We start from the raw sequence: 144,179 nt of genomic DNA, 5'->3' as shown, positions 1-144,179 counted from the left end.
TGGAAGGAGGGTGGGATGGAGGAAGAGGAGAGGGAAGAGGAGGGGAGGGAAGGGGAGGAGAGGACAGGACAGGACAGGAGAAGACAGAAGAGGACAGAGAAGACAGGAGAGGAAAGAAAACAGAAAATCAAAAGGACCAAAAAAAAAGAAGAAGAAGAAAAGAAAGAAAGAAAGAAACAAAAAAGAAAAAAGTATGTTTGCCCATACAGATATGACCAACTTCTCTGTTAAGAAAGAAATGTGTGGGGCAGGCACGCAACCCGAGGCGCTGGCTGCGTGTGAAGGAGGACTACGAAGCTTCTGAACATCCTGCTCACAGGTACACCAGGGGTTGAAAAACCACACTAGGCAAAGAACTTGCATCAAGATTAGGCCTGAAATACATTAATGTGGAAAATCTAGCTCGGGAAGTCTGATCACCAGATATCATGGAGTCTGGCAAGATGGTGTCTCCCAAGAGCATGAGGAAAGATGCACAGATGGTGGCACAAATCCTGAAAGATATGGGGATTACAGAATATGAGCCCAGAGTTATAAATCAGAGGCTGGAGTTTGCCTTCTGATATGTGACCACAATTCTAGATGATGCTAAAATATATTCAAGCCATGCTAAGAAAGTTACTGTCGATGCAGATGATGTACGACTGGCAATCCAGTGCTGTTCTGGCCCATCTTTCACTTCTCCTCTCCCAAGAGATTTTTTATTAGATATTGCAAGACAAATAAATCAAACTCCTTTGGCACCAATCAAGCTGTATTCAAGTCCTAGATTTCCACCTGATAGATATTGTTTAACTGTTCCAAACTATAGACTTAAGTCTTTACAAAAAAGGGCACCTACTCTTGCAGGAAGAGCAACCGTTCAAGTATTGGATCAGTTTCTAGCAGACCAAGTACTCCCACACTCGGCACACCAACTCCACCAGCCATGTCTGTTTTAGCTAAAGTGGGCACTCCGATGTCCATCACAGGGCAGAGGTTTCCAGTGCAGATGCCTGCTGCTCTGTCCCTGCTGTCAAATCATCCATTCCTGCAACTTCAGCAGTTCAGAATGTTCTTATTAATCCATCATTAATTGGGCCCAAAAACATTCTTATTACTACTAATATGGTATCACAAAATACAGCCAATGAGTCAGCCACTGCACTAAAAAGAAAATGTGAAGATGATGATGGTGATGATGATGACGACGATGATGACTATGATAAATTGTAATCTAGCCTTGATGTATGAAACGTGTATTCTTGGTCTTGGATCCATTGTACTGAAATTTAGACAGCATGTTCGATGTTTTAAAGCTGTACTTTAGATAGTGGCATTTAATAAGTATATTTACTATGCTTTTTGATTGAAATGTCCAGTTTTACTAGAACCAGTAAAGGTTTTTCTCATCACCCTTTATGCATAAAAATAAAACTGTCATATCTATTAAAAAAAAGAAAGAAATGTGTATTAGACCAGAGATGACTAGATTCCCAATGGCTTCTCTATTCCTCCTTCTCTTCTTCCTCCATTTCTTCCTTTTTTTTTCCTGATATTTTCCAAACTAAACAAGCAGACAATCAGGAATAGACTGAGATTGAACCTCAACCAATAAGGAACAGTGCCCCTCCTCACCAACCCTCTTATGTTAAGGGTCAGTCAAGGACCATCTATACCTCCTGCATTTGCTCTTCCATTCTTGTGAGCTAATTATTCTTCTGATAAAAAGTAAAGTTGATTTGCTGAGATGCTTCAAGTGGACTGGTTGTCTCTTCTTCTGTGATCACCTGAGGATTTCTAACAACAATACTTTGTAACATACTATTAACTCATGCAATTCTCACAACAGCCCAATGAAAAAGATATTTCTATTTCTTTCATTTTGAAGGTTAAATATCTGATATCCAGAGACACTACATTATTCAACAAAGACCATGCCTGTAAATGGATGATTAATGATCTGTTCCCAAGAAGTCTTACTCAGGAGACCATGTATATCAGACTGTTATCTGTCAAGAGTAAAATATATCAGGCTTTTAAAGAATTCTCTTACAATGTGGATTACATGGTAAGCATTTCAAAATTATACATGAGTAGAAATTCCTACATGAAGATATGATAGAATTTAGGTTCCCATTTTGCTCAACCAGCTCCATCCTAAATACCCGAGTTCTTCATTACCTTGTCATGACATTCAGAGGCCTCAATGTGTGCTGAGCTGATGTTACTGCAAAAGTTTCAGGTCTAAATTCCAACCATAATGAGACTTTGAAAGAAAAATTTACAATTTACTTTATTCCATAAATTGGAATATCTATCCATGTAAAAATACAACTCTCATCTCAAAGAAAATTAAACTTCATTCAGAAACAAGTGACTATGACCTAGGAACACAGACTTAGGTTACTATAAATTTCATGCATTAACACAGTAACAGTTGGATGGAATTTTTCTAGTAAAAGAATAAAGTCATAAATCAATATGTTCTTTAAACATAGTGGTGAAACATTTGGCAGGCAGGTTTTGCCTAAGTGGGAGATAGAGTTTTATGCCCCAGAAGTTATCTGACAGTGATCCTAGCCCTTTGGTTGATTGAAAACTAATATCCTTAACATTCCAAATTATTTATCTAATGGTTAGGAAGGTGTTAACTCTGGTACAGAAAAGGACAATAAGTAACTATCAAGGGAACAAAAGATGCCTTAACATAATTTGGCTCTAGACTTGCAACATCTCAAACGTTCTAAGACTGTTGAAGTTCTAATAAGTTGATTAGCCTTCCAGAAATACAACAGGGGTGCTCTTCATTTTAGAAACATTTTTGGCACATATTTTTCTTCATTTTATGAGCATTATAAAATGAAGATATATACTTAAAATGAGAAATTTAAAGATTTTGGTGTCTTTATAGATAATAATAGTTTATAAAGACTAATATTTTATTTTTAAACCTCTTCCTTTTCCATTTTCCTGGATTTTATTTTGAATAATAGAAGTTCAAACTTTGCAGAGCTAATATTTTGAAGTAGTACTTTTTAAATTTTTATTCCTACTTTTTATATTCATTCACCCAACATATTGCATCATTTTCTTTTGTCTGGATTGGTTAACTTTTCCTGGAGAAACATGAGTCTATTTACCATAGATGGGGCACTGATGACACACTGAAGTAATGACTCACCCAAGTTCAACTTGGTGAACTTTTGAGTTTATTTGGGTTACTCATACAGCATAGGTGAAGAGTTACTTACAGACATATGTGTAACCCCCAAAGAGTTAGGCCCCTGCAATTGTCCCACCTAATTGTGGATGAGACTCTCATAAGAACTTCCCATTTCAGTTCACTATCTACTCCCTGCATACTCCATCACTTCCCAATATTTACTCTATGGGATTATAGCAGAAGAGAGTCATAGCTCAGTCCATGGTAAAGACCTGCTAGCAGAGAGTAGCAACAGCTGAATTATCATGACCATAAATTTGTCTCTGTATTGTCCTGCTATGTTAGTTGCCATGGCTACCAACACGCAGAAATCTCTGTAGTATCTGGTCATCATGTTATAGTTGGAGAGAAAAGTCTTATTACAAAAATCAATTCCATTACTAAGACAGTCTGGTACCCTTTGCCTGATAGAGCTGCCTTCCTGTACTACATCTGATGTTTGCTAGATATAAAACCCAATGCACGCTGGCATCTTCATTTAAATATGTTTTCTTCATTTAAAAGGCAGTAATAAGAATGATTCACTGTGTAAGAGTTCTTGATACACAAGCATGGAACCTCATCTTGGATTCCCAGGACCCACGTAAAACTGAGCATGGCTCTCCTCATCTGTAACCCAGCTCTGGCATGGCAGGGTACAGGTTAAAAGAATCCCTTAGGCGCGGCCCATCTGCCACATGGATCAGCAGCTCCTAAAGCTTTAAAGACTGGTGAGTAGGAGATATGGGCAGCCAGGGAGCAGAGAGATCTCTGAGGAGTGCTCACGGTAAGCGTACTCCCCGCCCTGCCCTCCCTGATCCAGGGCCCAGGAACAGAACTTTGGAACTTCTGTTCCCACCAGGCGACTCTGAGGCATAGAACAGGGCTCGGCCCATCTGCCGCCTGGAACAGTGGAGATCCAGGGACACAGACCAGATACAAGGGAAAGGTGAGAACATATCACTGACAACAAAATGGTAAGAGGAAAGCGAAAGAGTATATCCCAAGGAAACCAAGACAACCTGGCAACTCCAGAACCCAGCTCTCCCATAACAGCAAACATTGGAATGACAAACACACCAGAAAAAAGAAGACACAGACCTGAAATCATACCTCAAGATGCTGATAGAGATACTTAAACAAGAACGGGAGGAAAAGCAAAAAGATTCAGAAGCTTTTAAAGAGGAAGCAAGAAAAACACTCAAAGAACTCAAAGAATCCCTTAGGTTTGCAGGACATCTAGCTAAAGCATCAATAACAACAAATCCCAGGTTCACTCAAAGATTCTCTCTCAAGGGAATGAAAGAAAAAGTGAATATTATTCAATGCACTCCTATGACCTATGCACTTGTATAACAACTCTCTCTCTCTCTGTCTCCCTCTGTCTCTCTGTTTCTGTCTCTCTCTGTGTCTCTCTGTCTCTCTCTGTGTGCCTCTGTCTCTCTCTGAGTCTGTCTCTCTGTCTCTCTGTCTCTCTCTGTCTCTGTCTATCTCTCAGTCTCTCTCTCTCTCTCTCTCTCTCTCTCTCTCTCTCTCTCTCTCTCTCTCTCCATCACACACACATAAAATATACAAAGCAGTCCTCCCTTGGAGATATTTTATGAAGGTTGGAAGTAACACACATGAAAGATGTGATACAGAATGAGCATTACTCCTTCAATATCAACTTGTCTAATGAAGGAGAAGGAGAAAAAGAAGAAGGAGAGGAAGGCATCGTTGCTGAATAAATGGTTCTGTGGTAAGAGCACTTACAGCTATTGCAGACAAGCCAGACTCAGTCCGGCCCCCAAATCATGTGGCTCCTAACTGCCTGCAACTCCACTTCCAGATGGTCAGACAACCTCATACGACTCCTGCAGACACCTGTACACATGTGTTGCACATACATACTTATACACACACACACACACACACACACACACACACAAAGTAAAAAGGCACAATCTGTTTTTTAATGTAAATGGCCTAACTAGAAGTAATCTCCTTAATTTTTCCAAAGATTTTTTTTTTTTAATAATGCCAATGGATAGTTCCTAGAGTCAGTCCTCCATACCCGAAGTCATAAAAATTGGTTAGACTTCTCAAAAAAATGAAAATTTCTAAATTGATTGTTTAGGATGCAATAAGACAAGAAGAATCCCATGCAATTTTAAAGATTTCTAAATGCAGACCATTACTTATGATTATTGAGCAAACTCTTCTTTCCCTTGTACATATTCACATCTTAAAAGAAATCTTTCAAACCCTTGCTAATCAAGTAGAAGTGCTCAGCATTCCCTTTTTAAACAGACCTTTTTGGAAAGGGCTTGCGTCCTTCTATAACAATTAAGCTATTCTGAAACTCATTGGGTAGATCGCTTTCTTCACATTGTTAATTAACAGTGTGTCTCAGACATACTGAAAACATGGTAAGCAACCTCTCTTGAAGTCCCCAAGTTTTCTAAGCTTGGTGTTGCTTTAAAGTGTCTGGAAAGTCCAAGTCTGTTATAAATGAAGCAGTCTGACGCCATACATTCTCATCCAGTAAGCATAAACGTAATCATACTTACAGGTTCAATCACAGACCTAGATTGGTGTATCTTCTTATAGTCTAAGAACAGCATTTATCATGAGACTCTTTCTACTAAGCAGTCAAGAACGTTTTGCTCTGTTCTGTTAAAATTCTGATATATGACCATTACCTATCAGGCCAGTAAGATCAAAGACTTATGGGGGCATTTAAGGTTCTTCCAATCAACCCTCTGGTCCACAATGTGTAATATTGAAAACATAAGCCCAAGTGTCAGGATTGATGACTCAATTACAAAAACCAATATTTTATGTTAACATATGTTTTATGTTATATCATGAATATACATTTTTAGTTATGAATTTTCTACTTATTTAGGAATCATCTCAGTAAGATATTGACTCAAGTCAATAGCTTGGTACCTGTGCCCTTGGTAGTAATTATATAGATATCTAGCCTTCTGAAATTTGTTATCAAACATCTTTAACAACATATGTATAGAGAAGTTTGCCTTGTATTAACCTTTGCAGCAGGGGAGCGTCTGGCCATGTGTCTAATACTAAATCAGTTAAATGTAGGTGGGAATTCAGTGTAGGCCTATCTGCAGGATGACTCTTCAGGAAGGTGCTGAGACAGAAACACATATGTGCACTTCTATATTTCCTGGTCTCAGAATAAACAACAGGATGCACTGAAAGATGGACGTAAACAGCTAAAATGGTAGAATGTAGCTTCAGCAGGAGACAAAGTCTGTGCTGAACAGGAAGATACAATGTGACCCAAAAGAGATACAAATGCCTGTCTTGTTTCAGCTATGTTATCAGAGAGTTTTTCTTTGCCATGCACTGCCCACAATCTCCCCACCTAAGGTGGTCCGAAGCCACTTCAACAGTCACATTAATGAGTAGCAGCAGAAGGGGGGAAATCACTATCAACACAGAGAAACGAAGCAGACAAGAAAGCAAAGGTAATGGCAGCAGGAGACACATGCCTGATATCCAAATAGCTATTTTAACTCTTCCCTTCTCACAACTATGGCTTCCTTAATAGCATTCTTCACTTCATCCATTTATCCTTGCTGGTGGATAAGCAAAAGAAAGAAAGAAAAAAGAAAAAGAAAGAAAGAAAGAAAGAAAGAAAGAGAGAGAGAGAGAGAAAGAACCCTAAGTATTTTCTTCCTACAAGCTTTCTGCATGCCTACAAACAAAATTACTAATGTTTCAAACCTGACCATTTCTTGGTAAGGTTAGATTTCTCCCTTTTGGCGATACTGTTTTATTTCTAATTTGCTAATTTCAGATTTTTTAATTACAAAAAATTTTTACAAAGCATTAATGAAATTTCAGAAGTGAAACGGATACTAGATTAATCTAATTTTGTAATTTTTTTCAGTCACTTTGAGTTTTATTTGTCATTTGAGACATGAATATTTTAAATACAATGTGGCATTTGTACTATTGTATCTCAAATGAGAGAACAATTTAACGTTTTCTCTTTATTAAAAGATTATACCATTTTCCAGACTCACCAGTGTTACTAGATTTAATGTTAGCCCCTGACTTGTTTTCTGCTACATTTATCTCTTTCTGAGCTTGATTTTACAATAAGCACCCTCCTACAGGTGGCTGGGCCACACTGACTTGCTGTTTGCCCCAGAAGTCAGACCTCTTTACTCCCTTAGTGATTGACCAGCATTCATCCCCAAACTAGGCTGGTGCCTTTGCCTAGCCCACCCCTACTTCTGTGTTCTCTGGCACCCCAAAAATGGTATTAATAACTGCAAACACTTATGCCAGACCTTGCTCTGTGTACTTGACACAAACAGCTTACTAAAATCCTTAAGGATATCCTATGCACAAAGTAAATGTTTTCAGAAGGTAAAATCATGGCTCGGAGCATGTTAGCAATTTTCTCCAGGCCACAGTGAGTTAAGCATGCGGGTCAGTGGATGAAAATAAACACTGAAACTAACATTCTAGAGAATTATTAGTATAAATCTGAGAGAAGCTTCATAGAAATTTCAGTAGATTGAATTTCTCTAAACCTTACTTGATATCTCAGATTGGTTGACTCAGATGGGTCCCCTTAGATTAGTCTTTGACCAAACATTCTCGCATTCATTCCTCAATTCATTTCACCTTCTCATTCACTCTTAAACCTACTTTTGAATCTCTTATTTATATTAACCTTGCTTGCATTACATAGACCTGAGTCTGTATGCAAAACCTTTGGGAGACATCCTCAGAGTATTACATCTGGGAAGGTAAACTGGAGTGTCAGAGACAGAAATGGAGATGGAGATAAAAAACTAAGTCCCTTCACATAAGTACCAGGTCCCGATGCTTTTTATCTAGCAATCAACTCATTATTCATTATGATTCAAATCATTAATTATTAATATATATATACATATATATATATATCTTGTTGCTTAGGAGTATCATATCAAACTTCTTGCTCCTGTGTAAATAGAATTTGGTAACCATTAATCACCCTTTTACCAGTTTGCCTGGCTCTGGGCATAGTCACCAAGGATGAACCATTCCCAAGTGCCTAGGTCCTGGCTAAAGCCAACTGTGTCTCTCCATTGTGCTATATCCTAAACCCATAACTCATCAGCATCAGCATTGAAGAACCAACATCCACATTGCTGTGGGCTGCCTAGTGCCAAGGTAAATGGTAACCATTGCAGCCAGGTACAAGTACACACTAAATAGATGGGACTATGTCTACAAGTGTTAACTGTTGGGATTGTTCCAGAGGCATAAATGAACACAGGAGCTAGGAAGATCTGACAGCAACTCAGCACTAAGTTCTGGAAAGAAATTGATTCATTCTATCCTGATTTCTTCCTAACACATGGAATCTTTTCTACACTGTACTCTCTGAACTTGGGATTTTTTTAAGCAAGGTTAGGAATAGATGGCTCTTACAGAAGTAAAAAAAAAAAAAAAAAAAAAAAAAAAAAACCTGTTCCATTTCTTGAAAGTGTACTAAGGTACACATTATAGTTCTTGATGGTAACAGTACAGTCCCTTCTTCTTGGGCCTAAAAGTCTGCTTGGTCCCTGGAATGTTCTAGAGAATCAGCAACTGACCAGGCAATAACTGTGCAGTTCAGGATTAAGGAACAGAGATGTGGAAACAGTCTCCTGACACCAAAAACCGACACTAAGCTAAGTTGTACCTAATTCTCACATCCAGAGGAACTGGCAGAATCAGGAGAGGACAAACATCTCTCAGGACTGCTCTAAGCCTCAAATGATGGGCCCAAATTTTAACTTGTGCCAGCCATACTCATGTGTGATGTCAGTTAGCGTGGAATAATCCAGAAGTACTGCCTGTGAGTTCTAGGTTGTGAACCAGATCTTGAATTTGGTGTCCATTAAATGTTGGGTCTCACTGTGGCAACCCAAGAACTAGACTCAGAAACAAAGGCTCCGGCTACTTAGTCTGTGTGTCATAGCCTCCCACAGGTGGACTTCTACTCCCAGCTCTGCTCTTAGAAGCCATAAGGGTGGTAGGTGGTCATAATCACTGGTCCTACTAGTTGTCTTCATTCACACTGTGAATACTGACCTGGTATCAGGAGTCCATCAGCCTTGCCTAGCACTAGGTCCCATCATCAAAGATCTGATCCTGGGTGTCACATCCAAATCCTAGAATCAGCCTATTCCTTATCTCTCCCTAAAGCCATAGTCATCTCTAAAAGCCAGGCCTCTTGTTGTTGGAGGAGAGATGATAATGACAAGAAATGTTCTTCTTTCCTGCCTCCTTTTTAAATATATACTAAACAAATTGTCACTTTAATTATTTTTAATTTGCAAAATACTTTATTGGATATTCTCTGTATTTAAATTTCTAATGTCATCCCATTTCTCCATCTCCTATGACTCTCCCCATTCCCTTCCTTCCATGAGAATGCTCCCACTCCAAACCATGCACTCCCAACCACCCACTCCCACCTCAGTACCTTGGCATTCCTTTACACTGGGAAAACAAGCCTTCACTGGAACAAAGGCTTCTCTTTCTATTGATGTCAGACAATGGCATTCTCTGCTACATATGCAACTGGAGCCATGCGTCTCTCCATGTATACTCACTGGTTGGTGTTTTAGTCCCTGGGAGCTCTGGGGGATTTGGTTGTTTGATGTGCAGCCACCAAACACAGTCACTATTGCTGATGACAAATAGTGATTACTAGCAGGACCCAGATATGGATGTCTCCTCAGAGGATCTGCCAGAACCATATTGATACAGATGAGGATGCTAAAGAAAGGACTGAAGGAACTGAAAGTGTTTGCAACCCCTTCCTGCCTTCTCAAACACACATTTATTTCTCAATACTAAAATCAGGTACTGCAGTCAGTTACCTGGTTTCCTTAGCCCTCTCCCTCTCCCTCTCCCCCTTCCTCCCCCTCTCTCTCATTTGTGAAGTTTGGTGCACAAACAGCTGTTTAGCTTGATATATCCTGTAGGAAGGTCACAGGAGAAGATCTGAGAGCTGCCATTTTCCTCTGCTGTCAACAATTTCTAAACACCAAGTAAGAGGTAGCATCGTCTTTGCCCCCTCGGACATAAGCTGAGTCATGCTCACTGGAAGATCCTATTAAACTTGGAATAAACGTTTGATCTCCTAAGAGCTATGCAGACATTTTTTTTTAAAATGGCAAATGCTAATTTTATATATAAGAGCATCTGCTTCTGAGATGATCAAAATATTTTACAGTGGTTATATTCCATTTCTAATTCACCGAGGGTTCCCAAAAGGACTTACTAGAAAAGGTAAGACAATATAAAATACAGATACAGCTCATTTTTATTAGGTAGCATCTCAATAAAATTATCATAAACTGAAAATATGACCAATTGAGTGTTCATTTACCACACCTACCTCGTAAAACCTCAGAGCTCAGAACACACCGCTAGAATCACTTATTTCTCATCAACAGATGATGAGAAATAACCAGATGTTGCTTCCTCCCACTTCCCAGCATCAGGAGAATGTCACAGCTCATGTAAAAAAAAAAAAGAAGAAAAAGAAAAAACACCCTAAAGTATGATTAACTAACATTGACTTTGTGTTGGCTTTGCCCAGGTTTAGAGTTGAAAAAATCATATATTAAGTCTGTCATAAGTCAGCAATTATTCATTTATAAAAATTCTAAGGAAAGGAAAGAAAAAGGAAGTCAATAGGATTAAGGAAAACTTAGTGACAGTTTTTTACATAATTAATGACTATAATTAATAACTGTAACTCTGACTACCTCAAACAACTGTACAATGGATTACAATGTGCATGTGAACACATACACCTTTCTACACATATGATAAAATGCTAAATGTAGAAACAAAAGAAGATCCTAACACTTTTTGAAGCTGTAGCAGGTACACTAAAGGCATTCATTATATATGAAGGAAGATGTGTAATATAACATTATAAAGGAATATATATGTATATCCCTTACATGAAACTATAAGGGACTAAAAGCATTTAGCCAAGAGTTACGTACTTAGACATACACATACAAAAATTTATTTTATAAAATGGAAGTTTAAAAATCATTACAGACCAGTCATTGTGGTAATCTCTGCAGTTTGGGGGCCAAGGCAGAAGAAACCAAATTTAAGTCTGGCTTAGCTGATATACTAAAACACAGATACAAAACCAGATTACAGAGAAAAAAATAAAGTGTGCAGCTAAGTTTAGAAATTTTCCCTTTTTTTAGGAAAATTACATTTCACAGATATATTACTAAGCACTTTGTATTTTAAAATTTAGTTTACATATAATCTAATCTAATCAAGTGTTTTCCTCTCTTGGCAGTTCATTTCTACACACTGATTCAAACTGCAGAAAAGCGTAAATAAACTGCATTTCAACTGATACAAAACAGAGGTATGGATAGTACATAGGGCAATCCTCATAAAAGCAAATGCAAATATCTCAACTTCTTAATAAGTCCAGTCCCAAGCATATAACAAACATAACATCTCTCAACTATGTAACTTAATCCAAAAATGTAAGACTTTTTTCACAATTGCAAAAGAAAGAAGCTACTTAACTTGTTATTTCCATAGGCTGCTTTTAAGTAACAATGCTTAGAGATTTTAAGTGTAAGTGTGAGAGTCCTTTCCTCCTCTCACACCCAAAGTCAAGAATAAGAAAGAATATTTCTTCCAACTATTCCTACCATAGAAGTGGAGGTCCTAACCAGTTTTAATAAGTAAAAATAAATAAGTCACAGAAATGTAAAAAGGTTAAACAAAACCATCTTTATTTATATTAAAAAAAACTATCTATTTAGGGATCCCAAATATGCTAGCAAAAAGTATATGGTAAAAACTGAAAATTGACAAAACAATAATCAAAATTACTTTGAATGAAATCATTAGGCATACATCTAACAAAACCATGTAAAACATCTGTACTATGAATGAACAAAATATTACTGAAAGAATAAAAGTGAGTCCAGGTTAATGAAGAGATGGCTCAGTGAATAGAGCACTCACTACTTCAGGGTGATCTCTAGAATACATTTTAAACCAGATATAGTATGTTCTCCTAGGACACCCGTCCTAATGTCATCTCTGTTGCTATGATGATATGGGGTTTATTGCAGTTCAGAAATCCAGATTATAGTCAATCATTAGAGGATAGCAAGGCAAGAACCTGGTTCAACTAATCACATCTTTAGTCATGAAAAGAAAATAAATAAATAAATGTATGCATGCTGAGTGCTCAGCTGGCTTTCAGAGCCCCAACAGAAAGAATGGAATTACCTACTTTCAGAGAGAGTCTTCCCACATCAAGACATTTCCCATGCCCTGTGGATATATCTACAGACCAACATGATATAGAAAAGTCCAAGTTAGGGGTTAGCTTAGAACTCAAGGTAAAGAAGATAATCAAAGCAAACCATCACCATGGTTACAGTGAAATGAGAGATAGAGACAAAATCTCCAGAAATTCAAGGTCAGCTAACCTGCCATATGCATCAGTGAGCATGAAGAGGCCTTCACACAACAGTCGCTCGGGCCATCTGCCACCAGGAACAGCAGAGATCCAGGGGCACAGGCCTGGTGAGAAAGCACTCTGAGTAGCTGGGGAACAGAGAGGTCTGTGCCAAGCACTCGAAAAGTGTGCCCCCCATTGGTTCAGGGGAGCAGGAACCCTGCCTTAGAGTGTCTGTTTCCAGCCAGCAACCTGTGCATGCAATACAGGCACTCAGGCCATTTGCCACCAGGAACAACAGAAATCCAGGGACACAGCCAAGGAGACAAGAACCAATCAATGACAACAAGACCACATACAATAACAGACAACAAGATGGCAAGAGGAAAGCAAAAGAACGTACCCCAGGGAAACCAAGACAAGCTGGCAACAAGTGAACACAGCCCTCCCATCACAGCAAAGAGTGGAATGGCAAACACTCCAGAAAGTAGACTCAGACCCAAAATCATACCTCAAGATGATGATAAAGATCCTTAAACAAGAATGGGAGGAAAAGCATAAAGAAATAGAAGCTTTTAAAGAGAAAACAAGAAAAATACACAAATAACTTCAAGAACCAGAGGAAAACAGAACCAAAGAGATGAAGAAATAAAAGAAGGAATTTAAAATGGAAATAGAAACAATAAAGAAAACACTAAAAGAAACAACCCTAGAGGTAGAAAACCTAAAAAAGAAATCAGGAGCAACAGATGCAAGCATCTCCAACAGACTATAAGAGATGGAAGAGAGAATCTCGAGGGCCGAAGACAACATTGAAAAATAGACAAAACAGTCAGAGAAAATGTAAAAGCCAAAACGCTTCTAACCTAAGATGTCCAGAAGATCCAGGACACAATGAGAAGACCTAAGGATAATAGGAATAGAAAAGGGAGAATAATATCAACGATGAGGCACAGTAAATATCTTCAAAAAAATAATGGTAAAAACTTCCCTACACTTAAGAATGAGATGACCATGAGCATAAAAGAAGCCTGAAAAACTCCAAATAGAGTGGACCAGAAAAGAAACTTCTCCTGACACATAATAGTCAAAGTGCCAATGCCCAAAGCAAAGAAAGAATACTAAAAGCAGTAAGGGAAAAGGACATGTAACATATAAAGTCACACCAATCAGAATAACACCTGATTTCTCAACAGAGACTATGAAAGCTAGAAGAGCCTGGACAAACATCATGCACATCCTAAGAGAGCACAAGTGTGAGCCCAAGCTGCTATACCCAGCAAAACATTCAATCACCATATATGGAGAGATGAAGATATTCCAAGACAAAACTAAATTTGCACAATATCTGACTACAAACCCAGCACTACAATGAATATAGGTGGAAAACCCAATACAACGAGGGAAACTATATCCTAGTAAAAACAAGAAAATATCTAAACAAGAAAACCAAAAGAAAAAACACACACAAGCACAATTATACCTCTAAAAGCAAAAACAGCAGGAAACAGCAACCACTATTCCTTAATATCCATTATTATACATAGACTCAATTCCCCAATAAAAAGATATAGGCTATCAGACTGGATAAATAAACAGAATCTAGCATTTTGCTGCATAAAAGAAACTCATCTAAGAAAAAAAGACAGACATTATCTCATGGTAAAAGGTTGGGAAAAAAACCTTCCAAGCAAAGGGCCCCAAGAAGCAAGCTGTAATTGCCATTCTAATATCAAATAAAGTAGATTTTCAACCAAAAGTTATCAAAAAATAAGGAAGCACACTTTTCACTCATTACAGGGAAAATTTGTCAGCAGTAACTCTCAATTCTTAACATATATGCTCCAAATACAAGAGCACCCATATTCATAAAAGACACCCTACTAAAGCTCAAAAAATACATTGCACCCCACACAATAATTGTGGGAGACCACAACACTCCACTCTCATCAATGGACAGATCACGGAAACAAAAACTGAATAAGGACACAGTAAAACTAGCAGAGGCTATGAACCAATTGGAATTAATACATATCTACAGAACACATCATCCTAAAACAAAAGAATACAACTTCTTCTCAGCACCTCACAGAACCTTCTCCAAAATGGACCGTATAATTGGTCACAAAACAAGCCTAAATAGATATAAGAAGATTGAAATACTCCCATGCATCCTATCAGATCACCATGGTCTAAGGCTGGTCTTTAATAACAACAAAGACAACAAAAAGCCCATCTACACATGGAAACTAAACAATGCTCTACTCAATGATAGCATGGTCAAAGAAGAAATAAAGAAAGAAATTAAGGATTTTCTAGAATTTAATGAAAACAAAAACACAACATACCCAAACCAATGGGATGCAATGAAAGCAATACTGAGACAAAAACTCATAGCTCTGAGTGCTTCCAAAAAGAAACTGGAGAGAGCATATACTAGCAACTTGACAGCACAGTTGATAGCTCTAGAACAAAAGCAAGCAGTTACACCTATGAGGTGGAGACCACAAGAAATAATCAAACTCAAAGCAGATATTGACCAAATAGAAAGAAAAAGAACCATTCAAAAAATCAACAAAACCAAGTGCTGGTTCTTTGAGAAAATTAACAAGATTGATAAACCCTTAGCCAGACTAATTAAAGGGCAAAGAGAGAGTATGCAAATTAACAAAATCAGAAAGGAAAGTGGAGACATAACAAGTGAAACTGAGGATATTCAAGAAATCATCAGATCCTACTACAAAACCCTATACTCAACAAAGCTGTAAAATCTGGAGGAAATGGATCAATTCCTACACAGATACCAGATACTAAAGTTTAACCAGGACCAGGTAAACCATCTAAATAATCAACCCCATAACACCTAAAGAAATAGAAGCAGTTATCAAAAGTCTCCCAACCAAAAAAAGCCCAGGTCCAGATGGGTTCAGTGCAGAATTTTATCAGACATTTATTGACAACCTAATACCAATGCTTTCCAAACTATTCCACAAAAATAGAATCAGATGGAACACTACCTAACTCATTTTCCAAGGCCACAATAACCTTCATTCCTAAACCACACAAAGACCCTACAAGGAAAGAGAATTTCAGACCAATCTCACTTATGAACATTGATGCAAAAATACTCAACAAAATCTTTTCAAACCGAATCCAAAACGATCATTTAACATGATCAAGTAGGCTACATCCCTGGGACGCAGGGATGGTTTAATATTTGGAAATTCATCGACGTAATTCACCATATAAACAAACTCAAAGAAAAAAAAAAAAAAAAACACCTGGTCATCTCACTAGATGCTGAGAAAGAATTTGACAAAAATTCCACACCCCTTCATGTTAAAAGTCTTGGAAAGAACAGGAATCCAAAGCCCATACCTAAAGATAATAAAAGCAATATACAGCAAAAGAACAGCCAACATGAAACTTAATAATGGGAAACTTGAAGCAATCCCACTAAAATCAGGGACTCAACAAGGCTGCCCACTCTTCCCCTACTTATTTAACAAAGTACTGGAAGTCCTGGACAGAGCCATTAGACAGCAAAAGGAAATCAAACGATACAAATTGGAAAAAAAGAAGCAAAAAATATCACTTTTTGCAGATAACATGATAGGGTATTTAAGTGACTCCAAATATTCCACCAGAGAACTTCTACAGCAAAGTGGCTGGATATAAAATTAACTCAAACAAATAAGTCGCCTTCCTATACTCAAAGGACAAACATGTGGAGAAAGAAATTAGGGAAAAGATACCCTTTACAATAGTCACATACCATATGAAATACCTTGGTTTGACTCTAACTATACAAGTGAAGGACCTGAATGGCAAGAACTTCAATTCTCTAAGGAAGGAAATTGAGGAAGATCTCAGAAAATGGAAAGATCTCCCATTCTCATGGATTGGAAGGATCAACATTGTAAAAGTGGCCATCTTACCACAAGCAAATCTACAGATTCAATGCAATCCCCATCAAAATTCCAACCCAATTCTTTATAGAGCTAGAAAGAGCAATGTACAATTTCATCTGGAATAACAAAAGACCTAGAATAGCGAAATCCATCCTCAACAACAAGAAAGCATCTGCAGGAATCACTATCCCTTACCTCAAGCTATATTACAAGGCAATTGTGCTAAGAACTACATGGTACAGGTACAGAGATAGGTATGTGTATCAATGGAATAGAATAGAAGATCCAGAAATGAGCTCTCACATATATGGTCACTTGATTTTTTATAAAGGAGCTGTAAACATTCAATAGAAACAGGACAGCCTCTTCAACAAATGGTGTTGGTCCAACTGGCACTCAGCATGCAGAAGAATGAAAATAGACCCTTTCTTATTTACTTGTACAAAGCTCAAGTGCAAGTGGATCAAAGATATCCACATTAAACCAGGTACACTAAAACTATTAGAAGAGACAGTAGGGAAAACATTAGAACACATAGTCATAGGAGAAAATTTCCTAAACAGAACACCAACAGCTCATGCTCTAAGGTCAAAGAACCCAGATGTCCTTCAGTAGATGAATAGATACAAAAATTGTGTTATATTTACACAATGGAGAACTCCTCAGCTTTCAGAAAAAATGACCTTATGAAATTCTTAAGAAAATGGATGCATCTAGAGAATATCATCATGAGCGAGATAACCCACTCACAAAAGTACAGACATAATATGCAGTCACTGATAATTGGATACTAACCCCAGAATGCTCAGAACACCCCAGAAACAACTCATAGACTATATGAAGTTCAAGGAAAAAAAAATAATAACGAAAATGAAAAACCATTTTGTTTAATCTTTACACATCAAGAAAACTTTGACTAATTCCAGGTTACATCATGTTTTACATGTATGTTATGCTCATTTTAACTAGTAAGATCTTAATACATACTATTAAACCTTTAAAAATAGCAAGTACTGTCAAAAATGTATTCGTCTACTTTTATGCATAAATGCTTAAAATCTGTACATTTATCTTTTTTAAATAAAGTTGATCATTTATATATATACGTATATCTTTTATTATATTGATTTATAGTCCCTGTATTATGAGCTTCATCTGGGCTTTTAACATGGAGGAATGTGTTACGTTCCAGAAGTCTTTTCTGTATGTATCGAGATGACCATATGGTTTCTGCCCTTAAGTCTACTCATTACATTTCTAATACTGATTTGTTATATTGAACCATTGCTGTCTCTACAGAATAAACCTAAATTGATAATGAAAAAGAAGAAGAAGAGGAGGAGGAGGAAGAAGAAGAAGAAGAAGAAGAAGAAGAAGAAGAAGTAGAAGAAGAAGAAGAAAAAGAAGAAGAAGAAGAAGAAGAAGAAGAAGAAGAAGAAGTAGAAGAAGAAGAAGAAGAAGAATCCCCCACTAGAGCAAAATTGAAAACAAGGACCTACTGCTAAGGTTGTCCACTGAACTTCACAAATGAATTTGTGCTCACATACATAAATACATACAGAAACATGTACACAGAGACACACACAAACCATATAAAGATGTTAAAATATAAGATTTAAACAAATAGCAATATATACCACAAGTCTTAATGTTTATGTGTACCCAATGTATGCTAGTCTTCTTTCTGAATATATCTGGAGATAAAATAGAATTCTAAAGCAAATCTGATAGTATCTCTAAAATTAAAAGACCATGCTGGCCTAGAACTCACAGAGATCCTCTTGTCTGTCTGCCAAGTGCTGGGATTAATGGTGTGTGCCACCATGACCAGTCACTCACCCTAGTATTGTTCTTTATACTTTAAGTAAATGAGAATATTTAATTAGAGACTTCTAGTCAATGGGAAATTATTCATGGTGGAAAACTATGTATAAAAAATGAATATCTAAAATACTCTAACACCATTCTCCCCATGAGATATAAACACAATCATTGACCTAAGCCAGATGCTCTGGAAAGCATAATTATCTTTGATTAGTGGGTATAAAACAGCTAGCATTTTGGAGTTCAGTCAATTGGATTCTATAATACAAATACATGATGAATATTTTTCTGCCTTTTTCTTCTCAAATACATTTCTACTTGAATAAAGTAGGCCTTTAATTATTACTTTTTTTTTACATTTAATATCATAAGTAGGCAAATTTGGGCGAACCAATTATGGAATTTTTTCCCAAAAAAAAAATGGCAGCACTGAATTTATACTAGATCTGGAAATGAAGTAATGTTGTTCTTAGACTCCTGCCATTTATGACAACAGGATACAACTGCAGATTGTTGTGTTAATTAACATCAGTTAGACAGAAAATGGCAAATATGGAATCTCAGTGGATCCCATTGAAATTGGGTAGAATGGTGGGCACCAGGTGCTGGTAACAGGAAGTAGGGAGGGCTGGGGAAAGCTGATACTGAGTTAATGCCAAAAAGATATTGTTAGTGTTTGAAAACTTACAGATGTTTATCTTGATTTGAACATTAACATTATACAATGAATACCTATATAGAAAGATACTATCTTATAAATGTGGACAATTTTATGTGATTCTGTTGCATTGGTTAATAAGAGATCTTTATATTAGAAAAATAATAGCCTTCCAAGACCTAAGGATGTCTCTGGAACCTACTGTCATCTACCAGGAGAAGTTCACATTAAAAAGAGGAAACCCTGAGAGAAAAGTTTGTAATACGATGTCACACTGGCGTATAAGGAAGTACTAACATATTAGCATGGGTCAGATTCATAAACAGTTTACATCTTTTGTATACTTATCTTTCACTGAAAATGAAATAGTCTTTCCTCTGCTTTCACAGGAATAGCCTTTTTAGTAAAGGGACTAAAATTGCTACTTACTACTGTTTACAAATCACATGGTAAAATTTCTAAGGACTTGTGCTTACAATGGAGCTTTTCAAGTGGTGCTTTCCCCAGAAAAGAAAGCCTGGCTCTAGACTAGGTAAAGAAATAAGATTAAGCCTATCAGAGTTCTCTCATCAACAAATGAACAGGACAAAAATGAGGGTTTATGGTTGAGGTTAGGAGTCAAAACCTGTGAAAACACATCTCTGAGAGTGAGCCATCGAAATTAGGTCAGAATGCAATGGTGCATTCAGGCGTGCCATCCTGCCATCTACAGTAGCAGCCTGAGAACTGATTAAAGCATTCCCCATGCAAACTCATTCGGGGTGATAATAAAGCCCACAGCAAATACCTCCAGTTCAAGAGGTAGCAAGGACCAACCTGGAACACTGGAGTTTATATATGGAGAGAAGCTTTCTATCTACTTAAAGAAAGGAGTGCTTTAAAATATTTGACTTTCAAATGCCTGATGACACTAAAGCATAATCTAACAAAGAAACATTTAAAATACTGAGGATTAATTTTAGTAGTCCTCCTTATGAATTCTCCTCAGCAAAGTGATTTGCATATTATAAAGTTGGTTAGGCTTTTAATATTTGTGCTAATGAGAAGAGTCTTAAATTATTTACTATTGCTAATTTGTGAACTAAAATAATCAATAAATGGCAATGTTATAACATAAAGTTTAACAGGTATTTGTTTATGTGGTTTTTGGCCCCAAAAGTAGTTTTATGTTTTCTGTTAATCTAAATTATAACATTAAGAGCACTGCCCAGTTATTTGTGACTTTGAAGAGAAAAGCACAGCTATTAAACACACATTGGAAAAAGCATAATTAAATGTCAGGAGTCCCCAAAGGATTCATAATAGAAACTAACTTGTTCCCTGCCAAGTGTTTATCAGGTTCCTACAAGCTTAATTAAGAATGTGAATGACGAGAAAGGGAAAGAAATAACACAGTGGCACCAACCAAAAGCTGTCACTAGTGGAAATCTAGGAATGGTTCTAACTGGATGTGACTGCACAAAGGCAGCTCCACCAAGGCCAAGCAATCTAATCCTCTGAAGACAGCACTCTGACCAAAGACAAAAAGCTGGAGTAACCGTCATTCCACAATTCAGTTTGGACTTTTAAAATCTCTATTAAAATATAAGCTACTCAGAAAGGCCACACATTACATTTTCATCAGCAAACTAAAGAACTCATGTAAAGCCGTCTGAGAAGGAAAGGATATGGTAAATGAAGCTAGTTTCACTAGGGAAATTGGGCCTCTCTGCCCTACCTGGCTAGGTTTCCAATGGGGACACCTTCCTTGCTGAATAGTCAGGTTTTCCATGGTAACACAATCCTCTCTGGAACACAACAGGTTTGGTACACACCACCAGTACACCGAAATTAGAGCAGATGCCAAGAATTATCAATGATGCCTATTAAATATGTGTACAATGGTGAAAATATTTGCTGATCTTATTCTGCCTCAGTTTCTCTATTTGAAGATAAATATTCTTTGATTCTTTGCTTTTTAATCAACTCAAGGAAAGCATACAACAATATAACTCTTTAAACAAATGATTCTTCCTTTTACTTTAGTTGAACCACATGTGGCCACACCCTAGATCCTCAGCAAAACTGAAGATTTTGTAAAGGAGACGTTTGGTATTAAAAAGGAGCTGAGAAGTCTTTGAGTGTCCACTATGGTTCAAACACTTTCTTTAAGCAGTTTTCAATCAGGCATGTCTAACCTGTTACACATGTGCCCACACATGTCCTAGTATAACAACAAATGGGACCCTAAATATTTGTAGATGACAATGGCATACAGCTGTGTCATAAGATTTGCTATCTTTCATGTCAGTGACTCGTTTGACCACAAGAGAAATCACATGAGGGATCTTTACTGTTTTGGTTTTACAAGTGAGAGAAAGAAGGGACAGACAATCTATCCATTCCTAGGCCAGAATATATTATCACGGCTCTTCCCAGATGGGAAATAAGAGAGTGAATGCTTGTATTCAGTTGAAAGGGGCTTTTATTTCAACTTGTTCCCAAACTAACAAGAAAATTATGTATTGTGTGAGAATTATATTTTATGAGTATTGGTGATTGGAAAATATTTCTCTTAGGTCCTTTGTTCTTCACAAAGTCTCGCAGAATGTCCCGCAACTCTAAAGTCAAGCAAGTGTAAGCTTCTGACCTGACCACAGGTCATCACAAGTGGGATATCTGCCTATATCATGGTCAGCTAAAAGAAATGGAGAAGGACAAGCTTGTGGCACAGGCATCCGATAAAGCAGCATGGCTTCTTGCAGCAGGCATTTAGAATTCAAACGTTGGCTCTTCTTGTGTGCTTTAGCTGTAAGAACATGTGCAGATTCCTTTACAGATGCATGTCTTTAGCTCTCCATCTATATTGTTTTATGGGTAGTAATAATTTCTGCCAGGAATAAAAGAGTGAACACGTAACATTCCCCAGAGTTCCGAGCCCACAGGCAATGATTATGAAATGCTTGCTTTGATCTCAGGCATCATTGTTCTCATCACTTCTATCTCCAGTCCAGAGTCTAAGCTTCTCTCATTATGACCTATGTCCAACTAGAAAGTTATATTTCTGTCTGCTATAAGTCAGGCTTGTCACCTGCTGCTTTGGCTCTCGTATTATTATTCTTGGCCTTGTTCCTTCATTTTTATTCTTATTCTTCTTTGAGACAGGATCTCAGAGAGTAATTCTGCCTGCCTTAGAATTTCTTATGCAGACCAGGCTGGCTCTAACTTACAAAGACTTTTTTTTTTTTTGAGACAAGACCAGGCTTGCCTAGAACTCACTCTGTAGACCAAGAAAGCCTTGAAAATTGGACAAATGGGGAAAAGAGGCCAAGAAAAATAAGTATATAGATGGGTGCATAAAAAGTTTGCCTAAAAGGATGTCTGTGTTTCTGCCTTGTACCCATCCATGCTCCACATTATTCCTGATGTAAGAAGTTTCCCCTAGCTCTTCAGTGACTGTCCCTTCTGCTATATACAGTCATTAATTGGAAGGTCTCTGAGAAACCTATGCTAGAAAATAATAGTAGGAAAAAGAGGAAATATATGTTCCCCTGTTTTACCATCTCCACAGGCCATACGAGAAGCCTTACAACTATAAAAGTTTAATTTTGTGACGAGTAATCCACTGTCCTTGCTGTCAGATGTTGAGGGTTAAAGAAAATGACTTTTCCAGCCACAGCTAGAAACAAGCTTCAACTTACACTCGGGGAACTGATCTGAACATTTTTTTTGGGCAGCAGGCCATACCACCATTTAAATAAATACAATTACTGTAGAACAATATTTATGGCTATGTACTAAAATGTCTCTGAAGCATCTGCACCCTATGTTTGTTCATCCAGGTCCCCTAGAACACCCTATGTTACCCTCACCTGAACTCACCAATACTTACCTAAGTCTAAGACTCTCGGATGACAGTTCTGAATATTTTCATTTCTACATGACTGGCAGCTCTAAAATTCATCATATCATCTTATCTGGACTCAAAACTATTCCTAATCTCCCTTAAGAAAGATACCCAGCCATTCTATCAGGGGCCTGCAGGGTACCAGTCCTCTCTTCTTCCTTCATACCCTCCTTTTTATTTGTCCATCTAATTCTGTTACCTTTTTTATCCACATACCTGCTTGACATTCGCTCTTCCTTTTGTCTATGACTGTCTTATCCCAATATCTCACTTGCAGGCTGTAATAATAACTTTCTCTTTTACTCCAATCCCCATCTTTATTCCATGTCAGTCTCTTTAAAAATAAATAAATTAAGCAAACTTGGTCACTCTCCTACAATGCTTCCATGTCTATATCACATCTAATATAAAATCTCCTACTCATCCAATGTGCTGAATGATCATGAACTTCCCGTCTCTTCCCTTCTCTCATATTCAGGATGCTCATTTTGAGTCTCTTGCAACTGATTGTAAGAGATTCTAATATGCCTCTACTCTTCGATGTTTACTGGATTACGCCCCATTGCCCTGGCTCGGCCAAACTGCTCTTTGCCATCCGTCAGGGTTCAGATCACTTATTTGTTCTGTGGTACCCAACGGAGGATAATGTCTTGGTGACAAAACTACTCCTGTATTGGTATTTTAAAACCTTATGAGCTTCTGAATTTCCAAGTCTATAAAAGCTATGGTTCAGAAGAAAGGAAAAGACAAGCCAAATGTCTGTCATGTGGAACATCAAAGGCCTGTTAGGTAGGGCTTATTTGCATGCAACTATCTTTTTAGAGAGATAACTGCCAGTAACCAGGAGCCATCCCTGTAAGGGCCTTCAGACCGGAACCCTGAGATTCACAAAAGCAGGCAGAGAGCTTACTGCACCTGAACAAGCCATCACCTCTCTGGCACTTAATCCAGTAGATTCCTTGCTGATCCTCTGGCTGAGACCCCAGAGAAGGTGATTTCCAACTCTGACAGCACATGAAGCCAGAGAACAATAAACTCAGGTATTTGGAAAAATAAACCTAATCTATGAACGATTGTTACCACAAAATCACTGAGCCTTGAAGGTCTGAACGTCCCCCATGCCCACTTACTACTTTTTTCATCTGAAGAAACTCCCCAGTCTTTTATCCTTTTCAGATCCACAGATCTTCTACTATGATAATGCTTCTTAGAACATGTTGCTTTCTTAAAAGAGGTATTGATTCTTTTCCATTTGTTAGGTATAGGTGGGGTGAAAGAATACATTTTAGATTGGGCATCAGCTCTCTGTGTTGAAGCCAATAGTTAAGTATGTCTGCTTTTCTGTATGAAATTGTCACTGTCGTTACACACTGCCTATGTCTCATGTCTGCTCTCAATATTTTGGCTGTTGTTTTAGTGCCTCTAAGTCATAGATATCGCTAAAATCTATAAACCTGTTAATGAAATAACTTCCCAGAAGACAAAGATACTTCAGAATCAGTACTGCCACACAATATTCTCTTCAGGGTTTTGTTTTAATGAGAACTATAATTTAATTCTTCAAATTCCATGTACTGTATGAATTTTCTATAATATTTCAACAAATTTAGCAAAACTTGTAATCTCGTCCTTCAGTTGTAGTAAATGGATTTGAAACTGCAAGAGCTTCGTAAATGGAAGAAATAATTTTTCATAATTTTTATTTTTTCAAATACCAAGGACTCTAATTTTTGAAATCAAGAAGCACAAGAATAGCATCACACAGTAATCATAGTATGACCCACGTGTTTCTGCAGTCCTGCATTTAAAATTAACAGAACTGTAGTGCATAACATGAAGTGTATTCTTATTTATTTACCGCTATAAAATTACCGCTCATTATGAGACTGGTAAACTCATGTGCAGTCTGTAAAATCACACTGTCAATAAACCGTCACAGATATGAAGGAAGTATCCAGACCCATGCATTCCAAAATAGAGACTAACAACGCATTGTTCAAACTCACCAAGTGTGATTTACCACTGTATTTTAGTAACAATAGCACTAAAGATGTGGATGCAGCATTTTGAAGATAAGTAGGTAGATTTTAATATAAGTAGGTAGATGAACTGACTAGTGTGCCAATAGGAAGCCTATGTGTGCTGCTTTTAATTAAAACGAAGCGCTGAAGGCAAAGATTCTCTTGTGGATTTGGGAGTAGAGTGCTGATGTCACCGTACCATTAAAGGGCTCTGGATCTGAATCCCCCAATATCTTTCTGCTTGCAACATGGCTGTCTAAGAAGTACTTCCTTAAGCTTCACTGATTCAGTGAGAGCTCCTTCACTGTGATGCTCTTTATAATGCTGCAGTGATTGTTTTTAAAAGGAAGGAAACAAAATCATTTTTTAGTAAAAAGCTAAATGCACTAATTTACCAGTCTTGCTGGTATCTCTTTTGGAGAAACACAAGTGGCTTAAAGAGCGTCTGATGGGGACTGTCATAGTGACACTGCGCAGACCTACTCAGCTCTCACTGCCCCATTAACATTGAGCAGCCCTACTCAGCTCTCACTGTCCCATTCTGGGATAGAGCTGATACTACTATAGTGTAACTGAAATATTATTTCTTGACTTTTGATCAATGGAATTTCAAACCCTCTTATTTCTTTCAATTTAATGCTTTAAAGTCAACTCGATTACAATTAGGTCAGCTCACATTTGGCTAGCTAAGTCAAACAGCAAAGGAAAATTAAATAAAAATCTAGATATCTATTGTGTTAATGTAAATTTTCATTTTCTTCTCATTTGAATGGAGAAACTCCTGTAAGACAAATGAAGGCTAATGTTCCATCCAGGACTTTTTTGCCATCAAATCCAGACTTGTCAGCTCTTCATATATACATCCTATTCCAGTACCAGCAGACTGGCAACCAGGGAGCTAAGCACCTCTTAGAGCAAAAGCTCACCTCTGCCATCAGTTAGCGTCCCATGGGTCACCTGCAGCAGAGCATGTGTTCCTGGCAAAGCATAGACACTGCTTCCAGGAAAGGCCCCACCTCCCTGCTCTTCCCTATTTCAATCAACTTTCTTACTGTATGACCTTAGCTCCAGATACAACTGTTCACATCTGTGAGCATACATATGTGTATGAGTGCCAATGCATACACTGCATAAATGTGCGGGGACCAAAGGTTGATGTTAGGTATCATCAGGTATTAATCTCTGTTCTTCTTGTGTATGTATGGCATGTGAATATACAAGTTTATTTGTTAGCATATGTGTGCTCTCATGGGAGGAGCATCTGCATATAGGTGCATACGTGTGCATGTAGAGGCCTGAAATCAGATGTGGTGTCTTCTTCAATCGCTTGGCACTTTATTTACTGGGCCTAGATACTAGTGATTCTATCTACTGTGGCAATCTAACTTGAACTTGGGATTGCCTTAACTTTTCCTCAAGAATTCTAGGATTACAAGGTGCCATGATACCTGCTCAGCCTTTACATGAACTTCTATGGATCTGAACTCCTATCCCCATGCATGAATATCAAGTACTTCACTTACTGAGCAGATCTTCAGCATTGTTCATACCATTTGATAACAAACTTCCCATTGTTTAAGGCTTGGATGTGTATGCAATTACATCTTTTACTAAGCTGACCACAGCTGAGACCTAACTACTCCCCTCTTTCCCACAGCACCATAGACTTTCACTGAATTTGTTACAGTAATGAGAGTTGTCTTTGGCAAGGACTACCTGGATTTTGGTTGTTTTCTAGTGTACTTTAGAAGTTACAAAACTTCATTCCCACCAAGTCTTAGCCTCTATGAAAACAGAAGTACCAAAGCTTCTTTTGCTATTGAAAGTTTGTTTTGTGGTGTTCTGCATAGATTAAGACTTGCAAACCTCCACATTAGTGAATATTCTTTCTATTGTGCTATCAGGCTGTGGACTTTCCTAATACACCACTCCTGGAAAGTAACAAGTCTAAGAAGTGGAGTAAGAGTATGTGGAAGATTCTTCAGCTATAGTATCTGGCTTTGGTCTAGTCTGAGTCATCTATGTTCCTAAAGCATCTTCTCTTTATTTTTTCTCCAACAGTGTCCCTTGTACCCAGGTCTAGTATATACTTCAAGGTCACAATCTTATTAAATTATATACACATGCTGCCTACTATATAACAAGTTTAATCTATATCTAAACAAACTTAAAAGAACGTATAGCCATTTTAGGTGCTAGGGGAAAATACAGAAACTAAAAGAACAATATTCTTCTCTCTTTGTTTTTTGAAAGCCTACGAAAATTAAAAACCTTTGAGTCTTGAGTAAAATACATGAACTTGTGTAAACAGAAAAATGGGTAAAATATCCTGTCCACACAGCTCTGGAATATGTGATGCTTCTTCTCAAACAAGAGCCTAGATATTCTCTCAACAGCATTATTCCAGAAGCATACAAAAAATTATTTCTGTTCAGGGCTCTGAGGGAAAAGTAACTTCATTATCACAAACAATACTATCTACAACTTATGTAAATATTAGGGCACATTTAGCTATCAAGGTAAATATTCTCAGGTTGAGATATTAACATAAATACTTTATAAGAATGCCTTAGAGTTTTAACAGAAGAACCAATGCTGCCCAGAAAAAATAGTTTCATAATTCAGGGTGCATTAAACCTCCACAGCCAAGAGAACAATGCAGATGTGTTTCCCAGAACAAAACAAAGCAAAACAGAAAAACATCAAACAGGAAATTAGGACAAAGTTTACAAATGGAAAACAAAATAGAAGCAACACTTTCAAGAATTTCATACCACACTGGAACAATTTTAATTAGTTTATTTATTTAAGTTACATCTCAACTACAGTTTTCCTTCTCTCCTTACCTCCCAGTCCTTACCACCACCTCCATCTCCACACACCCCCCATCCTCTCCTCTTTCTCTTCAGAGAACAGGAGGCTTCTTCCCATGCATATTAACCAGCCTTAACATATCAAGTTGCAGAAAGTATAGGTTTGTATCTTTTCCTATTGTGACTAAATGAGATACCTCAGTTAGAGGAAGGATCCCAAAGGCAGGCAACAGACTCTGAGAGAGAGACCCTGCTTCCGTGTTAGGTGTCCCACATTAAGACCAAGCTACACGACTTACATATATGCAGAGGGCCTAGCCCAGTCTATGCATGTTCTCTGGTTGTTGTTTCAGTCTTCGTGAGCTCCTATGGGCCCAGGTTAGTTGATTCTGTATGCATATGTGTGTGTGTGTGTGTGTGTGTGTGTGTGTGTGTGTCCTTAGCCCCCACTGGCTCCTACAATCCTTCCTCCCTTTCTTCCTCAGGATTCCCTAAACTCCCCCTTGTGTTTGGCTGTGAGTTCCTGCATCTTTTTCCATCAAAAAAAGATTTTTTAGTGTCTTGATTACATTTTGAGTGTCTGAGTCCCATTTGCTTGCTTGGGGAACCACAGAGGCTATAAGAGAACATAGAACCCCCTACAACTGGACTTACAGATAGTTTTGAGCCACCTAGCTGGGTGCTGGGAGTTAAACAACAGTCCTCTGAAAGACAGCAGCTGCTCGTAACTGCTGAACCATCTTGCCAGCCACAATACTATATTGTTAAGAGTACTTTAAAAAATTACAAAATTTCACCTCAAAAATAATGAAATGATAACATTATACTTGACTAGCATAAACAAAGTAACCAAAAATCTCATGTAAATTAAAATGGATAAGATGTTTAGAATGTAAATTGAAATAAACGTAGAAATAAGCAATAAAGAAAGACTGTTTCTAAGTGGTGAAGCACAGAGGAAGCAATTCTTAGGATAGCATATCTTGGCTAAATGCATAAATTAAAGGGAGAAAATGAGCTGAAGGTAAGAACAACAAATCTTAACAATGTAAAGAAAACTTCCAGAAATTAATAAAAAAGAAAATAATGAAAACAATAAAAATCGTTAAATTTTTTAGAAAGACTAGGAAAGAACAGATAAATTTTTGGATTACCATTCAGTAGTAAATGATAAAGGTACATATAAACACTGGTATTATTTTAAAACAATACAAATGAAATAAAAATTAAAAATCATTAATTCTTTAATGGACAACCTTTATGTTAATAAACTTCAAATTATTTCTTTAGTTGCCCAAAATATAAAAATAGCAAAAATATTCATACAAAATTAAAAATTGAGAAAATTATGACTCCTATAGAATTTAAATCTTACCTATAATTCATATGAAATTGAATTTCAACTCTGAACAAATCACTAGTCAAGGTAATTTTACGGATGAGACTATGTAAAAAAAAATGGTTATGTAAAGAAAAATAATAACTGATGTTAGACATAAAAAGAGAGGGATAAATTATTTTTCAATAAGATAAAGTAACAGAGCTCACCAAAATAATTAAAAGAAATATGAGATAATCATAGAAATATATAGAATAGGCCAAACTCACTTTTCCATATAAATTCAATAACAAAACAATTCCCTTAAATAAAATATATGCAAATCAAACCCAGTAGTATACAGTAGGTATATTTTATATTTGTTCTTTTTTTCACATTTAAGGATAAACATATTAACAGTTTAAAAGTATTGTAATGATGATACTTTAATCACATATTAAATATGCTTGTCATACTGAAATCTTTAAAAGTGTTGAATATTTTAGCAATGTTGTTTCACTGACTTCTTGTTTACTCACTCCAAGTATAATCCAAGGAAAAGAACAGACTGATATTAAAAGAATCTACAGTGTTGATATAATGCTATTAACTGGTCAGAAGTGAAATTCTAATGATCAAATTACATTGGTACACTGTAATATTGTACCAAACAAAAGCATTTGTTAAATTCAACAACTACTCATACCAAAAAAAAAAAAAAAGAAAAGAAAGAAAGAAAGAAAAAAAAGTAAAGACTTACTTGGTTACCCTCCAAAACTTAACATCAAAGACAGTTAACTGAAGATACAACATACTGAGTTCCTGAAATCAAGCTGGTACTGACCTGGGAGCTACAGCCTACCTGAATAGTTTGCACACTGCTAGAAAGTGCTGGGCACAGTACTGAAATAGAATAACAACCAAGCAATCAATCATACTTAGTAGTGAAAATTGTCCCCTATGATAATGTCTCTATTGGCAAAACATATCCACTCATGCAATTATGGCATAAGAATCATGGGAGAAACCAACCACTCAATGGGTTATTTTAACCTGCTCCACAAAAATAAAACCCATACTCAACACTGTTGCGGGGCCATGGACCTGTGGCTACACAGCATAGGCTCCAAGGGAGAACTTACTACTATTATGCTGCTAAATGGATACCTTATTAAGCTGACTCTAATGACATATTGTGATACCCATAGATCAATGTAATTTCAACCCTCATATGAAAATCTTCTATGAGACAACTGATGAGTGTTCAGTCCTAAAGGCAACATGTATACTGACCCCTCTTCTCATGTCTCAGTGATCACTGGAGAAGAAACAAAAATAATGTAGGAGGCAGGAGTGGTAGATAACTACAAGAAAATAGTGTCATCTGAAAACAGGTTAGTTACACACATAAAGTCACAGTGATTTCAATAATATGCAAGCCCAAGCCAAACAAAATTCCATCATGGGGAGAAGAGCAGGGAACATCAGCCCACCCCTAGTCTTGGGGCTATTGGCAATTGTAAGAAGATACAGAGAGTGGTAAATCAACCACATTCTGGTGGAAGATCACATATTCATGAATACTTGTAAAGCACAAACTGGTCTTGAAAGGTTCTTGTCTTAAAAGGCACAAAATTTGGGACAAATATGATCAAAACACATACTACGTGCTCAAAAAACAACTAATAAAAATTTTAATGCACTATATGAAATTCAGAAAGAAAAGACATATTTTTCAGTACTAGGACATGCAAGGAGATAAATATTTTCAAGACAGAGCAAACAGCAAGTATAACAGTGAGCACTGGGAGGAAGTCTCAGTTCTACAACCAATCAAAATATTATGCTCCGGTCCCAGAACAGAGAGAGAACCAGGTCACCACCATCAGGACTCAGGGTCTGCCCACAGACTGCTCAGCACCCAGTAGAACCTCAGGATCAATCTCCCACCCGAGCTCATGAAGACAGAGCTGAGTTACCACCATCAGAACTAATTGCCTGCCCACAGAAGGCAGAACACCCAAGAACAATCTCACTCCTGAGCCCACTGCCCTCAGACCCACAGAAGAGACAACCTCCAGTCAGAGACAAAAAGATCACATAAATTCACAGCAAACAAGATGGCAAGAGGAAAGTACAAGAACCTAAGTAACAAAAACCAAGACAATCTAGCAACATCAAAACTCTGTTCTCCCACTACAGCCAGTAGTGGGTTTCCTATCACAAAAACAAGATATGGACATAAAATCATACTTTATGATGATGATGGAGGTCCTAGAGAAGCTCAAGAATAACTTCTGTTAACAATTACAGGAGAAACAGGAGAACACATGTAAACAAGTAGAAGCCCATAAAGTAGAAATCCAAAAATCACTAAGAGAGCTTCATAAAAACACAACCAAACACGTGAAGGAATTGAAAATGATAATAAAAACAATAAAGAAATCACAAAAAGAGACAACCCTGGAGATAGGAAACCTAGAAAAAAATCAGGAGTCATAGATGCAAGCATCACCAACAGACTAGAATAGACAGAAGAGGAGATCCCAGGGGCAGAATATAACATAGAAAATATCAACACAACAGTCATTGAAAATGCAAAAATCAAAAAGCTCCTAACCAAAAACATCTAGGATATCCAGGACACAATGAGAAGACCAAACCTAAAGATAATAAGTGTAAAAGAGGGTGAACTAAAGACCCAACTAAAAGGCCCAGTAAGGCAAGAACCTGGTATGGATGCCTGCTCAGTGGCTCTTCCAGAGCCATACTGATGCAGAGGAGGATGCTTACAGCTAACATCAGACTGAACAGGAAGACCCCAATGAAGGAGATAGAGAAAGGAATGAAGGAGCTGAAAAGGTCTACAACCCATTGGGAAGAAAAAAAATATCAACAAACCAAACCCATCAGAGCTCAACAGGGACTAAAACACCAACCAATGAGTTCACATGGAAAGATCCATGGCCCCAGGTTCATATGCAGCAGAGAATACCATTTTCTGACATCAAAGGGAGGGTTGGTCCAGTGAAGGCTCATTTTTAAAGTGTAGGGGAATGCTAAGGTACTGAACTGGGAGAAGATGATTGAGAAAGGGAACACCTTCAGGGAGGCAATGGGAGGGGAAGAGGGGATAGGATTATGGAAATGGGATAACATCTGAAATGTAAATGCAGAGAATATGCAATAAAAAAGTTAAAAAAACATGAATAAAAGTTCCAGTAAATACCTTCAACAAAATCATAGAAGAAAAAAATCCCCTAACCTTAAGAATGAGATGACCATGAACACACAGGAAGCCTTCAGAACTCCAAATAGATTGGACCAGAAAAGAAATTCCTCCAGACACATAATAGTCAAAATACAGAATGTTCAAAACAACCACAACAAAAAATACTAAAAACAGTAAGAAATAAAAAGGACAAGTAACATATAAAGGCAGACCAATCAGAATCACACCAGACTTCTCAACAGAAATTATGAAAGCTAGCAGATCCTGGACAGACATCATACAGACCTTAAGAGATCAGAAATGTAAACCCATGTTATTATATCCAGAAAAACTCTTAATTACCATAGATGGAGAATCCAACATATTCCAGGACAAAACAAAATTTTTAAAAAGTTTAAAAAATTTAATGGATAAAGGACAACCTCTTCAACAAAAAGTGTTAGTTCAACTGCCAGTCAGCATGCAGAAGTAGTCAAATTAATCTATTTTAATCTCTTTGTACAAAACTCAATTGCAAGTCAATCAAAGGCCTCCATATAAAACCAGGTACAGTGTAACTACTAGAAGAGAAAGTGGGGAAGACCTTAGAACACATAGGCACAAGAGAAAACTTCCTGAACAGAATACCAATGGCTTGTGCACTAAGATAAGAATCGACAAATGGGACCTCATGAAATTGCAAAGTTTCTGTAAGGATAAAAATACTGTCACAAAGACAAAAAGGCAGCCTACAGATTGGGAAAGGATCTTAACCAATCCTATATCTGATAGAGGGCTAATATCCAATATATACAAAGAACGCAAAATAGTTAGTCTCCAAAGAATCAAATGATTCTATTATAAAGTGGGGTACAGAGCTAAACAAAGAATTCTCAACTAAGGAATACTGAATGGCCAAGAAGCACCTAATGAAATGCTCAACATCCCTAGTCATCAGAAAAATGCAAATCAAAAAAATTCTGAGATTCTACTTCACACCAGATAGAATGACTAAGATCAAAAACTCAGGTAACAACAGATGCTGGAGAGAACATGGAGAAAGTGGAACACTCCTCCATTGTTGGTTGGATTGCAAGCTGGTAAAACCACTCTGGAAACAAGTCTCACAGTTCCTCAGAAAATTGGACTTAGTTTTACCTAAAGACCCAGGTATACCACTCCTAGGCATGTACCCAAAATTTTCTCCAACATATAACAAGGACGCATGAACCACCATGTTCATAGCAGCCTCATTTATAATAGCCAGAAGGGGGAAAGAACACAGATGTCCTTCAACAGAGGAATAGATACATACAAAAATTGTAGCACATATACACAATAGAGTACTACTCAGTTATTACAAACTATGACTTCATAAAATACCTAGGCAAATGAATGAAATTAGAAACTATTATTTTGAGCAAGGTAACCCAGTCATAAAAGAACACACATTGTAAGCAGATACTAGCCCCCCAAAACTCTGAATACCCAAGAAACAATTTGCAGAATTTTTGAAGCTCAAAAAGAAGGAAGGTCAAATTGCAAATGCCTCAATCCTTCTTAGAAAGGGAGAACAAAACACTCATGAGAGGAAATACAAGGTCAAATACAGGAGCAGGAATTGAAGAAAAGGTTAATCAGAGACTGCCTTACCTTGGGATCTACCCCATATGCAGCCACCAAACCAAAACACTATTACTGATGCCAAAAAGTACTTACTGGCAGGAACAAGATATGAAAGCTTCCTCAGGGGCTCTGCCAGAGTCATACAGATACAGCGGAGCAGCATGGGGTCTCCAGTGAAGGTGATAGAGAAGGACTGAAGGAGCTGAAAGGTTTTGAAGCCTCATAGGAAGAACATTATCAAGTAACCAAACCCTCCAAAACTTCCATGGACTAAAACACCAACCATTGAGCACACACGGAGAGACCCATGGCTCCCATTATATATGTATAGGAGAATAGCAGTGTCTGCCATCAATGTTAATAGAGGCCTTTGGTCCACTGAGGGCGTGTTTTCCAAATGTAGTGGAATGCCAAGGCACTGAAGATGAGAGGGTGATTGGTAGAGGGTGCATCTTCTTGGAGACAAGTGGTCATATAAGCATTGTGTCATCCTTATAAGTCAATGTTTATTATTTTAAAATAAAAATATTTCAACATAAGAATCATGTTGTACATAAAAACTTGAAACATCATAATATAGTGTCAGAAAATTCTGTATCCTCAGTCAAAATTATGTAACATTCCATTTCCCTTTAAAACCAAAAGGCCCTGTGTGTACAGGAGAGGAATGGTCTGCATGGCATCTACAGGGGCATGGAGGAGCATTTGCTTTGGTTCGGTTACAAAAGACTACCTTCTTTTGCTTTTCTGGACAAAGTAATAAATTTAGAAAAACCACAATAAAAGTACATTTCCTTTTATATAGTTTGATGACAATTTTAGAAAAATATACTTCGGTTCAGAGGGCTGGAGACATGGCTCAACAGTTAAGAAGCATCTAAAGGGTGCAGGTTTAATTACCAGCATCACACTTCAGCTCACACTCTCTCCAGTTTCAGGGGATCTGACACCTCTGCTGACCTCCACAGACATCAGGCCTTCACACGGTGCACATGCAGATATACAGGTAAAACAATATACATGTAAAATATAAACTATCTTTTAAAAACAGAAAAGAATTTGTGAAAGGAAAACATATTAAAATAGTTCATTTATTCAAGCCTATTTTTCAGGCTGACATGCTGGCATTTTCTATTTTTATTTTTATAGACATTCTACATGACACATCAGAAAAGATACCTTACCTAACCGAGTCTTCCCATATAACCGGGCTGGGCATTCTCCTTAGAGGATGAATTTCTAAAATGAAGTTTTAATTGTTTGCAGGGTAAGGATGTATCATAATTATCTCAACATCCTCAATATGTTGTGTATAGAAACTATAAGCATTGCTAATTCCACTTTTCTACTCGATGTAGAGGAATAATATGCATGTCTGAGAGCAGAGGGATTAATTTTAAATGCCCCTTCAGAAGCACATGAGTAACTTCCCTATAAGAAGAAAATTGTTTTCTAACAGGTACTGGTAAAGACCAAGATGAACTTGAGCAGATTATTGGAATAATAGCAAGGATGGCTTTGAGAAACTTTAAAACAGCATGAAACATTGGGTTAAAACTAAAAGATCCTGGCAGCAAGAACAAGTAATAGACAAACTAACACGGCAAGGGAATCCCGTGGGACCTCAACTCTAGACAATCACTACAAGCAAGTAAGCAACACGGCTGGTGGAAATCATCTTCCCGGGGAAACACCTCCCAGCTCGTTATCCAACAGCAAACGACTATCCCTAAAACCATATACATAAACCAAACAAGTAACACGCAGATTGAGCAGGTTATACTTACATTTACACACACACACACACACACACACACACACACATATATATATATTTCCCTAGGATTAACACACATTTGTGAGCGTGTACATGTACATGTGTGTGTGTGTTTCATAGTTCCTGTACTCGGGAGGCTGAGTCAGGAGTTCAGGGAAAGTCTTTACAACATAGAAAGACCCTTTCTCTTTAAAATCAATTTTAAGAAGAGTGTGATGGTGAGGAACCATGAAGTACATGACATACTTGAGTGAAATTGTCATTCTAAAATCCATTACTTTGTCTATGAATATGCTCAAGACATTACTTTTTTAAGTATGAAGATTTTATTTCTGACTTCCTATTGGGTTATAAAAATTTAGCAATTAGAAACATGTCACCCATCTTGAAAACAGCCTTGGCCTCCAGGTCTCCCGGGTGTACATTAGTACTCTTTTAAAATAAAATAAAAAAATGTGGTATTTATACATACTAGGAGGTAAGTAAAGTAACACACTACTAGAGCTGCCCAGGGCGCACCATGAGATGATACTCAAAAGTTCCTCACAAGAGAAATCTGTGTCCTAGGAAGAAGGTAAAAAGTATCAGGGAGCAGAATTTACTATAAATGACTAGTCTCTGGCCATTGCATCCGTGGCGGGAAAACCTTCGAGTCATGCTAACTCCTCTTCTGTGCTACTGGGTGTGCATCAAGCCTGTGCACCCCTCGTGGCTTACTTTCTTATAACTGTTGTTGGTCCTTGCCATTTCTCTCTTTCTTTGCCACATCTCTAGTGGTTTCCCTGCTAGGCTGCCTCTGAGAACAACATTCTCCAAAGCTGCAAGCACATCTTTTATGATACAGTCTGGTTGTGTCATGCCCCTGCCTTGTAGTCATGGTTACACGGCACCCTCTTTAGAAAGAGCAAAGTCACTGATGTCTTTCTCACCTACTTATTCCCATCAGCTCTCTCTGACTTCTCACAGCTAGAGCTTTTCTGCATCTTTCTAAAAGTTATAGAACACAGAATATACCAAGCATTCATTCATTCTCTCACTACAGACCATTGTTCTGAAGAAGCCACAGTTTACTTGCTCTTGACAAGTAGTAAGATGATGGACCAGTATGTCTTTCCTTTGAACATTAAACTTTATTTTTCAGTAGTCTTTTACTGAGACAATAGAAATGCTAATTGTATAGAACAATAAAATGCTTAAAAATTAGCCAGAGGTTTATTTAGACATGTTCTTGTGCACCCCTGGGACCATTTTCTAATCATTCCTGAAAATTATTTCCTAAACTATGACAGACAATGTGAAGTAAATGAAATTTACATATATGGGATTCAGAAAATATATATTTTATTCCTGTGGGATGACAGCAAGAGCTGTCTCCAACACTGGAACAAAATGTTTTATATTTAAAACACAAGAAAAAAATTAGAATAAGGCTCTCAGTGTCTCCACTTAATTATCTAGAACAATGGTTCTCAGTGTGTGGGTTGCTGCCTCTTTCAAGGTCCAATGACCTTTTCCCAGGAATTACCTAAGATTATCAGAAAACAAAGATGTTTACATTATCATTAATAGCAGTAAAAAATTACAGTTATGAATAATGACAAAAATAATTTTATGGCTGGGGTCGCTACAACTTGATGAACTGTATTAAAGGGTAACAACATTAGGAAGGTTGAGAAACACTGATTTAGAAAGTTTTTACCTAAAATGGTGGTTTATAGTGATAGAGAAATGGCTCGGTAACTGAAAACATGTGTGCTCTTACAAGGAACCTCAGTTTGGTTCTTAGCACCCACATCAGGCAGTTTAAGAAATGGAACAACATACTCAGAGGCAGTTAGGTCACGTGTGGTATGCCCTCAAAAAGAGATTGAAAGAATTATTGTGAGACTTTGTGGGATTTCCAAGAGTGGGCTACAATGGGAGGACAGCAGCTCTGAGTGACTTCTCACATTATCATTATCATTGTCACCAACCAGTAGTTCTCCAGAAACCAACTGTTAGCACCACAAAATTTTGAACTTCTAGTCTTGAAAACTGTGAACTATATAAGCCTATTTTGTTGGTGTCTACACACATATACATGAAGTATGTGGATACGCATGTGGAGGTCTGAGGTCAACCTCAAATGTCACTTCTCGGGAACCATCAGCCTTGTTTTAAGAGACAGTGTTTTTCATCGGTTTGCTTAAAGTTCACACAGTTAACTGAGCTTGCTGGCCAGCCAGCCCCAGGAAGTTCTGCCTTTGCCCTTTTGCCCTCTAACCCCTGGTCCCTGGTTATGCCCCTCTTTTCTCTCCCACTTTGCCTCCTGCCCTTCTACCCTTCTGCCCCTCTATCCCCCTGCTCCCTGGGCTTCTGCCCCTGCCCCTCTGCCCCTTTGTCCCTCTAGCCAACAATCTCTCCACCCCTCTGCTGCTGTCTCTGTCTCTCCAAGGCTGTATAGAACATGTCCTACATCCAACATTTTAAAATTATTTTATTTATTTTTGCACATAGGATCTGGAGATAAAATACAGGTCCTCATGCTTACACGGTATACATGTTACTAATTGAGCTAAATCTCCAGGCAAACTTATTTTCTCTATACATTGCACAATCTCAGGTACTATGGTATAGTAAAGAGGGCTAACTAATGCACTGTCTTTTATGATGTTTTTGAGAGAAACCTGACGTGATTCCTTCTTGAGCTTTCCTATCTGTTCTTCTATTTGCTTATTTTTAGCATCATCCCCCCCTAAGTAGTCCTACCCAATGATTGTAGTTATGATCAATATTCACCATCCTATGCTTCTAAACCTCATGCCTGTTATTCTTTGATGCCCTGAAACCTTTATTTGGAGCAATTATCATCATATATAATTTCACAGTTTATTGGTATGACAACTTGCTGAATATTTTCAGACCTATGAGGGATATTCATGTCTATTATGCTTGTCACAGTATATTAGATGTTTGGTACACTGTGAGCTCTCAATAATCTCATAATTAAGGAATAATAGGATGTTTACACACCTGGCCAGGGGCATTACCAGGAGACACCTTCCTGCTGTTTAAAAGACACAAGGTATCAGAACTGTATTACCTTGATATTGCCTAGAACACCTATTAATATGTTCTCCTTTGTGCACAACAGAAAAAAAAAAGACCCATGGTTATTAACATGCTAAATAACAGTGATTATATGTGTACTTTGGAGTCAATATGTTCTGATTTCCAGGAACACTAGGTATATGCCCCTGGGAAAGTTCCTCAACATCTTCCAGAACCATTTTTCTCATTTAAAAAATAGAAAAAATACTATGTACTTACAGAGTTATTATACAGAAAACAGAGCATAATTTTGAAGAAAAAAAAAAAACACTGCTGGGCATTGCAGAAGCAGGTAAGATTTCTGCAGAGCCTGGTCTCTACATCGTGAATGCTCTTACTGCCGTTACCTACATGCTATGAGCTTGTTTTCTTCGCTTAACCAAACTAACTCACTCTTACTTTCACAGGACTCCCAAGTCATTTAGAAATTTCCTCTATTCTAAAGACTACAAAACTTTCTAGGTGTCTCACAGGTATTCAACAAGAAAAAAAAAAAGAATCTTTAAATTCTCATATTCTCCTCTCTGTTGGATTAACTTTCTTATCCTTCACAATGATAAGCAAGGCATCCCCTGCCATTGATCATTCTCGTGACCCTAATTACATCCAAGGTGCACCGGCAAATGTGCCCTGCTAAGCTCAGCTGTAGACAGGAAGCCATATTGATTCTTGCTGCTTTCCAGCTCACCTATCACTCACTGACCTCTGACCCTCCCCATCTACCTTCTGCTCACTGTAGACACTTGGTTCTTCCTGGGTCCTCACACTATAAAGAGCAACTTTCAGAGCCACATTTTAAAGCTTCATTCTCTGTTAGCATTGATTAAGAACTTTTGCACTGTAGCTGTTCCATGACCTACAAGTGTCCCATGGTTTAAGGGTCACCAGGCTGGGAAGCTATTAGACAATGAAGAAATTAGAATAAGGCCTGATAGAAAGAAATTAAAGCACTAGGGCATTTCCTTATAGTGCAGATTTGGACCAGAGCTCTACATCTTGCAGGGCCATGAGATGTAAAAGCTTTCTTTCTCCTATGTTCCTCAGTGATGGGCTTTACCAGAAAAAGTCCAAAACAATGGGGTCAACCAATATTGTACTAGAGCCCTGAAACCAAATCTGTGAGCTAAAGTAAACTTGTTTGGTCAGTTCCTCACAGTTACTTTATTACAATGACAGAAAGCTGATTAATATCAGCTCTTTTATTTTACATAAACCTGTTTCTATTCTAAGATTCAGGCATAAAACTATACTGTTCCTAGAATTGTTTCCCCAAAAGGCTGCCACAGACTAGGTGGCAAGTCATAAATTGTTGGGATACATTGTGTGAGGGTTTGTCTCTGTAAGTTCAGTTGTTAATTCTGTGCCTACAGAGAACTAAATACTAGCAGGATCTTGGTTATTGCTATTTCTATGGCCCATCAACTCATATTTTGTAAATATGTGTTCATCCCCACTTGCCTAAGGCAATCTAGAATTGTATCTGTTTGGCTGAAATAAAAAGCTGATGGCCAATAACTGGGCAGGCAGTGGAAGGCAGTACTCCTGGCCAGAGCAAGAAATGCTGGGAGCAGAGGCAGTTGTGAGGGATTCTCCAGGGAACACAGAGGTGAATGGACAGGCCAGAGTGGAACAGAGTTAGAGCTGGCCACATGGAAGAATGTAATACCAGCCTTAGTTAGACTAGAGTGCCTTGGCTAAAGGCCTAAGCTAAAAAGTATTTTAAAAAACAAAAGCAAAACCTCTGTGCCATTATCTATATTACCAGCAGGTCCAAGATTGTCCTGCTATAATAAATAATAAAATACTATTTTCTGTTAGTTCTTGAAACTGTCTGAGACAATGGTGTCATATAGTCTGGTTTCTGGTGAGGCCTTGCCCTTCAACTTTTGGACAGAGCCTCCATGATGAGTCAGTGTGTATGCACGAGCGCGCTCCCACATACCTTGAGGTCTCATTTTCTTATATAGACTCTGGTCCATTATCAATTAGAACTCTACCATATCTAAATGGATTTAGCAATAATTATTGCCTTAAAGGTCCATTTACAAACACCTATGTATTGGAGATTGGGGTTTCGAGTATCTACTGAAGACAAAGTTTAGTCAGTAAGAAACCTAGCAGAGGGAAAGCAAGTAGGTTCCCATTCCCTCAAAGACCTACAAACTGTTCTTAATCTAAGGTCACATTTCCTCAGCTCTCTTTATTTGAGGTGACTTAACTTCTCCTGAAATTTGTTATTAATTCGATAAATAGTTTGTTAATCTATTGGAAAAAAGAGTCCTATTTACTATCTAATGAACTGGCCTCTGAAGCTACCTTTTCTCCCTCATACACACTCAGAGATGCTTGAATCAGCTTGATAGCCCACCTGCCCCCACTTTTGCTTTCAAGTACCAAACTTGAAATAAACACCCAAGGTGGCCACAATCTAACATCATTTTAGTTACTGAATATTCTCCAGAAGGTTGAGAAACAGAAAAGCCTTAGAAAGAATCAGATACTGTCAATCACTAAGATTAGTAATGCAATGTCCAAGTACTGATTTATTATAAAAGAGCAACTTATGCTTTGGGATGAATAGACATGTTAACTGCTGGGTCTTCTTAATAAGAAGCACTTGTTTCTTCCTCAAATGGCTATTTAGTGCTTAAATTTGGAATGTTCAGGGCCTAAAACAAACAAAAAAAGGAGTAGCTTTCTATATGGATAAATTTATCCCTAACTGAAGAGGCTAAAGTTTCGTGTTAATGAGGGAAATGCAGATTTTTAATCCCTAGAGTGTAGTCTGGGTCATATACACAGGAACTCTGCTCCCCAGCTCATTACTCTGCTTTCACAAAGAAGCAGTGCTAGCCAAAACTGTCTAGATGACGTCTACTGAAATGCTGGTGTCCAAGCTCTGCGCTACAATGAGGATATAAATACAAATTTAAAAAAAAAAAAAAGGAAGTGTCCCTAAAGTGTCTCCAGTCACAGTTACCAAAATTACAGAAAAAGAAAGTCACATCATTAATGTGGCTCATCTTCTGCAGAACAACATCTTTTTGGCATTTTTGCAGAATAACAAGTATTTTCATTTAATTGTCTCATCTCATCTTCAAAGTAACCACTTTAAAGAAATGTTGTTAACTCTGATTGGTATATCAAAAACAAATCAACATGAAAAGGTATACGTTATCCAAGGTCACAAAGCAAGAGCACAAACTGAAGTTGTTTTCCAGACCTAAAATTTATGCCATTTAAAAACTATGTACAGGCCAAAAGAATACAATGGCAGAGATTAAGTGTGCTGTATAAGCCTGGTTAGCTGCTTTAATCCATGCAAAAAAACAGATACAGTGCTGCATGTGTATGTATGTATGTATGTATGTATGTATGTATGAATGGATGGATGAATGGATGGATGGTGTATCTGAGGCACATGCCTGTTACTCACATTCATGAACACATGTCAAAGAATAAATTACAAAATATATAAGCTCTTGTAAAATTTATGCTCACAGTGGTTTTCAAAATTTTAACTCTGTCATTTACACTGTATTTTCTTTCTAATTTTACAAACACTAATATGCCAATATGAAGAATGTAGTTTCAGTAACAAAGCTTCTAGTCATTTCAAAGATGTGAAACAGACACATAACACTAGCAATTAAGCGAAATCAAGTTTAATTACTTAGTTTATACTAATTGGTCTTCCATAAAATAGTCACAAAATTTGATTTCAGGGTTCTGAATCATATTGTTAAGTTTCATAACCAGAACAACATTGTGAAAATAAGGTGATTTTTTTAAAACCTTCATTGTGCTTGCATGCAGAATTCAGCTCCGATAATTAATGTGTAGCTTGGCTAAGTGACATGTGGAGAAACTTCTACTCTTTATAAAATCCATACACGTCAAAAGTCTGCTGAAAGTCTAATGGTGAGAGTTCTATATTTGCATACTGCTTTCCTTCTCATTTCCCCCAGCCAGTCTCTGCTTCTGAGGAGTTCACAGAGATCTGATTGGAAACTAGTCCACAAGCACGCACAGCTTGCTGACACAAATTTTGTCACGTGTGCCTGGCTACAGTTGGAAGAATGAAGTGCAGGGGTTATCAAACTTGACCAGAGTGTTGAATCCCCTGGGAAGCTTTAAAAATTTAGATGTCAGGTTCTACCCCGGAATTTTCACTTAATTGGCCTGGAATTCAGTCAACTCTTTGGGGTCTTAGAAAGGTGCCCCCATGGACTAAAACCTTGAAAGACAACCAAACATGATTTCACAGAAGCACAAAGTAAGAAAAGCAGAAGCTCACTTAGGGAGGAGCCAGGGCACAGATTTAAGATGGTAATAATTTTCTAATTTATTTAACATTTCTTTGCAATTAAAAGTTCTGTGACAAGAGTGGCTCCTTTCTAACCATGAGAAGGAAACAGAAGTTGGATGCTAGAGGACAGACTCTGCAAGCCATAGTTAACAGAGTAATGTTTACAGAATTCACATGGATAGTGTGGTTACTACATCCTTTATTCTAGTAGAAGATGGCTGGCTACCAACTATCATGTTTACAACTTTACTCAGCCAAAATATTATCAACAACAACAGGAAATGCATTTCTGAGACACAAAAGAAGTCAGTATTGAGGAAGTACCAATCATTCTATCTGCCTTTCCCTAAACTATAGGCACAATTTTTTTTAGTATTCTTCTCCCCCCTTTAATGTATATTCTCTGTATTTACATTTCAGATGTTATCTGCTATCCCCCCAATCCCATCCCCCCTCCTTCCATTACCTTCATGAAGGTGCTCCTTCTCCCAACCACCCACTCCCCCCTCAACACCTTGGCCTTTCCCTACACTATAAAAAATAAGCCTTTGCTGGACCGAAACAAAGACTACAAACAATTTTTAGAGAAGGTAGTACCTTAGTTTGAGTCTCTTGCTTCTTCCTTTACCAAGACATTACACCACAGATTGGACCAGAAAAGAAATTCTTCCCAACATATAATAGACAAAACAACAAATGCTCAAAACACAGAAAGAATACTAAAAGCAGTAAGGGGAAAAGAATATAAAGGCAGACCAATCAGATTAACAACAGACTTCTCAATAGAGGCTATGAAAGCTAGAAGATTCTAGACAGACATCATACAGACCCTAAGAGAACATAAATGCCAGCCCAGGTTACTATATCCAGAAAAAATTCTCAATTACCATAAATGGAGAAACCAAGATATTCCAGGACAGAACAAAATTAATACAATGTCTATCCACAAATCCAGAACTACAAGAATGATAGATGGAAATATCCAAGATAAAGAGGGAAAACTCACCCTAAAAGGAGCAAGAAATTAATCTTCTTGCAACAAACCCAAAAAAGAGAAGCACACGAACATAATTCTACTTCTAACAACAAAAATAGCAGGAAACACAATCACTATTCCCTAATATCTCTTAGCACTAATGAACTCAATACCCCAATAAAAAGACATACACTACCAGACTGGATATGTAAACATGATCCAGCATTTTTCTGCATACAGGAAACTCATCTCAGCAACAAAGAGGCACTACCTCTGAGTAAAAAGTTGTGAAAAAAAAAAAAACTTTCCAAGCAAATGCTCCCAAGAAACAAGCTGGAGTAGCCTTTCTAATACAGATACAAAATAGATGTTTAACCAAAAGTCATCAAAAAAGACAAAGAAGGAACTTTTTACTCATCAAAAAAAAAATCTATCAAGATGAACTCTGAATCCTGTACATCTATGCTCCAAATACAAGGGCACCCACATTAAAAAAAAAAAAAAAAAAAAAAAAAAAAAAAAAAAAAAACACTACTAAAGTTTAAAGCATATATTATACCATATACAATAATAGTGGGAGACTTCAACACCCCAATCTTATCAATGGACAGGTCAGGGAAGTAGAAACTGAACAGAGAAACAGTGAAACTAACAGAAGTTATGAACTAAATGGAATTAAGAGACATTTATAGAATATTTCATACTAAAACAAAACAATATACCTTCTTCACAGAACCTCATGGCACCATCTTAAAAATTGACCATATAGCTGGTCACTAAACAGGCCTCACCAGACACAAGAACATCAAAATAATCCCATGTATCCTATCAGATCATCATGGACTAATAGTGGTCTTCAGTAACAACAAAAACAACAAAAAATCCCACATACACACAGAAGCTAAATAATGTTCTACTCAAAAATAGTATAGTCAAGAAAGAAATCAAAGACTTTTTGGAATTTAACAAAAATGAAGACACAACATACCCAATTAAAGCAGTGCTAAGAGAAAAATTCCTAGCTCTGAGCACCTCCAAAAAGAAACTGGAGAGAGCATTCACTAACAGCTAGACAGCACAAGTGAAAGCTCTAGAAGAAAAAGAAGAAGATACACCCAAGAGGATTAGAGGGCAAAAAATAATCAAACTAAGAGCTGAATTTAACCAAATAGAAACAAAAATAATTATACAAAGTATCAACAAAATCAAGAAGTGGATTTTGAGAAAATCAACAGAATTGATAAACCTTAGACAGAAGAACTAGAGGGTGCAAAAGAAAGTATCCAAATTAACAAAATCAGAAATGAAAAGAGACATAACAACAGAAACTGAGATAATTCAAGAAGTCATCAGATCTGACCATAAAGGCCCATATTCAACAAAACTGGAAAATCTAGAGGAAATAGACAATTTTCTAGACAGATTCCAGTTACCAAAGTTAAATCAGGATCAGATAAAATATCTAAACAGGTCCATAATTGATAAAGAAATAAAAACAGTCATTAAAAGCCCCCCCAAGCCCTGATGGATTTATTGCAGAATTTTTAAAAACCTTCTTAGAAGACCTAACAGTTATACTCTCAAACTATTCTACAAAATAGAAACAGGAGAATACTACGTAACTCATTCTTCAAAGCAAGAATTACGCTCATTCCTAAACTACACAAATACCCTACAAGGAAAAAGAACTTTAGACAATTCCCCTTATTAACACTGATGAAAAGTACTCAATAAAATTTTTGCAGCCCAATCCAAGAACACAACAAAATGATCATTCACCATGATCAAGTAGGCTTCATCCCAGGGATGCAAGGTTGGTGCAACATATGGAAAACCATCACTGTTATCCACTATATAAACAAACTAAAAAAAAAAAAAAAAAAAAAAAAAAAAAAAAAAAAAAAAAAACTACAGGATCTCACAAGATTTTGAGAGAGCATTTGACAAAATTCAACACCCCTTAACATTAAAATCTTGAAAGGTCATGATTCAAGGCTCAGATTTAAACATAGTAAAAGAAATATACAGCAATCCAGTAGCCACCATCAAAGTAAATGATGAAAAACTTAAAGCAACCCCAATAAAATCAGGGGCTAGACAAGGCTGCCTACTCTCTCCCTACTTATTCAATATAGTACTGGAAGTAGTACCCAGAGCAATTGGACAGCAAAAAAAAAGTCAAAGAAATACAAATTAGAAAGAAAGAGTTCTAAGTATCACTATTTGCAGATGATATGATATTATACTTAGGTGACCCCAAAAATTCACCCAGAGAACTTCAACAGCTTATAAACAACTTCAGGAAAGTGGTTGGATATAAAATTAACTCAAACAAATCAGTAGCCTTCCTCTACTCAAAGGATAAACAGGCTGAGAAGGAAATTAGAGAAAAGATACCTTTCACAACAGTCACAAAGACTATAAAATACCTTGGTGTGACTCTAACCCAGCAAGTGAAGGATTTATATGAGAAGAGCTTCAAATCTCTGAAGAAGGAAATTCAAGAAGACCTCAGAAGGTAGAAAGATCTCCCATGCTAATGGAATGGAAGGATCAGCATAGTAAAAATGGCCATCTTGCCTAAGGCAATCTACAAATTCAATGCAATCTCCATCAAAATTCAAACTCAATTCTTCATAAAGTTAGAAAGAGCAAATTCATTTTTAATAATAAAAAACTCAGGATAGCAAAAAGTATTCTCACAATAGAATAAAACTTCTGGCTGAATCACCATCCCTGCCTCAAGCTGTATTATAGATCAATTTTGATAATAATTGCATAATATTGGTAAATAAATAGGCAGGTAGATCAATGGAACAGAATTGAAGACTCAGAAATGTACCCACACACCTATGGTCACTTGACCTTTGATAAAGAACCTTAAAACATTCAATGAAAAAGGACAGCCTCTTCAACAAATGGTGCTGTTTCACCTGGCAGTCAGCATGCAGAAGAATGCAAATCAATCCATTCTTATCTCCTTGTACAAAGCTCAAGTGCAAGTGGAACAAAGACCTCCACATAAAACCAGGTACACTGAAACTATTAGAAGAGAAAGTGGGAAAGAGTTTAGAACACATAGGCATGGGAAATTTTCCTGAGCAGAACACCAGTGGCTTATGCTGTAAGATCAAGAATTGATAAATGGAACCTCATGAAATTGCAAAGCTTCTGTAAGGCAAAGGACACTATCAAAAGGACGAAATGTCAACCAACAGATTGGGAAAACATCTTTACCAATCCTACATCTGACTGAGGGCTAATATCCAATATATGCAAAGAACTCAAGAAGTTAGACTATAGAAAATCAAATAATCCTAGTAAAAATGGGGTATAGAGCTTAACTAAAATTCTCAACTGAAAAATATCGAATGGCTGAGAAGCACCTAATGAAATACTCAGCATTCCTAGTCACCAAGGAAATGCCAATCAAATGAGCCCTAAGACCATCTCATATAATCAGAAAGGGACTGCAACCCCATTGGTAGTATAAAATTATCAAGTAACCAAAGCAAACAGAACTCCCAGGGACTAAAACATCAACCTATGAGTATTCATGCAAAGACCTGTTGCCTCAGTTGCACAGGCAGCAGAGAATAACATTCTCTGGCATCAATGGGAGGAGAGGCCTTTGGTCCAGGGAAAGCTTATTTTCCCAGTATAAGGAAATGCCAAGGTGCTGAGGTAGGAGAGAGTGGCTGGGAGGCAATGAGGAGAGGGAATGAGGATAGGATTGTGGGAAAGGGATACCATCTTAAATGTAAATTCAGAGAATATTCAATTAAAACATTTAAAAGAAATTTAAATAAGACATTACACCACAATAAACAAGAAATACCACCAGTGGCATAGAATAATGTTCCCAGGTGGAAGAATTCTAGAAGTTTAAGGAATGGAAACTTTGTGCCTTTCTGATAGAAGAAAACAAAAGAAAAATGAAAGTCCCCAATCTACAATGTGACAATTTCTGGGGGAAAAATTCTTCTCTATACATCTTTTTGGGTAGTTTTTTTTCTTGCCAGAATCTGCTAGGGCTAATTTTAAGGTACCGAATCTGCTCCCAATGGTGATCCCAAGCAAGAAGCAAGGAGAAGCATTCTTCAGGAGCTCCTCAGCAGGTTCAGGCAGCAGAATGCTCCCAACTTCCTCAAAGACATAAATGTGTCTTCCAAGACTCAGATGTGTCTACATTTAAGTACTAAATGACAATATTATGGATTTTTATACTTAAATAGAAGATAGCATTTTAGAACTCAATTTATTGGCTTCCAGTTCCAGAATATGCTTAGTCAAAGTAACAAAAGTGTTCTCTACTTATAAGATGATGGAGAAATGTTAAATTTTAAGAAAACAGTAACAGCTAGTTGAAAAGTCCTAGGAGACCCATGCCTACGATATCACAACCTGCCTTCATCTCGGGCTTGATAGCCATCTTATGGAAAAGATAAGCTAGGCTCATTCCTGTTTATAGTTAAATCTCTGTTTCTTCAAAATTGGGCCTACCTGTAAAATCAACTACAAATGGTTCTGTACTGCCTGTTCACGAAAGAGCAACCATGCCTCTGTTTTAAGGTGTTGTCATGACCTTGTTGCAATTCCATTGCACCCAGGTCTTGTTTCAGGAGGCTGCTATTATGTTTATGTTATGCTTCTATGCCTCCCATTTATATTTTTGACAAATTCCCCATTTTGAACCCTGAGCTATGAAAACTTCATCTCCCCCATGCCCATGGCTGCTCTCTGAAACAACAGGAGAGATGACTGCAAGACCAGGAATACTCTGCAACACACAACATAAAACTTGCTCCATTTCAGTCAGTTGGGTTGGGGGTCTTTTACTCTTACCCGGTAAAATTAGCACTTATCTTCTCTCTCTCTCTCTTTCACAGCCTATAGTCCACACGTCAGAAACCATCTGGCTCTACCCTTCTGCCACTCTCAAGACTACTGAGCTTGTTAGCGGCCTCCTGCTGGCTTCTGGACTGTGCCGTAATCTCCCAACATACTCTGCCACCTAGTCTTGAGCCTATAATCAAAGCAACCCTTTAGAACATAAGTCAGATCATGTCCATACCATCTACCAAGTGTGTTAGGAAGCCAAGTCCTTACAATATCTCTGAAGATTTCCTTTGCCTTTTTTTTAATCTGATATAAAAAACTCTATAAAATAATTTTATTTAAAATAATCCTATTAAAAATGGAATATAACATGTGATTTAAAACTATTAAACATATGGAGAAAATTTTTTAACAACTTTATTTTAAAAAACAAAGATAAATAAACAAATTTTAAGCATTTTTGCATAAAAGTATACTAATACATTTTTGTCAGTGCTTGGCTTTTTTTTTCAAAGGTTTGATAGTGTGTATTAAGGTCTTACTAGTTACAATGAGCAAAAACTACATGTAAAACAGGATGTAACTCGGAATTAGTCAAAGTTTTCTTGGTGTGTAAGGATTGAGCATAATGTTTTTTCTTTTTTTTTCTTTCATGAACTTCATGCAGTCTGTGAGTTGCTCCTGGGGTGTTCAGAGATTTCTGGGGTTAGTATACCATTATCAGTGACTACATATTATGTCTGTTTTTCTGACTGCGTTATCTCACTCAGGATGATATTCTCTGGATGCAACCATTTTCTTAAGAATTTCGTTAAGTCATTGTTTCTGAGAGATGAGTAGTACTCCGTTGTGTAAATGTACCACAAATTTTGTATCCATTCATCTACTGAAGGACATCTGGATTCTTTCCAGCTTCTGGCTGTTATAAATAGAGCTTCTATGAGCACTGTGGTGCATGTGTCTTTGTTGTATATTGGAGTGTCTCTGGGGTATATGCCCAGAAGTGGAATAGCTGGATCTTCAGGTAGTACTATGTCCAATTTTCTAATGAATCCCCAGACTGATTTCCAGAGTGGTTGTATCAGTTTACAACCCCACCAGCAGTGGAGAAGTGTTCCTCTTTCTCCACAACCTCTCCAGCATCTGCTGTCATCTGAGTTTTGGATCTTGGCCAATCTGACTGGTGTGAGGTGGAATTTCACGGTTGTTTTGATTAGCATTTCCCTGATGGCTAAGGATGATGAGCACGTCCTTAGATGTTTCTCAGCCATTCGATATTCCTCAATTGAGAACGTTTTGTTTATCTCTGTACCCCATTTATTAATTGGATTGTTTGATTCTCTGGTATCTAGCTTTTTGAGTTCCTTGTATACCTTGGATATTAGGCCTCTATCTGATGTGGGGTTGGTAAAGATCTTTTCCTACTCTGTTGGTTGCCGTTTTGTTTTCTTGACAGTGTCCTTAGCCTTACAAAAACTTTGCAATCTCATTGAGTCCCATTTGTTAATCTTTGACCTTAGAGCACTAGCCATTGGTGTTCTGTTCAAGAAATATGTCTATGTGTTCTAAGGTTTTCCCTACTTTCTCATCTAATAGTTTCAGTGTATCTGGTTTAATGTGGAGATCTTTGATCCACTTACACTTGTGCTTTGTACAAGGAAATAAGAAAGGGTCTATTTTCATTCTTCTGCATGCTGAGTGCCAGTTGAACTAACACTATTTGTTGAATAGGCTGTCCTTTTTCCATTGAATGTTTACAGCTCCTTTGTCAAAAAATAGGTGACCATGTATGTGTGGGCTCATTTCTGGATCTTCTATTCCATTGATCCACGGGCCTATTTCTGTAACAGTACCCAGTAGTTTTTAGCACAATTGCCCTGTAATATAGCTTGAGGTCAGGGATAGTGATTCCTGCAAATGTTTTCTTGTTGTTGAGGATAGATTTTGCTATTCTAGCTCTTCTGTTATTCCAGATGAAGTTGCACATTGCTCTTTCCAACTCTATGAAGAATTAAATTGGAATTTTGATGGATATTGCATTGAGTCTGTAGATTGCTTTTGATGGCCATTTAAAATGTTGATCCTTCCAATCCATGAACATGGGAGATCTTTCCATTTTCTGAGATCTTCCTCAATTTCTTTTTTTAGAGGTTTGAAGTTCTTGTCATACAGGTCGTTCACTTGCTTAGTTAAAGTCACACCAAGGTATTTCATATTGTTTGTGACTATAGTGAAGGGGTATCTTTTCCCTAATTTCTTTCTCCACATGTTTGTCTTTTGAATATAGGAAGGCTACTGATTTGTTTGAGTTAATTTTATATCCAGCTCTTTCCAGGTTCTGTTCAGAAGCACTCAGAGCTATGAATTTTCCTCTCAGTACAGTTTTCATTGCATCCCATAGGTTTGGGTATGTTGTGTTTTAATTTTCATTGAATTCTAGAAAATACTTAATTTCTTTCTCTATTTCTTCTTTGACCCTGCTATTGTTTAATAGAGAATTGGTTAGTTTTCATAAGTATATGGGCATTTTGTTGTCTTTGTTGTTATTAAAGACCACCCTTAAACCATGGTGATCTGAAAGGATGCATGGGAGTATTTCAAACTTATATTGATTGAGGCTTGTTCTCTGTCCAATTATGTGGTCAATTTTCGAGAATGTGCCGTGAGGTGCCAAAAAGATATATATATATATATATATATATATATGAGGATGATATGTTCTGTAGATATCTATTAATTCCAGTTGGTTCATAGTCTCTGCTAGTTTTACAGTGTCCTTGTTCAGTTTCTGTTTTTATGTCCATTTGTGAGAGTGGAATATTGTCTTCCACTATTATTGTGTGGGGTGCAGTGTATTTTTTGAACTTTAGTAGGGTTTCTTTTATGAATATGGGTACTTTTATATTTGGAGCATATATGTTAAGGATTAAGAGTTCCTCCTGACAGATTTCCCATGTAATGAGTAAAAAGTGTCCTTTCTTATCTTTTTTAATAACTTTTCGTTGGAAATTTACTTTATTAGATATTAGAATAGCCACTCCAGCTTGCTTCTTGGGGCCGTTTGCTTGGAAGTTTTTTTCCCAACCTTTTACTCTGAGATAGTGTCTGTCTTTGTCTCTGAGATGAGATTCCTGTATGCAGCAAAATCCTGGATTTTGTTTATGTATCCAGTCTGATAGCCTATGTCTCTTTATTGGGGAGTTGAGTCCATTTATGTTAATAGATATCAAGGAATAGTGGTTGTTGTTTCCTGCCTTTATTGCTTTTGTAGGTTGAATTGTGCCTGTGTGTCTTTCTCCTTTTGCTTTTCTTGCATAGGAGTTTTTTTCTTTTTACTAGGATGTAGTTTCCCTCATTGTATTGAGTTTTCCACCTATAATTTTTTGTAGTGCTTGGTTTGTAGTCAGATATTGTGTAAATTTAGTTTTGTCTTGGAATATCTTCATCTCTCCATCTATGGTGATTGATAGTTTTGCTGGGTATAGCAGCTTGGGCTGGCACTTGTGCTCTCTTGGTGTCTGCATGATGTCTGTCCAGCCTCTTCTAGCTTTCATAGTCTCTGTTGAGAAATCAGGGGTGATTCTCATTGATCTGCCTTTATGTGTTACATGACCTTTTTTCCTTACCACTTTTTGTGTTCTTACTTTGCTTTGGGCACTTGGTTTTTTTGACTATTATATGTCGGGAGGAATTTCTTTTCTGGTCCAAACTATTTGGAGATCTTTGGGCTTCTTTTATGCTTGGGGTCATCTCATTCTTAAGGGTAGGGAAGTTTTCTTCTAGGATTTTGTTGAAGATATTTACTGTGCCTCCTAGTTGATATTCTTAACCCTCTTCTATTCCTGTTATTCTTAGGCTTGGTCTTCTCATTGTGTCCTGGATCTCCTGGACATTTTGTGTTAGGAGCTTTTTGGTTTTTGCATCTTCTCTGACTGTTTTGTCTATGTTTTCAATGTTGTCTTCGGCCCTTGAGATCCTTTCTTCCATCTCTTGTAATCTGTTAGAAATGCTTTCATCTGTGACTCCTGATTTCTTTTTTAGGATTTCTACCTCTAGGGTTGTCTCTTTAAATGTTTTCTTTATTGTGTCCATTTCCATTTTAAATTCCTTCTTCCATTCCTTCATCTCTTTGGTTCTGTTTTGTTCTAGTTCTTTGAGTTCTTCGAGTGTTTTTCTTGTTTCTTCTTTAAAAGCTTCTATTTCTTTATGCTTTTCCTGCAGTTCTTGTTTAAGGATCTCTATCATCATCTTGAGGTAGGATTTCGTGTCTGAGTCTTCTTTTTCTGGAGTGTTTGGCATTCCAGTTTTTGCTGTGATTGGAGAGCTGGGTTCTAGTGTTGCCATGTTGTCTTGGTTTCCCTGGGGTACATTCTCTCTCTTTACTCTGCTATCTTGTTGTCAGTGATTGGTTCTCACCTTTCCCTTGTATTGGCCTGTGTCCCCGGATCTCTGCTGTTCCTGGTGGCAGATGGTCCAAGCCCTGTTCTATACCCAAAATCTGCCAGCTGGGAACAGAGGGTACAATGCTGGGTTTCTTGTCCCTGGATCATGCAGGGCAGGGGCACACTTTCAGTTTGTGTTCAGCAGAGATCTCTCTGCCTCCTGGCTAGTCAGAACCCCTTCTCACCAGGCCTGTATCTCTGGGTCTCCGCTAGTCCTGGTGGCAGATGATGTGAGCCCTGTTCTGCACCCAAAAGTTGCTGGCTGGGAACAGAGGGTACAATGCTGGGTTCCTTGTCCCTGGATCATGCAGGGCAGGGGCACACTCTTAGTGTGTGTTCAGCAGAGATCTCTCTGCCTCCTGGCTAGTCAGAACCCCTTCTCACCAGGCCTGTATCTCTGGGTCTCCGCTGGTCCTGGTGGCAGATGATGTGAGCCCTGTTCTACACCCAAAAGCCACCGGCTGGGAACCAAAAAATTTCTTTAGAAGTGTCTGTGTGGTCCAAGATTCATAGGTCTGATGAAGGTGGGAGGAGAGGTTGCAGGAGAATGGAGGTCCCCCAGAAAATTTACTCCATCTTCAACTGCAGTCTCTCACTACTGACCAAGAAATTTTACTAAGAAAAATTTACCATTCAAATTAAAGCAAAAAAACATTAGGAAAATAGTAGATATTAATCTTAAAGAATTAAAAATAATAAAATTTAGCAAGTCATTTGTAGGAAGAATTTTGTGAATCTACTCCTAAATATAAATGAATAAGAACTAACATCATAAAACTCTTAAAGCATAAGTATAAATATTCATAACCTTGTACTTGGTAATAGAGTTTCAGATATAATATCAGAGTGCAAGAAACAAGAAATAAGCACATACACTCACAAAGTGATAAAGACACTCACAAACACATATATTGTATGTTTCATTGCTTTTAAAAGCATCAAAAGACACAGAATGTGAAAATTATATGCAAACCATATATTTGGTATTATTGTTGTACTCAGATGACATAATACATATAGGAAACAACACAATTAGATTATTTTGGCAAAATACTCTAATAGACATTTTAAATGAGCATTTGTAAAGATACTAAACACAATAAATTTCAGACAAATATGAATCAATACCAAATTAAGGTGCTATGCTATAACCACTAAGATGGTTATAATTAAAATACAAAAAAAGTTGAGAATTAATGGTGGGAGAGAATTCAAAAGCAAAGAGCTGGCTGGAGCTGACATAGGTGATAAGATACATAGCTGTAAAAAAGACTCACAACACGTAGTGGAGACAGCAAAGTCGGGGTATGATGTGAACCCACAAAATCGGGTAACACAGGCTGTTGATGACCTGCATCAACCCTTCTACTACTTGTGTTTTGGACAGTAGTTAACTTTTAAGGAAAAGACTGAAGTGGAAACTTATGTGTTCTTTGAAAGGTCCACTGGATGATGTTTTGCTCAGACAAACATGTGAAGAAACATTTTTCTGAAGTGGACACAAGGGAAAGGCTAAGGCAGATGCATGAAGGGAGGTTTGGCTGAAGCAGACACAGGTAAAAGAATGTTCTGCTAAAGCAGGCAGGTCAAAGGACAAATGATAAAGTATTTTTCACTAAGGACACACATGTATTGGTCTACCTTATATTGCATAGTTGAGTTTCATTTGTCAGAACTCCATAGAAAGTAATACACCAAAAAACTCCTGGTGGTGGGTTACAGTTTTTGCACTTCTGCTGATTCAGGCTGATAGAGTGATGTCAGCTGAAATAGACTCAAGTGCTAAGGCAAGATGTGCTGAAGAAAGACCTGTATATTGAAAGCTATTCCACCCCACCCCATTAGCTAAGGGTTATCAGAACTGCCTGCTTACATGCCTTGACTTTGGAAAAACAACAGGCCTTCCTGTGTAATACTAATGCCCAATCACAAGCCTACTCCATGCTTGTTTTTGTTCCTGCTTTTAGCTATCTCAGAATATAGACTTCACCCCAGGGGGTGACCCCTCCATCCAGCTAGGGAACTTGCATACTGCCTTTGTAACTGCCTTTGTATATACTTGGAGTTGCAGTTGGAGTTTTTAGAGATGGAGTAAAGCATTTTCTGGTGACAAGAATAATGGAGTTGTGTCTTTCTTTTCAAATTCCCAAGTCTTCACCCTATTCGGCATAGATTAACAGTGTGGGGCACTGTTATATGGAGGCCCCGCCGCAAGCCAGGAAAGAAGTAGCATCCTTAAGGGTTCACCCCACAGAAGAAGCTGGCCAGCAAGTAAGGAGATTGGGGTGGATTGGAAATGGGATCCACAGTTGGTGGATCAATTAGTGGTTTGTGCTTAAGCAAAAAGCATAAAAAGAGGTAATGGTAAAATGTTTTGTGTATGTGCTATGCTAAAGATTTAGAATAATGAAGATATTTCTCATAGATGTTTTTAAATCTTTGTAAACAGATTAGAGGTAGTTTAGCTGGAGAAGTGAGAAAGAAATTGGGTCTCAGAATAACAGTTCTCACCCTTGTCTGGGATGGTATGGCGAAAGAGAAAGAAAAAGAACATAAACTGTTCCAGAGCTTTACTAGGGGGAGTGGGAGGTCAAGAGACATCCTGATACTCTGGCTCCCACTGGAGATAGTTCTGGTTCTGGGTCCCTTAGGAAGGATATCAGGGTCCCTTTGACACAACTAGTTCTCTTCTCTCTCTCTCTCTCTCTCTCTCTCTCTCTCTCTCTCTCTCTCTCTCTCTCTCTCTCTCTCTCTCTCTCTGTCTCTCTCTCTGTCTCTCTCTGTCTCTCTTTGTCTCTGTCTATCTATACCTCCTGTGTTGTTTGTCCTTTGGCACCAAACTGTCCACGTGTGTCAATTTGTGTTTGTGTTTTGTGTTTTCATTGCATGAGTGTTGCTTGTGTTTCATGTTCAAAAGAAAAATGGTTAAAACATTATCTGTTGGTTGCTCACCTCTTGAATTAGTTTTAATTGATGTCTAAAAGGGGAATAATAAAAGGTAAAAATAAAACACAGGGTTTTAGAGCTTTAGCTCAGCTGGAGACCTGCTGGGAGCTGAATGTCTGCACAGGTTGCTTGTAAAGGTGCCAGCAACTTCTCAGTTTAGAGCTGATGGCTGTTTTTCCTAGAAAAGTCTCTAACAGTGTTTATTGAGCTCAGCAGGTGACAAGGTGCTCATTTCTTAAAATTACAGCTAAACAGTGAGGATTTTTATCTAGTTTAAATATATAAGATGCGTGGTTACTTCATGTGTGCTTCTGACTGGTTTTAAAAGGTGTAAATATGCTCTGCATGTCTTGGTTTTAGATTATTAGCTTATAAACAAATGGGTGTGATTAAAAATTTGTAGCATTGGTAACTAAAGTTTGTTTAAAACTAGTAACTTGGTTGGAGTCATCCTAGACAACAGGTGGCATGAGCCAACCTAGGGATACAGTTTTTTTGTGGAAACCCCACACATGGGATAATATTTTATGTAATTCTTGTTCTAGTCAACAGACTTAAAAGATATGATTTAAAATAACGAGGCATTAAAAGCTACTTCATCATGCATTCATATATAAGAACTCACAGCCAACCTTTGAAAGTAGTGAACTTGGTACTGATTTTATAAAGAATAGATCATTTGAATTGTTAAAATTGGTTTTGGCTTTTCCAAAATTGTGGTTATGCTGTTACAAAAGAAACTTTAAAAATATGGGAAAACTGTGGGTGTTCCACTGTCTGCAGTTTATAGTTTGATCACAGGCTCAAGTTTTTAACTCACATACAAACATAATTTGTAATTAGGGAAAAACATCAAGCAGGTAGAGATTGTTGCAGCTTTGCAAAGGGTTGATGAGGCTGTGGAACTTGTAGGAGCATTGCAGCCATTTACTTCTTCAGCTGCCATTCCAAAAAATTATCATAGATTTAAAAGATTGTTTTTATATTATGCCTTTGCATCCACAGGATTGTAAAGGGTTTGCTTTTGGCTTGTCTGCTTGAGGTTTTGAAGAGCCCTTGAGGCAATGGGTGTCATTGGAAAGTTTTGCCTTGGGGAATGGCTGATGGTTTTTTATTGTTTTGTTGCTGCCTCAATGGTGGCAAGTTGGGACTTAAAATCCTCAATGTCTACTGCAATGTCTACTGTTGTACATGCTTTGTTAGTTAGAGTTTTTGCTCTTACAATGAGCTTTCTAATTATGGGGAGTGGTTGTTACTCCAGAAACAGATCCAAATAATTGGGTTATCAGTCATCCTAGTCTCTTCTGCAGTTAACTGAGAGTTGAAGGGTTTTTCAGAAAATATAGGAGAAGCAATTAGTTAACAACAGATATTATATATATTATGATCAATTGTCGGCTATCTGTATTTTTGCTTTACACCCACAGCAGTCCTTTTGGCAAAAGGAACCATTAATGTGAATTCACCTTTCTTCCTCTTTAAGTAAAGTCTTAACATCCTTTGCTGTGTTAATACAAGCAAAGTTTGTATGATAGAATCATGAAGGTATTTTTTAATGGGAATGTCTAAACCTGATGAAATATTTATTCCATATTCTGAACAGCAAGTAAATTGGTTATTGCTAAATACTGATGTTTGGCTTATTGAATGTGTAAACTTTTTAGACAAAATCGATAAATCATTATCCAATAGACAAGTTGTTATAGTTTTTTCTCTATGCATGCTGTTATATTTCCTGTAAATTTATGCATGCAGCCCATAGATAATACAATTACTGGATTTATAGATGGTTCATATATGGGAAAGTAGTATATACAATTGCATCACATGTTCATTCTCTTGAGTTTCCCCCTGCTGCAGCATAGATTATTAAAGATTATGTGCTGTAGCCACTGTTTTTAGATGTTAAAAAATTAGTTAAACTTTAAATTTATATACTGAGAACCAATATATGTAGCTAAAGAATTGCAATTGCTTGAAATTGTTTCATTTTTAGATACTTCTAATTCTTGAGTTTTGCAATTGTTTATACAAATACAACGTAACTTTAGAGAACATACTGTCCCATATTTTTTAGGGTTTTTAAGAGACACTGGGTTGCCTGGATCCCTTAGTAAAAGCAATGCCACAGCAGATTTGTATACTAGGCAGATTATAATCTTATTCTTTACCATCAAAACAGTAATGGTGTGAGACAACAATTTGATATTTCTAGAGAATGTGCACATCTCAAATTGTAAAGATTTGTCCTGAATGTCCTCAGTTTCTTCCTATACCACATGATGGTGTTAACCCTCAAGGACTTGTACCTAACCCATTATGGCAAATAGATATTACTCATATTTCTGATGTTAAAAAATTAAAATATTTATTTGAATATAAACATCTTTTCAGGCCTTCTAGTTGCAAATGCTTTAACTTGAGAAACAACTAAAAGTGCATATTTTTTAGACACCTGTGTCCTCGGTTTCGTGTTCTTAGGAGTAAAGCTTATTCCATCTCTGATAGACAACTTGCTACTGAAGCCAGAGATTGCTTGCAAAGGTCTAAAAAGCATTGGAAAGTGCTCATTTGAAATGTACACATTGTTCAATGCCTTTGCAGTTATTAGCATTTTCATCTGACCATGCTCCAACACGAGCATTCCGGCAGCAGGGACCTATTTTATGGGTACATTCACTAGCTTCACCTTTGAGTATTGTTGTTTCTTACCCCAAGCTGTTATTAATGTCATAATTTAAAGCACAAAAAAAATAGCAGCGCAGACCTTTGGGAAAGAGCCAGAAGTTATCATTATACCTTATAATAAAGAGCAAGTAAGCTTTTTAACACAAACCCATAGAGATTGAGTTATATTTGTATGCAATACTATTAGTGAACTTGACAAACACTATCCTGCTAATAAATTGACTCAGTTTTTTAAAGAGCATCCCATTGTGTTTGCTAAGGTAATTTTCCCTATCCCTCTTCCCCACACTAGACTGGATTTTAAAGATGGATCTTCTAATGGCTTTGCTTCTGTAGTATCTGAAGAGATTCTTGAAACCTGTCAAGTAGCAGTTAAATCTGCTCAAATGGCTGGAATTATGGCTATGCAACTTGCTCTGCAGAGGTTTCCTGAAGAAGTTCTAAATATTTACACTGATAGTATTTATGTTGCTCAAATTTTGTCATCTTTAGAAACTGCAGAAGTTCTTGATCAGTTGTTAAAATTACAGACTTTGATTTGGCAAAGAATATTTTCTATATTAGAAGGGCACATTAGAGCCCATACTGCCCTTCCAGGACCTCAATCAGAAGAAAAATCAGCTTACAGTTGCATACAATTGTCCTCTTGCATTGGTTATAGAAGAATCTAATGTGGATAAAGCTATTAGGATGCATACTAATTTTATTTGGATCTAGGATCCTTAAGATTTCATTGTAAAATTACAAGGGATCAAGCTCTATAGATAGTCACTCAATGTCCCATGTGTGCAGAATTCATTTCTGCTCCTAATTTGGGAGTCAATCCTAGAAGAATGACTCTCAGTAATAGTCGGCAAATGGATGTTGTACATGTCCCTCCTTTTGGGAAATAAAAATTTATGCCTATATCATTTGATACTTACTCAAGAATGGTATATGCATCTGTACATAGTGTTGAGTAACTAAAAGATGTCAAAAATCACTGCTTACAAGCCTTTGCAAATATGAATATTCCCAAGAAAAGGATTTGTTCCAAAGAACCATTTCTGAACACGTCTAATTCCCCTCTATCCTTTCTTTTCTACTACATCTATATGTGGTTGGCTAAAAAGGAGGTTAAGTCATTTAAGTACCATCATTAAAGTTGGCTGTGAAAATATTAAAGTTACAGAAGATTAAGAATATTGTTGGAGATCTAGGGATACAGGCCTGGTAAGACTGCACTGTGAGTAGCCAGGTCGCAGAGAGGTCTGGCCGAGCGGCCAGAAAAACGTGCCCCACCACTGGTTCAGGGGAGCAGGAACTCTGCCATAGGGTCTTGTTTTCTACCCAGCAGGACTGTGCATTCAGAACAGGTGCTCAGGCCATCTGCCACAAGGAACAGTTGAGATCCAGGGACACAGGCCTGGTGAGACTGCCCAGCAAGTAGCCGGGGAGCAGAGAGGTTGGGGTCAAGATCACAAAAAGCATGCCCCATCTCATTGGTTCAAGGGAGCAGGGACTCTGCTGTAGGGAGTTGGTTTCCACCCAGAGGGCCCTTGGGTGAAGAACAAATGCTCAGGCCATTTGCCACCAGGAACAGCAGAGATACAGGTACATAGGCCAGGTACATGGGAAAGACAGGAACCAATCACTGACAACAAGACCACATATAATCACAGATAACAAGACGGCAAGAGGAAAGTGAAAGAACTTACCCAAGAGAAGCCAAGAAAACATCGTAATACAAAAACCCAGCTCTCCAATCAAAGCAAACAGTGGAATAACAAAAACTGCAGAAAAAGAAGATTCAGACCCGAACTCATACATCAAGATGATGATAGAGATCCTGAAACAAGGATGGGAGGAAAAGCATAAAGAAATAGAAGCTTTGAAAGAGTAAACAAGTAAAACACTCAAAGAAAACAAAGAACAAGCAGAAAACAGAACCAAAGAGATGAAGAAATTGAAGAAGGAATTTAAAATGGTAATGGAAACAATAAAGAAAACATTAAAAGAGACAACCCTAAAGGGAGAAAACCTAAATAAGAAATCAGAAGTCATAGATGTGAGCATCTCAAACAGACTACAAGAAATGGAAGAGAGAATCTCAGGAGCCAAGGCAACATTGAACACATAGACAAAAGAGTAAGACAAGATGCAAAAGACAAAAAGCTCCTAACCCAAAATGTCCAGGAGATCCAGGACACAGTGAGAAGACCAAACATAAGGATAATAGGAATAGAAGAGGGTGAAGAATATCAACTAAAAGGCACAGTAAATATCTTCAACAAAATTATAGTAGAAAACTTTCTAACCCTTAAGAATGAGATGACCATGTGCATAAAAGAAGCCTACCGAACTCCAAATAGAGCAGACCAGAAAAATTCCTCCTGACACATAATATTCAAAATGCCAAATGCACAAAGCAAAGAAAGAATACTAAAAGCAGTAAGGGAAAAAGGTCATGTAACATATAAACGCAGACCAATCACAATCACACGGACTTCTCAACAGAGACAATGAAAGCTAGAAAATCCTGGACAGACATCATGCAGACCCTAAGAAAACACAAGTGTCAGCCCAAGCTGCTATATCCAACAAAACTCTCAATCAACATAGATGGAGAGACTAAGATATTCCAAGACAGGTAGTAATATATCCAATTTTCTGAGGTATCGACAGACTGATTTCCAGAGTGGTTGTATTAGTTTGCAACCCCACCAACAGTGGAAGAAGTGTTCCTCTTTCTCCGCAGCCTCGCCAGCATCTGCTGTCATCTGAGTTTTGAATCTTGGCCAATCTGACTGGTGTGAGGTGTAATCTCAGGGTTGTTTTGATTTGCATTTCCCTGATGGCTAAGGATGTGGAGCACTTCCTCAGATGTTTCTCGGCCATTCGGTGTTCCTCAACTGAGAACGTTTTGTATGCTCTGTACCCCATTTTTAATAGGGTTATTTGATTCTCTGGTGTCTAGCTTTTTGAGTTCCTTGTATACCTTGGATATTAGGCCTCTATCAGATGTGGGGTTGGTAAAGATCTTTTCCCATTCTGTTGGTTGCCATTTTGTTTTCTTGACAATGTCCTTAGTCTTACAGAAACTTTGCAATCTCATTAAGTCCCATTTGTTAATCTTTTACCTTAGAGCTTGAGCCATTGGTGTTTTGTACAGGAAATTTTCTCCTGTGCCTATGTATTCTACGATTTTCCCTACTTTCTCATCTAATAGTTTCAGTGTATCTGGTTTAATGTGGAGATCTTTGATCCACTTACACTTGAGCTTTGTACAAGGAGATAAGAAAGGGTCTATTTTCATTCTTTTGCATGCTGAGTGCCAGTTTGACCAGCACCATTTGTTGAATAGGCTGTCCTTTTTCCATTGAATGTTTACGGCTCCTTTGTCAAAAATTAGGTGACCATATATATGAGGGCTCATTTCTGGATCTTCTATTCTATTCCATTGATCCACATGCCTATTTCTGTACCAGTACCATGCAGTTTTCAGCACAATTGCCTTGTAATATAGCTTGAGGTCAGGGATAGTGATTCCCGCAGATGTTGTGGGCATATACCCCAGAGACACTTTAATACACAACAAAAATATATGCACCACAATGTTTATAGCAGCTCTATTTATAATAGCCAGAAGCTGTTAAGAACCCAGATGTCCTCCAGAAGATGAATGGTTACAAAAATTGTGGTACATTTACTCAATGGAATACTACTCAGCCACCAGAAACAATGACTTAACCAAATTCTTAAGAAAATGGCTGCATCTAGAGAATAACATCCTGAGTGAGATAACCCAGTCACAAAAGAACAGAAATAATATGCAGTCACTGATAGTGGGATGCTAACCCCAGAGGCTTGCACTCCCCCAGAAACAACTCACAGACTGTATGAAGTCCAAGAAATAAAGAAAACAAAACAAAACAAAAATATATATTTACAAAGCAAGAAGACTTAGACTATTTCCATGTTGTGTTTTGTTTTGCATGTACTCTATGCTCATTGTAACTATTAGGTTTTCAATGCATACTGTCAAGCCCTTGAAAAAATCAAGTAGTGACTAAAAAATATATTCATATAGTTTTATGTAAAAATTATTTTAAAATCTGAAAAAAATAATGACAAAAATGTATAATTTTAAGCAAAAACTGTTTAAAATCTGTACATTTATCTTTGTTTTGTAAAATAAAGTTGTTTTTTTAAAAAAAGATATTCCAAGACAAAACTAAATTTACACAATATCTGACCACAAACCCAGAACTACAATGAATTATAGGTGAAAAACCCAATACAACAAGGGAAACTACATCCTAATAAAAACAAGAAAATACCTAAGCAAGAAAACCAAATAAGAAAGACACACAGGCACAATTCTACCTCTAAAAGCAAAGATAGCAGGAAACAGCAACCACTATTCCTAAATATCTGTTAACATAAATGGACCAAATTCCCCAATAATAAGATATAGGCTATCAGACTGGATAAATAAACAGAATCCAGCATTTTGCTGCATAAAGGATTCTCATCTCAGAGACAAAGACAGACAGTATCTCAGAGTAAAGGGTTGGGAAAAAACCTTCCAAGCAAACTGCCCCAAGTAGCAAGCTGGAGTGGCCATTTCAATATCGAATAAAGTAGATTTTCAACCAAAAGTTATCAAAAAAAGATAAGGAAGGACACTTTTTACTCATTACAGGGGAAATTTGTCAGGAGGAACTCTCTATCCTTAACATATATGCTCCAAATACAAAAGCATCAATATTTATAAAAGAAACCCTATTAAAGCTCAAAAAATACATTGTGCTCCACACAATAATAGTGGGAGACCTCAACACCCCACTTTCATCAATGGACAGATCATGAAAACAGAAATTAACAAGGACACGGTGAAACTAGCATTTGGAATTAATAGACATATACAGAACATACCATCCTAAAACAAAAGAATACACCTTCTTCTCAGCACCTTATGGCACCTTCTCCAAAATTGACCATATAATTGGTCACAAAACAAGCCTAAATAGATATAAGAAGATTGAAATACTCCCATGTATCCTATCAGATCACCATGGTCTAAGGCTGGTTTTTAATAACAACAAAGAAAACAAAAATCCCATATACACATGGAAACTGAACAATGTTCTATTAAATGATAGCAAGATCAAAAAAGAAATAAAGAAATTAAGGATTTTCTATAATTTAATGAAAATAAAAACACAACATACCTAAACCTATGGGATGCAATCAAAGTAGTACTGAGAATAGAACTCATAGCTCTGAGTGCTTCCAAACAGAAACTGGAGAGAGCATTCACTAGCAACTTGACAGCACAGTTAATAGCTCTAGAACAAAAGGAAGGAGATACACCCAAGAGGAGTAGACCACAAGAAATAATCAAACTCAAAGCAGATATTGACCAAATAGAAAGAAAAAGAACCATTCAAAGAATCAACAAAACCAAGAGCTGGTTCTTTGAGAAAAGTAACAAGATTGATAAACACTTAGCCAGACTAACTAGAGGACAAAGAGAGTATTCAAACTAACAAAATCAGAAATGAAAGTGGAGACATATAAGAGAGACTGAGGAAATTCAATAAATCATCAGATCCTAGTACAAAAGCCTATACTCAACAGAGCTGGAAAACATGGAGGAAATGGATGAATTCCTAGACAGATGCCAGACACTAAAGCTAAACCAGGACCAGGTAAACCATGTAAATAATCTCATAATACCTAAAGAAATAGAAGCAATCGTCAAAAGGATCCCAACCATCAAAAGCCCAGGTCAAGATAGGTTCAGTGTAGAATTCTATCAGACATTTATTGACGATGTAATACCAATGCTCTCCAAACTATTCCACTAAATAGAATCAGATGAAACACTACCTAACTCATTTTTGAGGCCACAATAACCCTCATTCCTAAACCACACAAAAAAGGAAAGAGAACTTCAGACCCATCTCACATATGAACAATGGTGCAAAAATACTCAACAAAATCCTTGTAAACCCAATCTAAGAACACATCAAAATGATCATTCACCATGAACCAGTAGGTTTCATCCCTGGGATGCAGGGATGGTTTAACATATGGAAATCTATCAATGTAACCAACCATATAAACAAACTCAAAGAAAAAAAAATCACATGGTAATCTCACTAGATGCCGATAAAGCATTTGACGAAATTCAACACCCCTTAGTGATGAAAGTCTTGGAAAGAAAGGAAATCCAATGCCCATATTTAAACATAATAAAAAGCAATATATAGCAAACCAACAACCAACATAAAACTTTAACAGTGGGAAATTTGAAACAATCCCACTAAAATCAGGGACTTGACAAGGCTGCCCACTCTTCCCATACCTATTCAACATAGTACTGGAAGTCCTGGCTGGAGGAATTAAACAGCAAAAGGAAATCAAAGAGATACAAATTGAAAAAGAAGAAGTAAAAACATCACCTTTTGCAGATGGCATGATAGTGTAATTAAGTGACCCCAATAATTCCACCAGATAACCTCTACAGCTTACAAGATGTTCAGCAAAGTGGCTGGATATAAAATTAAATCAAACAAATCAGTAGCCTTCCTCTACACAAAAGACAAATGTGTGGAGAAAGAAATTAGAGAAAAGATGCCCTTCACAATAGTCACATACCATATGAAATACCTTGGTGTGACTCTAACTAAGCAAGTGATGGACCTGTATGACAAGAACTTCAAACCTCTAATAAAAAGGAAATCGAGGAAGATCTCAGAAAATGGAAAGATCTCCCATGCTAATGGATTGGAAGCATCAACATTGTAAAAATGACCATCTTACCAAAAGCAATCTACCGGTCCAATGCAATCCCCATCAAAATTCCAACCCAATTCTTCATAGAGTTGGAAAGAGCAATGTGCAATTTCATCTGGAATAAGAAATGACCTAGAATAGCAAAATCCAACCTCAAGGACAAGAAAACATCTGTGAGAATCACTCTACCTAACCTCAAGCTATATTACAAGGCAATTGTGCTAAAAACTGCATGGTACTGGCACAGAGATAGGCATGTGGATCAATGGAATAGAATAGAAGATCCATAAATGAGGCCTCACATATATGGTCACTTGATTTTTGACAAAGGAGCTGTAAACATTCAATGGAAAAAGGTCAGCCTCTTCAAAAAATGCTGTTGGTTCAACTGGCACTCGGCATGTAGAAGAATGAAAATAGACCCTTCTTATCTCCTTGTACAATTCTCAAGTGCAAGTAGATCAAAGATCTCTACATTAAACCAGGTACACTAAAATTATTATAAGAGAAAGTAGGGAACACCTTAGATCACATAGGCACAGGAGAAATTTTTCTGAACAGAACACCTGTGGCTTGTGTTGTATGGTCAAATATCGACAAATTGGACTTAATGAGATTGCAAAGTTTTTGTAAGGATAAGGACACTCTCAATAAAACAAAACAGCAGCCAACATATTGGAAAAGGATCTTTACCACCCCATATCTGATAGAGGCCTAATATCCAAGGTATACAAAGATCTCAAGAAGTTAGACACCAGAGAATCAAACAACCCTATTAAAAAATTGGGTACAGAGCTAAGCAAAAACTTTTCAATTGAGTAATATCAAATGGCTGAGAAGCATCTAAGGAATTGTCAACATCATTAGCCATCAGAGAAATGCAAATCAAAACAACCCTGAGATTCCACCTCACACAAACGAGAATGGATAAGATCAAAAACTCAGATGACAGGAGATGCTGGTGAGGGTGTGGAGAAAGAGGAACACTTCTCCACTGTTGGTGGGGTAGTAAACTGGTGCAACCACTCTGGAAATCAGTCTGGCCAATCCTCAGAAAATTGCACATAGTACTACCTGAAGACCCAGTTATTCCACTTCTGGGCATTTACCCCAGAGAAGCTCCAACATACAACAAAGAAACATGCACCACAATGTTCATAGCAGCCCTATTTATAATAGCCAGAAGCTGAAAAGAACCCAGATGTACTTCACTAGATGAATGTAAACAAAAAATTGTGGTACATTTACACAATGGAGTACTACTCATCTATCAGAAACAATGACTTCATGAAATTCTTAAGAATATGGATGCATCTAGAGAGTATCATTCTTGAGTGAGATAACCCAATAAAAAAAGAACAGACATAATATGCAGTCACTGATATTTGGATACTAACCACTGAAAGCTCTGAAAACCCCGAAAGACCTCACAGACTATATGAAGTTCAAGAAAAAACAAAGGCCCAAAAAAGAAAAAAAAAATTAAAACCATTATGCTTAATCTTTAAACACCAAGAAAACTTTGACTTTTTCCAGGTTACATCTTGTTTCACATGTACTTTATGCTCACTGTAACTAGAAAGATTTTAATTCATACAATCAAACCTTTAAAAAATCAAGTATTGACTATCATGTATGTGCATACTCTTATGCATAAATGCTCACAATCTCTACATTTATCTTCAAGTACTGACAAAAATATATTCGGATACTTTTATGTATAAATGCTTAGAATCTGTACATTTATCTTTGTTGTTTTAAATAATGTTGTTCAGTCTAAAAAAAAGTATTTTGTCTATGGTCGTGAACTTCAGTGCCACAAATAAATCACATTTCAAATGTATCATTGTTTAATTATTTGAGCACAATAAATATGGAAAATAGAATAATGATTTTGCAAGAATAAAATAAAAAACAAAAACAGGAAGGCCTAACTTTTGATATATGACCAAACAGTACAGAAATGCTAACATCCCATAAAGACATGACAACACGTATCCTCCAAAAATTATTCGTTCTACTCTAATGATCTCAAATGACAGCTACTCATATAAACTTCCAAAGAATAAAAAAGAATGATTATCAACAAATTAAAATAACTTGAAGAGGACATTAATTTGCTACAAAATAACAAAAATAAACATCTAAATGACATAAGGAAGACAATTCAAAATACAGAAATAGGATTTAATAAAGAAATAAACTTGCTAAAGAAAACTCTGTAAGCCAAAGGAAGCATAGTGTAAACTGTCAAAAACAGATTGAACCATGTGAAGAACAGAGTATCAAAGCTTGAAGACAAGGTAGAAAAATGAATCATCCATAAATGTTAATGATAAATGGAACACAGAATTGCTTTGGGACATTATGAAAATCAAATTGCTAAATTATGGGCATAGAAGAAAAACAATTTCATACCAAAACCCTTGAAAATATTTTAAATAAAAAATAAAAACAATATTTCCAAATCAAGAGAAATACCAACCCAGAACATCCAATGCACAGGAATGTAGAATAAACTATTTATGGTGTCTTAGGTAAAACACTAAAAGCACAGAATGAATAAAGGTTTTGTAAAACTATAAAAGAAAAGTTACATACAAAAGAAGGTCAACAAAAATAACTTATTATTCAGTAGACATCTTTAAAATGAAAAGAGTTAAAAGATATATTTCAATATCTGAAAGACCACAAATGTCAATCAGTACTATTTTATAAAACAAAACTATTTATTATAGTTGAAGAAGTTAAAACTTTACATTATAAAAACAGACTAAATATGTTTATGATTACTAAGATATAAAGGTCCTAAAAATTATTTTAAAGAAAAGAGAAAGATAAATATTTTTAAGAGGCTAACTGGAAACTGAAAATGGACATACTTGTTAAACAAAAGAAAACAAACAAAAACCCCTATAAAATCAACAAAATTAAGAATCAATATAAACTTTTCAGTAATAATTCTAAATATTGATTATCACAATTCCTTATCAAAAATTATAGAGTAACAGAATGGATTGGAAAATTATATTGTTCCTTTTACTGTCTCCAAATATATCTCCTATCAAAGGTAGATATTATCTTAGGGAAAAAGCATAAGAATGCTTTTTGTAATTGATTAAATGATTTTTTAAGCATATGGAACCAAAAACAATCAGGCAATGCTATTCTTACATCTTACAAAATAGATTTCAAACTACATGTAATCAAAAGAGCTAAAAGATCAGTTCATACTATCCAAGAGCAAATACATCAAGAAGAAATTACAGTTTTAAAATTCATGTTCCAAACATAGGCTCATCTAATTCACAAAACAAAACAAGCAAACAAACAAAAAGCAATACCAGTAGATACAAAGACAGGATCAATCCCAGCATGGTACTAGCCAGTGACTTCAACACCCACCCCACTCTCACTGTTAAACAGATCAATGGGCCCCAAAATAAACAGGAAAACACTGGAAATCAGGGGCACCAAATATCAAACACCTATAAGACAGTCTATCCAAATACTATATAATAAACATTCTTCCCAGCATCTCATGGAACAGATCACATAGTAGGACACAAAGCAAATTTTAAACATAGGGAGATAGAAATAATCCCTTGTATTCTATTTAATCATAATGGAATAAGATTACAAACCAACAGCAAGATAAGTCACAGAAAGCATATAAACTTGTGAAGATAAAACAACACATTATTGCATGATTGTTGAGAATTGATCTTTTGATTATATATTATAATAATAAGTATTGGTTCCAGGGGGGAAAGTATCTGCATGTACAATGTGAAGTTGTTCCTTGATTTAAAACTATTAGTTTAAAAGAGTTTCCAACAGCCAATAGCTGAACAGAATAGAAATAGGCAGGATTTGGAGTTCTCAGGCATGGACAATAAGGACAAAAGAAAGATGACGTGGGTTAGGAGTCAAGAAAGCATGGCCATGAGATTTAGCCAATTGGAGTTAAGAGCATCCCAGATGAAAGATTATAAGTAATAACTCGAGGTTATCAATGGAAAATATATTTTAATAATATAGAAAGTAGATATTTAAACAGTTCTAGTGCTGATTGAGATGACAGTAAAATACAGAAAAACATCCTGTGCTCAGAATGGGAAGAATTAATATTGGGAAATATCCATCCTACCAAATGCAACCTACAGATTTAATAAAAATCCAATCAAAGTCTCAAACCATTTCTTCACAGAAAAAGAAATTTACATGGAAGTACAAAAGACCTCCATGAGCCAAAAGCAATTCTGAAAAACAAGAAAACTGCTAGAAGCCTGGTTCTGATTACAGAGCCATATTAATAAAAATAATGTATGATATGGAGGAAGATTATGAAATTCTATTTTATGGACATGTCATATCTATGGCACACTTGAACTCACAACAGCTACAAGTGTCTGTTTAGGACCTGAATAAGACTAAGCCAGTAAACATTCAGCCTAGTGACAGTCTGCCAGGGGGAAGTTAATGACAGTGGAGAGATTCTAGATGAAAGTGTCTTCAGTGACAACATAGCTCATGCTACTGTTGATAGCTTCCTAACAATGCCCACTCAAGTGGCCATGGATAAAACATGTAGGTCACAGGAAAAAAAAAAAAACAGACATGAAAGCAGGAAGCAAACTTGATGAAAGTAAGGCAGGGGAAATGAGAGTGAGGGATGAGTTTTATCAGAGGGTACTATGCTCATGCATTCAGAAATGCCAAGGAATAAATTAACTTTGAAGACAAAGAAAATAAGTATTAACAAAAATGTGAAATAGTTAGAACCTTCACGAGTAGGTATGTACAACTCCAATTGCTATGGTAAGCCGTTCATCTGTTTCTCATACGGTAAACCAGAATTGCCACATTTCATTTCAGTAATATTCTCCCAGATACATACCTGAATGATTTTCACATAGTCTCTTAAATGAACATACTCAACTGCTCACGGCAGCATATGTTGCAAGAAGCAAACAGTGAGGACTCAAATATCCATCAAGCAGATTTTTTTTATCAAGCAGATAAAGAAAAGATAATATATGTAATGTGTATATACACACACAGTCAGACACGGGAGCACTATTCATACATAGAAATGAGAGCATTACTATACATATTACCCCATGGACTAACCTTGAAGATATCTTAATTAATGAAAGATAAGGCACAAGAGGTCACTTATGGTATGATCCATCAATGAAAAGTATCCTGACTAGGCAAAGTTATAGGGACAGAAAGACGAGCAGTTTCCAGAGGCTGGAAGATTAAATATTGAGAAGTAACTCCTCGGCGTGCTTAAGGGTTTCTGTGGAGATGACAGTGGTTACACAGTTCTAAGGGTGTACCAAGTGCCACTGGGCTATACACTTCAATTCATTCATGTCATATGAATGTCACCTTATTTTTAAGAGTATTTGTATTCCAAAAACAAAATAGTGATGCAAACAATTAGAAAATGCTATTTTCAATATTCTTCCCATAAGACTTACATAGATCATAAGGCAATTACAAATGAGTCTCATATCACTGGAGCAAATCAGTAATAAAATATACAAATAAGTCTTACAAAAGCTGTGCAAAACCACTAAGGAACAAAAAAGGTTCCTTTTGATATTTAAAGGAAAAAAACTGAATATATAGTACATAAATAAACATCATAATTATTACATATAGAAATTTGATCTTATGCCTTCAAAATTGATTTTAATTCCTACCCAAGACATGGCAGGATTTTATCGATTGTGAAAGATTATCTGGAATTTATATAAAGTATAAAGGATCAAGAAGGATTAAGGTAATGCTCAAAAAAGAGAAGGGAATGATACAATTCACAAGATTGCATTTCCTTAAATACTATATGCATGTAACAATTAATGGAAAAAAGAGGAAAAGAATTTTAAAGAAACCAAGGAGAGATATATGGGAGGGTTTGGAGGGGGAACTGGAAAGGGGAGGTGATGCAATTATAATTTCAAAATTTATAAGAAATAGTTTTTATTAATTTAAAATATAATAAAATTGGCCTTTTCAAATATAAAATCTTTGAAAAACATACTTTAAAATTGAGGTTTTAAGGTGAGAATGTATAACAATCATTATTCACATAGTCTCTTAAATGAACATACTCAACTGTTCACGGCAGCATATGTTGCAAGAAGCAAACAGTGAGGACTCAAATATCCATCAAGCAATTTTTTTTATCAAACAGATAAAGAAAAGATAATATATGTAATATGTAATGGGGAGGGATGGGAACATAGATGTGCCCTCTCCAACAATGGCATATGCAAACGCCCCTCTGCATAGAAGGACTAAAGCAGGGTCTTTAACTAACACCTGCCTAAAAGTTTGCTCCAGGTTTATTAAAACACAAGTATCAACAAGCAAAGCTGTGAAAGTTTCAGGAGACAACTTCCAGGGTCTCTGTGCTTTGAAGTTACATTAACACCTGTCTGACCACTGACAGTCAGCACACAGACTATAGACAGGTGAAGGAGTTAGAGCTCATATAACTAACAATGGATTGAGATTAAGAATTAATCTTAAATTCGCATCTAAAACACAATAATGAAAGACTACTCAACAAGAAACAGGAAAAATCTCAGAAGAAGGAATACAAACACAAAAGAAGAACATGGAAATATTGATAGTTTTCCTATCTTTTAATGAAACGTTAACTAAGCCAATCAGGACACCAGGAATTGGTGAGATGGGGCACTACATTAGTACTGTCAACTAGCACTTCACTGGAGAGCTAGCAATACGCTAATCCCCAAATTCACAAATCTGCCATTCCATTCTAGTACGCTTGCATGTATATAACTAGAGTTGCCAGTATTTTACTGCTTCCTTGTTCAATATTGAGAAAGTCTGAAAACTGTCTTCCGTGTGTTTTCCAGTAGTAGAAATGAGATGGAATGGTTAGGATGAATAAAGCAAGCAGTACAGGCATTTGCAAGATATCAAAAACTGCAAATACTTTGAACAGTGCTATTTTTATAAATACTCACAGGCTCATGAGTAGAGTACCAAAAGCTTGTCAGGAGAAACTATCTATATTTGTTTATCTCTGAGAGGCAAGCAAACCGTTATGCCTTAGGATATGTTTGAGGCAGGGTCTCACTGATTAACTAACTCTGATTGTCCTAAGTTCATCATGGACAGCAGCAGGGCTTCAAACATGGAGATGCTCACGTCTCAGGCTCCCCAGTACTGAGAGTAGAGGCTGGCATCATCAAACCTTACTTATGCTGCGCTTCAGTTCTGTAGTGTCTCTGAAGACTCATAAATCAAAGGCCTGGCACATAGCTATAGGGCCATTGAGGAGTGATTGGATAGTGAAGTCATTAGCATAGCTGCAGATTGATGTGCTAAACAGTTCATAGCTGGATGGCCTATTGGAGGTACAGCCTTCTTTGAGGAACTACTTCACTGACTACTATCCTATAAAGGATACATTCTGTCCCTGCCTATTTCTCTCTTATCACTTTCTAGGTGATATAATGCTGATATTTTTTCTCTACCACACAATGCCTGCCGTGGTACTCTACCTAAACACAAGACAACAGTGATGGTACCAAGAACCCATGGTTGGAAACTGAAACCATGAGCCAAAAGAAAAAACTTTCTTTCATTTAAGTTGATATCTTCAGGTTTTTTGTTGCCAATGACATACTACTAAAGGTAATAAAACAGCCACAAGAACCTTAGCTTATTGATATAAAATTTATTTAAAGATATAGTTATATGAAACTAGTGTGAAATTTAATCTTAATAAATGTCTTTTACAATCTTTGCTTTTCTTTTTAAAAAACCCACTCAATAATTGTTCTATAAATGGATAAATAGATTATTCATTGATTCACTATAGATTCTATTTTATGCTGGGCATTAAGAAAGCAACAGAAATCAAGGAATGGTTTGGTCCACTATAAAATTCAGTCTTTTGTATGAGAGATGAAAGCGTAAATAAATGTTTTAATGTGAGAGGATAAATGTAACAGAGATACATAAAAGATATAGTGAATATGCAAAGGAAGATGGACCTGTTCTACTGGAAGGCAGTAGGAGTCCTGAAGGTCTTCATCAAAGAGATTTCAAGTTGTTTCTTTCCCAACAGAGATAATTTCATTCTAACCATGGCCTCACATCTTAGCACATTGAAGGTTACAGTTATCTTAGCTGGGATCAGAAAACTGAGCCCTGGTATTTGCAGTCAGGCTCAATCTTTGTGATTTTAAGCCTCTGTGCCTTAAAGGAACTTGCGTAAATAAACCTTCACAGAAGGTCGTGACTTCTTATTCTCAGATACCGCGAAAGGACTTAATGTGAGACAAGTAACTGGAGGCAAAAGTTTGCTGCAAGAGGTCAGGAAAAGTCAGATTAAGTTGATCCTTGTGCTCTGTCGCTCACACCAGCTCTGCTGAGAAAGGTCAATTGCTCTAGCCTTTGAGAATCTCACCCTCCCTAGGACTGTATCAGAAGGCTGCCTCCTGTGCTGTGTGGGCTGTCTACTTTCTAAATATATAAAGCTTTCAGACAAAGTTTTCTTTCCTTCAGGATCATTTAAGGAATTCCACGAGTTCAAATTTTTCTCCATATATGATAACACAGCTCGGCAATGTCTACAGGTCCCTCTTCTGCCCAATAAGAGATCACTTAATAGTTCATTACGGTAAACTCTAACCCATGAGCTGAAGGTCTCAGGGTCTCAGACAAGTAATCTATACAAGTTCTGAGATCAGTTTTACCAACAGCCATCGTGGAGTATAGTCCATATCCTCTGCATGGATTGGCACTGACATTGAATACAAGCCACGTACCAGAAGAGAATAGTGTTGCCATTTAGTTTATTATCTAGACCAGGATAGTTGTTGGTCTATATGCCAGAAGTTTTACTTTTATTTAATTCCTTGAGGAGTAAATAACATATAATTACAAGATCAACTTAAGCTTGTCAATGCAAGTGCTTTGGGGAGTTAATCCCCTTGTGATAGAGAAACAGATTATTTCAGTCCTTGAAAAGGCCACGGACCTAAATTTAAAATCAGTGAGATGTCCACACAGTGTGAGCCCTACATGGTCTACGAGAAGATCAAGGGAAATTGTTGGGGTTACTTTCAAGACTTTACATTACCATTGCTGCTTCTAAAAAAATATCGAGGTCTCAGACTTAAAATTCATAATAGCATTTTTATTTTGGAAAAATACATTGTTAACATTTTTGGTAAACTTCTGTAATTGTAAATATTGGAAAGCCCAAATCCTGGCATCTGAGGTAATGATCACCAGGGGAGAATAAATCACTGTGAATTTATACTTGGATGAACAGGGGTAGAACATACTGTAGTAGGGCTTCATTTTATTCTGGAACATTTCACAGGAAGCTACTGTGCCCCACAGATGTTCCACACAGAGCCCTTCTTGGAATTTATTTTTACAGCTATAGTGGGCATTTATTTCCACCCACATTAAAACTGTTCCAAAAATAAAATTCTTCTGACCATATTTTAGGGGGTTCCATCACTCATCTCTTCAAGCACTGGAATAAACTCAAACTTATTTCAGGGAAAATCTTGGCTCACTTCTCAGTACTCATTCAGCTGTTTCCCCTGTAAGAGTTGAAAGGGCCTCTTATTCTAAAATATGCACATTCACAATTCTAATTGAAAATATGCTATCGGAAAGACAAAGTACAAATATTAAAGAGGGAAAGGTATGCAAAAAAATACAAGCCCACACATATATGAACATGCACACACACACACACACACACACACACACACACACACACACACACACATGAGCACACACACAAACTGTGAGATATCCACGTGCATGGATTATGTATTTAGCTCTCATAATTCTTCTGCTAAACTGTGCAAATTTGTTCTACCAAGAACCTGCATGAAATAAGAATAAAGAAACCCCTTTATGGAGTATTGCATTGAGAAGGTTGTTCATTTTATTAACCAACCCTTTCTCAGCCTCCATCTACAAGTGTTTTAGGATAAATTTACCAAGGACTCAGAACCAGGAATAATTCTGCACATTCTAAGTCAAAAGTATTGGTTGTTGCATCTTGTGTATATTATGTTGTGACCTTTCTTGTTATTGGCTGCCAGAAAGAAAGAACTGGCATTAGTTTCTCCTTATAGCATTTGGGAATCTATTAATGCACATTTTATTTTCAAATCTCACCCCTAGGCATCTTTCTATTCTGATCTTCACTGTCACTGTCCTTATTTTTTCCCCTGACTTATATGTTACTGGGCTGCAGCTGCTTCTGAGGAAGGGTCTGTGAAAGAAGCATAAGGTCAATTTTTTTAATTATGGTTTATATTAATATATATATGGGTTATATTTGATGTAGTTTGTGTGTGTGTATGTGAGCTTGCATGCACATACGTGCGTGCATGCATATGTGTGTCCATGTGGAATTAATTCTTTCCTACCAAGTAGGTCCTAAGGATTAAACTTGGGTCATCAGACTTGGTGGCAATCATCTTTACCTACTGAGCTATCAGTGGGTAAAAAACAAAAATGTGGGGCCTTAGCTTCTTAAACTGTGGATTCTAGTGCCAGATAGGACCACAGAGCTGAATGTTCAAAACATTTGTCAACTGTAAAAGATGTCTAATTAGAGTCAAAGCTTAATGAAAGGGAGCGGTTGTGAGCACTTGCTCACCCATGTTGTGTGTCAGAACTGCACTACAGGCTTGGTACTGCACTCCATACCACGTCATGCCAGCAAATGCTCAGCTCAGGTTTGAGACTACACTTTTGTTTAGACCTGCGGCTGTTTTACTGTACAAAGACCATTTTCTCTAGCTGAAATATTTATTTTTAATATTTTTAAGTATGTGTATGTGTGTGAGTGGGTAAGGATGTGCGCATGAGGGCAGGCACCTTCAGAGGTCATGTGTGCAGGATACTCCTGCAGTTGGAGTCACAACAGGTGGTAGTGAATCACCTGATATGGTGCTCAGAACCAAACTCGGGTACTCTAAAATTGTAGTACACACTCCTCACTGCTGAGCCATTTCTGTAGCCCCAAAGTATTTTAGTCTTGTAGAAATACAATTACTTTATTCTAGAAAAATTTAGATACAGTATTTTCTTGCCATCTCTGCTCATCATGTAAATATCAAAATAGTATACATTTAGACTAAATTATATTATATTTGACATTGATTAATTTCTTGTTTAGGACGAACAAGATGATTCAGGAGATAAGAGTACTTGCTGCCAAACTTAACCTGTGTTTTATACCTGGATCCTATAGGCTGGAAATGGGCAGTGACTCCCACAAAATGTCTTCTGACTACTACCTGCACACAATAGCAAGAACATGCCCCAGTGCACATGCATGCACCACACACACACACACACACACACACACACACACACACACTCACACACATACTCACACATGTAAATGGTTTTAAAATGTTCATAGGTTATTTCTGTCTGCCTTGCTGATTTGAATTTTATTAAAACTCATTATTAAGTAGATTTTGGTTTGTGATAAACACAGAATTTCAACAATTCCTAAAATAGCCCTAACCTCACCATTGCCATTTTGTGTTACATATCTATTCATAGTGGAATGGTCAGTGTGGAAATGCTAAGATACGCATATCAATATACTCTGAAAGATATTAAAGATGCTCTATGACTCTATGTCTTATGTCAAGTTTTTCTTTATGTAAAAATAATAAAACTTCTCCATCCCATTATAGGCAATTTCACATTCTTCTCTCCTGAATGATAAAATCATTATATGTATATATCAATTCAATGTACATATATATTAAATTTTTTAAATTATTTTTATAATTTATTATTAGCAAAGGCTTGATTTGTATACTTATTGGATAAATCTATTAGATTCAGAGACACATAAAATGTCTCAGTGCAAATAGTCCCTATGTGGAAAAGTTCAAGCATCCCTAAGTCAAGCTTCACACACATATAAACATACAGACAAACGAAAGGCAGAGAGAAACCTACAAACTTCTGAGCATCTTCTTTTTTCTTTGTGTACACATTTACATTGATTTTATTGTCACAAAGGAACTTGTGCACTTCAACATTTAAAATGAGCATCTTTTTCCTTCCAGTGAAAACCAAACCAAACCAAAACAAAACAAACAAAAAATAAAGATAAAGTTACAACAGAGGATGCCAACTCCAAATATAAACCTCCAGGTTCTGCTGATTCTCCCATTGAGCAAGACTCAAGTCGTCAACAGGAGAGAACTTTAAGTGTCACCTTAAACTACAAGGATGCCTGTTAAACATCACAGTTGAACAGGCCAAAGGAGAAGCCATGTTGTCAAATGCCCACTGACTCCCCGACCCGACACCTCAAACCTACACTTTTTCACTGTCTATACCCCTTTTTTTTATTAAACAAGAGAAAGTAGACAGATTCATGTTGGTAAATGCTAACTGTCTGTATTCACGTAGAGATACGGTGTAATCTCTGAGCCCAATATAGAGAAAAGAAAAAAGCTATAATTCTATGCACTACACCACATGGGCCTAGCACCCTCCAGCCCCCAGCAGAGCCAAGGGAACTGGGGGCCTTTGTTTCCCCCCACAGAGCACGGTGGAGGTGTTGAATCCACAGTTTTTGAGAAAAAGAAAGGATAAAAATGAATTTAGAGCAGAAACATGGAGATTCTTTTTCTGTTGCTTTTTGCCTTAAGATATTTTCCCCCAAATGAGTTGAGAACCATGATGTTTAGACCTCAAAAACAGGGCGACCGAGCACAGGGGGACAGGGAGGAAAGGATGAAACTTGCTCCCAGGAATTGGAGAAATTTAAAAATTAAAAGGAAAATAAGAAAGGAGGTTGGATTCAATTCATCAGTCTTCTGTGCTAGTCATCCTTGCCTGCATCCTCCTCCCTGCCTTCCCTTCATCCTCGTCATCTTCACCTTCATCCTCCTCTCCTTCCTCCCCTTCATCCTCACTGCCTTCATTGATACCTTCCAACCCTTCTTCCTCTTCACCATCATCCTCTGCCTCTCCTCCTTCATCATCCATATCCTGAACCAAATAGTACTGCAAGGGATTCGGCCAAACAGCATCTTTGATGAGCTCTCCTAACCCAGCCCCTGCATCAGAGTGGTCAGTAAAACCAGTAAAGAAGCCCTCTGGCTCTTCACGCTGCCTCTTCCTGCTGGGTTTATTCTAACTTTGACTTGAGCGCTTTGTCAAATCCTTTCCAGATTTCCATTTGATCTCTGTGGACTTTGAAGGCAGGTCACTACTCTCATTCAGATGAAATTCTTTGGAAAGAGCTTTATTTTCGAAGTAAGGATTTTCATCAAAATAAAAATCTATTCTGTAACCTGATTTAATGTCTTCAAATTCTGTCACTTCTGCTCTGGTCAAACAATGCAGGTTGTCCTCGTCTTCCTCCCCAAGCAAGGCAGACACCTTTGGATGATTGACAAATGTTGTTACTAAAAAAAAAAAAGTGGGATTTGGGAGATCAATTCTGTCCACCTACCTCCCATGTGCTATGGCCCCAAGCGGCAATCTGAGATCCTGCCTCAGCCTAAGAAACCCAGAACCCTTCTGCCCAGCCTGACAACGGGAGGAAAAAGCCAGCAAGAAGCCATTGAGCATATCAATGAAGTACAGAATGAAATAGACAGACTTAATGAACAAGCCAGTGAGGACATTTTGAAAGTAGAATAAAAATATAACAAACTCCACCAACTAATTTTTCAGATGTGCTTCATTTTTCTTATCTATAAAAATGAGATGGATGGACACCCTAATCTGATCTCTCCACGTTTCTCCCCATAGTTACTGACATATTTTATAATCTAGGCTAGCCTCAAACTTGTCCTTCACTTACCTTTGCCTCCCAAGTGGGAGGATTATAGTTGTGCGCCACCGTGCTGGAAGTCTCCACTTCTAATTTACACACTTCCAATGTTTGTTTCTCATCCTGCCCTAGGATGACTTCTTTTATCTACATCCTTTCTTCTTAACGCAGATTTTTGTCCCGACTTTCAGTCAAACAAAATCATGAGATTCTTTGTGACATTTTCCTGCTCAATCATATTTATATCCATCCCACTGGTTTTCCCCTGAAAAAGCCCCTCTCCCGCCTTCACATCTTTATTTAAGTCCTACTTTGTACGTGTAAAATGAAACATGAGATTGTTGCTGTATGTGGCTTTGTTTTTTTGACAACATGACTTCCAGTCCCTTCCATTTTCCTGCAAATTACATAAATTCAGTCTTCTTTGTGTGGGAATAACACACACAAAACGACTCCTTTGTGTGTGTTACCAAATCTTTATATACTCATATCTTGGTGGATATCCTGTCTGACTGTGCAATTGCCTGTTACCATCAGCAATCAGCATGGATGTGAGCGCATCTCTTGGTTGACCTGCTGACTTTCAGGTAAAGATCCAGGAGCTGGGTGATATAATAATCATAGTTTTAATTTTCTGAGAAACTGATTTCCATATTGGCTCCACACCCTTAGCAGCATTTGTTTCTGATGGCAGACATTCTGACTGGGATAAGATGGAATCTCAGGTATAGGTTGATTCACATTTTCTTAATAGTAAGAACTGGAGGTGATTAATCTCTGAACACTGTCCAATTCATCAATCATTTATTTGTTAGATTATTTGGGCTTGAGTGCTTGAGTGTTCAATATCTTTAGAACTTTTTATATTCTGAATATTATCCCTTTGCCAGTGACATAGTTGGTAGTATATTTTTCATTCTGTAGGCAGTCTCTTCCCTATGGTGAATGTTGGCATACCCGATAAAGGATTTTTAATTCCATGTGGTTCTAATGTGATGACTTTTTCTGAGCTATTTCTTAATCCCCTTGAATCCACTTCTAATCTTCCATTTAATCATCTGTGAAGTAATCATCACCCTACCTTAACTCTATCCTTAGAGCTTCTTCAAACTTGCTCTTCAGAACAGGTCTGTCTAGTGTTCATTGCATAACACTTATTACAGGCAGCAGAAATTCTTTTCCTAAAACTCTAAAAACAGCACTTTGAATCACTTCCTTTATGACAAGCTGTTATGGTCAAGCCATCTTCCTTAGTGGTCCCTTACCCTACTTCTCCACTTCATTTTATATTCACTTAAAGAAACTCAGTTCTTACAAATCGCCTTCTAAATCAGCCATTAAATGTAAATGCTAGTGTTTCTATCACCAGAGAGAAAACTCTCTTCACCTTTTAGTAAATGAGCTGTCAGTATTTCAAAATTAGCATACCAACTCAGTTAGAAGAACTAGGGGACAAAAGGCAAGATTCCATACACTATGCAGTGTTTGAGGTACAAGGTAGCTCGTTATAAACACAAACTCAAATCAGAACACCAGTGGATGCCTTCTAGCTCAGCCACATATTGACTTCTGGCATCAGCCAAACCACCTCTCATTTCTGTGTCTCTGTTTACTCATCTGTGAAATGTGGAAAAGGTGATGGAAGGAATAAATGAGTTAAGCCAACTTACCTAGCACCTAGAAGCAGTTAATGTAAGTTATCATTTAAGTCATTACTAGCCAAAAGCCATAAATTTAATGGATTAAGGATATCCTCCATATGTTAGTCTTTAATAGTTGATATTTCATTTACAATTGCAGCAAGCTTCTTTATAAATACCACTTTCATTTTTATTTTAGACAGTAGCAACTATAAGTCAGTATAAAATATAGGACAATATTGAAGCTACTTCAACTACATTCCAATGTTACCCACAAAAATTCAAAGTACCGCAGGCCATCAGTACTCATCAAAATATGTTCAGCTATCTTACAATTTCAGCATCTCTATATAAAATATTTGCATTAGAGATTAAATTAAACACAAAATAGCTGGAGCAGATGACAGGAGGCTGCTAAGCTATTCTGATTGTTTGCCGTGGTAATGTCAGTGGGAGAATACTTGGCGGTCCTATAACTCTCCAATAAAGATATTCTGCTAGGAGTATATAAATTAATATGGTTGAAGTAGCCTTTTGGAAAATCAGTTCACAATTTTATAATCAACTGAATGAATGACATTTGTTTGGAAAATTTATCAGGCCACAAAATATTTAAGATATATGATGATATGTCTCATGATATACACTTTATGACTGATGTCATAATATCAGACATGGGCAATATAATTAGAGAAATGCTAACCTAATTCATTAGGCAAAAATGGCTCCAGCACTTTGACTATCCCATCTCCAAATCTGCTCAACTTGCCTTTCCTCAGAAATATTGAAATACTATTTTTGCTCAGTAGAAGTGATTCTTTATTTTAGACTAAGTCTAAAGTGCTGGTTTTATGTGCCAACTTTTAGAAACAATTCTAAAATTTACATCATGAAATGTGAATTGTGTGCCCACAGATATTGCTGAAATCTCCTGAGGGAAGTGAATACCCACCTACGCCAGGAGGAGACTGGATCCCTCATTCTCCCTGTAACATACCTGCCAGAATATACTTCCTTCGCCTCCTCCATTGATTTAGAAGGTAATTTCTTAGTGATGTCACTTTTTATTCCTGTCCATTCATTAAGTCACTTCAAATCATTACATCATCCAGACATGATGTTTCTGAAATCCAGATGAACGAATTGCCTACAAAACAGGGAGGAAACCCCTGACCCTGAAGCTGTCTCGGAGATATTCTCCAGCTCCTCACCATCTTCCCATTGAACACTTTATATCCTCTAAGTTAAAACTTTAAAATCGCTTGGGGAAGGGTATGATGTCAGCTCAATTTTTAATATTTTCTCTTTTTTAAAAAATATTATTTTATTTACTTACATTTCAAATGTTGTCCCCATTCAGAACCCCACTCCTAAGCCCCACCCCCACCCTATCCTCCTCTTTATTCTCAATGAGGCTGCTCCTCTACCGACCCAACCACTCCCACTTCATCTCTTTAGCATCATCCTCAGGGCCTCCCCAGGCCCTTCCCAGGGCCAAGCTCATCTCTTCCTACTAAAGGCAGATAAGGCAGTCCTCTGTTACAGATGTAGTAAGCACCACAGAATGGACCAACCCATGATGCTCTTTGCTTGGTGGCTTAACAATTTGGAGCTCTGGGGAGTCGAATTAATTAATACTGTTATTCTTTCTATGGGGTTGTAACCCACATTAGTTTCTTCAGTCCTCCCCTAACTCTTCCATTGGGGACTATAGGCTCAATCCAATGGTTGGCTGTGAGTATCTACATCTGTCCTAGTCAGGTGCTAGCAGAGCCTCTCAGAGGACAGCCATGCCAAGTTCCTGTCTACAAGGACATCTTGACCTCAGCAACAGTGTTCAGGTTTGGTGTCTGCAGATGAAAAGATCCCAAGGTAAAATCGTCTCTGGATAGCCTTTCCTTCAGTCTCTTCTCCAATTTTTGTCTCTGCATCTCCTTTAGAAGAGAACAATTGTAGGTGAAAAATTGTGAGATGGGAGGGTGGCCTCATCCTTCTACTGGATGCCATGTCTATCTACTAAAGGTGATCTCTTCAGGTTCAGTCTCCCCACTGTAAGGCATTTTAGCTAATGTCATCCCCATTGGGTCCTAGGATCCTCTTGCATCCCTGGTGACTGAAACTTTTAGTGGTTTCCCACATTCCCTACCATACACTGCTGCATATTTCTATTCATTCTTCTAGCCCTCTGGGCTTCTCTCCTGTCTTCCACCAGATATAATCTTGCCCCCTTTTTTCTTCTTCCTCCCCTCGCCCACCCAGGTCCCTCCCTCTCTCTGCCTCCAATGATTATTTTTCTCCCCCATTTTAACTGTACCAGAAGCATCCACACATTGGCTCCCCTTCTTACTAAGCTTCATATGGCCTGTGGAGTTATATCATGGATATTCTGAACTTTTTGAGTAAAATTCACTGTACAGTGAGTACACAACATGTATGTCTCTTTCAGTTTGGGTTACTTCACTCAGAGTAATATTTTCTAGTTTCATCCGTTTGCCTGAAAGTCCTTGTTTTTAAAAGCTAAGTATTTTCTATTGTGTAAATGTATCATGTTTTAAAAATCATTTTATTGGATATTTCATGTATTTATGATTCAAATGCTATCTCTTTCCACTGCTCTCCCATCCTGCCTCCCCACCTTGCTTTCATAAAGATGCTCCCACTCCCAACTCCCTACTCCCACCTTAGTTCCTTGACATTCCTCTATACTGGAAAAAGGAGCCTTCACTAGACTAAAGGTCTCTTCTCCCATTGATGCCAGACAATACCATCCTCTCCTCATATACAACTGAGGCCATGGGTCTCTCCATGTGTGCTCATGGGTTGGTGTTTTAGTCCCTGGGAGCTCTGGGGGACTGGTTGGTTGATAATGTTGTTTTTCTCATGGTGTTGCAAACGCTTTCAGCTCCTCAGTCTTTCCTCTAGCTTTTCCATCGGGGTACCTGTGCTCAGTCCAAAATGTAGCTGTAAGCATCCTCCTCTGTATCAGTATGGCTCTGGCAGAGCCTCTGAGAAGACTTCCATATCAGGCTCTTGCCATCAAGCACTTCTTGGCATCAGCAATAATAACCGGATTTGCTGGCTGCATATGGGATGGATCCCCAAATGGGGCAGTCTCTGGATGACCTTTGCTTCAGTCCTGTCAGGGACTAGCCACGGCACAGGATCAGAGTTCTCAACCGGAAGCAGGAATATCTGGAAGATTCATAGTAAATACACAGACTACTTTGGGGGTACAAACCGACAGACAAAATTTCAAAGCTGAAAGTTAGTCACTTTCTCTCTCTGCTCTGTTTCTCTCTCTCTTGCTGCCCTGCAGATTGAGGCTGTACAGTCTCTGCATTCTCTTGTGCGCTCTGCTTCTCTCCTGTGTGCTTTTCTTTTCTTGAACTCCAACACTCATACACATCTCTGTTCATCCTCTTTCACGCAAACACATAGTCTCTATACACACCTCACACAAATCTCACACACACACCACATGCAATCTCCTTTCACTCATACACACATTTTCCATACACACCTCACACTCTCTTCACCCTTCACATGCTCTTATCATACTCTCCCTCCCTCCCTCAATCCCTCCCTCCCTTCCTCCCTCCCTCCCTCCCTACATCCCTCCCTCTCTCTCTCTCTCCATCCCCCCTGTCTCAGACAGACAGACAGACACACACACACACTCATACATGCTCTCATACTTGCTTGCTCGCTCCCTCACTCCCTCACCTTTCTCTTGTCCCAGTCTTTTATTGATACTCCAGAAGAAGGTAGAAAAAAAAAAGACACTGTATAATCATTTCCAAATCAAATTAAAAAAAAATAATCACATCCCACAAAGAATTAAGAATTATAATTGTACCACAAAGTTTCAAGATTCCCCTGTTCCCAGGTCTATGGCCAAATTAATAATGATTGAAGACTTATCATTATTTAAATTTAACTTTTAACTTATCATAATTCAGAGCTCAGAGCTCCGAGGTCAGCTACTTGCATTTTCCTGTGAAACTTTAATGATAAATGATGAGGGCAAATCTTCCAGGCAGTGGCCAGAAACAATCAAGTTAATCCTTAACTCAGTAGTTTCACTAGTTGTTCCTGTACATTGCACACATTAACTCTCATAAGAGTCCCAGTATTTTGACTTAGTTTTACTAGTATATAATTTTATGCATTCTATACTTTCTTATCCAAGAACCACTCTAAAATGTTTTCCAAAACTTATTTCATAACTTCAATAACTCAATGTTAACTTTAATTTGTTTTCTTGTAATTTTTTCAAAAGTTCTCTGCAAGTCAAGTATTAATCTGAAACTACCACTGTGCAATCACTACAATGTTCCCAAGATGAGAGCACATAGCATGACCCTGGGCCACTAGGACTGTGCTGTGCTGTGCCCCTGTGCCTCAATTTACAATAGTTTAAGAATCATTACATCAAGGAACATTTACTTTCTCAGAATCCATTAGAGCAGAAGAAAAAAGAAATAGGAAAGTCAGATATAATAAAATAATTATGCTTACCAAGGTCAACTGAAAGTAATCTCGAACAAATGAAATCTATATGGTTATTGCCAGGGCTAAGGTTAGGAGGAATGGGAGCAAGTGCTCTTTACAAAGAGCTGCCACAGGCTACTGAGATGTCTCCATCCAAGCCTACTGCAGGCAGTCTCCTATTTCAGTTGGCAGATAAGCTTGATAAATGTGTCTCCTGCTTCTCAGGGTCCCAGATGGCATCATTTTTAGCAAGGAGATACCACGGGCATCTGACATATCTCCATTGCTATTGCTGGAAGTCCCTGTCATGATATGCTGTCCCCAGCACAGTCCCAGTTCCACTCTTTATCCCTGTATTTCCTCCCTTGAGTACTTTTTCTCCTTCTAAGAAGGACTGAAGCACCCACATTTCAATCTTCCTTTTTTTGAGCTTCATATGATCTGAGAGTTGTTTTTTTGGGTATTCCTAGTTTTGGGGCTAGTAACACTTATAAATAAGTTATAATAAATACCATGAATGTTATGTTGTGACTGGGTTACCTCACTGAGAATGATACTTTCTAGGTCAATCTATTTGCCTAAAAATTTTAGGTCGTTATTGTTTTTAATAGCTAAGTAGTACTTTATTGTGTAGATGTACCACATTTTCTCTATCCATTACTCCGTTGAAAGACATCTGGATTCTTTCCAGTGTCTATTATAAATAAAGCTGCTATAAACATAGTGGAACATGTTTCCTTAATATATCTTGGGGAATCTTTTGGATATATGCCCAGGAGTGATATAACTGGGTCTAAAGATAATACTATGTTCAGTTTTCTGAGGAAACATGAGACTGTTTCACAGAGTGGTTTACAAGCTTGCAATCCCACAAAAAATAAGAGTTATTCTTTTTCTTCAAATCATCACCAGCATCTGCTGTCACGAGTTTTTATCTTAGCCATTCTGACAGATGTGAGGTGCAATCTCAACATTGTTTTGATTTTCATTTCCCTGATGACTAAAGATGTAGAACATTTATTTAGGTGCTTCTTGGCCATTCAATATTCCTCAGTTCAGAATCTTTTTATAGTTCTGTACCCCATTTTTAATAGGATTATTTGATTCTCTAGAGTCTAACTTCTTGAGTTCTTTGTATGTATTGGATATTAGCTCTCTATCAGATGTAGGATTGGTAAAGATCTTTCCCCAGTCTGTCGGTTGCCATTTTGTCCTTTTGACAGAGTCCTTTGCCTTACAAAAGCTTTGCAATTTTGTGAGGTCTTATTTGTTAGTTCTTGACCTCAGAGCCATTGTTCTTCAGGAAATCTTCCCCTATGCCTATGCATTCTAAGCTCTTCCACACCTTCTTTTTTGCTAGTTTCAGTATACCTGGTTTTAAGTGGAGGTTTTTGAATCACATGGACTTGAGCTTTGTAGGAGGTAAGAGCAGGTCAATTTGCATCCTTCCACTTGCCAATGGCCAGTTGAATGAGCACCATTTGTTGAAAATGCTGTCTTATTTCATTGAATGCTTTTAGCTCCTCTGTCAAAGACCAAGTGACCACTGGTATGTAGCGTCATTTCTGGGTCTTAATTCCATTCCATTGATCTACCTGCCTGTCTCTGTACCAATATCATATACCTTTTATCCTGTTTGATCGATAATACTGCTTAAGGTCAGGGATGGTGATTACCACAGAAGTTCTTTTATTGTTGAGTACAGTTTTTGCTACACTGGGTTTCTTATTATTCCAAATGAACTCAAAAAATGCTCTTTCTAACTCTATGAAGAATTGAGTTAGAATTTTGATGGGGATTGAATTGAATCTATAGATTTTATTTTTGGTGAGTTGGCCATTTTTACTATATTAATCCTGCCAATCCATTAGCATGGGAGATCTTTCCATCTTCTGAGATCTTCTTCAATTTCTTTCTTCAGAGACTTGAAGTTCTTGGCATACAATTCTTTTACTTTCTTGGTTAGGTTCACACCAAGGCATTTCATATTATTTGTGATTATTGTGAAGGGTATCATTTTAATAATTTCCTTCTCAGCCTGTTGATTCTTTGAGTTGAGGAAGGCTACTGATTTGTTTGAGTTAATTTTATATCCAGTCACTTTGTTTCAGTTGTTTACCAAGGTTAGGAGTTCTCTGGTAAAATTTTGGGGTCACTTAAGTATACTATCATATCAACTGCAAATAGTGATATTTTGACTTCTTTCTTTCCAATTTATAACCTTTGACCCCCTTTTGTGGTTGCTCTAGCTAGGACTTCCAGTACTGCACTGAATAGGTAGAAAGAGAGTGGGAAACCTTGTCTAGTATCTGATTTTAGTGAAATTGCTTCAAGTTTCCCACCATTTAGTTTGATGTAGAGAGTGGTTTGCTGTATATTGTTTTTACTATGTTTAGGTAGGGAGCTTGAATTCGTGATCTTTCCAAGACTTTTATTATGAGGGGGTGTTGACTTTCGTAAAATGCATTCTCAGCATTTAATTAGATAAACATGTTTTTTATTCTTTTAGTTTGTTTATATAGTGAATTATGTGGATGTATTTCTGTATATTGAACCTGTATCCCTGGGATGAAACCTGCTTAATCATGGTGAATGATCATTTTGATGTGTTCTTGGATTCAGTTTGCAAAAATTTTATTGAGTATTTTTGCATTAATATTCATGAGGAAAATTAATCTGAAGTTCTCTATTTTTATAGGGTCTTTGTGTGGTTTAGGTACAAGTATTATTGTGGCTTCATAGAATAAATGGGCTAATGTTTCTTCTCGTTATATTTTGTGGAATACTTTGCTGATTATTGGTATTACGTCTTTTATGAAACTCTGATAGAATTCTGCACTGAACCCATCTGGTCGTGGGCTTTTTGTAGTTGGGAGGCTTTTGGTGATTGCTTCTATTTCTTTAGGGGTTATGGGACTATTTATAGGGTTTATCTTATCCTTATTTAACTTTAATACCTGTTATCTGTCCAGAAAATGGTTCATTTTATCCAGATTTGCCAGTTCTGTTAAGTATACGCTTTTGTAGTTCAATACGATTAATTTTTATTTCCTCAGTTTCTGCTGTAATGTCTCCCTTTTCATTTCTGATTTTGTTAATTTAAAGACATTCTCTGTGCCCTATGGTTAGTCTGACTAGGGGTTTATCAATCTTATTGATTTTCTCAAAGAACCAGCTCCTGGTTTTGTTGACTCTTTGTATAGTTCTCTTTGTTTTTAAATGGTTGATTTCAGGCCTGAGTTTGATAATTTCTGCTGTCTACTCCTCTTGGGTATATTTGCTTCTTTTTGTTCTAGAGCTTTCAGATGTGCTGTCAAACTGTTAGTCTATTCTCTCCAGTTTCTTTCTGGAAGCACTCAGAGTTATGAGTTTTCCTCTTAACACTGCTCTTATTGTATCCCATAAAATTGGGTATGTTGTACCTTCATTTTTCACTAAATTCTAAAAGGTCTTTAATTTCTTTCTTTATTTCTTCCTTGACCACGTTGTCATTGCATAGAGCATTGTTCAGTTTCCATGTATATGTGGGCTTACTGGTTTTTTGTTGTTATTAAAGACCGTCCTTAGTTCATGGTGATCTGATAAAATGCATGGGATTATTTTAATCTTCTTGTATCTGTTCAGGTCTGATTTGTGATAGATTATATGTCAATTTAGAGAATGTACCATGAAGTGCTGAGAAAAGGGCATAATCTTTTGTTTTGGGTAAAATCTTCTATAAGTATCTGTTAAAGCCATTTGGTTTATTACTTCTGTTAGTTTCACTGTCTTCCTGTTTAGTTTGTTTCCACGATCTGTCCATTGATGAAAATGGAGTGTTGAAGTCTCCCATTATTATTGTGTGAGGTATAATGTAAGCTTTGAACTTTAGTAAAGTTTCTTTTATGAATGTAGGTGTACTTGCATTTGGAGCATAGATGTTCAGAATTGAGAGTTTAGCTTGGTAGATTTTTTTCCTTTGATGAGTATGAAGTGTTTTTCCTTATCTTTTTTGATAACTTTTTGTTGAAAGTCATTTTTTTTATATTAGAATGCCTACTTCAGTTTTTTTTTTTTTTTTTTTTTTTTTGGTTTGTTTGTTTGTTTTTGGAAGGGGTTTTGTGGGTATATTTATTTAGAATTTTTTTCCCAGCCTTTTAAATGAAAGCAGTGTCTGTCTTTAGCATAGAGATGAGTTTTCTGTATGCAGCAAAATGCTGAGTCCTGTTTATATATCCCATCTGATAGTCTATGTCTTTTTATTGGGGGACTGAGTCCATTGTTGTTTTACATCTATTATCTTTTGTAGGGCTGAATTTTTGGATAGATATTGTGTACGTTTGCTTTTGTCATATAAAAATCTTGGTTTCTCCATCTATGGTAACTGATAGTTTTGCTGAATATAGTCAGCTGGGCTGGCATTTCTCTCAAAATCTATATGACATCTGTCCAAGATCTTCTAGCTTTCACTGTCTTTATTGAGAAGTCTGGTATTTAATATTTTATTGTGTGGTAAGAGGGATTTCTTTCTATTCGGTGTTTTTCAGGTTTCTTGTACATTTATGTGGCCATCTTTTTCTTTAGGTTAAGAAATTTTTTTCTATGATTTTGCTGAAGATGTTTTCTGGTCTTTTGAATTGAAGATCTTCATTTTTTTCCATTCCTAATATTTTTAGGTTTAGGATTTTTTCATTGTGTCGTGGATTTCCTGAATGTTTTCTGTTAGGAGCTTTTTGCATTTTGTATTTTCTTTGACTGTTGTGTCAATGTCTTCTATGGTATCTTCTATGCTTGAGATACCTCTCTTCTCATCCCTGTTGATGATGCTTGCATCTGTACCTCCAGATCTCTTGCCTACCTTTTTAATTTTCAGGGTTGCCTCCAGTTGTGATTTCTTTATTGTTTGCATTTCATTTTATAGTTCCTTGATAGTTTTATTCAAGTCCTTTACCTGTTTATTTGTGTTGTTCTGTATTTCTTTAAGGGATTTGTGTGCTTTCTTATTAAGGGCTTCCACATGTTTTTCTACACCCTCCTGTATTTCTTTAAAGGCATTATTTATGTTCTCCATAAAGTCCTCTATCATCTTCATGAGATGGTATTTTGGGTCAGAATCTTGCTTTTCCAAACGTTAGGGTATCCAGGGCTTGCTATAGTGGGAGTACTAGATTTCTGATGGTGTCAAGTGGCCTTGGTTTCTGTTGCTTCTGTTCTTGTGCTTACTTCTTGTTATCTGGTTACCTATGCATTAACTGGTCTTGTTGACTGACTGGAGCTTGACTCTCCTTGCTTGCAGATGGGGTTTTGTGGGCTGAGTTAGAACAGGCTTCTTGGAGGCAAACAGTGCTGTCTATGGTTAGGGAAGAGCCTCCTGTGACCTTGGTGAAGACAGACCTCCTTGGAGTCAAGCTGTATCTATGTGTGAGATGGAGGCTGGAGCACCTGATCGTACCGAGGCAGATTTGCAGATCAAGAGCAAGATGTGTCTCTGACAGAGGAGATAGGTCCCAAGTCCACTGGATTCCATGTTGGTCCTAGCTGTCAGTGCATTTTATATGATATTTTAAATTTACTATATATGCTGCCTAACTGCTATATAGATTTATTTCCTTAATATCTCAACATAATGTGAACAGAGGTCAATCTATGCTCTAGGATTCTTAAAAATTGGTCCAGTTACCTTATTTTTCTCTAACCAACAAAATAATTTTTCTTGATTTACTTCAGCATATTTAATTACTCTAGCAAGCTCAATTCTTGGAAGTCATCTAATCATTGCTCATATTTTTTCCAGTAGGTATCTGATCACATTGGAGGCACCTCTCTAGAGAAGAGATCACTCTTGTGGGACTATTTGATCTGCACATTTTTTGTTGGACTTATAGCCAGCCAGAAAAATATTGTCTTCAATAACATGTAATGAAGTTTTGTTTTTTTTTTTTTTTTTTTTTTTTTTTTTTTTTTTTTTTTACCACTGTTATTCTGGCCTTTTCTAAACTACATTAAAATCAAGGAATTGTCTTATGAAGTTAATATATCATCCATCTATTTGTGGTACTCATCTATTTACGCTCTTTTATTTTCTCCTCCCTAAACCAGCAGACCTGCACAGAATAGTCCAAGTGCTTGAAGCAAAAAAAAACATTTCTCACCTTACTTTAGTTAATATAAAACATTTCTATTTCTACCTACTCACTTGAAAATTGTTTCAGGTTTGTCCTACCCTGAATGCTAGGTATACAGCTGTAACAAGATCAGCAAACTTCTGTATAGGGTACAGTCCAGTGGGAATGGACTCAACATAGTAGGTAGCAAGAGAACCTACAGAGGAAAAACATCAAGCTAGAGGGAAAGTCTAAGCAGAGAGTGTTGCAGACGTGGAATAGCTGTTATACTGTGCTCAGTGAAAGCTTTCTGGTGTACACTGCACAGAATGCTTGTTGGAGACATTTACTTTGCCACCTAATACTTAACTTAAATCTTCCATGTTCTTTAACAGATGTGTGACTCTTCTGACTAGCTATTGCTGCCTAACAAATCATCCCAACACTGTTGCTTTATACAGTAGCCATTCATCTCACTAAGACTCATGAGTTCTAACAGGGTAGGAGAAAATTTTCTTCTGTGCACCGTGATGCTGAGTGACTCTAACATCCAGAAACTGTAGCTATTACAATTGATTCTCTCAGAACATCAATCTTTCTACATATAATTTTTCTGCTTGGCTGCATTGACCTTTCTTCCAATATGACAAGCATAAGGTCAGCAGAAGTTTATGAAGTATCTCTGGACTTTGAGTACAAGTATCCCAAGAGACAAGTAGAAATAAAACTTTTGAGACCTGGACATACAAGTTAGCAAAGTTTCACTTCTACCATATTTTATTATTACAAGTTCAAATTGAGGCCATCTCTTCCATAAAAGAATATCACAGAATATGGGAGCATCTTTACTTTACCACATGTTATTGAACAAAATCTGTTATTTCATATATCTTCACTGTCTGAACTCTTAGCATGAATAACAGGCGTTAACTTCAAGTTTTGTAAGAATAAATTAGTAAAAGTCAATTGTTGGAAGGATGGCAAGTACTCAGTGTGTATTAGTTACTTTGTCCTGTTTTCTTTGAGAAACAAGGTAATAACCTAGGATCTCATACAGGCTAAGCAAGTGTTCAACCGATTCAGTCATCTTATTCTTTAAAGCAATTGTAAAATGCCTTTGGAATGTCCTATCAAGATCTTTTATATATATATATATATATATATATATAAATCTTATATATATATATATATATATATATATATATATATAGTATATATATTGTATATATATACTATACAATGGAACCTATAAAAGCAAAGTATAATAAGATATGTATATTTTTATGGACCTAAATAACATTTTTAGGACAACTAAACAACCAAGGATACTGAAAATGGCACACCAACTCTTAGGGAATGTGGCTGTTGGTCCTAGAGCCTTTCCCTGGATAAAACCAGGACTTTAGCTAGGATTATTCCTCTTACTACCTGCTTTTGACTTGAACAGTCCAGAATGTCTTTGAAGTGCCAGCCCCCATTAGACAAGTCATTCCTGACTGTTGCTAACCCCTCAGATTCTCTTTGATACCAATCCTAGCTGCCAGGGAGAGTGTTACCATTGTGCTTGACAAGCATGTGAGGAAGAAATAGTTTCCGCTTATTGTTTCAGTGAAGTTACCTTTGTATTATCTCTGCAAAAGAACCTGTAATGTACTTCATCAGCTGCACTCATGAAATGCCCTTCAAATTTGAAATGGGGTCTCCAAATTAAGTCACTCTTCTAGAAAGCATGACCATTATGGTATAAAAGAGCCCTGGTCTTCTTTCATTTATGTTGTAGTAATGGGGTTGCACCTGGGAGGTGGTAGTAACAGTATAGTTTAACTGAGTCAAGGAAACAGCAGACAGCATGCTTCATAGGAGTAACATTAGTATTATAGCCATATTTGCAGCAAGTTAACGGAAAACATTAAGAAAATCATTATTTATATTATAGTCTGTAAAAGAACTTTTATGGAATCTTGAAAAATAGAATAACTAAGCTAAGCACAATAGTAATATCCATGCCTTAAGCAAAAAAATAACAGCAATATACATAAAATTCCCATAATAGCCCCCAAAGTAAACAAATAAATAAATGTGCATTCTACCTTTTTCATTTTTTAAATAAATTGAACAACTTTATTTTTAAAAAAACAAAGATAAATGTACAGATTTTAAGCATTTTTGCGTAAGAGTATATGAAAACATTTTTGTCAGTACTTGATTTTTTTAAAGGTTTGATAGTGTGCATTAGAATCTTACTAGTTACAATAAGCATAATGTACATGTAAAACAAGATGTAACCTGGAAAGAGTCGTTGTTTTCTAGGTGTAAAAAGATTGAGCATAATGGTTTTTCATTTTCTCATCTTTTTTTTTTTTTTTTTTGGCCTTTGTTTTTCCTTGAACTTTATATAGTTTGTGAGTTGTTTCTGGGGTGTTCAGAGATTTCTGAGGTTAGTATCCAATTATCAGTGACTACATATTATATCTGTATTTTTGTGACTGGGTTATCTCACTCAGAATGATATTCTCTAGATGCATTCATTTTCTTAAGAATTTCATAAAGTCATTGTTTCTGATAGATGAGTAGTACTCCATTGTGTAAATGTACCACAATTTTTGTATCCATTCATCTAGTAAAGGACGTCTGGGTTCTTTCCAGCTTCAGGCTATTATAAAAAGGGCTGCTATGAACATTGTGATGCATGTGTCTTTTTTTTTATATTTGAGCTTCTCTGGGGTATATGCCCAGAAGTGGAACAATTGGGTCTTCAGGTAGTACTATGTCCAATTTTTTGAGGATCACCAGACTGAGTTCCAGAGTGGTTGTGCAAGTTTACAAGGCCATTAACAGTGGAGAAGTGTTCCTCATTCTCCTCATCCTCGCCAGCATCTTCTGTCATCTGAATTTTTTATCTTAACCATTCTGACTGGTGTGAGGTGGAATCTTAGGGTTGTTTTGATTTGCATTTTCCTGATGACTAAGGATGTTGGACACTTCCTTAGATGTTTCTCAGCCATTCAATATTCTTCAATTGAGAACTTTTTGTTTAACTCTATACCCCATTTATTAATAGGATTGTTTGATTTTCTGGTGTCTAACTTCTTGAGTTCTTTGTATACCTTGAATATTAGGCCTCTATCAGATGTGGGATTGGTAAAGATCTTTTCCCAATCTGTTGACTGCCATTTTGTTTTTGTTTTTGTTTTTTTTTTTTTTTTTTTTTTTGACAGTGTCCTTAGCCTTACAGAAACTTTGCAATCTCATTAAGTCCCATTTATCAATCTTTGACCTTAGAGCAGGAGCCATTGGTGGTGTTCTGTTCAGGAAATTATCTCCTGTGTCTATGTCTTCTAAGAATTTCCCAACTGTCTCTTCTAATAGTTTCAGTGTACCTGGTTTAATGTGGAGATCTTTGATCCACTTGCACTTGAGCTTTGTACAAGGAGATAAGAAAGGGTCTATTTTCATTCTTTTGCATGCTGAGTGCCAGTTGGACCAGCACTATTTGTTGAATAGGCTGTCTTTTTTTCATTGAATGTTTACAACTCCTTTGGCAAATCTCAAGAGACCATATATGTGAGGGCTCATTTCTGGATCTTCTATTCTATTCCATTTATCCACATGCATATCTCAATACCAATACCATGCAGTTTTTAGCACAATTGCCTTGTAATATAGCATGAGGTCAGGGATAGTGATTACCGCAGATTTTTTCTTGTTGTTGAGGAATGATTTTGCTATTCTAGGTCTTTTGTTATTCCATATGAAATTGCACATTGATCTTTCCAACTCTATGAAGAATTGGGTTGGAATTTTGATGGAAATTGCATTGAATCTCTAAATTGCTTTTGGTAAGATGGCCATTTTTACAATGTTGATCCTTTCAATCTATGAGCATGGGAGATCTTTCCATTTTCTGAGATCTTCCTCAATTACAGTCTTTAGAGATTTGAAATTCTTGTCAAACAGGTCCTTCACTTGCTTACTTAGAGTCACACCAACTTATTTCATATTGTTTGTGACTATTGTGAAGGGTATCATTTCCCTAATTTCTTTCTCCACATGTTTGTTCTTTGACCAGAGGAAGGTTACTGATTTGTTTGAGTTAATTTCATATCCAGCCACTTTGCAGAACTTGTTTATCAGTTCTAGAAGTTCTCTGCTGGAATGTTTGGGGTTGCTCATGTACACTAGAATGTCATCTGCAAATAGTGATGTTTTTACTTCTTCCTTTCCAATTTATATCCCTTTGATTTCCTTTTACTGTTTAATTGTTCCAGCCAGGACTTCCAGTACTATGTTTAATAGGTAGGGGGAGATTGGACAGCCTTTCTAGTCCCTGATTTTAGTGGGATTGCTTTAAGTTTCTCATTGTTAAGTTTGATGTTGGCTCTTGGTTTGCTGTGTATTGCTTCTATTATGTTTAGGTATGGACCTTGGATTCCTGTTCTTTCCAAGACTTTTAACATGAAGGGGTGTTAAATTCTATCAAATGCTTTCTCAGCATCTAGTGAGATGACCATGTGATTTTGTTCTTTCAGTTTGTTTATATGGTGGATTAAGTTGATGGATTTCCATATATTAAAACATTCCTGCATACCAGGGATGAAGCCTACTTGATCATGGTGAATGATCATTTTGATGTGTTCTTGGATTCAGTTTGCAAGGATTTTCTTGGGTATTTTTGCATCATTGTTCATAAGTGAGATTGCTCTGAAGTTCGCTTTCCTTGTAGGGTCTTTGTGTGGTTAAGAAACGAGGGTTATTTTGGCCTCGAAAAATGAGTTAGGTAGTGTTTTACATGTGAGTCTATTTTGTGGAATAGTTTGGAGAGTACAGGTATCAGGTAGTCAATAAATGTCTGATAGAATTCTGCACTGAACCCATCTGGATGTGGCCTTTTTTAATTGGGAGTCTTTTGATGACTGCTTCTATTTTTTTAGGTGTTATGGGATTATTTTGATGTTTTACCTGCTTCTGGTTTAACTTTAGTATCTGGTATCTGTCTAAAAATTCATCCATTTCCTCCAGACTTTCCAGCTTTGTTGAGTATAGAATTTTGTAGTAGGATCTGATGATTTATTGAATTTCCTCAGTTTCATTTGTTATGTTTCCACTTTCCTTTCTAATTTTGTTAACTTGGATACTCTCTCTTTGCCCTCTCATTAGTCTCGCTAAGGGTTTATCAATCTTGTTACTTTTCTCAAAGAAATAGCTCTTGGTTTTGTTGATTCTTTGAATGGTTTTTTGTTCTTTTTGGTCATTTTCTGCTCTGAGTTTGATTATTTCTTGCTGTTTACTCCTCTTGGGTGTATCTGCTTCCTTTTGTTCTAGAACTTTCAACTGTACTGTAAAGTTGCTAGTGTATTCTCTCTCTAGTTTCTTTTTAGATGCACTCAGAGCTATGAGTTTTCCTCTCAGTACTGCTTTCATTGCATCCCATAGGTTTGGGTATGTTGTGTTTTTTTTTTTTTTTTTTCATTAAATTCTAGAAAATCCTTTATTTCTTTATTTCTTCTTTGATCCTGCTATTTTTTAATAGAGCATTGTTTAGTTTCCATGTGTATATGTGGTTTTTGTTGTCTTTGTTGTTATTAAAGACCAGCCTTAGACCATGGTAATCTCATAGGATGCATTGGAGTATTTCAATCTTCGTATGTCTATTGAGGCTTGTTTTGTGACATATTATATGGTGAGTTATGAAGAAGGTGACTTGAGGTGCTGAGAAGAAGGTGTATGCTTTCGTTTTATAATGAAATGTTCTGCAGATGTCTATTATTTCCAATTGGTTTATAACCTCTGCTAGTTTCACTGCATCCTTGTTCAGTTTCTGTTTTCATGATCTGTCCAATGATGAGAGTGGGATGTTGAGGTCTCCCACTATTGTTGTGTGGGGTGTAATGCATTTTAAGCTTTAGTAGGGTTTGTTTTATGAATATTGGTGCTCTTGTATTTGGAACATATATGTTAAGGATTGAGAGTTCCTCCTGACTAATTTTCACTGTAATAAGTAAAAAGTGTCTTTCCTTCTCTTTGTGGATAACTTTTGGTTGAAAATCTACTTTATTTGATATTAGAATGGCCACTCCAGCTTGCTTGTTGGGGCCGTTTGCTTGAAAGGTTTTTATTCCAACCTTTCACTCTGAGATAGTGTCTGTCTTTGTCTCTGACATGAGTTTCCTATATGCAGCAAAATGGTGGATTCTATTTATGTATCCAGTTGGATAGCCTATATCTTTTTATTGGGGAATTGAGTCCATTTATGGTAACATATTAAGGAATAATGGTTGCTGTTTCCTGCTATTTTTGCTCTTGGAGGTATAATTGTGCCTGTGTGTCTTTCTTCTTTTGGTTTTCTTTCTTAGATATTTTCTTGTATTTACTAGGATGTAGTTTCCCTCCTTGTATTGGGTTTTCCACCTATAATTTGTTGTAGTGCTGAGTTTGTGGTCAAATATTGTGTAAAATTAGTTTTGTCTTGAAATATCTTGGTCTTTTTATCTATGGCGATTGAGAGTTTTGCTGGGTATAGCAGCTTGGGCTGACACTTGTGTTTCCTTAGAGTCTGCATGATGTCTGTCCAGGCTCTTCTAGCTTTCATGGCCTCTGTTGTGAAATCAGGTGTGATTCTGATTGGTCTGCCTTTATATGTTACATAACCTTTTTCCCTTACTACTTTTAGTATTCTTTCTTTGCTTTGGGCACTTGACGTCTTGACTAATATGTATCAGGAGGAATTCCTTTTCTTGTCCACTCTATTTGGAGTTCTGTAGGCTTCTTTTGTGCTCATGGTCATCTCATTCTTAAGGGTAGGAAAGTTTTCTTCTACGATTTTGTTGAAGATATTTACTGTGCCTCTTAGTTGATATTCTTCACCTTCTTCTATTCCTATTATCCTTATGTTTAGTCTTCTCATTATGTCCTCGATCTCCTGGACATTTAGGTTAGGAGCTTTTTGGCTTTTGCGTCTTCTCTGACTCTTTTTTTTTTTTTTTTTTTTTTTTATGTTTTCAATGTTGTCTTCGGCCCCCGAGATTCCCTCTTCCATCTCTTGTAGTCTGTTGGAGATGCTTGCATTTATGACTCCTGATTTCTTTTTTAGGTTTTCTACCTCCAGGGTTGTCTCTTTTAGTGTTTTCTTTATTGTTTCTATTTCCATTTTAAATTGCTTCTTCAATTATGTCATCTCTTTGGTTCTGTTTTCCTCTAGTTCTTTGATTTCTTTGAGTGTATTTCTTGTTTCCTCTTTAAAAGTTTCTAGTTCTTTATGCTTTTCCTCACATTCTTGTTCAAGAATCTCTATCATCATCTTGAGGTATTATTTCAGGTCTGAATCTTCTTTTTCTAAAGTGTTTGGCATTCTGCTGTTTGCTGTGATGGGAAAGGTGGGTTCTGGTGTTGCCAGGTTGTGTTGGTTTCCCTGGGGTATGTTCATTTGCTTTCCTCTTGCCATCTTGTTTTCTGTAATTATACGTGGACTTGTCAGTGATTGGTTCTAGTCTCTCCCGTGTACCTAGCCAGTGTATCTGGATCTCTGCTGTTCCCAATGGCAGATGGCCTGAGCGTTTTTTCTACAAGCAAGGGCCCTCTGGGTGGAAACTGAGTCCCTATGGCAGAGTTCCTGCTTCCCTGAACCAATGGGGGGGGTGTGATTTCCAGGCACTAGGCCCAAACCTCTCTGCGCCCTGGCTACTTGTAGTGCAGTCTCACCAGGCCTGTCTTTTTTTTTTTTTTCTCTTTTAAAACATTTTATTTACTTATTTATTTATTTATTTATTTATTTATTTATTTATTTATTTATTTATTTGCTTGTTTTGGGTGAGGGAATGTAGTGAAATTTGAAAGCAGGTGCATAAGGAAGCTATGGTGTCAGATCCCCCAAGTTAAAGGTTATTTATTGTGAGGCAGTCTACAAGGATGCTGGAAGCCCCATTCAGGTCATCTGCAAGAGAGCCATGCTGGTTTCTGAACTGCAGACACACTGCTCTGGTTCCATGATTACATATTTATGTCGTGCTAATTTTACTAACTATAAAGATTCCCTCCCTAACAAATACAGGGTCTCAATACACAGTCAAGGCTGGCCTCGGATTTAGTGATCCTGTTGCCTCAGCCTCTGGAGTGCCAAGGTTACAGGGACATATCAGGACATATCAGGACATATCAGGACATAACAGTACTTAGAGCTAGATAATATTAATAATATCCACTGACGAAGTACCAACTCAGAAACATTGACTATTCTTTGCTCACTAGTAAACTGAATTTTTTCCTCTGATGTGAGATCACTGTGCTTGATTTTTCCCTTTAAATCCAAGCTAGGAGAATGTAACTTTTCTCCTACAAATTAAATTGCTTTATTACAAATTGTACTCTCTGATTTTCTTATCAGCCTGCTTTAAGGATATCCACGTGTTCAATATGCTTACTCAAAGTTTGGCCCACACCAAATGGTTCTTTAGCCCAAATATCTGAGCAAGAAACTGAGCCGATCCTTCTGGAGAAATTATAGTTGAACAGCCAAGACCACTAGGCAGTCAGTGAGATGACCACGCATTCTATAGGGAAACGATTGAGTACTGATTTTGTGTTTTCTGTAGTTTGTACACCAGATCATTTAATAAAGAGAACTTATAACAACTAAGTTGAAAAAAACTTCCAATATGCAAAATAATAATCAAACTCACTAATAGAAATCCATATCATTCTCTGGCTGACTAAGGTTGATTTAAATCTGCATGAAGAATACAAAAATAAAATTGATTGCTGGCAATTTCTTGAAAAAAGGCATACAGACAGTGGATGTTTTTGTCCACAAGGCAAAACGATATCAATTCACTTTAACTTTTAAATGGATGTATTGACATATATTCTTTCTTTTTTTGTTCCTGTGGTTGTAGAAATTTCACGTGCTAGAAAAGGTACACAATGAATGGAACAAATATTTACTGGCTAAATTGAATTTAACATCTGCTGAATAGTCAAATCTAAAAATTGAGGAGGTAGGGGCTTTTAAGCTGTTCATTCTTGCCTCTGATTGAAGCCAGAACGTATTCACACCATTTATCAATCAGGATTAGTCAGCTAGGAGGGAGGGTGAGATGTTCCTTTCCTAGGAGATATTTGTGTAGTTGTTGGATTATCATTATGTAGACCAGATTTAACCACAGAACCTCAGAAAGTTATTCTTGATCATTGGCCTTTGCATCCATGCAAATTCTTCCTCCCACTATTTACAATCAGATAGATATCAACTATTTCTAAAGATGATGTGACTTGCTGCTTTTAAATTTTATTTTTGTCCTTAAGCAGCCATACCCGGGACTGAGGATAGCATTCAGCTGGCAGAAATCTTGCCAAACCTGTATGAGGCCCTGGGTTGAGTCCCCTAGAAAATATAAACTGGGTATGGTGGTACACGCTCCTAAGCCAACACTCAGGAAGTAGTGGCAGGAGAATTTAAGGCCACACTCAACTACATTGTGATTGGTAAGTTATAAACATTAGAGCTGCAGAAAAGGATCAGAGAGGAAGAAGCCCAAGAGTTAATAGTTTACAATGAGGTCTTAATATTTCTCCTGATTCTAAACTCAACACTCTCTGAATTCACTGAAATCACTGACATGAGACCAACCTCTCTTTAAAATCTTTGAGATATCTGGCCTAAGCTTTTTCTAACACAGTATCTACCTTCTAAAGAGAAGTGTTCAGAGACAGCAATGTGCAAACTCATCAAGATTACTAACATGCAGTTGGTCAGAGCGACTTATATGAGTGAACTCAGTATCAATAGAGAATTAAACAGGATAGACATATTTGGAGAAATGGTAATTGGAGAGGAAAACCAAAACAGTGTTCCCCATCCACTTTGCGATTCAAGGCAAAACATAGCAAATAAGTAAACATTGCAATTGTATATGAACAATATAACCAGATAGAACTGACAAATTCAAGACAATATGTCCAGAAAATACTTCCATTGGCTCCCTCCTTCTTGCTTATATGAACTGGTGACATTCCTTCTCCCTTGAGAAACATTTAAAGAAGAAATTCCACTCTCATCTTAAAACTAATACTTAAAACAGTAAAGAAAGATTGCATGACTTCTGTTCTTTATCCTCAAGTCTTGTCAAAGTCTATATCACATCTCAATAATGTGAATTCCATTAAGACACTGAGATAGAAATAAACAAGTAAAAAATTCTTGAAAAAAAACTGTTACAACCAGTACTTAGATAGGAAGGGAGAGAAGCATACAGAACTGGTAAAATAAAGAAATTTTCTTACTCAAGGCCTCAGTTAATCCCGAGGAAAACTCAAACTATATGATTTTTTTTCTCGAAATGGAAAGAAAGGCCTTTCACCCCTGCAATGATATACATGGTGGCTTAGCCTTTCCTAGGGAGGGGCATGACCTCAAACAGATTTTCTTAGCCAGTCTTTTACCTATGGATCATCTGATCATACCATACTCAAATATCTATTGAGTAAATCTTTCATTCCTGAATGAAAACCTAGCATTATTGCATAACAGCTTTGTTAACATCAGTAAATTTTTAATGGTTTCAATGGGAATCTATAGTGGCTCTAAACAAACTATGAACATTTTTTTCCATGTTGCACTCATACTCTAAGTATACATAGTCTGGAACCAATATTTAATTTGAGAATTTGGTGACCTTACATTTTAAATTTTGATACAATGGCTTTATATCCAAAATTCATGACATACACCAGCTCCATAAAATGTTCCTTCTACTGGAATCCATCACCCATATGTTTTGGCAGCAGAAGTGCACTTCAGAATAGTACTGGAATAATCCAGCTTTATCTACTAAGAAGTTATCCACAAAATAATTAACAAATTCAGAGAACAGTTTATTGATTTTGAAAGTGCCTAGCTTTAGAATTAGAATCATTGTAAAAATATTATAGAACATAAAGATACCATATAATATTTTTATTGTATCTTTATTCTGCAAAATAAGTGAAAGAATCCTCAATGTGGGTTCAGTCAGACAGATCAATTGGTCCAAAATTTTTGTCACCATGAACATTTTGGCTTTCTTTCCACTTGTTCAAGATTTCACCTCAAATTGGACTTATGTCAGAAAGGAAGTCCTCCATTCTATGAGGACCCAGGTTTTCCCCCTATGGCCCATCTTAACCCCTCTTCTATCTCTTTCCATTCCTTTGTGTCAATGATAGAGACCTAGAAACACTATCTACCTGGGACACCAGTGGCCACACCAGCAGGCAATCTTCACTTTCCTTTGTTTCAATTATGATCTGTTCAGTTTCATCCCAACCCTTTGACAATATGCATACAAATGCCTCTTCTCCTAACTCCACTCATTGAAGTTTCTTACTTGGTACAGACCCAAGTTTCTCCCAGCCCTTTCATTGTTGTCTCTTCAACTTGTTCTTTATCTTACTGCAAACCTACTTGCAGGAGACCCTCCTCTTACCCCAACTCCAGTGCCTTAGGGACCCTGCTTCTCAGTGTTGAGCCCATGGATCTTCCCACAGACACCTTTTGTATTTTTTCTAGACTATCTTTATTCCTCTACCAAACAGAGACCTGTAAAAGTGCCCTGTATCATACAACCCATAGCTACACCACTTCCCCAAGCTCCAGAAAGGTGCAAAGTAATCAAGGAAGAGAAGACCCGCTCCCTAAAAGCAAGACAATTTATGAACTCCTGGATACACCTTAGTCATCCAAACTTCAGATGCCTACATAACAGTAGAAAAGCACAAACATTAATGACCAAGACAATATCCCTCTACCATTATGTATTAGCCCTACTACAGTAAATCCTAAGAAATATAACTGAAGCACAAGACAAAGATATGAATAAATCCCTCAATGAAGTTTGTGAAAACCAAACAGTGGAATGAAATAACGAAAACAGTTCAAGATATTAAATAAGTAGAATCACAAAAAAAGAAATAAAACTGATTCTGAGATAAAACTAGAAATAAAAAACTTAGGTAGTCAAACAAAAACCTCAGAGATAAGACTTACCAGTACAGTAGAAGACAGGGAAAACAGAATCTAAGGCAACAACAACAAAAAAAATGTAGAAGAAATGTATACATTAATCAAAGAAAATATCAAATCTAAAGTAATTTAGATACAAAGCATCCAAAAAAATCTGAAACGCTATGCAAAAATCAAATCTATGAATAACAAAAAAATTTAAAGAGAAAATTCAGGTCAAAGGCACAGAAAATATTTTCAATAAAATTATAGAGGAAATTTTTCCTAACTCAAAGAAAGAGGTACCTAATTAACCATGTTCAAGAAATATCAAATAGTCAAGACCAGAAAAGAAATTTCCAGCAACATACAATAACAAAGCTCTAAAAGTATTAAACAAGAAGAGAATATTTATTTAAAGCTTTGAGAAAAAAAGCCAAGTCACATATAAAGGAAGACCCTTTAGAATAATACCAACTTCAGAATTGAGACTCTGAAGACAAGAATTGCCTGAAACCATGTTCTACAAACTCTATAAATGGGAACTAATACAGAGATTAACTAATAGACAATGTACACATAATGAGAGACTTTGGTATACTTGGTACCAAATGGGTGTCTTCATCAAATCCCTCATGCAGGACTCAGGGAATTATGTGGAAGAGCAAACAGATTATAAGAGACATAGTAGATAGATGATTTCCAGGAAACAGTGTCTTTTAGACACAACAGGACTGTTGCACATAGGAACTCAGAGGGGTAGCATGCACAGGTTGAAGACAGATGGGATCCCAGCACTAAAAGGGAAAAAATTGGTATAATCTCCCATCTGATCTCAGAATCTATCTTTATTTGGCAAACATTTGCAAGTGAAAAGCAAGTTTTCTTATTGGTGTTTCACTGGATATATGAGCCACACTTAGGGCTAACACACAAAAAGTAAACTCAATGGTGGTTTTTGGAGTTTGTTTTATATTACTTTGTTTGGCCATTTTATTATCTTGGTTTTTACTTCTGTATTATGGTTTCTGATTCTGTATTTTTAATGAGATTTGTGTTTATGCTGTAGTTGTTCAGTATATTCTGCTTTGTTTGCTTGTTATTTGCTTGTTAGAGAAAGAGAGAGAGAGAGAGAGAGAGAGAGAGAGAGAGAGAGAGAGAGAGAGAGAGAGAGAGAGAGAGAGAGAGAGAGAGAGAGAGAGAGAGAGAGAGAGAGAGAGAGAGAGAGAGAGAGAGAGAATAGATTTAGATAGGGGGAGGTAGGGGGAGGTAGAAGGGAGAGAGAAAACTGTGATCAGACTATATTGTATTCATTTTCAATCAAAAGTAAGAAACTAAACAAAAATAAAAAGTTTAATCTCTCCTCTCTCTTTACACACATACACACAAACAGAGAGAGAGAGAGAGAGAGAGAGAGAGAGAGAGAGAAACCGAGAGACAGAGAGAGAGAATATAAGACTGTAAAAAAAAATAATTTAGAATAAAGTAGTTCTGTCTCAGAAAGACATATGTTGCACATTCTCACTTTTGTGTAGATCCTAGCATCTAAGCATTAGAATTATGTTTAATCTGATGTGCATGTAGGATCAAGGTATCCAGATAGGGTACACTAGGGAAATAGAGAAGAGTGATTTTAAAAAGGTATAGTGGACCACATGTGATATGAAAGCAGACAGAACAATAATGAAGAAAGGCAGATGGGCCAGTAGGTCAGATGAGGGAATGAAAAATGGATAATAAAGTGTAAGGACATTCAAAAATGGTATCTGGAAAACAAAGCTTCACATTGACACATACACACACACATACAGACACACAGACACACACAGACACACACACACACACACACACAGAGAGAGAGAGAGAGAGAGAGAGAGAGAGACAGAGACAGAGACAGAGAGACAGGAGAAAAGGGAGAGGGAGAGGAAAAGCAGGGATAATCAGGGCAGTGAATAGAGATTATGTGTTTAGTTGAAATTATCTTATATTGTGGCTAATACTTCTCTTAGAAGCCATAGGTTACCAAATGAAAACGCAGTACCATGTGTGGGATGCTTTCCTGCAAGTTGTTGGTCAGAGGTATCCCAAAGACTTCAACACTGTACAGAGTATTGCCATTGCTCTTTGTAACTCACCAAACTGAAAAATAAGTTTTTATTACTAAAGTTATCATATACTAGGGACAGAACATGAAGAAATCAAGGTAGTACTGATGAAAATTCTCAAAGAATTAATAACCATTATTTTTTCAAAAGATGTTTTCAACAGATGAACATAATGAGACATTTCAATTTCTTTGTAATATATTTTTCAATTTTTTAAAATAGTTATTCTCTGAGAAGCTCATATATGTATTATTAGCCCCAAAACTTTGTGGAAGAAAACCACCACCATCATATTCAAATTAATTAAAGCAAGCTTTTTTTGTGTATACAGGATGCCTCCCCCTACGGTGGAGTTCATGTGATCATCATTGGTTGTGAGGAAGACCATGCTTTTATATTCTAAATGGGAGATTTGGTGAGCAACATAAGTAGGGCTATAAGTGTAACAAGTTAGTCATAATGGTCACCTGAAACAAAGACATACTTGCAAGGTAGTCATAACAAAGACAGGGCAGCAAAATGGGGCTCTTATGACTGTTTGAAACAAAGGCATGATTGCCATTCCTGGGACATGCAGTACAAAACCATTTGTAGGTAAAGTTACAGATGTGGCAGAGCCCAATCCTTGAGAAACAGAGATGTAATCATAAACAGGAATGAGCCTAGCTTGTCTTTACTATAAAATGGTTGTTAAGCCTAAGATGGAGATAGGCTGGTTCTTCAGTGTACAATCAAATATGATCACACCCATCCAATTACCCCCACCTTTCATAGGGAGATTGCCAGTGATGACCACTCAGACACACCTTACAGCCAACTGAAAGTATCCTGACCAGCTGGGACTATATTCAAGTACTCAAGACCTAAGTGTAACATAAGTGCCCAGAGCACAGGGTTTTCGAAGCAGGAACCAAGGCTTGACATCTTGCTCAGTAGCTGCAGGGGGAGTTTCACCTAAGGAAGCAATCTGACAGATACTTAGATAAACAGCTGGAGAGTGCTCTTCACTAGAAGGCAGTTTAAGAGGAGCTAAGATAATTTAACCAGTGAGTCCTGATATCTGGTTCCTAGACCAGAGCTGGGAAATTTTCCATATAAATTTCTATCAAAAAATCAAATTCTACTTAAAGCTGAAATGACCTCAGCAAGAATATAAGATGGAGGAGCATTTGTATTGTCTTCCTCTGTCAATTTCCAGTTGTCCAATGGTGTAGCCCTAAAGCATCCTCCTCCCAAGTCACATCACTATCCTTTTCTAAACTAGCCAGCAATGAAAAGGGTTTTGTCTTTTTAAAATAATAATAGGATTGTAAACTATTATGTGAACCCAGGATAAGGACAAGTTTATTGTCATTAAAGGGATTAGAGGTTTTATTAAAGTCTACAAACTTGCTCCAGTAGAAACTAGACATGGTAGATGACTGTACAGAGAGGCAGCTGTGAGAGACTAGAACTCAGGGTCTAGAAGGACTGTAGCTTAGGGCACTTGGTTTCCCTTGGTGTTCCACATACTTTCACTTGAAAGTTGTTTTCTACTAAACAATTGGTGATTTTGTTTTTATGAATTCTGTTGTTTTCATTATGGTTTTTTGTTTGTTTGTTTGTAAGATTTGGGGGTTTTATTATTGTGTGTGTTTTGGTTGTTGTTTTCTGTAAGAAAAAGAGACTCTCCTAAAACAGAGGATGAGAGGAAAATAGTCTCAAACTTTAAAACATCATATTCTGCCCAATTTGCCTAGAGAAGGGGAAGTTTTATTTTTCCTTCTATCTGGAAAATGTGGCGTAGCTATTACAGGGAAGCAGAAGATGAACGTTGTGAAGGCCTATCCTTCATTCAGTCAATAAAAGCACCCTCCCACCCCTCCCACCCACACCAAACAATCGATGGGAATGAAATTTTAGCCCACACAGACCAAAACCAGGAAAGCTCGAGCAAGAAAGATACTAGAAAAAGATTCAATATAAAATCCTAATTGTATTTTTTATGTTTTCCCTTCATAAAAGCATTTTATAAAAAGCATTTCACATTAAACAGAGATTAGTGGATCTGACCTCTCACTCTTAGAACAGAGCCAGACTTTGAAGACTTGGAAATGAAACAGAATGTAAAAAATGTCTCAACACGTTTAAAATTGATTACAAACAGAAATTATAACATTTCACATATTAGGTTAAATAGCACATGTTATTGAAATTAATTTCACTTTTATTTATGCTTATTTATACTTTTATTTATATTTATTTAATGTGGCAGTTAGGAAATTTTAAATTGTATATGTCAGACTATATTTTTAACAGAGAGCACTGGTCTAAGAAATGTACCTTCTCTAAGCCTCATTTCTACTTTGCTAAAAGGGAGAAAACAATGATTACCCTGCCTTATATGAAGGCTAACATAATATTTTAAGCTTAAATTACTGTGTTTAAGAGATCCATAAAACAAAAAAAAAAAAAAAAAAAAAAAATGTCCCTAACCTGTAAGCTCTGCTTGCTCAAGGACAGATTAATTCCTACAATGCTGGGGGCTGTTCATATAAGGTAACAAGGACACTTTATTTTACTTCTATAAATTAGGTTTGTTGCCCCAACTGCACAGGATGTACTTGATCACACATAGGTGGGAGGTACATCACAGGATGAATGTCAGGATGGATGATTGCCCCAAATAAGACAGGAAGTTTGACCCTATTGGACAAGGGCAGAAAATTTTAGCCTTGTGGGTTTTGTCTTTATGAGCACCTGATTTACATAACCCTGGGATGAAATCTCAGATATGGACCTGGCTGGTGTCCATTTTCATAGCCAGTATTTAATAAAGCTTGCTTCAAATTTAGCTCGAAATTTGCAGTAGCAGTCATTTTCTTACCCAATAGAAGTAACACTAACAACTTTGTTATCAAGGAAAAATGATACATGGTTGAGTTGACAAAGTATTTGCTAGCAAGCACAAGGAACCAAGTTCAAACCCCATGAACCTAAGTACAGCTGGGCAATTTAATCCCGATGCTCCTTCAAGATGAGAGCTATTTCAAGTTTTTGGGCTAATATCCCCCTATCAGTGAGTGCATACCATGTGTGTTCTTTTGTGATTGAGTTATCTCACTCAGGATGATATTTTCTAGTTCCATCCATTTGCCTAAAAATTTCATGAAGTCATTGTTTGTAATGGCTGTGTAGTACTCACTTGTGTAAATGTACCACATTTTCTGTAGCCATTTCTCTGTTGAAGGACATCTGGATTCTTTCCAGTATCTGGCTATTATAAATAAGGCTTCTAAGAACATAGTGGAGCATGTGTCCTTGTTAGATGTTGGAGCAGCTTTTGGGTTGGAGCATCCTTTGGCCCAAGAGTGGTATAGCAGGGTCCTCAGGTAATACTATGTCTAATTTTCTGAGGAAGTACCAGATTGATTTTCAGAGTGGTTGTACCAGCTTGCAATGCCACCAACAATGGAGGAGTGTTCTTTTCTCTCCACATCCTCGCCAGTATGTGCTGTCACCTGAGATTTTTTTAAATTTTAGCCATTCTGACTGGTGTGAGGTGGAATCTCAGGGTTGTTTTGATTTGCATTTTCCTGATGACTAGGGATGTTGAACATTCCTTTAGGTGCATCACGGTCATTCAATATTTCTCAGTTGGATTTCATTGTTTAGCTCTGTACCCCATTTTTAATAGGGTTATTTGATTCTCTGGAGCCTTACTTCTCGATTTCTTTGTGTATATTGGATATTAGTCTTCTATGAGATGTAGGATTGGTAAAAATCTTTTCCCAATCTGTTGGTTGCTGTTTTGTCCTAATGACAGTGCCCTTTGCTGTACAGGAGCTTTGCAATTTTATGAGGTCCCATTTGTTTATTCTTGATCTTAGAGCATAAGCCATTGGTGTTCTCCTCAGAAATCAGAGACTGAAGCAAAGGACATCTAGAGACTGTTTCACCTGGGAATTCATCCCACATACAGTCAACAAACCCAGACAATATTGTGGATGCCAAGAAGTGCATGCTGACAGGAGTCTGATAGTGCTGTCTCCTGAGAGGTCTGCCAGAGACTTAACAATACAGAGGTGGAGGCTCTCAGGACTGAGAACGGGTTCCCAATGGAGAAGTTAGAGAAAGGACTAAAAAAGCTGAAGGGGTTTGCAACCTCATAGGAAGATCAACAATATCAATCACCCCCCCCCCAGAAGAGCTCTCAGGGACTAAACCACCAAACAAAGAGTGCACGTGGAACTTCATGACTTCAGCCACATATGTAGCAGAGTTTGGTCTTGTTGAGCATCAATAGGAGGAGAGGTCCTTGGTCCTGTGAAGGCTTAATGCACAAATATAGGAGAATGCCAGTGAGAAAGGGGGGAGGAAGCATATTGGTGGATGGGGGAGCATCCTCTTACAAGCAGAGGAAAAAGGTATGGGATAAGGGGCTTCTGGAGGGGAAATGGAAAGGGGATAACATTTGAAATGCAAATTTTAAAATTTCAATCAAAAGAAAGAAAGAAAACTGTTTTACAGATACCAGAGAGCAGAAGCATGCATGGAATCACATTAGTTGCAACAGTCTGAAAAGGATCAGAGGAAACCCCAGCATAAAGGCAGTAAAAGTGTGGGCTTACCCTAGCTGAGCAGAATCTGATGTTTGACAGCTGATTGGAAGCACCAAGTCAGTTTTGGTTAATGTGATCTGGAGTATGTTATCAACTCTCAGGGACACACCCAAAACTAGTAACACAAAATGACCTTGAACTTGTTGGGTTTTACTTATTGGAAAGCAACATTGGGTGGGTAGGGAAATGGCGGAGGATATCAGAGGTAGGTGGGTGGCCATTACGATTAAATGCATTGCTTGAAATTCTTTAAAAATTAAAGTCTTATTTAAAACAAAAAAGAAGAAGAAAGTAAGATGGGAGATGAAGACAAAATTAACCCTAACAGTTGAGTCAGTTAGCCTGGTTTATTCAGCAGCAAACAGCAAGGTAGAAAGCAAGGACTAACATAACATCCAAGGTTGCCCTCTGACCACAGTCTTGAAATGGCACATACACACCCTCATTTACATATATAAATTTGTACTACACACCATATACAAAAAGACATAATGTAAGGATATTTAAATTTTTTGTGAAGTTCCATAAAATAAACATAATGATATTTTTCTAAATATTATACAGGATCAAAATAAAAGTTATTGTTAAGCCTCAAAGAAAACCCCAAGTGCCGCAGGTCCACTGACTTGATCCAAAGTCACAGTGTTGCCTCAGCTCATAATGGACTGTAGAACTGCTGAAGGACATTTTAAGCACTCCACAGGAACCTGTGAAAAACTGATTCTGTCTGATAGGACGAGTCCCTTCCCAATCTGCCTTCCTCTGGCAGATGAGGCATCTGGCTCCCTGTTGATATGTACCTATGGTGTATACCATGCTGTGATATGTACCTATGGTGCATACCATGCTGTGATATGTACCTATGGTACATACCATGCTGTGATATGTACCTATGGTGCATACCATGCTGTGATATGTACCTATGGTGCATACCATGCTGTGATATGTACCTATGGTGCATACCATGCTGTGATATGTACCTATGGTGCATAGCAAAGCGAAGGCTAGTCCCAGTCTCCTCTGGTTCCTATTTATATGTACTTGTTATACATTGCAAAGTCCACAGTAGCCTCCTGGCCATTCTTACCCTCCCCCCTTCTCCTCTTCTAGCACCAAAGCTATTGCAAATTGCAGTTCCCATCCCACTCTCTTTATAAAGACCAGGTTTTTCTGTCTCACTCTTCTGGTTGCTCTTTCTCTTGCTGTCTCACGCTATACTCACTTCTCTCCCTGACATTTTCTACCAAGAAATAGGCCCACCCATGTCCAGTCTGCTTCTTTCTCTCTGCTCTGTATTCTTCCAGATGCCTCTGGATGTTCTCTTATTCACAGTAACTTCACTAGCCCCCCCTCTCATCATAGAGGACACATCTCATTGGTTTCTTTAATAAGCTGTTGTTTACAGTAACTATAAAAGAAAATAATTCCTAATGCAAAATCTGAGAATTAATATAGAATTAAATTCAGCTATTCTGTCACTTGAATTCCAACTTTTTAAATATTTTTAAACCTTTTAATCAACACCTAAAAATAGAAAATTTTATCAGGATATAGTAAAGTATTTCGGCATATATGCTCAATTTGCAATTGACATTTTCTACAACCTCAGGCATTTATAACTTCTTGGCATTGATGACATTCAAACTTTCTTTATACTAGCCATATTGACATATGTAGTTGTTGTAAACTATCTTATCTTCCTGGGCTACAAAATATCACAACTAATTTCCTTCTATTCAACAGCAACTATTATCTATTAATCACTCTCTCTATAAGGAAGCAAACTTAAAAGTTCTCCAAAATGACTACCATCAAAAACAGAGCACCTGAGTCAGTAAACTGTGTATCACCCACCCCAAGCTAACACAATGTTTCACTCTTGACAGCTTACATAATGAAAGCATCAACATTGCTACAGTTTCTCCCAAATACATCCTTTCATAACTTGCATTTATGTGCCAGAACAAGCTTGCTTACACAATCCCTGGTCTGTCTCACTCCTGCAGAAATAGTTGAGTAGCACCTTCTTTAATATTCTCTCTGACACACTCTGCTCTCGAACCCCATATCATAAAAGCAAACTCTTTATATATTGGAATTGTCTCTGTTTGTAAGTAGCCCTCTATTTGGCTAAGCTATTCTAACTGTGTGTTTTAATACAGCTCAATATGTTAAAAACAACCTTTGTTGCTTGCTTATATGTCCAGAGAGCAGGCCTTCATCTACCTTCTCTTCCACATTGGCATGCACCAGAATAAACTAAGCATCTTAAACATCTTCTTTCTTTGGGAACTGCATATAGAATGAAGGAATATGCATGGTCTTCCTTTAATGCACCAGAGAGGACTGGCTCCTTGGTCTGCAGTTTTTCTGGAACCATCAACCACTGAAGAAAAAAATGCATTAGCACAGTGATTTAAATGACCTCAGAAACAATCTCTAAATAACTTTACAGTCATTATGAAGTGTCATTTTATCTTTAGCTACTAGACGCTAGGTTCGTGTCAGTCAATTTCAAATAAAGTAAAGAATTTCAAAGTAAGGGGAAATAATTGTTTATTAGTCTCATGAAACACATAGTCCTTGAATATTTTATAAATAATTGGGTCACAACTCAATGTGACAGCTAGAATTTTTTTAAATATTCAACCTAGAAAAACCATAAACTGCTTAAAGCTGAACACTTCAAATGAAGCAGACATGAATGTCACACTAACAAAATCCTTCCTGAAGAAAAGACATGGGTAGTACCACCAGGCTTAATGTTAGCGCATATTCTTGTTCCTGTCTATTCCCCCTCTTTATGCTGAGGAATAAGCTACTTTCTATGTGTTTCCTGATTTAACACCCTACAGCACACATATTTCTTTAATTAATTATTAATAGCGTGTGCACATTACAGGCTCATTCTGGAAAGACAGCATAGATAAATGCTAAAAGGTTTCTTTGTGCCAGCCAGACACGGAGATCAAATAAACCATAATTTGTATAATGCATTATTTCTAGCAGGGGCCTTATGGAGCACCCGTGAATTCTGTGTATTGCAGTGGCTGGCTTATATCCTCCTGAGCCTCAGCCCTCACTTATGAAAGGAAGCAAACGAATAGCTCACTGTGCTGGACTTCTGTTTGTCAAAGAACTCAACTCACATGAGGACAGTGGTTCTTCCGGCCACATAGAAAGTGTGAGGCATCTTACTGGGGCTAAAGCAGCAGTAGCAGGAACAGAAACATCAGGAGCTTAACATCCACATAGAGAAGAATGAGGAGGCATCACGACTTTTCTTTTTAATCCTGCAAGTGAAGAGGACTGATAATTTAATGATCTTTTGGCTAAGCTGAATTTTTTTATTTTTTTTACTCTAACTCAGCAGAAATGATCACTCAAATAGAGTTTATAGCCAATTGAAATTTTTAATCCAACTGGCTGGAACTACTTTTAGGTATTTAGGGAGTAAGTGTAGCACCAAATGTCCAAAGCAAATTTTCAAAGGCAAAAAACTACTTCCTGGCACCTAGCTCTGAAGAGGCATTGGGGAGCAGGGCTTCATGAAAACAAGCAGTTTAACAGAAGCCATGAAAGCTAAGATGGCTAGGGCATCTTGACCTCAGATTCCTCAGGTTGGTTAATTTTTCATGGGGCTTCTCATTTGAGAAATCAAATTCTAATCAAGCCTAAAATGGACTGTCCATAACAAAAGATGGAGGAACCTCGGAACTATCTTGTGCTGTCAAATTCCCTACGGTTCTATCAAAATGAGTAAATCATTGACATATCTTTTCCTATGGAGTCACAGTTGGACCTAAGGACCAGTATCTTAATTGAGTTTATTCTGTGTGATATAAATGGCCATGATCATTAAGGATGCAGAGTTTCACCATTAGCCTGACCAGGATAAGAGCCAATGGTCCAGCTATTCATGACAATAAGGTGATCAGTCATGGAAACCCCGTAAACAGAGACTGATACCAATTATCTAATATAAGTCTCCTTTCTTCCCCTTCTTTGAAGATTACCCTGATTATGGCAAGGTTTTGTCTAATCATCCCAAGTGGTTGACATAGAAGTAGCACATTTCCCCATCAACTGGGGCAGGGGATGTCCCTGACTCTGCTGCCTGCTGAGGTTAGCAATCCATCATTTTCCCTGTATAGAGCCTCGTGGAAGTGGGCCATGGTGAAAGCATTTATACTATCAATGGTGAGAGCCGTGTATTTCCCCCATCAGAATGCTTGAACCAAAGTTAAAAGTTTAGCTCATTGAGCTGAGATTTCCTAGCTGAAAAACTGTACCCATATAATCCTGTTTTGGGTCACCAGTGCTCCTGCATACCTGATCATCTCTTGGATAAAACTGCTCCTATTTGCGAATGATACCTCGTCTGACACTGCCAAGGGGATGTCAGTCAGATCATGCCTGAAAAACTGGATTATATCAGTCCCCTAAAGACAATCATGCAGGGATTCCATGGGGTTATTGTCTGGCAGGAGACTAGCAGATTGGAGAGCTGACGTCTTATAGAACTGAGTACAGGATTGATCTAAAGCAGGGTATGATGTTGGGTCAGCTGGATGTTAGACACTTTTCTCTCAATTGCCCCTCTCCAGAGGGCCTCAAAAGACTGTGAGGCTGTCAGGAATAGTTCTTGTCCTAAAGTTAGTCATTTTGCTTTATAAGTAGGAAAGTGGCAGCTATGGTCCTCATACATAGCAGCTTAAGTTAAGTCTCTTTGTCAGATATGCCACCGGTCTTTTTCAATGTCCGTTGGCATGAGGAATCCCTTAGCAATGTTTTTGGCTGGGACAGATACCAAAGCCTTTTTTCAAGGCTTTGAACATTCTCTTCCCTGTCCATTGCAAAGGCTGTGGAAGTTCTGGCATAGAAGGGATTTGGTATCTTAGTAAAGCCCATTGTCCACAGCTGGCAATATTCAACTTCTAAAAATTCTTGCTTGTCTTTTCATTATGGAAGTGATGATTTGCAGATAGGCTGAAATATGGTTGTGGGAAAGCATCTGCTTTCCTTCCTCTAGGTTATAGCCTAGGTATGTGACCTGAGAGACAAATAGTTGAGCCCTTTTGGTTGATGATAGTCTGTATCCCCAAGCCTGAATTGTTTCTCAAAGGCCCTCTGTACCTGTCTACATTTGTCCTCAGTGGTCAAGGATATGAGGATGTCATCTATATACTGGAGCATGATGTTTTGTGTCTATTTATAAATCCTAGCATATATGCACTCAGGACTTCAACAAATGTTGGTGAGTTTTTTAATATTTGAGGCAATAGATATCATGTTAGTTGAGTGGTATATCAACTCTCTGGGTTGGTACATTCAATGCCAAATATAGGATGGCTGACTAGAGCCAGAAGAAAGCATCTTTTAGATCCAGGAGCACAGAGATTTTCTTTTCACAGAGCAACAAGGTTCAAAGTCTCTAAGGCTCAGCTCTCTGAATGGCTCATTTCGACCTTTCTTTCTTTCTTTCTTTCTTTCTTTCTTTCTTTTTTTAATCTCAAGTATCAGGCTTCAGAATATGAAATAAGGAATCTCTTTTGGCTAAGACTTTATTCTGTATTCCATGAGGAAATAGCAGGGGACAAGAATTTCTGACCCCTTCAATCAGTCAATGTGTTTGATGATCCCTTGGTTGACCTCCCAGCTCATTGGCTATTGTTTAATCCATGTCACTGTTGCATAATTTAATAACTGATGTATTATTATGAGTGGCCAGTGTGCTGCTAATAATGATGGGTTCTCCTAAACACAAACATTAAGGAATATTGCTTTTAGTCCCGCAAGTTGTTTGAGGTTTTCCTTTCTTCTTATGGCTGAGTCCTCAGATGGAGGACTTAGTAAGGACTTGGCTCAATTCCAGAGTTAGATCAGCTGAGTGTCTTCTGAAAGCATCAGTGTCTCTGAATTTTTGTAATGAATACTTTTCATAGGTCTACAGTCCAAACATCTTTGGACTGCCATCTCTCTGGTGGTAAGGAGTTCAAAAGGTTCTTTCAATCAGAGTACACTCCTCTGATGTATATTCAAAAGTTAATGGGCCTGCCCCTAATTGTTGCTGTTATTCTGGGATCCTAGAAATTTAATCACCTCTGGTCTAATCATTTTCAGCTATCTTGAAAGTATGATGGCTCTTCTATTTTTCTTTCTGCTTGGACATTCATTATTCCAGTGACTCTTCTGATAACAATAGACACAGTGGTCCTTTTCCAGATAATTTATTTTCTTTCTCCTGATATATTTTCCCTATTTCTTCTTCATCTATTTTTCCAAGAGCAAAATTCATGGCAAGAGAGTTTATTTCCCCACCTGTCTTTAGCTAAATCTTGACTATTGTAAACTTTCTGAGCAATTTCCAAAAGTTAAGGCCTATATATCACTTCAAATCTTTCCCATTTTTGGAGCTTTATTCTTGTGTCTGGGGCCAACTGCATGACAGGAAATATTAATGGCTCAGTGGTTTTCAGAGGCATCTGGGTCTATGGGGGTAAATATTCAGTATGCCTCACATAGCCTTTCCAGAAACCCAGTGGGCGATTCATTAGGTCTTTGAATAACCTGACTTAGAATAGATGAGTTGGTAGGTTTTTCTGGCTGTCACTTTAAATCCTCCAAATAATATTGGGTAGAAGGTATTACATGTCCTCTTACCTACATTGGATCACAAGTGGGTTGGGTGGATGTGAAGATATCCAGGCCTTGGTATCCAATAGTAACCTGCCATCTGGCTCCAAAGCCAATTTTCTATTTTCTGTTTGTATTTTGCCTACATTGGGAGAAAAAAACAAAAAAAAAAAAAAAAATAGGTAGTAGAGTTGGCCTCCTGGCCTCCTTTCTGGGGAGAAGCACTTTATCCACTCCCCCCACTTCCCATTGTTCCAGTTGGAACATGAAGCAGAATATATATCATTTAGGTGAAACAGGAAGAACATGTTCTTTAGCTTCTCCAAGAATTATGGCTAGACCAAAAGGACCCTGACTCCTAAGAAGAAAGCACAAGTTTTCAACCATAGGGGTAGATGAAGGGCAAAGGTCAGCCAAGAGTCAGTGTAAAGGAACTAATCATAATGACCAGGAAATCTAGTCTCAATATTCCAGACTATCCTGATTCTGACTTCCTAGGGATCCAAAGTTCTACTAAGTGGTTATCCTACTTCAAGAAAGGGTCACTCAAGTTCACAGAGTTCTGTCTTTCTGGAGGGAAATGAATAACATAATCAACCTCATCAGAAAAGCCCTTGTGAAAGTGTTTTAGCATATACTTTAGAGAGGTTCCTGGAGAGTTCATATTACATGCCCCCTCTATCACAAGGTCAAACCTCAGATCAAATGCCTCTTTGATTGGGTGTCAGGATGCCTGCAGAGCACTCAGTAGCAATGAGCAGAGGGTTTTCATGGAGCTCTGAAACTTCTTGGAATGCACACCCACTAAAATTCCCCACACTCGAGTACTCTTTTCTACTTTTGGGGTACCAAAATGCCTAAGTTTTAAGATTTCAGTGGGACCTCCAAAATGTTATGGAGAACCTACTAGAGATAACCACTAAGACATAATTTAAGAGAACTGAAAATCTTTTATTTTAGCAAGCTAGAATTACACTCAGGTATTTGAGACTCAAGTGTAGCATTAGTATCCAGAGCAATGGGTTTTTAAGGCAAAAATCACATGTTAGCATCTCACTTGACAACTATTGGGTGGTAGTGAGAGCTCTGTTCAAGTAAGTAACTTAATAGAAGCTAAAATAAGTGGTTAGCTGGAGGAGGGTTCTGCACAAGCAGGCAGTTTAATGGAATCAAAGATAAGCTTGTTAGGGCATCTTGACCTCAGGTTACTAAAATAGAGTTGGGTACTTTTCCACAGGTACTCTCATCAGGATTCAATTCTCCTCAAGCCTTAAATGACCTCAACAATATGGGGAACATTTGAATTGTGTGCCCCATTAAACTACCATAAAATAAATGATCTATAACTTATTTTTCAAAATGTATGCTTATCATAACTTCTGACAGTTCTATCAAATTTCTTACCATTTCTATCCCTTCTTGTAACATATTTCCTTCCCCCATAACCACCTCCTGTCAGTCATAAGCATCCCTTTTCATCAGGGTTGAGGCTGAAAACAACTGTAAATTTTAATTTTACTATTCACTCAAATATTATTTAGTTATTTTTAAATGTGTGTCTTTCTGATACTAAATGGAGCCATACTCTCTTGTATCTTCTGGAAGAAAAGAAAATGTAGTTCCTTTTCCTAAAGCCAGTTCTTGTTTGGTAGCCTATATCTGGTGAGCTATCACCCACACTTAAAAGTCTAAAAACTGTTATCCCTAAGATATTTTCTTAATTTATAAATGCCTGTTTTCTAACCCTCCATGAGTCACCTAGCCAACCTAAAAAGAAAGTTCTCAAATGATTTAGAAAAAAATTAAAATATGCTTGCAAATTTACCTATCTTTCAACATACCTAAGTAAAAAGTAATAAAGATTTCCAATTTGAACAAACCAAAGCTGGTGTCTTAACCAAATATTTCCCCATCAAAATTCTAACCAGAATAAAATGTCAAGATGCATATATATTCCAAACATATCTTTAAATATAAATACACACACACACACACACACACACACACACACACACACACACACACACACATCTTTAGAAAGATTAGCCATTGTATACAAAGGTTCTACATTCTCTCTCTCTTTCTCTCTCTCTCTCTCTCTCTCTCTCTCTCTCTCTCTCTCTCTCCCTCTCTCTCCCTCTCTCTCAGAAGTCAATGTGAAATGTCTTCCTCAATGCTAACTGGCCAGCTAGCTCCAGGGATTGATTTTTTTGTCTACACCTCATCACTGCTAAGACTACAGGTATGTAAGCCAAGGTTGGCAACCATTTTGTACAGATTTTAGGGTTCCAAAGCTTGCTGGGCAAACACATGGCTAACTGAGCTATCTCCTCAGCCCTAGAAACTAGATCTTATGGAGTTTTTTTATTTGCTAATTTGAAGAATTCCTTTAATCTTAATTTTCTTATGCTATTTAGCAGCACTCATATACACATTACTAAACACATTTCTTCATGAGCAAGCTATGAGATTTTGATGTTTAAATAATTTTTATTCAAATTTCAGTTATTCTGATTCCATGTGTATAACTCGTCATGAGCAAATAGGATGATTGAAATTTCTCACCACTCTCTGAAAATACAAAGTGAAATTATTGCCAGTCATGCTAATAATTCCTCTATAGACCTAAAACCTTAAAGGTCACATGTATTTTATTTTCTAAAATCATGCATACTAAAAATAAATCATAGGTATTTTCCCACCTGGAATTTAATCACCCTCTGGAAACCAGCAGCTGCACTCAAAGGGTGTCACTTAGCAGCTGAAGGGACAGCTACAGTCAGAAGGTGTCACTTAGCAGCTGAAGGGAGCAGGACTTTTTCAATTTGCCTTGCTTCTTTCTAATAAGAGCTCAGACAGACCAAGCTTCTCCTGCATAACAGAGAAAGGTCACAGTCTGTCATTAGAAGCTTGAGTGAGAAACAGTGATGGGAACATTTTTTATGATAAAAGTTGAAGGAACCCAAAACAAATAACATATTGACATTTAAAGTGGGTATTTATGAAATAGAGGGCACTGTGGCAAATCGTAGACATGGTATGCCTGGCAGGGCTTTGAGTCAGTTACAGAAGCCTTGAGTTGCCCATGACAATAAAGGTCACTCCGTCCAACTATCATCACTTTATTCCTGAAAATTCTCCTTCCCAAGTGATTCTGGATAGTCTAGAGTCTAATAAATCATTATGATAATCAGTGCAAAAAGTATCACACTTATTTGTATCTAAGAAAACTATGCTTCAGTTTTTGTGTTATTTGTGTTTATATATTTCTATATATGTTGATTTGTGTTTTTATACATGCGTTAAGGCCACATATAAAACATGTGCCTGTGGAGGCCACAGTGTTCAACGCTAGGTGTTATCCTTAATCATGCTTATCCCTATTTTTTAAGACAAGATTTCTCAGTTATTAAAAGCTTGCTGCCAGCGTCACCCTGAGATCCTCCCATCTCTTCCTTCCTGCTTTACTAGAATGTACCACTGGAGTTGGCTTTTTTCACAGGTGCTGGAGATCTTAACTTGTGTCCTCGTGCACATGGGGCAAGAAACTCACCAGCTGTCTTTTTCCTAAGCTCACTGTGTTCTTGAGGCAGAGTGTCTCTGTGTACCCTAAGAAGGCTTCAAACTCATCATCAACTTGCTTCAGCCTCTTGAGTGCTGAACTGGCTATCTGTGCCGTCATGCCCAGCTATATCCCCTCTCATCATAATTCTTCATTCACTCCAGACATAAAGGGTTGATTAATATGGTGATTTTTAAGGACAAACATTTTGGGATGATGCAAAACAGTAGCAACTCTATGATTACAAAAGTTCCATAGACTATGATAATCCAAGACCTCATGCACACTGGCCACTTAATTATGTCTAAATGCTAACCGCATTTCTCATATTCTCAAAATGCCAAAGGAATCTTTGAGTTTCCTTTGGTTTGGTACTTGTTCTGATCTAATTTGATTCCAGATGTATGTGTGTCAAGCACCTGTATGACAATTGAAAAATTAAGCATGATGTCCAATGAAAGAACTCATTCAAGTGGAAGAAGACTGACACCCGTAGTAAGGAAAATTCAAGCAGAATATTAGAGAGTTCAGGGGCCATCAGAGCAGTTATGAGCATCTATCCAGGAGCCACAGGAAGCCAGGGTTGCTATGCTACATTTACAAAAAGGAAGTCAAAAAGTGAAAAGAAGGAAACAGAGCCATTCTTCTCTTATGTGTTTTTTGTGAATCTGAGGTCTAGAATTGATGTTAGAGATCATATGGTCCAGGAAAATAGCTACTTTTACACTTGTTGATTGAGTGTCTGTTGTAAACATCTCTTCATTGGTGGCCATGCCTAGTAGAAATGATCAGAAGATAAATATTGTGCTGACTTTCTAAGGAAGACACTGAGGTGTTAATAAAATGGCTTTTCAAACTTCCCTCCCTGATTTATCATAAACAATAGTAGTTACATGGGGTCAAATAAACTTCAACTTTGCTCTCTAAAACAAATTATTATGTGTGTAACAGAACAACAATCCCAGTGCTGAGAATCTGGCATCTGACACTAAGGCCTGTGACTTTGAAAACACTGTTATGTTTCCTTGATTGTCAAATGATGCAGTCACACGAGAAACTCTAAAATCTCAGGGTGGTATTTTCATGGACAGTTTCCAACCAGTGGTTTTTGCTTAAATGTGACAGTGTCTAAAAGATCTGCAAAACATCTGAAATTAAATGCCCTGTCAGGTTTTAAGAAACTATAACTTTTAATCACACAAATTTCCCTTTAAATGTATCTTTTTCTTTTTCCAAATCAAAGCTAAATTTCCTGGGCTATGATCAAGAATTTGTGAGTTCCAATAAGCCTATTGCATGGCAAAAAAGCACTCAGAAGACACTTGTAGCTAAAGGACCAAAAAGCACTAAAGCCACAATATTTATCTTACTTCGTAGCTGAAGTCATAACAATCCACACTTCAGAGGGAAGAGAAAGCCACCCTAATGGGGAAGAAAATGATATAATGTTAGCACAAAGAGGTTTGAGATTCAAGGTCTGAGGATTCAAGCAAGAATGTTTTCTCTTCTCACTATTACAGGAAAGTTATATTTACAGCTGTATTGTGACAAATTACCTCCTCCTGTATCTCATTTCATGAATTGCTTCTTCGCTAAATATATTTAGTCATCTCCCTTTCCTGTTTACTCACTAAAACCATTTAAATTACCATCTTCAACCCCAGTAGAAAATTTTCTACATTAAACATTACTCTTGCTTAAAAAAAATGGAAAAAGTACTTAAAGAGGCAGGACATGTATTTTTTTTTAAATCGGCAAATAATAGATTAAATAACATTTTGACATTTTAAAACATTAACTTCTCATGATCCCCACAATCTTTTCCCTTTGCTTACTCCTGCAGTTCCCCACCCAGATTACTTAACTTGTCTATGTCATTAGGCATATCTAGAATTATCTGGACCATTGAGATGGTTTAACAGGTAAAGCTACCTTTCACCAAGCCAAAGAAACTAAGCTCAATTCCTGGGACCCACATGGTGAGAGAAAAGAATCTACTTTTGCAATTTTTTTTTCTAACCTCCACATGTACATCAAGGCATGTATGTACCCATATGTATGCACACATCTACATACATACAATTAAATGGTGTGAAAAATAAAGTTACTTAATTTTAAATGTTAGGTGACAAAACTGAAAAGGAATATGATAGCGGAGCCTGTCTAAATGGTCTTTTTAAAAAATCAAAATGAATATAGTCCAGGAGGAAGGATGCTTTCTACAGAGGAGAGAGCCTTCAAGTTACCTGGAAAATGAGGAGGGTTTTCATAAAGCACCAGGAAAGGACAAGCTCACTCCTTACAGTGAATAGCACACAAGCATAGGTTTGGAGATTAGAAAATACTGTTCTCCATTTCTATCCTACTGAAATGTGCATTCTTCATGGTCAAACAAACATTGCATGACTGGCCATTCCCCATACAGAATATGTCCAACCTCTTTACAGTTCATCCACAAAACTCTTAATGCTCTACAGTGATGTTAGGTGCCATTTGTCAACCTGACTGATAAACAGGTATCCAAGTAAGCATCATTTCTAGATGTTTGCTTATTAATCAGTAGACTATAAAAAAGGCTACTTAACCTAAAATACAGTACATTTCTGGATGCAGTGTGACTTTATCAGATCTTCTGAAGTCTATAAAGAACAAAGAATGCTGCAGAGTCTACCTCTTGCATTCCACTGGCCTAGTGTTTCTTATCTCCCTGTTTCTTGGGTTGAGATTTATACCAACTTCTCCCTTATTTCTCCAGCTTTCAGAATCATCTTGAATTATATTTCTCTCTTTCTTGGGACTCCAGCTTTCAGGTTCAGCCTGCATAATTTCATAAGCCAGTTCTTCTTCATAAGTCTCCACAAAAACATAAATATAAAAGAAATGGAAATAAATGCAAGTATCTCCTAATACACTCCCAGAACAAAGGACAAGATTCCAGGCAGCCTTTCATTAGAATATAAATACAGAAACTTTATTCCTATAGCCCAGTCCTCTGGACAGACTTATTATCGGCTTGATATCTTCATGCTATCTGATCAAGCTTCATTCTATCCTCCCTTGTACCGTTCAGACAACCTCACCAGTTAGATTTGATGGCATTTTGCAAACATCCTCATCTGAGCATTTGGTGCCACAAAAGCGTGCTACATCTCCATGAAATATGAATCCTCTTTCCAATAGGCCCCGCCCTTCCTTCCCTCTCACTAGTCAGATGTTGTGGCTACTTAGAGACTATTTTTTTTCCTTGACTGTCACTTGTGATTTAATTGCTTTAAAGCCAGGAGGACCACAATGCTAAGTCCTTGTGTATCCTAGCCTAATGTCAAACTACCCCAGAAGCCTGAGTTCTTTTCGACTCCTGAAGAACGATAGTGTGTTCACCATTACCTTTGTATCTAAAAGGCCTCTGAATCCTTGTCAGTCTCTCAGTAGTTTACAGGTAAGAACTGCATCTTTCCCTTTCCACTCTAGTCTATATGTCTATATGCAGAGATTCTGATTTAAAACCTTTCACAGGCTCATAAATATTTGCTAAATGAGTAGATCCCTAAATCCTGCACCACATTCTTTTTAATACCACCCCAGTCATTCCCTAAAGGTCCTTCTTTGGGACCTTTAGCACCTGATTACTAACTGTGATGGTTTGCATATGCTTAGCCCAGGGAGCAGCACTATTTGAAGATGTGGCCATCTGAGTAGGTGTGTCACTTTCGGTGTGGGAAGTAAGACCCTCATTCTAGTTGCCAGGTAGCCAATATTCTGCTAGCAGCCTTCAGATGAAGATGTATAACTCTCAGCTCCTCCTGCACCATGCCTGTCTGGATGCTGCCATGCTCCTGCCTTGATAATAATGGACTGAACCTCTGAACCTTTAAGCCAGCCCCAAATAAATGTTGTCCTTTATAAGACCTACATTGGTCCATTGTGTCTGCTCATAGCAGCAAAACCCTAAGATGCCAACCATCCTTATTTCATGGATTCCTTCATCACTTCCCATCAGAAAACACAGATATCTGCATTACAATTTATAGTAGTAGCACAATTATAGTTATGAAGTAGCAACAAAGGTAATTTTGTGGTTAGGGTTCACCACAACATGAGGAACTAATTCTATTAAAGATTTCCGGCATTAGGAAGGTTGAGAACCACTGTCCTAGATTATATTGTCTACATGTCCACACTTGTTTTTCTTTTTTGCATTTTTTCGGGGGGTCAGGATCTCCTGTGAGATAGCCTACAGCCATTCATGACTTCCCAGGGATAATGGAACTGACAGTGTGACTTACCTTCATTGCAAGAATCTGACAGTAGTCAAACTGCTATCTGTAAACATTACCTCTGCTTGGATAACAAACCACAGGTAGCCACAGTTCTCAGAACAAAGACCTTCAGAGCCAACTGTAACTGAACTCCCAGCCTGAGGCACAATCGAAGTCAGTGAGATTTATTATAAGGCATCCCTGCAGAGGGAACCCACTGTATAGTCATGCTTACTTTATGTTCCTCAAGGCTCTAGTCTATAAACTACTTATAAAATGAACTAAACATATTAAGAATTTTGAATCTTCTTCAAACATCCAATGGCCCATATTTTATAAGCCTCTGGGATTTTTTGATGCTTTGCATTGTATCAGGCTGACAGAGGTTTATGTTGATCCTTCTTTCGGTTGCCATAGCAAAGGGCTTCTCTGATACCTTTTTCTTGTTAAATAAACTTGATCATAATAGTGATCACTTTTTATGTGAGTGCTTAGATCAGATAATATCCATAAACTTCAGCAATATTGCATGTTTACTCTTCAAGTTTCGCTGTTCCAGATGAATCACAAAATGTAAACCACCACAAAATTTGATTAGTATTAAAAATGTAACATGGTAATGAAAGCTAAAAAGACTATATAGTTAATGAAGCTATGAAGCTGACTAAAAACATTTTGAGGTTAAAAATCATAAGGACTTAATCCTTGACATCATTAAGACTATTTTTCCTTTGTTATTTTTATTCTAAGACCAAATATAGGTTCAGATCTCAAATAAATTTAGGTCTGAGGTAGCTTGGGGATTAAAGAACAGATGGGAAACCAACAGTCCAAAGCTGGAACATTATCCAACCTCTGATATGCTGTCTCATACTTAAAACATTGCTCTTTCAACTCTAAAATGAGTTGATTTGACAAAACATTCCAGTTAGCAATGTCAAAGCTATTTTGGAGACGACCTGTTCAGGGTTTCTTTAGACTCCTCGGAGATAAGAGAGTTGAAAGCTCATGTATAAAGAAACTATTGTTGACTCCAACTTATAATTTGAATTTTAAAGGGGGGGAAATGAGATGATGGCTCAGTGGGTAAAGATTTTATTGAATGAGTATAAAGACCTAAGTTCACACATGTAAAACTGGTATGTCATGACGTCATGCTGTTACCCCTGTACTGGGTGGAAGGTGGCAAAGGCAGATGGATCTCTAGGACTTGCTGGGTAGTCAGTCTAGTTGAAATGAAGTATCAAGTTCAGTAATAGATCCTGTCTTAAAAAGTAAGTTGGAAAAGGACTGAGGAATATACCAGAAGACAACCTATGGCCTCCACATATGCACACAAGGGCTAGCATAACACACACACACACACACACACACACACACACACACACACACACACACACACATACACACACACATACACACACACACGCACACACACACACACACACACACACACCACATATGCAAAAAAAACATAGAAAATAGTAAATGGTTGATCTTATATAGTAGTGAGTATATTATAGTGAGTGTAGTATATCTTACTGTAAATAATCCAAATTTTAGAAACAATTATGGTTTCCATTGACTTATATGTTGAATATTTGGCAAGCTATTAAGGTTTTATGAGCCTTAGTTTTCTCATCTGGAGGATAACAAAATACCCTTAGACTTTTAAGAAGGTAGAAGTTACACATGTGTATATAGTATAAAATCACTAGCAAAGGCAAAGTTACAGCTCAGCAGATAGAAAATAATTCTCAGTAATGTGGCAAACCATTGAGCTGTAGTTAAGAGTCTAAACTTATTTGCTGAAAGAAATAGAGCGACTTATCACAGGTAACTAGGACTCACGTGGCTTTCAGATTATTTTTCTAGGTTTAACTTTGTTGTACCTAGAGAATCATAGAACAGATGAGAAAGAGACTTGGAGTCTTTATGAAGAAAGTATAGCAATACAAGCAAAATACTTAGGTTCGCCCATCATAATCACACTCTGAAAATGTGGGTCTCATCACAAACCAAGGTTACCAGGTCATTGGTCTGATAACAACACCTCCTTTATTCTCTCTGCTCCAGTTGAGTTCGACCTTGTTCACGCTGTCAGACTTAAGAACAATCATCTGAATCAAAATTCTAATGACAAGGCAGTCAATGGGCAACACCTGTTCTGGGACTGGTCTAGCTCCCTGCCTTTTTATGCCTTCCTGCTATTTGAAGGACTCTAGAATTAAAGTTTAAAAGTAAAAAAATAAAAAAAATAACCTAGCCACCCCTAAAGTGAAGTTTTTTCTAGTTTGTCAAGCAAATAATGAATGTTGGGTTATCAGGCTTCATGAAGACTAATCACATAAGGCTAAGCCTCTCTACTTCAACAATAGTCTAGTTACAACTTTATAAAGTTTAGGGTTGTTTTAAAGTGGGGGCTTCATCTAACCCAACCATGTATTAGAAAAATAATGGGGTTAGATTGCAGATCAGAAAATCCAGGTAACTTATTCATGTTTACAAAATAGAGGGAGATAAAAACTGAAGTTAGAACTATCTCCACAATACTATCTCCACAATGCTGCATGCCCAGTTCTCTCCACCATATGTGTGGGTCCCAGCATTGTATCAGAGACATACCTCTTCCCATATCCATCTCTGAAATTGTGCCCTCTGCTACTTGCACAACCAAATTTATGAATATAGTGGAAAATTGACAATAAACTTCTTTACATATATTATAAAGAGATTTGAAAACTGTATTTAGGTAATCAGTGGACTGTTACATAATTAACAGGGTTTTTTTAATATTCTTTTTGGAAGACAAGCTGATACATTTAATGAAATACAAAGAGAGGATCTATACTTCTTGTCTTGAAAAATGTTATTCTACAGAAGTGGGAATCTGAGTGGGTGGGGGGCACATTTTTGGAGAGAAGAAAAGCAGCTTCTGCCAGTTTGTTTTTCACATCATCCAGGAAGTCAGCTTGACAGGGTTTCACCTGCTGGAACCATCCTGGTGACTGTTCCCATTGACAATCACCTTGTGCACACTGAAGCGTGGGTCTGACGTCATGCTGACTGCTTCAATTTGCCAATGTAAGCCTAAGGTTGTGCTTTCAGGCAAGAGGCCAATACAAAGGCTTTGTCTCCCACAGTTCCCATGCTGCTCTGGACACATCATCCATTGCTTTGCAAACTAACAGCCAAGGTCAAGAGCATTGTCTCTGTGCTGTGCTGACACTGTGAAGCCTGCTTGAATCTACCTTCACAACACTTCAGTGTTGAGCTCTGTGAATCACTCTTAGGAGTTTTATAATCTCAGCAACTATTTTCAAGCAACTTTGCAAATGACAGCATTTACTTTCACTTTATATTAGTTGTTAGTTAAATTTTGAAGATGAGAGAATGAAAAAGGATTCTAAACTCCAGATCATTACAAAGAATACTTTGCCAGATGAGGTGCTGACTTCTATAGGGTTCCATGATGTGCCTCGAAAGAGTACCAATGTCACTATTCAGTAAGTATTGATATCCACGGGACCCTCAGTAAAATATTTGTCCTCCTTGTTTGCAGGTTTGGTTCCAAGACAGGAACATATAGAGAATGTTGAATAGCCAATAACGTAGTCCTCAAGCCATACAAACAGATGTCCATGTTGGCTCAATTACACAATTCTCTAAGTGGAACCCATAGGGAAGACAAGTAGGCTTTCTCCTCTTTTGAATGAGACTTCAAAGATGCTTTTTCCCACTGGGATAAGCACATCACCATGAGTCTTCTACTTCGACTCAGAGAGATAGCAACCTAAGACAAGAGATGGTCACTCTGATAGTAACATCTTGATATACACCTTCAAATGAATGTGTTCTGAATAATACATCAAGTGCCTAAGAACTCACATCTTAAGCTATTTTTTAAAGTACATTGTGAAGTACAAAGCATTAAAAAAAAATACATGTTGCCTGACATTTGTAGAGAGTATCTATTAAAATAAAAAAGACTATTTTTTTCTGAACAAGTAGAAAAGTGAATTCCTGGTGTGGGGTTTGAACATCGTAAAAACTTTTTTGTCTTTAGATCTCAGTTCAAAGGCAGAAGCCTATGCCTGGAGTTCCATGGCCAACAGAGATCTACAGCAGTTCTGTAAGAAATAATGAAAAAAAAGTACAGTTCACTGGCAGACTACCAGCTCTGGAACAGTGGCCACAAAAGCGTCTCCCAAGTAGTATTAAGTACAGGAACTGCAATATAACTGTGAGTCACTGGACAGAGCAATTTGCTACTTGATAGAGAATTTGAAAGAATCAAAGCCTGCTCATGAGCTTTAAGATGTAATGTGGAAGCACAAGATTTAAAAAAAAAAAAGGTAAAGGGAGACAGCCTGTAATTTGAAAGATACTTAGAAAGTCCCATTGTGTCGTCTGGATACCCAGGAAATTAATGCCTTCCCATTAAGAACAGATCCAGTGTCTAACCACACATTGTTGACATCACAAGAAAACGTAGGTGCATCTACCATGGATGCAGTCATGGGAAAAGGCCATTTCTTGGTCTCTGAGTGATCCATCTCAGAAAAGCTTTTTAAAGGGATGCCTGTCAGTACATCCCATTTAAACAACTGTTGCTTGTAAGGTCAGCACCTGCTATTGTTTTAAATTACAGTTGCTTTAAAATGCATTAATCTGTAAACTCTATGCATGAGCATATTGCAGCTTAAAACTCTCCCTCAGTACTAGAAAGTGACCCTGGCCTATAACTTCTGGTCAAGTAATTACTATCTGCTAAACTTTAAAAACTGGCTTACCCTTACAGTGTATGTAAAACATCAACAGATCCTTAAGCTTTATTCTTACATTATCAGTGCTGCTCACAGGCTAAGTGTGTGAAATTCTAGGAAAGGTGGAAATTTTCCTTTTAGACTCCATGATTGTTTCATTAGAATGGATGAAAGCCAAAACATTTCCCTGAGTTATTACTGCCTCCAACAGCTTATAAGACAACTTCACATTATAGAACCATTTTCAGAAACAGGAGTTTCATTCTGCTAAACCAATTCTACGATGTTCCAAAATAGACATAGGGCTGACAGTGATCAGAGGTGCCCATCAAAAGAAGCCTTTGTGACAGAGATAGTTTTCCAGGGCTTCTATCATATACCAGCTTACAGAGATCCAGCAAAACATCCTTTTTGTTGTTGATATTTGACATGTAGTAGAAATCAAACAAGGCCGAGGTAATGAAGACAAATCCAAAGAACAACACGTGGAGTCCATGAGTTAGTAAAGTTTTTCCCATCACCTTGAGTGGACACAATGGCTTCTGAAACTCCTTCAACATTGGACATTTACCACATACTCCAACATACCCTGTTACATCTGACCTTTATGGAAATGCAGGGAGACAAAGAGAGCAGCACCATTTCCAAATTCTAATTTAAAAAGTGGTGCCAAGGGACAGGGAGGATGTCACAAGGGGATGCAAGGGCAAGTGTTCCTTCACCATTCCACCACTGTCATTGCAGCTTGTCTCTGAATATTCCACCTGCCTCAGCCTTACTGGCTCATGCAAACCCTTTGTGAGTAGGCAGAATAGGCAGATGTAATTAAGCACTCATTTATGGTCTCTGCAACCATAACAAAAGAAAGCATTAATATCAAGAGCCATATTGAGGAACTAAGAAAATCAAGTCAGGCAGGGAGACCACACCTTTAATCCCAGCATTTGTAACCCAGACTTAAGAATGTTGTGAGTTCATGGTTAGACTATGTTCTACACAGTGAGCACCAGACTACCAGCCTTGGCTACAGAGTAGTACTCTACCGGAAACAGAGACAGAACGGGTTTACAGAGAAAGCCATTGTTAATAGAGAAATTGAAAAGAGCCCTAGAAAAATCAGAAAAAAATCTCAGAATGAAAGTCACCAAACTGCTCACCATGGTAACTTTTGGAATGATCTCTGGGGCAGAATAAGAATGGTCTCAACATCAAGACCAAACTGGGCTACATAGACAGAATAGCTCAGATACATAGAAAGGAAGGAAGGAAGGAAGGTAGGAAGGAAGGAAGGAAGGAAGGAAGGAAGGAAGGAAGGAAGGATGGATGGAAGGGAGGGAGGGAGGGAGGGAGGGAGAGAGGGGGGGGGAGGGAGAGAGAGGAAGAAAGAAAGAAAGAAAGAAAGAAAGAAAGAAAGAAAGAAAGAAAGAAAGAAAGAAAGAGAAATAAGGGAGGGAGGAACAAAGGAAGGAAGGGAGGGAGAGAGGGAGGAAGGGAAAAACCTAGCTCTAGTTCTTACAGCAGTCAGATAGTAGGGAGCTACAGAAAGCCGAGTTAACACCAGTGACCATCAAGCTGACGAATCTAAAGAAATTTGAAGTCTCCAGTTTCTTAGATGAGTCCTCTTGCCATTACATTTCTCAATAGACAAGCAAGTCTACAATGTCTTTCAGCTGTAAAGTAAAGTTAAAAAGAAAATGAAAATGTGCTGCGATGGTTTGCATGAGAAATGCCTCTACAGGCTCCAGCATTTGAGTAATCTGTCCTCAGTTGGTGCTGTTTGGGGAGGTTTAGGAGGTGTGGTCATCGCTGAAAGAGGTGCATCACCATGGGTAGGCTTTAAGATTTTATAACCTTACCTTATTACCAGTTTGCTGTCTCTGATTGGTGCTTGAGGTTGGAGATCTCTCTCAGCTCCCTTCTGTCATGTCTCCTCCGCTATTACAGACTCCCCATCTGCAATCACAACCCAAAATAAACTCTCTCATATACAAATTGCCTTGGTCACAGCAACAGAAAATCAGCAATATCGGTGCAGCCGCTCATCATCTTAGCTAAAGAGAGCATTATAAGAAATTCTTAGGGGCTATTAAAGGGCATTTGGTGAAGGCTATTTGACTATATACATTGTAGAGAATAGTATGGAAGGCTCAAAATATTAAGAATAGAAAGGCCAGTGTGGCAGACTAAATCAAACAGTGCCTCCCAGCTTCTGTGGCTCAAAATTGAGGCAGCTCAGAATTTAAAAATAGCAATGTGGGTGCCTGAGGAAACATGCTCAAGTTTAGTACTGGACACATAGTGACTTGAAAAGTCTCCAGTTATTGAAACAGAGGGCGAAAAACAGCATAACACCTCTCAGTCTATGAGCAGCACACCAGAGGGGAAGGTTAACTGCTAGGGAGAGAGAGAAAGATGTAATGGGAAAAACTGACACCGAAACAGATGTCAGACCCAAAAGCAGCCTGAGCTTAGACCATCCCCGTGCTACGGAGCAAGTTTGTACTTAAGAAATGTTCTGGGTTTTTCACCATAAAAGCACACTGCTATAACTAACTGTCAGCCATGTAAAGGTCAACACCAAGCTTGCTGCTTTAGAGAATATAAGTTCTGCATCGTCCTTTTCCCGGAAGATCACAGCCAAAATTGACCTGCTGTTCTGAGCAACATGTACTTTGTAGTCCCATTTCCTGTCTAGATGTTTGGACTTTATCCCTATTTATACCCATATATATGCATATATATGTACATTACAAACAAGGATCTGTTAGACACTATCTAGGAAACATTATGGCTAGCAAGTAAGCTTCCTAGAGATGGTCCACCATTTTGCGTGGCTGTGATGGGTGTACTCTGAAGAGGCACAGCTCCAGATACGTCGTCCCTAGATGCTTTTCGCTGCTGATCTGCCTTTCCTGCCACTATTACATAGCCTAATGATTTCTGAGCATCTGTCCACCCTATAAGGAAAATTTTCTACAGATCAACATGAAGATGAACTTTCATGAATTAATGCTGTTTATATAAATTAAAGACTTTATAGAATTTCTGATTTGATCCAAATAACATTTTATTATTTTATTTATTTACGTTCCAAAAGTTGCCCCTCTTTCTAGTTTCCCATCTTGAGCTCTTCACCCCATGTCCCTCCTTTCTGTCTCAGAGAGGGTGCTCCCCACACACCCACTCCCACCAGCATCCCTCTTGCCTGGAGCATCATTTCCACAGGATTAAGCTCATCCTCTCCCACTGAGCCAGACAAGACAATCCTCTGCTACACATGTGCCATGGAGCCCTGGAGTAGCCCATATATGCTCCTTGGTTTTGGCTTGGTCTCTTGAAGCTCTGATGGTTCTGGCTTAGTAAACACTGTTGTTCTTCCTGTGGGGTTGCAATCCCTCTCATCTCCTTCATTCCTGCCCCTAACTCTTCCCTAGGGGTCTCTGACTTTCATCTAATGGTTGGCTGTATGTCTCTGCATTTGTCTCAGTAAAGTGTTGGTACAACCTCTTAGAGGACAGCCATGCTAGGCTGCTGTCTGCAAGCACAATGTGGCATCAGTAATAGTGTCAGAGTTTGGTGTTTGGACATTCTAGAGGTTCCCCTGCCCCCCACCCCATGCTGCTGCATATTTTGATTCATCTATCTGCCCCACTGGATGTCTCTCCTCTCTGCCCCATATCTGATTTTGCCCCCTTCCCCTCCTCCATACCCCCTCTCTCTCCCACCCAGGTTTGTTTTCCTCTCTGCCACCCATGATTATTTTGTCCCCCTTCTATGTGGGTTTAAGGTATCCATACTTGAGCCCTTCTTCTTGTGAAGTTTCCTATGGTTTGTGAGTTGTATCATGGGTATTCTGAACATTTTGGTTAATATTCACTTATCAATGAGTACATACCATGCATGTCCTTTTAGGTGTGGGTTACCTCACTCAGGGTAATATTTTCTAGTTCCATTCATTTGTCTGCAAATCTCATGATGTCCTCATTTTTAATAGCTAAATAGTATTCACAAAGAAACCAAAGCCATACAGCAGAAAAAAAGAAAGCATCTTCAACAAATGGTGTCAGTCTTCCTGGCAGTCTACATGTTGAAAAATGCCAATTGGTCCATATTTATTTCCTGTACAAGGCTCAAATTCAAGTGGATCAAAGACCTCTACATGCCATGTTTGGGAGAATTAGTTATTAAAGGTCCACACTACCAATTAATTAACATTAAAATCACCAATAAAATTTCTATGACATTCTTTACAGAAGTAGAAAAGAAATCACCTTAAAATTTATATAGATGCATGAGGGATCCCAAACAGATCCAATTTACTAAAAAAAAAAAAAAATATTGAAAAGGTCTCACAACACCTGCATTCAAATTATAATATCAAGCCATAGTAATATAGCTCTCATGATATCAACATGAAAACAGAAATGTAGACCAATGGAATAGAGCACCCATAAATAAATTCAAGAATCTACAGACCTTTGGCTCTCACCAGAACAGATTTCTAGACATAACTTCTTTAACAGTCACTGGGAAGCTGGGTGTCTTCTTGTATAAAGATTAGAACTAGATGAGTGCTTATTTTGTATAAAAATCATCAGAAAGTTGATCAAGTTTGCTAATGTAGGTCATGAAACTCCACAAGTACTGCCAGAAAACACAGGGGAAACACTTCAGGGTGTTAGTATAGGAAATAGTCTCCTGAGCAGAACTCAGAAAATGGGAGAAATAATAGGAGGAATGACAAATGCAATTGGCCAAGTTTGGAGGTGTTTAATTAGCAAAAGAAGAAGGGAAAGACAGTCTAGAAAGTAAGAGAAAATCTTTGCCAGTTATTCATCTTCAGGAGATAAAGATACACATATTATCTTTTAAAAAAGTAAAAATGTAAACACCAAAAAATAGTGATCCAACCAGCAAATGTACAAGTGAACTGTACAGTTTTCCAAGGAAAAACCAATAGTCAATAACTACATGTCAAGACATTCAACACCTTTAGTCACAGGGAAGTGCAAATCAATATACTTTGAGATTCTGTTTGGCCTGAGTCAGACCAAGAAATAAAAAATAACAAAGTCTGCCAGGAGCTAGGGTGGTGAGAGGGTAGGGGGAGGGCTGTAAATCAATGTTGGTGAATATGTAAATGAATGCTTTTATGATGGAGGAAATTGGTCTAAAGATTTATAAAGGAAACTAAAATTAAAGCTACTCTATGATCCACCTATACAACTTATGGGTAGACAGCCAGGGGAATCAAAGTCACCATTCAGTAGAGATCCTTGCACACCTGTGGTAAGAGTTTACTACTGACAGTGAACACACTGTCAGTCAACCTGGTTACTCAACAATGAACTTAGGAATAAAGAAAATGCAAGGTACAGATGTTCTTCCGTCAGAATGGAGACGAAGAACAAGGGTGGGCTCAGAGGTCATCACATTAAATAAGATAAATTAGATTCAGAGATACAAGCCTAGCACATTTTAGAATGAATGATAAAAGATTTTTACACGCACACACACACACACACACACACACACACACACACACAGGAGAAAGTCAATGAGGTATATCACAGTGAAAGCCATTGTCTTACACAATGAGTATGCTTATAAAAATAAAAAACACAAATTAAAATTCTAAAAGAGAATCTAACATCTGATCCTAACATAACACTATAAACAAATAAATAATACCAGCAGATCAAAGAGGTTTTCACAGTCATAGATTCTTCTAAACACTACTTAGAGTAGCCAAAATATTAAATCAACTTAGGCATCCTTTGATGAATAGAAAAAGAAAATATTGTGTTTCCTTTTTGTGTTCTTTATTTACAGAATACTGCATTTACAAAATGAGAAGTTATTTTCAAAAATAATAATAAGCCATTTAAAAAGAAGAAATCTTTTCATTAGCAGCCCAACAGATAGAACCATCTTAAAGTATGAGATTAAAATAGAAATTACTAGAGAGAGGAAGAACAATGGGAACAGGAAGTAAAGGGAAGTTGGAATTGTGCATTGAAACACAGCTCCTAAGAGTCCCTAGGGATCGTCTAGACTTTGCATCACTGAAAGACAGCAGGGACTTCCGTGAGTCCACACATCATGACAGCATAGTTGCTGACTATGAAAGATTCATAGTTCTGCTTTTACTGGACTTCAAACATCTTTCAAATGACATCTTGAGACAGTTTTAAAAGTTAACCAATTGAGAAGGTTTCAAACATGGCTAATCCACCCTAACCTGACTTCAGCTTCGTTCCTCTGACTACTTCAAAATGCCTCTGAATATTTTATGAGATTTGATGACACCCCATATCCAAAATGACTTTTTTCATTGGAATTTTCTGGTTTTAACTTTTATTTTCACTCTGTGTTTTGGTCTTCACCTCTCTGTGTGAATCTGGCAACCTTGTCTCTACAGCCTAAGGGTAGAAAAGAGTTACCCCCTCCCCCAATCTGTCTCCCCATGTCAGGTTGCTTATTTTGGAATGACTAGTTAATAAAAGTTAAGAAAAAACAAGGAACCAAGCAAGGGAAATACAGAAACACCTTCACAGAGGATAGGTGGTATCTGAAGGTAAAATTCCCAACGAGTAATATCATAGAGATGCACTGGACACAGCATCCTCACACCTGACACACACTAGTAATATCATAGAGATGCACTGGACACAGCATCCTCACACCTGACACACTCTAGTAATATCACAGAGATATACTAGACCCAGCATTTTCATGTCTGACACACACTAGTAATATCACAGAGATGCACTGGACACAGCATCCTCATGTCTGATACACACTAGTAATATCACAGAGATATACTAGACCCAGCATTTTCATGTCTGACACACTCTAGTAATATCACAAAGATGCACTGGACCCAGCATCCTCACACCTGACACACTCTAGTAATAACACAGAGATGCACTGGACCCAGCATCCTCACACCTGACACACACTAGTAATATCACAGAGATGCACTGGACCCAGCATCCTCATGTCTAACACACCCTAGTAATATCACAGAGATGTACTAGACACAGCATCCTCATGTCTGATACACACTAGTAATATCACAGAGATATACTAGACCCAGCATTTTCATGTCTGATACACACTAGTAATATCACAGAGATGCACTGGACACAGCATCCTCACACCTGACACACACTAGTAATATCACAGAGATGTACTAGACACAGCATCCTCACACCTGACACACACTAGTAATATCACAGAGATATACTAGACCCAGCATCCTCACACCTGACACACCCTAGTAATATCACAGAGATGCACTGGACCCAGCATCCTCATGTCTAACACACCCTAGTAATATCACAGAGATATACTGGACCCAGCATCCTCACACCTGACACACCCTAGTAATATCACAGAGATGCACTGGAACCAGCATCCTCATGCCTAACACACACCCTCTAGCTAAGAAACACAACTTGCAGGCAGCTTATTGCTTTAGTGATAGAAGCACCTAAGTAAACATTTCTTTATGTTCAGTTACAACTCTGTCTCGTCCAGTTTAACCAGACTAAGTTGCTATGTTTCATTCCCCTTTTCAGGTTCAAAGAGATGTCTGCCTCATAGTCATTCTGATAATAGTGATTATTGAAAGTCATGATTAAACATAATCAAATCATGCTTGGCCAGATAATGATACTCAGAGCCAGATGCTGTAATTCTTCCCAGTAAAAGCAACTTATGAAGACAACCAGCATCATTTCCAATATTCAGTTTATAAATCCAAATTGACTGCACCATGCATAGATTTCTCTCGAAACTACATACAAGCACACTTGAGGAAACGTGACAGGGAGGAGGTATAGTGATGAGAGATCAAAATACCCTGATACCACTCCTATAATCATAAATATAAAACATGCAAAGGGGACAAGTCTCCAAAATCAAACCATCATAACAACTGCTACACCTGTTATTGTCCAAACTCCTCTGCAGAAAAGAACTGCACAGTAGAGGTGCCACACCTACAAGGAGGAAGAAAACAGAGATGTGTCCTATCTGATGAGAAGCCCTCTCCTCAGTCATCTGCATCTCAACACAGCTATTCACTCTGGTAATGAACCAATGCACTGCACCATTTTCTCTGGCTTTGGAAAACTACTACATACATCAGAGCTGATTTTTATGACTCCACAATTGCTTTTTAAACAGCCCTAAGGACAGAGTTCTCCAGTGGGAGAATAGGTTTGAAGCAACCAAACAGAAACAAAACAACACAAGAATTGTAGTCCGGAAATATAATTGCAACAAATTTTGATTTTCTTTTTCTAACCATTGTTCAGTATTTTTTTTCCCCAGTTAAGCAACTGTTTTATGTTTTAACTATAGATGGTGGCTAATTTCCATTGTAAACCCGTTTAGATTAAGAAATGTCTAAGACACTAATTGGGGTATAATCCTCTGGGTGCATTTTCAAGGGTATTTCTAGAAATATTTGAGTAATAAGGGAAAGGTGATGCTGCATGTGAGCAGAACGTCCGAGGGGCTGTGGTCCTGTTCTAAGTAAAAGGGGGAATGGGAGAAAACATGCTGAACGCAGAGGAACCCCTTTCTTGGTTGCTTGGTCCCAATGCCCTCTCTTCCCCAAAACCATTGAGCAACGTTTTTTGAACTGTGAACCCAAATAAACTAGTCCATAAGTATTTTGTCAGTTATTTTATGAGCACAATAGGGAAATAACAAAAATACCACGCTGTTTCTACGGTAACCTAGTTAAAGCTGAAATCCATAGAGAAAGCAGAAAGCCTTAGAAACTGCTAGCAACTCACACCAACCGAAGAAACTGTCTTCATTCATTCTGGCAACAGAGGCATTCTGTTCGGTACTATATATGAAAGCCACTTTGTCACATATGGTTTAAGGAAATAATTATTGACACCGTAATGGCTTTAATCTGAAGTAGCAATGTACAGAAATTGTTTATTCTATAATTAAATTTATCTAAACATTTTCTATAAAACGAGTCTATCGTCTTGAAAATTTGCATTCATTGCAAAATTAATTATAAAAGTAAAAAATTAAAAATGATATAAAATTTTAGAAAATTAGAGAAATCATTAAGCTTGCCCACAGAAACACTGCAGGTGTGGCTGCTGTGTCACATGTCAGTAGGTGGCAGCAAGAAGAGAGGCTGTCTCTGCTCAGTGTTCTGACCTATGAGCATCTCAGTGAGTGAGTAGCAGCCTAACACTCCCTGAAAAAGGCAAGCCTGAAACAACCACCAGTCCCAGTGCCAGGGGCGTTGGACAGGAAGCTAGCCTGAGATGACCACCAGTCCAGCATCTCATAGGCCTGGACAAGCCCCCAGGACTTGGAGCAAGCCAGAGACTAGAAGAAGCCTGGGACTCTAGACTTGGGCTGAAGTGAGCCCAAGACAAATGACCAATTCATGAGACCTCTTAGGCAAGCTGGGTGAAAAGTGATTCCCAAGAAGACTCTAAGACCAGCACCATGGGGCGTGAAAAGAGAACTAGCCTGAAATAACCACCAGTCTAGCACTGTACAGGCCTGAAGAGGCAGACCATGCCCGAGATAACCCCTGTGTGGTGCCATAATGCAAGAGAAGGGAGTAGCCCTATTGTGACAATTTCTAAAAAGACCTCAGATACTCAGCCACAGGGCCCTACTAACAGAGGAAGTAAGCAGTGGAGAAATGGAAGAAAAAGATGGATGTGGACACAATGAAGAGAGGCGGAAGTAGAAAGTTAGGGTAGGAGTAGCAGGCAATGCCACCTAGGACCATGGTGAGTCCCAGCCTGTGCTGCACATAGAGGCCGAGGTCCCACACCAGCAGGAGACTGTTACCAGCAAAGGCCAAGAGCGTGTCCCTGGTCCGGGCTGCCACCTGGAGAAATGATGATTCCTGAGGGCTGTGAAGAACTGGACACACTCCTCACCTGGGAGTGTGGGAGGGCTGGCTCTGGAGACAGGAAAGCAGGAAAGCTGCCCCTGCCCCTAGCCAGCTGAAGTATTTGTGAGAAGAGACTGCACACTGCCTGAGTTGCAGGTGATCTGCCCTCAAGGGAAATTTCCTGTACAAGAATGGGAAATCCGGCCTTAGCACTCCCCATGAGTAAGGGAGAGATACTCTCCCTCCTCCCTGCTTCCCCATCATCACCTGCAACAGGTAGGGACCTGGCCCTGGGTCATGAGAGCAGATCTCTCTTTTGCCCTCACTGCCTCACCCCCCACACCACCATCCCCAACAGTGAGCCCCATGAGGTCATGAGAGCAGAAAAGCAGTTCTTGCCCTCACCTGGGCAGCACAGAAGATGTGCTGGTTGTGGATGTGGGGGTTGCAGGTGAGCTGGTCCTGCCTCTTTTCTGCCTGGCAGCTATTCAAATAAGAAAGAGATGCCCTCCTCCCTTTCCCTGACCCTCTCCATCTATGGCAGGAAGTAGAGCTGTCCCCAAGGTCATGAGTGTGGGAGAACTGGCCATTTCCCTCACCAGCTGCGACACTCTGCATAGTGGCCCTAAACGTTGCCCAGGCAAAAGGGGAGATGTGGCCAGACTTTTGGCAACTTTATGGGTTCTTACTTCTACCACCCTTTTCTACCCTCATCTCTTCCAACCCCTAGCACCCCCCCACCCACACACTAGGTAGGAGAGAAAAGAAGGCTAGAGTAGAAAGAGGGTATTGATCTCCTTAGACCACTTCCTGCTGATTAGGGGTATCAAGTTCCTTGGGACAAATTTGATCTTCCTTGTCAGGATATCTCCAACTAGCAACCAGCAGCAACAATAGTAACAGCAGCTCACAGCTCTCTTTGGGGCTCTTGGATTTATTTATACAGTCTCTCAAGGGTTCCTGCAATTCTAAATGTCATCCACTTGAAGAAACTATCTGCAGCTGGCAAAATCATGCTTCTGCCAGAGCATGTGGCAAATCATAGTCAGCTGGTATGAACAGTCTAAAGCAGCCCCGTATCCCACACTTGGGATTAAAACAAAAACACATTCCCATAATATTTCTACGCTTTTAAAGAAACTAAAATTGTCTCTACAGGTAGAGCTGGCCCTAGGGTTATAGAGTGAGCCATCTCTAAGGGAATGCATGAGAGCAGGAAAGCCAGACAGCTACCAGTTCAGATACCTTTTAGGCCCCCATCCAGGTCTTTCAGTTGGCCTACCCCAACATCTACCCCATCTATGAACTGCTGGAGCATGTGAAGAGACCTGTCCTACAGATCTAAAGTTGCAGGATCTCCATGACCCAGGGCAACATCAGGGGTCTCTGAGAGGAGTCCCAGTGAAGTTTCAGTTGCTTCTTCAGTTGCCCTGAATCTGGTTGGCTGATCTCTTCAGTAGCCATAGGCAGAACTAAGTTGGGGTGCCTGCCTCTGTCAGAACTGCAATCTGAAGCTGGAGTGTGAGCCAGCTAACAGGCTGGTTAGTAGCTGCTGGGTGCTGGGTGTGGCCAGGACCACTCAAATGCAAACATAGCCACAGGCTATATTTCCGTGAGTGGAAAGGTTCATCAATAGGTGTGATCTGCCATCACATTATCAGCTATCAAATGATAGCTGCTGATAGTTCCCATGGAAGGAAAATGGATGCTGAACAAAAGCTTAATTGTTTAGGATCCTAGTGCTTTGGTGAAAAGCCAAGTTTAAGCACCCTGGACCATTGCTAAGGCTGCTGGAACCTCTTCTGCCAAGCTGTCAGATGCTGGCATTCTGTGGTCTTGGGACTTAGGAGTGTAAAGTGAGCTCTTAGTGAGCCCTGGGTGGAAGGTGTGAAGCCAGGGAGTATGTGGTCCACCTGTGACACACAAACAGTGTCCTCAGCTATCAAGCTGATGTGGAGTTTGTCATTTTTCATCTAGCTAGCTGCCACTTAAGCTCTCTGGGTGAGCTTGCTTGCTTGTTTTGTTACCAGTTCAATTATCACGTCAGCCCACGGGACTGAAGATAGTCAAGGAAAGAGAAATCTTTATTGGACTTAACATTGCAACACAGAATTGTCTCAATATGCCCAAACACCCCGCTGTTAGAGCCTAAAAATGGGTATTCAGACCAATCATAACCACATTTGGACCAATCACACACTTCCTTAGGCTGATCGCAGCCTCATGTTTTAACACCATACAGAGCTATTAAGGTCTGTGTTTTAGATCAGTGATTGCCGGTCCCTACACCAGGAGACTTGCTCCACATTTGGTAGGTGAAAGGGTTCACTGAGGTTTACAGTTGCTAAATGTCTGCTACACAAATGTGTCTAACAGCCCTGGCTGGGGCAGTGGCTTCAAGAGCCAGGGCAATCAACTTCAATCTTTTGCATAATCGTTCCAAGGCATCTGGAGAGCATTCCCGATGGCTGGCTGGTCCTGGCATGAGGGCAGTCCAGCTGGCTACTACACTGATAGTCCTTTTGGTCGGGGCAGCAAAGAGAGAGTTCAATAACTGCTAATTAGGGAGTCAAATTGATCTCTTCTCAGTGTCCCACTTACTTACAGGAAAATGAGCAGAAGGAATGTTTACAACTTTAAATATAAAAAAGTCAGTGTTAATACTAAAAGCCATTTTTAAACGATTTGGCAATTCTTATATTTCTCTATATGTGATAAAGCTATATTCAGAGAAAGCTATTCCAGGTTGTCTTGGTTACGTCCTTCTGAAAGTCATCTTCAGGAGGCTCCTTGAGCCCTTTTCAACTGGACATGGCACACTAGTCTGCCTGCACTCTGGAACAGCAAGGGAGAGTCACCCCAGCAAGGAAGTACTCCAAAGGAAATATACTCGCCTACTAATGGATTCACCCAGTTGGAATCCAGGAGCAAAGAAATATGATTAATGTCCACATAAATCAGCCTTCAGTATACAAAAGGAAATGAAAAAGCAGTCATAAATGTACATGGACAAACTATTCACCAAAATTATCTAATAAAAATTAAATTTCAACAGCACTTAAACAGTAGAAAATTGAATTTTTTTCTTTTGCAATCAAGAATAAGACAAGGTAGAAACCAACATCATTAAAGAAGTAATGGTTGGTAAAAGAAAGATTAAAGTCTATAATCTACAATGAAATGATTGTGTACATTAAGGCCATAAAAATTACAAAAAAAAGCCACTAGTTCTAACAAGTGAATGGTAATAAGCTAGTTTATCATGACTCTTAATATCAGATCAAAACACAGAAAAAAAAACAGACTACATTTCTGTGTGCAAATTAAAACAAAAGCTAAAATTTATTTTTAAAATATTTTATTACACGTATTTATTTGTTTGTAGGGAGAATATATGTGGAGGTCAGTAAACAGACAACCTTTGGGAGTCAGCTCTCTCTGTCAACCATGCGGGTCTTGGAAATCAACCATGCCATCAGGCCCAGCACCAGTTACCTGTATTCCCTTACAGGTCTTGTTAGTAGCTTCACATCGAGTCCCTGATCCCATTAAAAGCAAGGTTTCAGCACACACTAAAACAGTCGGACAAAATGCAGTCGTCAAAATGACAGAATGAGCTCCTGTTCAAAGAAGAGATGCAGGGTGTGAAGTTCAAATCCACAGAGACAGTCTGCTCAGAATGACCTCTGAAGAATGCCTGTCTCCTCTGTCACATGAAGACATTCTTCCAAAACCTATTAAAATATTTAATATTTGTAACAAAATAAACCTATGAAATATCAAGGAATAACTCCACTAATTGTTTCTGATAAGGCAGACAGTTATAAAAATCTTGCTGATAAAAAAAAAAGAAAGAAAAGTTGACTGCATGTAAATATAAGCTGTATGTATAGATCAGGATATCTAATGCTGAAAGGCCTCTTTCCCACAAATCACAAAGTATAGATTAATTCAACCCTAGGAAAATCACAATTTATTTTGTTGAACCTGAAAATGTTGTCTTAAAACATATAAAGTTGAAAAAGCTAATAATTGCCTGTATTTTATCCATCATTTGTTTGTTTAAAAATATGGAATGCTTTCAGAATTTGCATGTCATCCTTGTGCAGGGGCCATGATACTCTTCTATGTATTGCTTCAGCTTTAGTAGATTTGCTACCAAAATGAGAACAATTGCCTATATTTCTTAAAAGAACATATTTTATTTGACAAAACAAATATGTCAGAGAATCAACACATCATAATTTCAGAGGATTTGGAAGTGTAACATTTGCCCAAGAATAGATAAATGTGTTAACGGAGCAAGATTCTCAGTGATAAATCGAGACAGAAATGGCCTCTTCGCTTAAACTCATTAGAGGAAAAAAACAACATTTTAGTGAGTGGATGAAGACTATGGGCCATTCCAAGAGAAAGATGACACAAGGTTATGTCACACCTTTCACAAGCATTTCTAGGCAAGTCTTATCCTATATTCCTCGTGAAAAATTTGTGTGGAAGACATTTATTGAGATATTGATATAAGCTCAGGGCTCAAGACAAGCATTACTCACAGAAAAATC

At 37.6% G+C, this 144,179-nt stretch overlaps 2 pseudogenes across 2 annotated transcripts; one reads left to right on the top strand and one right to left on the bottom strand.

Moving 5' to 3' along the window:
* The first annotated feature begins 428 nt into the window (after nt 1–428).
* On the top strand, nt 429–1,215 carry LOC308435728 (transcription initiation factor TFIID subunit 9-like; annotated as a pseudogene). The gene has a single exon. The product of its transcript is annotated as a transcription initiation factor TFIID subunit 9-like (transcript).
* A 77,436-nt stretch (nt 1,216–78,651) lies between these two features.
* LOC308435620 (protein SET-like) lies at nt 78,652–120,820 on the bottom strand (annotated as a pseudogene). The gene is made up of 3 exons: nt 120,692–120,820; nt 81,282–81,288; nt 78,652–79,240 (listed from the first exon to the last, which is right to left on the bottom strand). The product of its transcript is annotated as a protein SET-like (transcript).
* Between the last annotated feature and the right edge of the window lie 23,359 nt (nt 120,821–144,179).

Source organism: Micromys minutus, assembly GCF_963924665.1.
Source record: "Micromys minutus genome assembly, chromosome: 23".
NCBI classification, from domain to species: domain Eukaryota; kingdom Metazoa; phylum Chordata; class Mammalia; order Rodentia; family Muridae; genus Micromys; species Micromys minutus.
The sequence above is the reverse complement of the archived record's forward strand: the minus strand, read 5'-3'. Positions and strand labels throughout refer to the sequence as shown.